This window comes from Lacerta agilis, chromosome 10 (genome assembly GCF_009819535.1).
Source record: "Lacerta agilis isolate rLacAgi1 chromosome 10, rLacAgi1.pri, whole genome shotgun sequence".
Taxonomy (NCBI): domain Eukaryota; kingdom Metazoa; phylum Chordata; class Lepidosauria; order Squamata; family Lacertidae; genus Lacerta; species Lacerta agilis.
In genome coordinates, this window is record NC_046321.1 from 36,139,788 (window position 1) to 36,283,966 (window position 144,179).

The 144,179-nt window shown below is 40.5% G+C and overlaps 4 protein-coding genes across 14 annotated transcripts; 2 read left to right on the forward strand and 2 right to left on the reverse strand.

Annotated features, from left to right (window-relative positions):
* Positions 1 to 7,579: 7,579 nt before the first annotated feature.
* TMTC3 (transmembrane O-mannosyltransferase targeting cadherins 3) lies at positions 7,580 to 42,606 on the reverse strand. Of its 2 annotated transcripts, XM_033161771.1 has the most exons (15): positions 42,372 to 42,606; positions 35,578 to 35,673; positions 34,102 to 34,317; positions 31,757 to 31,975; positions 29,141 to 29,240; positions 27,648 to 27,763; positions 25,267 to 25,439; positions 23,588 to 23,840; positions 21,908 to 22,056; positions 15,883 to 16,003; positions 13,932 to 14,043; positions 13,103 to 13,206; positions 11,600 to 11,769; positions 9,821 to 10,047; positions 7,580 to 8,628 (listed from the first exon to the last, which is right to left on the reverse strand). In XM_033161771.1, the coding sequence occupies exons 3-15, from the start codon at positions 34,288 to 34,290 to the stop codon at positions 7,787 to 7,789; spliced, it is 2,775 nt and encodes a 924-aa protein (XP_033017662.1). In that variant the 5' UTR covers positions 34,291 to 34,317; positions 35,578 to 35,673; positions 42,372 to 42,606; the 3' UTR covers positions 7,580 to 7,786. The 2 variants fall into 2 exon arrangements, with proteins under 2 accessions (XP_033017662.1, XP_033017663.1); XM_033161772.1 differs by lacking the exon at positions 35,578 to 35,673.
* A 583-nt stretch (positions 42,607 to 43,189) lies between these two features.
* On the forward strand, positions 43,190 to 90,859 carry CEP290 (centrosomal protein 290). Of its 6 annotated transcripts, XM_033161766.1 has the most exons (55): positions 43,190 to 43,278; positions 44,206 to 44,326; positions 44,433 to 44,510; positions 45,487 to 45,556; positions 46,080 to 46,126; positions 47,153 to 47,296; positions 47,939 to 47,992; positions 49,164 to 49,316; positions 50,223 to 50,405; positions 50,709 to 50,798; positions 50,881 to 51,003; positions 52,672 to 52,795; positions 53,697 to 53,869; positions 54,457 to 54,619; positions 55,469 to 55,569; positions 55,692 to 55,779; positions 56,607 to 56,719; positions 56,860 to 57,432; positions 57,927 to 58,019; positions 58,372 to 58,456; positions 59,454 to 59,596; positions 60,558 to 60,722; positions 61,130 to 61,279; positions 61,779 to 61,894; positions 62,530 to 62,632; positions 63,029 to 63,259; positions 63,720 to 63,893; positions 64,314 to 64,425; positions 65,019 to 65,224; positions 65,821 to 65,972; positions 68,188 to 68,299; positions 68,436 to 68,891; positions 70,178 to 70,342; positions 70,537 to 70,644; positions 70,728 to 70,862; positions 71,535 to 71,801; positions 72,228 to 72,335; positions 73,088 to 73,287; positions 74,773 to 74,986; positions 75,726 to 75,863; positions 77,347 to 77,568; positions 78,174 to 78,290; positions 78,783 to 78,928; positions 79,268 to 79,423; positions 80,421 to 80,544; positions 83,655 to 83,789; positions 84,006 to 84,092; positions 84,618 to 84,782; positions 85,064 to 85,186; positions 85,706 to 85,878; positions 86,837 to 86,957; positions 87,387 to 87,460; positions 87,553 to 87,653; positions 88,780 to 88,877; positions 90,301 to 90,859. In XM_033161766.1, exons 2-55 carry the CDS (start codon positions 44,225 to 44,227, stop codon positions 90,487 to 90,489), a joined length of 8,043 nt encoding a protein of 2,680 aa, XP_033017657.1. In that variant the 5' UTR covers positions 43,190 to 43,278; positions 44,206 to 44,224; the 3' UTR covers positions 90,490 to 90,859. The 6 variants fall into 6 exon arrangements, 4 of the variants coding, with proteins under 4 accessions (XP_033017657.1, XP_033017658.1, XP_033017659.1 ...); XM_033161767.1 differs by lacking the exon at positions 43,190 to 43,278 and having other exon boundaries at positions 44,225 to 44,326; positions 88,780 to 88,868; positions 90,301 to 90,489; XR_004427440.1 differs by lacking the exons at positions 43,190 to 43,278; positions 87,553 to 87,653 and having other exon boundaries at positions 44,225 to 44,326; positions 90,301 to 90,389.
* Positions 90,860 to 91,907: 1,048 nt separating this feature from the next.
* C10H12orf29 (chromosome 10 C12orf29 homolog) lies at positions 91,908 to 99,443 on the reverse strand. The gene is made up of 7 exons (XM_033162396.1): positions 99,317 to 99,443; positions 97,765 to 97,882; positions 97,041 to 97,136; positions 94,100 to 94,216; positions 93,352 to 93,549; positions 92,710 to 92,879; positions 91,908 to 92,102 (listed from the first exon to the last, which is right to left on the reverse strand). The coding sequence occupies exons 1-7, from the start codon at positions 99,404 to 99,406 to the stop codon at positions 91,914 to 91,916; spliced, it is 978 nt and encodes a 325-aa protein (XP_033018287.1). The 5' UTR covers positions 99,407 to 99,443; the 3' UTR covers positions 91,908 to 91,913.
* Positions 98,230 to 121,213, forward strand: C10H12orf50 (chromosome 10 C12orf50 homolog). Of its 5 annotated transcripts, none has more exons than XM_033162391.1 (13): positions 98,230 to 98,316; positions 102,763 to 102,839; positions 105,107 to 105,226; positions 106,338 to 106,461; positions 110,268 to 110,426; positions 110,985 to 111,062; positions 111,155 to 111,268; positions 114,159 to 114,269; positions 114,402 to 114,509; positions 116,568 to 116,675; positions 116,882 to 117,085; positions 118,783 to 118,872; positions 120,980 to 121,213. In XM_033162391.1, exons 2-13 carry the CDS (start codon positions 102,768 to 102,770, stop codon positions 121,003 to 121,005), a joined length of 1,314 nt encoding a protein of 437 aa, XP_033018282.1. In that variant the 5' UTR covers positions 98,230 to 98,316; positions 102,763 to 102,767; the 3' UTR covers positions 121,006 to 121,213. The 5 variants fall into 5 exon arrangements, with proteins under 5 accessions (XP_033018282.1, XP_033018284.1, XP_033018286.1 ...); XM_033162394.1 differs by having other exon boundaries at positions 98,262 to 98,316; positions 102,763 to 102,929; XM_033162393.1 differs by lacking the exon at positions 111,155 to 111,268.
* The last annotated feature ends 22,966 nt before the right edge of the window (positions 121,214 to 144,179 follow it).

Below are 144,179 nucleotides of genomic sequence, written 5' to 3' on the forward strand. Positions count from 1 at the left end.
GTTGTTATTGTTTCCAGGGTGTCCGCATTGTTTTTAGAAGCTTTGATGTTAGAACAACATTGTATTTACTTATTTATACCCTGCACGTCCTGTCCCTGCAGTGGAATCTAAGGCAACCTAAATTGTCAGTTGAAAGATCTAGCTATCTTTCCTTAAGGCAGCACTTCATTTTCATAACAGCCCACAATCCTTTGTTGATGGGAAACTGCTATTCCATCGCTTGCAAAAAAATAAAAAATAAAAATAAAAATGGTGTGAACACCTAAAGAAGGATCTTGCCTTGGTCTCTAATTCAGTACTTCTCAAAGTTGTTCTCTTCCCCCACCCCCATGCAGACCATCTGAGAATTGCCAGGAGTCTCTGTGGACCACTAAGCAAACTTTTTTGTTCTACAAATGAAAGCACACACCCTACAAAAGAAAGTTGTTTACATTTACAAGATGTTCACTCCTATATCTATCCGTAGCAATAATATGCAAGAGGATCACACCTAAGAACTTTTCAGAATTTGCACATTTTCAAACTTGGAGGCTAAACACTTGCTTGGAAAATAAGAGTAAAAGCTGGAGGTGGCAGATGATATACAAAGCTACAACCTGCATATATACAGTGGATCCAAAGGTACGTAAAATAAATACTGCCCTGTACATTGAAGTTGGCATCTCATTCCACCTCCACTTAAAAACCTCCAACGAAGGAGAGTCCTCCACCTTCTGAGGGAGTCTGTTTCACTACTGAACAGCTCTTACCATCAGAAAGTTCTCCTGAATCCTGGGTGGGACTGGATGAGGGTTATATTTTTTGGAAAACACACAAAACAAAGATGGGAAGGCTGTCCCAAAGTAAACCACAATTCAAGCCTGCAGTTCCAGTTCCAGTAAGTAGAGTTATGCATCCTGGTAGCTTTAATTTTATGCCATTGCTATCACACAAATAAAACCGAATTTTAAGAGCCGCCTCATCTGGTAGCAATTTAGTCTGGCAGGTAGTAACAAACTATCCATTAGTACATTTAGACTTGGCTGCTGCTACGTTGCATTTAGGAGTCTGTCATCGCCATTCCCCCTTGGATTGGGTTTTATTAATGTTGAAGTGAGAAAAAAACACCATTCAGTCCAGCGTCCAAGTAACCAAAACTGTGAAACAGTGGTCTCATCACCTCTCAGAATGAGGCATCTGCAATACATTTGCACAATTAGCAATCATCTACCATGCGGTGGTAGAAAGAACAGGGGGGGGGGAGAATAGTGAGAGGAGCTGACAGCAGTTAATGTAATAACAGACCCAAAGTATTCGTCAGGTGCACGGTGACCCTTTTGTCAGTGCCGTGAGCATCCGTGTGTATGGCATTTTGAAACTGCAATGTGCAGGTGGAATGGGAAAATGAAGATCAAACCATCCCTGGGACACACAATACCTAGGTGAGATGGTTGTTGGCAACTTCCCAGGAGCTGACAGACCTGTTGAAATTTCCGTTTGGGGAAAGATGGAGCAGAGTGGGACTAGTGGACATTTCCAGGTCTCTGGTGCCTGACTTTGGGCTGCCAATGGAATCTTAAAGTGCAATCCTATACATATCTACTCAGGAGTAAATCCCATTAAATTCAAAGGGACTTAGTCTCAGCTCAATGTGTGTATAAGATTTCAGCCAGGTGGCACTCCAGCTATCCTAAGTTTTGGATGACAACTCATATTGTCCCAGACCATTGGCTGGGCTGGATGGAGCTGAGGAAAGCTGCTATAGTCTCTTGGGTGTATTACAGGAGAATATATTCCTGTTTATGCTTATAGATGGGGATGCTAGAAACATGGCCCTTTACACATGCCATAGAAACAGCATCTGTGCGCGTACTCTCTCTCTCTCACACACACACATTCACTTTCTTTCCAGGAATTATTATACTATTTGCATTCCATCGATGTTGCATTGTTGGTGAGGTCATGAATAAAATAACGCTTAATGATTTTTATCTATCAGTTCTTTGACTTGCAGTAATTTACAATGAGGCACACCACTGTCTTAAATATACATAGTTTCCTATGAAAACTAGGGTATGGTTCCTGGATGAAATGGTGAGGTCCCTCCCATTGCTCTCCTAACCTGTTGCTGTATCTTCTTTCCTGAATGGTGGGGTTTTTTGGGTAGTCTCCTTTGCTGGGACAGCATGGCATGAATTTTACCTTATTTTTATAATTTTATTGTTTATCTTTTTAATAATGTTTACCTCACAAATTTAATAAACTTGATTTAGATTTACTCCTTACATAGTTTCCCCCTATCTTCATTAATTTTGTACCTTTTAGAGAACAGCGCTTGGCAGTTTACTTCATAAGTTCCTGCTTCCTCCAATCACTCACAACCCTGCAGTTCTGCACATACTATATTCAGACCTCTGCTGACTGCTAATGAGGGGGTACATGCTTTTAAACAATTGTAGAGAAGTCATTAAATGCTTCTAGAATTGGCACAAAATGGTTGCTGTTTTCTGAGCTGATACACAGCGATACACCCACACACCAGAAGCTGCTACACTGAAAGCTGACACAGAAGAACCAACTTCAATTACCGGTATTATTATTATTGTGTGTGTGTGTGTGTGTGTGTGTGTGTGTTTATTTCAGCTTCATTGCTCTCCCATGTCTATTTTGAGGGGAAAATGCATTAATTTCTAGCAACAAATAATACTGATAAGAACTGTTCTTTCACTCATTGTAGGTTTTATATTTAAGCATTTCATTGCTGCCTTGACAAAGGCTATTGTTAAGAAAAGCTATGGCATCAAAACTACACTGCAGTTACCAATAATAATAATAATAATAAAAACCAAACAAAGGTGAGAATGCTCTTAAAATATTTAGAAACCAAAAGTCACACGTACAGTATGCTACTTCCTAGAATTGTGATCCTTTCCTCCCCAAAATCTCCCCTATTGTGCACATGAATGAACTACAAATATAGGTACCCTGGTCATCACAGCTTAAAATACACCAGCTCTTTATAAGTTGATGAGCACAAAAGCAACTTGCTGCGTAGATGCAAGCTGCACTGTGTCTGTTATTATGGTTCAATGTTCACAGTTCCCTTTCATCCAACAACACAGTGTCTATGCCTGGGCTCACAGCTACCTGTGGAGGCATAATCCTACATATGCCTGAAGTATGTTCTCTAGCTCACTGTCCACCTATCTTCTCAGAACACAGGTGGAACAAAATTTCAGCTATTGCAGGGAGGTTCAGCCTTACCAAGCAATCATACGCATATCTAGTCAGAAATAAGCCTATCTGAGCTCAGCTGGACTACCTTCCAGGTATACTGAGGTAGTCAGTTTGATACCTTTTAAAAAAATAGGTTTATAAAAGCATACAATGGAAGGCCACCGAAAGTGGAAAGATTCCATGAGCATGCTAGCTGGAATTAGATTTTCCCTGACACAGTGACAACTATAACTACAAAGTAGTGTACTGATAAGTTAAAATGAATTTGCATCGTTTGAAGAGCTTTGTTGATGCTTTGCCATGATCTTTTTCCTGTTCAAATATAGCCTTTTGTTCCAAGGAAAGCCTTGTTGAACATTCAAAAATAGACCTCTTGAGAGTGCAGTAAGGAAACATAGAAGCCTATAGGAGGAAAATGGCAGGTCTTGTGATCCACCCTCTAGCATGTGCCACGAAGGGTATAGAGTGGAAGCAAGCTGTTGCAAGACAGATTGTTGCTGCACTCAGGTACAGTGTTGAAATAAGATTTCACCAGTGCAATTCAAACTATTTGAGTCTTATGTCGTGTGATATTTTGGTTAATGTTTGACTGGGAACGGGGGTCAAATTCTCATGCAGGCATGGAGCCTGCTGGGTGGTCTTGGGCCAGTCAGTCTTTTAACCTAACAGAATTCACAGGATTGTTGTGAGAATGAACCGAGTAGGTGAGGAAGACCCATGTGTGTCCTTTGAAGCTAGCATCCTAGTCAAACCAATAATGGATGGCATGCTGTTGACCACTGTAAGAACCAAGGTGACATAAGTGATGTTCAAATATTTGCTGCAGCACACAAAATCTTATTCTAGGGGTGGTGCAGAGCAGCAAATAAAAGCCATGCCCCTAGCATCCTGATGCCTAGACTGCTCTTCAGATCTTTGTACAATTACTACAAAGTAATTTGTTAAGGATACTGAAAAACTGTGAGGAGACCCCTGCTCCCATCACAGAGCTACAATTCTCAGAGTGGTTTAGCAGCAATACCTCCTCCCCAGGAACTCGGGGATTTGTAGCTCTATGTATCAAAGGCCTATCATGTGGTAAGTCATATGAGATTTCCCTTAGCCAGGGATGTTGTTGCATTCCAACTCCCAGCCAGTGCAGCCAAGGATGATGGAGGAGCACAGGCTCCCCACATCCATATGCATTGCCCAGATCCTTTTGAGACAAGTCTTTTTTACCTTCTCTGGCTGTGTGGACAAAGTTTTCCTAAGTAGAGATGCTCCAAATACTAAATCCAGGTGGAGTGGTCATTTGATCCTACAAGACCTCACTTCACTAAAATCTGCTTCCAAGTTTGAACTGTTGGTATGGTATCTTCTTCTTCTTTGGTGATCAATAGTAGCAGAGTAAGATTGTCTCCCATAAACATGGTTTTAACAGTGAGTCTGTAAGTGACTGTGGAGGGCAATTCTGGATCCACACCCCCTTCCACAGTGGGGACATAGGTTTCCAGGCAGGAGTTGATCACAGTGAGGGTATGCCTTCCTCTTAGTACATTTCTACCTTTCGTCCTGAGCGTCTTCGAAGCCCATGACACTTTTGGTAAAGACTGTTCTCCAATTGGAGCGCTCGAAGGCCAATGTTTCCCAGTTGTCGGTGTTTATACTACAGCTGTGGTTGAAGCTGTGTATATGGTATATACACAGCTTCATCTACAGTGGTACCTCGCTAGACAAATGCCTTGCTAGACGAAAGGCATTCGCTAGCGAAAGGGTGACTCGCAAGACAAATCTCCTTATGGCCGCAACTCGCAAAACGAAAACGTTTTGCGATTTTTTCTTTTTCTTTCGTAAAGCCGAGCTTCCTTCCACTGTGCCTTGCAAGATGAAATTTCTGCTATATGGCTGCACTCGCGGAACGAATTAATTTCATCTTGCGAGGCACTATTGTACAGCTTTCTGAAAGTATGCTGAACTATATTTTGAATAAATGAAAGCCAAGCCTCCAGATGCCTAAACCATCTCTTGCTTACTTTGAATAAAAAGTCACTGACACTTGGAATCCTGGTATTCTTAACCAGGGATTAAGAAATACATGTATTATTGTTGTGTTTTGTGGCCATACTTTAGATGTGAATGACTGGTAGCATTTGCCCTTTGTTCTTATTCCTTCCAAACATAGGATTTGTTTGTTGCACTTGCGGGAACTTGAGGTGCAGTTTGTGATATGGTAAAAGTTGAAATCCTTTTTTGGTGTGCACAAACTGTCTGGTCTTGTGGCTGCCCTTTTCCCAAAAAAACAAAACAAAACAAAACATCCTGAGTGTTCAAGAGTTTAAACTAAGCACTAAATTAATGCTAAGGTATTTCATGTGATAAAATTAAATACAAGGTGAAAAATGTTTGCTTGTGTCAATTACTCTTGACTTCCCAGTGTTGAATACACTGAAGAGCTTACAGTAAAACAAAACAAAAAGCAGCATATATTTTTTTAGGCAATCCAACAATATATTTAGATTGGGGGAGGGGAATGCATAGCCGCCAATATAAAATGCAGAACTTATCAATCCATGTTTCACATAAGGAATTGGGTTAACTTATTTTAGAAAAACAATGTCGTTAGTGGGAACCATTTGAAAACTTAGCAGACTGAATAAATATTTAATTAAAAGCCCTAGGACCTTTGTCATGAAAAGTGAAACATTTAGTGTGTTAGCAATTAAACCAGAAGTCAGCCTTTCAAGGTTGGAAACAATGCAGAATCTGGAGATCACACATCATTTCCAAATGGAATAGATATTATGTGTATGTGTGATCATCACAATTTGCTTTATGGACATATGATGATCCACACATTGCATGCTCTCTCCTACCAGGAAGTGCTTTTACTACACAGCCTTCCCTAGCCTGGTACTTCCAAATGTTTTCAACTACAGCTCCCATCTGCCTCTGTCAGCATGACCACTGGCAGGGATTAGGTGAGCTGTAGTATAAAACCACCTGTAGGGCATTAGGTTGGGGAAGGCTGATCAGGTGGTCCTCCAGTGTCCTGGGGAAGTGGTTTTCTCCAGCCTGCCCTACAGCTGTTAGGGGCTGATTGAGACCTGTTGCATGCAAACGATGTGCTCTGCCACTGAGCTACGGATCTTCCCAATTAAGTCCAGTGGGGCTTATTCTCACGGAAGTGTGCACAGGATTGCAACACCTTAATCACCCCAGAACAGCCCTGAACAGCAGACAGACAAGCACTGGTTTATGTCAAAAAGTTAAAGCACATTTACAGTGATTGCAAAAAAAGTAAAATAACGAGTAGTGATGTTTTGCCATCCATAAAATTTTGGGAATCAATTTGTGAGAAAGTTAAAAGCACAGGGTGCCCCACAAATATTGCTTAATTGAAAAGTAATGGGGGGAAAGAAAACCCACAAAAATTTCCACACTGGATTCACACAAAGTGATTCCCTACAGCATGGCAGGGGACTGTTGAGAAACAATCACATTTGTTTCTAAAATGTAAGAGCACCATAGGATTGCAATAAATAGCATAAGGGGCAGGGGATTTCAATAAGCTCCAATAATATTCAGTGGAGCCACTCAGCTGGGGGTAAGGCAGAATGGGAAGGCAAGCAAGTTTCAGCAATCTCCTCTCCCAATGCAAACCTCAGTGGGTGACACAAGGGTGGGGTTTTAGAGGGAAGGGAAACAGTTGAAAATTGCTTCTCTGCTCCACTGATAAAACCCTTATCGTCAACTGAGTGACACTGTTGAATACAAACCTCTGTGGGGTTCTTGCAGGGGTGCCCCCCCCCGGCTTAGCAGGCCGCTGCACCTTTACTATGATCTGCGCAAGACTGAAAAAACTACAAAATGCATGCATGCACATACATAATATGAGTGGTATTTCCTAGTTAACCTTCAACACATTCTGGAATGCCTGTAATTCCAGGGTGTATGTAGAAATGGACTGTATGATGCATAACTTAATACCTATAAAAATCACCAATGACTTGATGAGTAAACCCAAGCAAAGAAAGTTATCCAAACGGAAGCTGCATTCCTAAATCATTTGCACCAGTGAATTTCCCTTACAGTCAGCCTGGAAGCCATCATACCTGAGGTACCCCTGTTAAAAAATTGCCTTCTAGCACTTGACAGTTCTTTAGAGGACACAAAGAACTGAAGATACCTGATTGCTAGTAATTTGCAGCCTGGACCTAAGCAGGTTTACTCTGAAGCAAGCACCACTGGAGTTCAGCAGGGCTTGCTTCCTGTGAGTCGGCCTGCAGTTCTCAACAGCAGCATTAGAACTGCAGATGCTGTACCTGGAAAACCCCCATGTTGTCAGTTATGTTCAAAAGCCTAAACCAAAAATATTAGATTAGAATCCATCATTTTTACGACGTATTATTTCTTTGTGTAGTAGGAACAGCCTTCTCCTGCTTTTCCTTTTTAAAGATGGTATGGTTTCAGTATTCTTCCCAAATTCAAAAGCTGCCTAGTAGTCATACCGACTGAACATAAGACGCGCACGCGCACAGAACCTCGGAAGTAGGTGCAAATAACCTCCGGCACTGGAGGTATTCCCAAGAAATTATTCGCCATTTAATATACGCTCAATCTCTTCTAGTCTTTTCAGAGCGGCAACCCTTTTTTTCTCAATGTCTTTGATTTCTTTTGTAGACTTTTTTTTCGTCTCTTTGTCTGTGTTGTTCTTCTCCCCTTGTTTCTTGGGCTTCGCCTGCCCTTTGTTGCTGTCACTGTTTGTGGTCCGAGGGCTCCTCTGTTCATTTTTGGCGGCTTTCAAGTTCTCATTTTTTGCCCCTTTCAAGTCTTCAGGCAGAGCTTTCCCTCCCTCCGAAGCTGCCGCCTTTTCCGCGGGAATGGTAGCTGCTTCTCCGGTACCAAGCAAAGCGATTTTACTTCGGACTATGCTCAAGTGACGCTGGATGTATTCCTCATGCGGCGCTAAGGCCAGAGTCTCCACCAAACATTTCTCTGCTTTGATCAAGTCCCGCTCCTCAAAATAAACCACACAAAGGTTGTGTTTCCCTTGTACGTTGTTAGGGTCCATTTTCAGAATCTTCTCAAAACACTCCTTAGCTCCCCGTATATCTTTCTTTTGGTTCATCAAAATGTCTCCCTTCAGGATCAAACCTTTGGTATGATCGGGGTAGTATCTCAGCAGCTCTTCCAGAACCGGCAAAGCTTTCAACTCCTTTGCAGTCTGGGAATAAAGCAGGGCCAAATTGAACAGAGCGCTTCGGAAGCCCGACTGCAGCTTTATGGCTTTTTTCATCCAGGTTTCTGCCTCAGCATCCTTTTTGTCATCCATTGCAAGCATGCCCAAGTTGAAATAGCCATTTGCATCATGAGGCTCTTCTTTCACGTAATTTAGAAGTCTTTTCTTAGCTTCCGGCCTAAGTCTAGCATCACCTAAAGCAAAGGGGGGGGGGAAGTATTATGAAATTGTCCTTTTGCTGCACATCCTGTGACAATATACAGAGCATGAATATATTGTAAACTAAAGTGATCACTGTGTAGTTTTAGCTGCATGCTGTGCATGCTCTGTTTTCCCCTAATAATAATAATAATAATAATAATGGGAGGAAGGAGAGACAGAGCCTCAGTGAACGACTGACAGCAACTGACTTTGAACACGAAAGGAGGACATTGCAGGAAGACGTTGCAGCACACATAAAACTGGACCTGAAGAGGAAGTTATTTCTGCAAGGTCATTAATGACAGGAGAGATGTGAATGCCATGAATACAGAATTCTGAGGGGTTCAGTAACTAGAAAATGGCAGTCAAACATAGCACATGGTGTCCATGGGTGCCCTATGACGAGAAGAGCCTGAGATTTTGTTCTGGAGGAATAAAAGACCCACCAGAACCCCTCAGTTAATAAGAGGGTTTAGGGGGGGCCAAGGGAAAACTGAGCCTAAAGGAGAAAAAAAAAAAAACACGCTGCAGGCAAGGCCATGAGTAATATCACATTAGTATTAATTAAATCTAAACTGGAATAGTACTCAGGAATTACTTCAGTATGCAAGGGTGTTGCAGGCTGAAAAGAATGAGAATTCAATGTTGTCTCCTCCATGGATGGAAAGGATTTTTTTGGCAACTCCAGCTTCTGCCCAGCCCAATCTGTTCTGGGTGGTCCCAGCACCCTCTGGAGCAGGTTTAGGGAGGGAATTGGGTGGGGACCAGGAGAAATCACTGGAAATCATCTTATACCCTCCTTCACCAACTGATGTTCTCTATCAGCGGAGGAGACATCACTGAACACTGCCAACTGTACTAATTGCACCATTTGTTGCGGTACTTTTAGGTGGAGATAAAGCACTGTCCTGCTCATGCACCTTTTAAAGGGGTTCAGTGACTGTTTCATACTCATGTGCTCTGTGTCAAGCTAAGGTGGAATCTACACAAATATAAAAAAATGCTGTGGAAATGTTTTTTTTTTTTTAAGAGTTTTGAAAAATATATTGAATTTGCCATAGCTCACCATCGCCATCTAGAGTCACATTGTATATTTGCAGCTGCATAGCTGAGTCCTAAGAAACATAACACAGCCCTTGGTGTGCGCATTATACATTTGTGAGTTTTAAGTGAACACACACATACCGGATTCTTGCATTAGCAGTGCAGAATTAAATAGTGCTAGTTTATGACTAGGATTCAGTTCCAATGCCCTGTTGAAGTTCTTCAGAGCTTCCGTCGGATCTTTCAGTTCAATGTAAACAATTGCCAAGTTATACCATAGGTCTGCATTGCTCCTATCCAGTTCGAGGGCTCGAAGGTATGCTTCCTTGGCTTGCAGAGGTTTGTTCATTTTCAGAAGCAGTTCGCCCCTGTTGAGGAATCAAACTAAATGAGTCTGACGTCTTTTGAATACAAAGTAAGACGCAGAGCTTCCACAGTGAGCGACTCTAGCTGGATGGCCCCACATCTTCAGATTCTTTAGAAGAACAAGATTTCAAGTTTAAAAGGGGGGCTTCGTTACTTAAGATCAATATAGACCAATTTATAGAATAGATTTACACATCCCTAAAAGAAATGAACAACGTGAGCATTGGCTGGCTTTCCCAACCAGGTGCCCACTAGATGTTTTGAACCTCAACTTCCATCCACCCCAGCCAGCATGGCCAGTGATTAGGAGTGGTGGGATTTGCAGTCCCACAACCACCATGGTGGATGCCAGGTTGGACATAGCTGATCTATGGGCTTGCCCACTCTTGCAGTTACACCCTTCAAGAGTTAATTTTGGAGGCAGAGAATCCCTGCAGATGTTCTCTGGACTCTACTGTGTCTGACCACTGGCCATGCTGGCTAGGGCTGATGGGAGTTCAACCACATCTGGAGGGGCACAGGCTCCCCACCTCTGTCCTATTTTGCTCATGATGCATTTAGTCAGCTTCTTAAATGCCAAAAGGTTCTGTTCTCATTTCTTAATAGCATTCTGGAAGGAGAAGGAATGCCCAGCCTGGCCTCTTCAAGAGTGCATTCCAAGCCCATGAACTCCTTTGTTTTATTATTATCTGAAGTGTGCACAGGATGAAGAGCTACAACCAGATGCAAAAGGAGGACCCATCCAGCTTGGCTGGCTGCAGCAGTACATTCCTTGCTCATTCTAAATAGTTCATTTGTGTTATCCAAGCAGTCACAGGGCTGGAGTTAGACCCAGTGTACAGGGGAAAGCCCTTGAGACTGGACATGTATTCTTTCCCAGATCATCTCAAAAAATAAGTTGTAGTGTTATGACAAGTCTACACCAAGAACTTTAAACACATCTCTGTCCAGAATCTAACGCTAAATATGGGCGGATAATGGTGCGCTGCTCTGGCTGTGTGCAAGGGTATTTCCTGCAGAGAAGGAGATACATCTGTAGGGAATTCTAACTATGCATCTTTGTTGATGCTGAATCATAAGGTCAAAACTTTTTGTTTTAACTGACCGGTGTAGATGATGGTAATCTAATTCCTTTCCTTTGAAACTTAGGGAAATGTGAAATGTTTTCCTGCTCCAATAACCTTTCACACCTGTGCATCTCGCCAAAGCTGATTGTTACAGGAGGCAGTCAATGCAAATGGGGACCAGGTTCCTGGGAAGCTGAGGGAGCAAAAAACTGTGTGAAGGACAACATTATTATGCAATAGGGCAGCCATTGCTAGGCAGGGATGATGCAAGCTATAGTCCAAAACAGGTGGAGGGCACCAGGATGGCAAAGGGTACAGTAGGTTAAGAGGCACTTTCTTCTGATCAAGGCCCAAGGTAATAAAGAGATAAGCCTCTTGCCCATCTGATAGATGTCTTAAAGCAATATACTTTGCCCCCCTATTCACAGCACACTATTTTGCTTAAATTAATGAATGCCTGGAAATATCTCAAAACATAAATAAATACCTGCTTATGTACGCCTGTTTGAAGTCCGGCCTCATGCTAATGGCTTGGCGATATAACTGGTCTGCTTCTTCAAGGCGAGACTCATTCGCTCGAATCAGGTTTGCAAGATTGATATAAACATTCAGGTGGTTCGGAGCAACTCGGGCAGCGTATTTTTTACCTGGAATAATCTGAAAGCAGAAGAAACTGTTCTTAGGCCTGGAGGACATTAAATTGAGCTGAATGACAAGATCAGTGACAGTTTCCACACATATCTTTAAACCATAGTTAGGTTTATCTATAGTTTAAGGGTAGAAGGGCACAACGTGCTGGTGCACAGCTCTTCCCTTCTGCTACATTGCTTGGCTTAGCATCTGAACTGAAGCTCATAGTTCATTTCCCTTGACATAGCATGAGCAGCAAGCCAAAAACAAAACCTTGGTTACAGCTCATTCTTTTTTTTGGGGGGGGGGGGAGAGAAACCACAAATCTGGCTTTGTGTCTAACACTAAGCAAAATAATAACTTAGCTTCCAGCAGCAGGGACTACGATTTTCAACCTGTGCACCAGTATGCTTGCCCATTCACCTTTCAGCTATGGTTAATCTTTAAGGTAAAGGTAAAGGTAAAGGGACCTCTGACAGTTAAGTCCAATTGCGAACGACTCTGGGGTTGCGGCGCTCATCTCGCTTTACTGACCGAGGGAGCCGACATTTGCACACAGACAGTTTTTCTGGGTCATGTGGCCAGCATGACTAAGCCGCTTCTGGAGAAACTAGAGCAGCGCACGGAAATGCCGTTTACCATCCCGCCGGAGTGGTACCTATTTATCTACTTGCACTTTGACGTGCTTTCGAACTGCTAGGTTGGCAGGAGCTGGGACCGAGCAACAGGAGCTCACCCCGTCGCAGGGATTTGAACCACTGACCTTCTGATTGGCAAGCCCTAGGCTCAGTGGTTTAGACCACAGAGCCACCCGCGTCCCATCTTAACTATGGTTTAATGTGACCTGCAAACCAGGGCCTGTAGTAAAAACAGCAGATTTATATATATCTTCAAAAAATTGCTTAAACAAAGATATATCTCAAAATATTATTTTTGAAGAAAGAGCTACTTCCGTTTGCACCAAAAGTAAACATGTCATTGCAGAGCCATGCAGGGGATGACCTGCAGGCAATATCTAGAGTGCATCATTGTAATTTTTTAACAGGAATGCAGAAATTTTAGGAAGCAGAGCAGAGTTAAGTGCCACTGCCACCACTCGGGCAGGCTTTCAAAGATTTGCTGCTCCACACTGTACAAAAGTGACTGAAATTCTGGATCTTGATGAATCGTGCAAATAAATGCACAGCTTCTTTTGAACACAATTTTATATGTTTTTCCAAGATAACAGAAAGGTTAAATCAGGATACTGTAATCTGCACAAATACAGTAATTAATGAAAAGGAAGAAGAAATTCTGTTGCTTTTAAAATGATATTCCGGATCTACTGAAAGTGCATTTGAAGAACTATCGTCCTACTTACTTGTGGCATCAATGATTTTGCAATCAAGTAAGATTCTTCAGCTTCTTTGGTTCTGTTTAAGTTTTTATAAGTCCTTCCTACATTCATGTGGGCACCAATATCATCTTCACATGTAAAGAAACAAATATTCATATTTCTTTTCCCCTAAAAACATTTGTCTTGGGAATAATGTTAAATGGCATCCGAACAGGCACAAGTTTTATTCAGGATACAACACCTATGCCAAACATGGTTGAATGCAATTGCCTGGTTCTCATACAACATAAAGCCATTGTTTGCTAAAAACAAACAAACAACCTTGGCTTGTTCGATTCTCCAAACCCAGCCCAGTGGCTTAAATATGTTTGCTACCAAAGAACCCAAATATGAAGTCCCGGTTTCCTATTAGCTCACAAACCTTAGTTCATTTAAACTATGGCTTGGTGGAATGTGCAACGCTGGCAACCTTCCTTAACCATAGTTTGTTTGGTCATCCCCACTGCACACACTCACCAGCTATGAAGGCACAAGAAAAATGGTGGAAAATGAACCAAACTTTGCAGAAACAAGGCATGGTGTGATTGTCCTCTCTGGGACAACATGTGGCTAATATTGTTTTACAATACAGTTTAGCAATAGCTAGGTGAAACAGAAAAGCTCTTTCAATAGCTTTTTGAAATATTGCTATTGTTAAACTGAGGATACAAAACAAGCTAGCCAGCCATACACCCTCGTAAATAATACAGACCCCCTATGACATCACAGTATTAAGCAGTCTGCAATTATGCAAAGACAGAGTACAATATTTATTTCCTGGCCAGTCCCTCCAGAAAACTGTTTCCAAACTCACCAGGCTGCACTTGGGTGGCTTGTATGAAGAATCTCAAGGCCCTTTCAAAATTCTTTTCATTTTCCAAAGCATGGCCCACATTATTCCAGAGTTTAGCATTGTTCTTATTTACCTGACCACAGAGAAACAAACTTAAGCGCATCCAACATAGGCATGTGCCATACAAATTTAAGTAATGCAGTTTTATTGATTTGCGAAAGCGTTAGCCTATCTGCCAAATCCCTTGGACTGGGTGGAGAGAAACTGGATAACACCCATATCCAACAAAATAATTGTCCTCATGGAATGACTTCTCCAAGCACAAGGGCACTTTCCTTCCCTCTCCCCCCCCACGTCATCCCACCCCTAATTTGCTGTGGAGTTCCAACACTCTGGAGCAGATTTGGGGGGGTATGGCAGGTGGTGTGCAAGGAAGCGAGGGAAGGAGGTGGGAGGGTAGTTCCGCTGCACTTGTGGAAGTTGTTTGGCACACAGTATGATGTAGGGTTGTATTCAATTTAGTACCTGTCTGTGTAGGACCATCTTTCATACATGGGAGTTCCATGTGTGCACTGTAACTTCAAAGGACTTTTGAAACTGAGCTAATCAATGCAGAGGGAAAAAATCTACAGAACTCATAATAGAAAAATGATTTTTTTATCTCATGGTGGATACACACATATTCCCTAGGGGCTTGTGCAGAAAATGCCTGTACCAGTCCATTAAATCTAAAACAGGGGCAGGAACAACAATGTTTGCCTTTAATATCCAGGTATCCTTTTCCCCTAAATGTATTTCATGTGCACAAGTCTGACTCCTCTATCTACTTTCTTCCTATAGAGACTCCATTGAGATTTAAACTGAAACTTGTATTTTTTCACCCAATAGTTTTACCTAAAAAAACAACACAACCCCCTTTAGAAGTTAAGATTTCAATTCAACACTATATTAAGGGGCTATATTGAGGAACTACCGTATTTTTCGCTCCATAGAACGCACCGGACCATAGGGCGCACCTCATTTTTAGAGGAGGAAACAAGGGAAAAAAATATTTTTCTGGTTTTCCTCCTCTAAAAGCCCTTTTTGTGTGTGGTTTTTTTTTTGAGGATCAGCTAAAAGTTTTGCAGCTTTTTTGCAAAGGGAAAAGCCCTGGCTTTTTTGAGGATCAGCTAAAAGTTTTGCAGCTGTTTTTGCAAAGGCAAAAGGCTTTTTTAAGGATCAGCTAAAAGTTTTGCAGCTTTTTTTGCAAAGGGAAAAGCTCTGGTTTTTTTTCCGAGGATCAGCTAAAGGTTTTGCAGCTTTTTTTGCAAAGGGGGAAAAGCAAAGCTCCTTTTGCAAAGGGGGAAAAGCAAAGAGGGAAAGCCCCATTTTTATGAGGTTTAACTCACATTTCTGAAAAATCTTAAGGAAAGGGAGCCATTTCTACAGTTTCCAGACAGATAATCTAATCAGCCAGTCACATGTCCTGGGGAAACAAACAACCTCCCTCTGCAGCACATTCAACAAAGGAGGGCGGGGCTGAAAGGGAGCCGGGACTCTTATCTCTCTCCCGATCTCTTGCTGATCAGCTGCTGAGCGGGGTCCTTTCAACACCCCCTTTTCTCTTTGTAAAATAAAAAGCATGATCCTCTTTTGGCCCCTGGGCAATTCAGCTCCAGGGACCACCATTCGCTCCAAAAGACGCACAGGCATTTCCCCTTACTTTTTAGGAGGAAAAAAGTGCGTCTTATGGAGCAAAAAATACGGTATATTGAGGAGCTATATTGTACTATCTGTAAGAAGCCATAATATTATTTTATTTTATTTTTTAAGATATGAAGCTCAGAGTTTCACATTTGAAGAAAAAGACACCAAGAAAATTTGGTCATCCTGGGCACCACTGTACAGAACACACTCAACAGGTTTTTTTTAGGGATCTGAAGTTCTTTTCTATGATGAGAAGTAAGAGAGAGTTGGAATCATAATATTGTACCTTCAAGGCAGACATGAACAGTGTATATTCCGATTCCCAGTCCCAGTTCCTGTGCAAGGTTTTTAAGGCATGAATAAACAGCACCAGAGAGAGGCAAACCCAGGATAGCTTTCTTAGGACACTGTTTGGGAAGAAAAAAGCGGGAGGAGCAAGTTTAAAAAATACATTTAATTCCATTTCTACCACTGGATGATAGACACCCCAACCGTGCAAGCAAATACCAGACTTACCCCATATGAACCCTCCTTACTTTCTTGGCCACCCCCACCCACCCCCACCCCCAGAGTCATGCATTTACTCCACCTTTTCACACTTAGTTCCCCACTAGAGTACAGAGCCTGCCGCATGGAGTTGCTCAAACGGTTTGGAAACAAAGCAAAATAAAATATGGATGTTAAGGTGCCCAAAATGCTCTGAACCTGTGGTTGATTTTTATCCACCCTCCGAACTGGGGATTAAGACTTTTCAGAAGTCATTTCTGCTCTTAATGCTATAATTGGTTATATCCTTTCATTCAATTCTCCGTGGATTTTGTTAGGATGCTTGGAAGACTCTCTGTGTTGAGAGAATTGTGAACTGGCTTGACGTCTATGAACTGAGGCTATAATCTTAACTCCCCCTTAATGGTAGGACTCTAATCCTCCAACTGCCAGATAACTGCTTTCAAAGATTTGGAATCTAGCTGTAATGGCCAAATTAATGAAGGTGTCCGCCTACGTGACAAATAAACAGCAATCTGAAACATCTGACCAGATTTCTGTAAATAAATGTTAATGGTTTTGGACAATTAATACCAGTAAGGTATTTCTGCTGCTTTTTTTAAAGGTATTTTTTTTAATTAAAGATTTCTTGATTTACAAAAGTGTGTGCAATGTCTCTCGTATTTTTTACATGTATCATTTTTACAATTCAGTTTCATTTGTTGAGACACTGGGAAGAAAAAGGGAGAAAGAGGTGGACAGGGGTGGGAGGATGGGTGGGGGTGGGATTGGGTGACAATGTTTCTATTTTACTTGATATATGTAGGGTTCACGGGCGTAGCTAGGTAAATAGGTTCCCCGGGGGCAATTTTGTTTGTCACCCCCCCCAGGCATGGGAAAGTCAGGTGGTACCCAGTGCGGAAAATTTCTTGTCAACCCCCCATTGATTCCCTCCCCCCGCGCAAAAATGGTTTTACGTTATTTCATATTTTCTTACAAAGGAACAATAACAAGTAATAATAATAAAAAACTTTTATTTATATCCCACCCTCCCTGGCCAAAGTCGGGCTCAGGGTGGCTAACATCAGATACATAACATTGGTATAAAATCAAACAATAATTAAATTACCTCCTAAAAACATCTCAAAATCAAATTAAAGTCTAATTAGATGGCTTTCCACAGGGTTAGGGTTGGGAACAGTAAGTGTTCTCTGAACTGAAATTTCAGCCTTCATGACATAGGAAAACAGCCAAGTGAACAGCTATTTTGGTGGAGGAGGGTCAAGATATTAACCGATATGCATGAAATTTCATATATAGCTATATAATCCCTAGTATAGTAAGATAAGACCTTCGGAGCAGGCATTTTCAAAAAAAAAAATTCGATTCCCCCCCCCAAAAAAATTTGTTCCTTGATAATTTGTCCTCACCCCCTCTATTGTGGAACCCGGGGCGGCCCACCCCCACCCCCCCTTGCTACGCCCCTGGTAGGGTTTTATGTCAGCATTGCCTGTGCAGGTTCTCTTTTGTTCGCTTGTGTTCCTTTGCTGGTGAGAGAGGTTGGGGTTGGCCTAGGGTGTGGTTGTTCATTTGTGATTGGCTGTGGTGGTCTTTGTTTTCATGTGTGAGTGGGGTGGCTGGGTGTTTTGATCAGGTTAGCCATATTGATTTGTATGCTGTTGGTAGATTTTTGTCATTGTCTTGTTGGGCTGTGTGTGTGATAAAGGGGAGCCATACCGGGGTGAAGGCGTCTTCTTCTATTTCTGCTGCTTTTTGTAAAGGTTATTCCCTGTCTACTTTCTTATTGATATTATTTTCCACATTTAAAAATACCAGCACTAATACTGTGCTTGATGGACCGATACCAATGATTCTGCTGTTCATGTCATTCCAGAAATTCTGTGGTTTTATAGTCCTCATCCAAGAGGTAATTAAATAATTCACAGACAAGACATTAATAGGGGATAAACAGTAGAAGGGACCATAAGCAGCAGGAGAGGGCAGACAAAAATTAGGTAGCAGCAGCAGAAGAGCAGGGAGGATGAGGTTAGTTTACGAAGTTAGAGAAACAGCATTAAATGTGAAGATGCAAAGATCAAAGCAAAAGGAAACAGACCATATATAACTGTCAGGGAACTGTCCCCGGCACAGCGCAGGGTGGTGGAAGGGCTCTCGGGATGCTACAGAGAGCCTCAGCACCACCTGCCCAGTAGCACCTCCTCGTCCAGCGGAGGGAGCAGCGAGGTCTCCAGTGGGGAGGGGCAGGCAGCTCAGGAGCTGGAGAGACCCTGCACTCCTCTCGCTCAGCGGGTGAGGAGGGAGACACACAAATTTCCGTCACCCCAAGTACGCAGAGGGGTGAAACAAAAAGATGGGAGGCGGAGATTTCGTATACCGAAACTATTATGCTGGGGTCAGAACCGGAAGGGGCCACTCCCGGATTCTGCAGACGGTTGATACAGACATGAACTTTTAAGCTCTGCACTGTACATAGTATGCACAATAAAACTACTAAAGAAACGGCTGGAGTTTTGCCTGGTTTCTCATGAGCAACCATCCAAGGACCTTACAATAACCTTCATCTGAATGGAGGGAATCAGAACAGGGGAAAGAACAGGTGATATATAATTTAAATAATAAGTAATAAAATACCACTGGAAATTTAAATGTGACATTAGTGGGGGCATTTCTTAATTTTAAGGTGGTGCTCACTCCCCACCCACTGCAACATTAACATCTGCTCCAGAGTGTCTGCAACAGATTTGAGAGAGGGCATGGGGGGCGGACAAGGGCAACTACACATGGGGCATTGGATGTCACCTTAAGTACTGAAACTTCCAGGATGATCCTTGTCGATAGATAATGATCACCTAACTTTTAATATCAAAGGACAGAGAGCTTGAGCAATGTTTAGGTAACACTAAATAATGCACTAAGAAGTTGGAGAAGCACAACATGCAGAGAGTGGCTTTCAAAGGCAGATTACAACTATCATATTCCACCATCTACCATATTGTTTGTGTGCTGAGACAATAACCGGTTAAGCGACAGGCTGCTGGTACAATTCACACGGGGCTGGAATCAGAACAAGACGTGGTGAAAACTGCATTACTGTGCTACAGATTCAGAATTCTTGCCATGTATTGATTCACTGTGGTTGGGATCCCACCAGAAGCATGTATTGCAATTTACATACCTCTGTTCATATACATGTCAAGGGTGATGATGGATTTCTGGTATCTTCTGCACTCACGGGGAAAAATGAAATAAATTACCAGAATGATGTGCTATTTTACATCTTGCTAAGCTCTTAAGACGGATTCAAATGATTATGGCTAGAGAGCTTGTTTTGGTATTCACAGGTATTACTCTGCATCTATATATAGCCCCTGATATTATGAAAATGTACTTTTAAAAAGGAATTTTAATTACCTAATAAACTGCAACTCATTTCATAATAATAATAAAAATCTGGGGGGCGGGGTGGGGCGGGAAATCAGCAACTGATAGTATCTCCCCCTCCAGTAAAGTCAAGCTGGAACAGATTCTCCTTAGATGCACCTAATTTACATTTTCTTTGTTCTCATTCTTAAAAAGAGAGAGCGATGTAAGAGAGAAACAAAATTAATCATTTGTTTCTTTGATATAAAAAGATCTGAGACTAATTATTAGGATTAGCGTGGCTAGAAGTGTAATTAGTAAGCTGTAACAAATATCTTCACGGCAAGTACAATGTTGGAAAGCAATTATGGCTCTTTCAAAGAGATGTTGAAAACATATCTGACTCTTGGTTTGAGAACACAAAGCCCCGATCTAGAGATCTCTCTCTGTGTGCGCGCATCTGAGGTGTAGATATAGATCTTCTGCTCATGCTTCCCCATTTGTGTCAATGGAGGTGTTGTGTATGCGCACACATTATTGTTGCGTATGAAGGCTAAGGCCCCTTCTTTGTCCTATATAGGAAAATAGGCAGGCAGGGTGACCATGTGGCTCAGTTCAGGATAGGATTATTGAGAGGACAGGGATATTGCAAGGATTCAAGAAGGGTTCCTTGCCTACTGGAATCCTTGGAATAAGGTTCAATGCAAGAAGGGTCCTGTTTGCAGGGAAAGTGCCCTTGTGCTCATCAGCACACAGAAACGACACAGGTGGCAATGCGCAAACTGGTGGACCCTGTTTCCCCACCATGGGTGGGACTACCATAATCTATAATGCAACAGTTGCCCAACACAAATTAGGGTAAATCCAGTCCTTGCTGATCCCCACTGCCCCTACGACAACCTCAAGCTTCCATAGGAAGTCACCTATGTCCTGCTGGTCCTGATTTTGTGTGTGTGTGTGGGGTGTGTGTGTGTCATACAATATGGCCCACCTCTCCACAACAATGCTATTGCCGTCTGTCAGGAAGAAGCATACCCCAATACCAGGAAAAATATACAAAAGATGCACAGGTTTGGGGTTGATCAATCATAATAGAGATTGATACGAGGTGACCATACCACACTCACTTGTTCTTGCCTGTACATGTCTCTCACAGACCACACTTATAGACACAGTTTCTCACACACCATTTATGCCTTTTCTTCTCTCTCTCACACACCACACCTCCCTCCCACAAAGACCACACACACACTTCTCTCTTTCCCTCTATACCAAAGGGAACCTCTCTGTCTCATCCCACCCACAATAATCAAGCCTCTCCTCCTTCCCCATTTAGAAAAAAACTCCTCTATGGACAAAGGAAGTGCCTGCCATTAATACACAAGGGCCACCAACCTGGTGCCTATGGGCAATGGGATAGTGATCCCTAAACTATAATGTCTACCGGTGAGATGTATTATAGGATATTACTCTTTTAGACAAGTATGGATTTTAAACCATGCCTCATGAAGCTGTACAGTTAAACTACAATGGAGACGACTCCCCAATCTGCTTTCCCTTCCTTGTTCCAACTTACGGAAAAGCAGGAGTTCTGTTTTCAAATTGAAAACACAACCATTTTATAATAGTCACATGATGTTTCAATTATAAGAAGTGCTCAATCAAATATAAAAAGATCCTTTTATCATATTTAGTGGAAAATTCTATGAAGCAAACACAATTATGTAATACCTACGGGAACCAAGGGAAAGAGAAAAGGGGGAATTTTTTTACTCAGTGCATAGGATGTACTCAAGATGGTTTTCAACAAATACTTATTAGATAACATAATGGGGCAATCCTCCGTGCCACTGAGTTCACGTGGACATGCTTCCAGGTAAGTGTATACAGTATAGGATTGCTGCCTAAAAGAGTGTTTTAAGGTTGCACACTTTCCAGGGAGTAAGCCTCATTGAACGCAATGGTGGGTAGGCAGAAATAGGTGTCCATTGCAAGTTACTAAATAGCTACTTTCAAAATATTTTTACATTTTAAACAAGGCAATTCCATGCTATGCACACTGCATACAACTGAAAGAGATTTCCATCAGACTTTAAAAAATGGTATTATTTTGCACTGTGTTGATTTTGTTCAAGCCGCATTTTTGGAAAGAGCGGGTTACAAATTCTTAAATATTAATAATAATTATTGTTGGAGCCTTATCCTCATATTGAAGGACAGAGTAGCAGTTGTCACATTTGTCACGGGTTATCCACAAAAACGGCCTCTTGGAATGACACATAAGGGCACATTACCCATGACTTTGCTAATCAGGTTAATGGAAAAAGATGGTAAAGCGAGTTAAGAGCTTGAGCCACAGAGACAGCTGCCATGCATGCAAGGCCACAACATTAAATTGCCCCGTGAACCCCATTCTCACCCGCAAGCAGTAACTTTTAACCTACCTGTTGCTTGAGAGCTTTTTCCACCCATGGGCTACTAGCATGCAGAATCCCATGCTGGGAACATACAACACTCGCTCTGCTACTACGAAGCCAACAGGAAAAAAAAGGTTGGAGGCTGGGATGAATGGCAACACTATTAAACAAAGTGCCTAAAAAAAGCAAAAGAAAAAAAGACACACAAACACTAGCTAGAATTGCAAATTGTGCATATATTCATATAATGTATTATTTACTACACTTATTTACCACCACCTTTCTTCTTTGGCACTCTGACATTCATAATAAAATAACAATAATTTTGAAGCGCAAACTGCATTCCTTCAGTTCTACCGAAACCATGGCCAACAGCACACTTTATCAAATCTGTAGAACAAGTGAGCTGTAAAATGAACAGAAGAAAAATCTTGCTATGGCTTCAGCTGATCCAGATTGCAAGACATGCCTACTCAAGAGTCCTGAATCACCCTGGGGACTGCTCCTATATTGAATTTTGTTTGAATTCTCAAACCATTTCTGTAGCAGGGATGGCTATTAACAAGTAACAGAGCAGCTGCCAGCATCCTGGCTGTTCGCAAATTTTGATTCATCCCTAGAATGAGCGTGTGGGGGAGGGGGGGGGAAATCATCCTGTCCTAATATTCACACTGTTCCTAGTGCTACTGGCATGATGTCGTCGTAACCTGACAAAAGAAAAAAAAACTTTGCTGCCAACACGGCCCACATTGTGTGAACACATTACCGAGGGGGAGGGGAGGGGTACATTACAAGGAGTGATAAGAGTAGAGGGGAAAATCAGCAGTCACAAAATTACACTGCAAAGCAGACAGTGCAAAAGGTAGAGATACACTGAAAAATGGGGCAAATGAATGGCAAACTATTGACAAACACTACATACCATGCAGCCTTAAACTATAGCTATACAATGTACCAATTTGATGGTTACCAATAACATTCTTAGGAGCACTGATCTAACTCGGCTTGACATGTTGTCATGCTAAATAATAGAGAGCCATGTTAGGACCTACTAGGTGGTGGTAACAAATAAATAAAAGAGAGTTGATTTAGGGGGTTAATTTAGGGGTTCCGTTCCTGGCCCTTGTGTTTGTCAGCGGACCACATGTAAGTCCATTTTACCTTTTTCCAGGTCCAAAGGGACCCACATGTCAGTGAATGAACGCAAAATGGTCTAACAAAGGAAGCAAAGTAGTGGAGGTGAATGAGCACATATGTAGCAGGAATCAATTAATATGAAGCAGTGGAATCTGGCAGTGCAAGTCCCTGGTGCATGGCCCCTAAAAGGTGTATGAATGCAGCTCATACCCAAAGGCTCTAAAAGGAAGGAAATGTATTTCCCTGTTAACCAGTTTAAGCAGCACTTTAAGGAATCATTCTAACAACACTAAAGCATCTTCATTTTCTGGCACTCAGGGCCCTTAGATGCGTCTAGTGTTAAAGAGCTTCTCAGAATCAGATTAATGAAGAAACCTGCAAAAAGTTTCCCTTATAATCAGAATACGAATATTTTCAGGTTACAGTGGTAGGATGGAGACAGGCACCCGCAGACTGGAACAGGGGAAGGGTTGTCTGAAAGAATAGCCAGGATGATTTTCTCCTGTGAATTCTGGTCATTCTGGACCATTCTGCCATTTCAGTTCTAAATCACAGTGAGACATCACTTACCATCAACACAGTCTTGGAAGAATCTCCAGCATAGCGGAGGCTGAAGACGAGCAATATTCCCAAAAAGCAGAAGAAGGAGATGGTGGCAACATTTCTGATGTCTAGAAGAGATTCTACCAACGGTATGGTGCCCATCGTCCAATCACAACACAATTCCGAGGGATTAAGGAGCAGCCAGGCATTCACAGGAAGGAGGTAGTTGAAAGTCAGCTGCCTTGCAGGAGATGGACTGACAGCAGCTGGGTTATCAAACCTAGTTCAAAGCAACAACAAAGGTTCCGTTTTAAACCGTTCTGAGTAACAGGAGATCCCAGGACACTGCAAAGAACAGCAGATTCTGAACTTAAATCATAGTAATATGCCGTAAGAAAAGTTGGAGTGAAGAGAAAAATCTTGAAATCTCCAACTCCGTAATTGTTCAAGCTTTGCCAAGATTAACAAATATAAGCCATGGGCCGTAACAGTTAAGTCAATCTGACAGGGTTTACTCTTTCTCACTGCTGATCAGCGACCAGAGTGGATTAAGGAGAACCGCAGAGTGTACTGAAGTCCACAAGTGAATCATGCAAGAGTACATCTGGCCTGCAAGGGGGAGGCTAAATGTGCCTTCTGATTTCTAACACCCTGTGTGGAAGTCCCTTTGCCCTCAAGTCTTTGCAATGACCTAATAATGAGTCACAAGTAGAGGTCAAGTTGAGGCCTGTCTGTTTCCTCAGCAACTCCTTCAGGAGCCTCACCTTAGAACAAAAACCACTGAAGAAAAGAGATAGCCTAGTCGTTGTCCTGCTGCATTCTTATCCACTTGGAACTACTATAAAATATAATCAATCTGCCTCATACATTCTATATCAATAGCATGAGCTACTGGTGTAGAACTGTGCTTATGTCAGAAACACACATCAGTCATGCAGCCTGTCATCAAGAACAAGGTTGAAGTATTACATGAGATCACTTCCAAAAGAATTGCTAGCATTCTGAAAATGCTCCCTTTAATTAAAAAAGTTGTTTTATTCCATCTGCACTGACTGGCCATGGCTTGGAGTTAGAAAGATGAGCCACAAGAGGCTCCTCCCTTCCCTCTTTCCTAGTGTATTTGCAATGAGACTGGAAGCTTCCACTTCAGTTTTAGATTAACCACAGTTATCAGGCATGTTGCCTGAACCCAAAACTGTGGTTATTAATCTCTACTATAAGATCTCTTCATATCATAACTATGGTTAGCAAGAACAAGTAAAGATTAGCCAGTATGGAAAGCTGTGGTTAATCTAAAATTGTGATTTAGTGTTACAGCCAAACCAACACCAAAATTATAGTTTCTAAGCCATGGTTAAAAGAGAGGCTCACAGCACATGATGACTATGTTCTGTCAGCTGCTGGGAATCACATGGGGAGAGGGGCTGTTGCACACAGGTCTTGGTTCTGGGCTTCTTGTGGGCATTTGGTTGGCCACTGTGAGAACAAGATGCCGGACAAGATGGGCCACTGGCCTGATCCAGCAGGCTTTGCACATCTTCTTCTTGAGGACATGAATTAGGGACAGATCTTAGTTTTCAGAGAAATCAAACAATATAAAAGAATATCAGCTCTGCAATAAATCCATGTAGATACCTGGTGGAAACTTACTCATCACCAAATTGTAGCATTACATAATTATATACTGGGTGTTGTTGTTGTTTTACCTTGTAAATACTGGCAACTGCGACTGAATGACCTGGACTCTGATCACAACAAGAAGCAGAGTACTGAACATCAGAACTATTAGCTTCAACAGCATTTGGAGCATACAGTAAGGAATGCTGCCTTTGCCTCGGAGAATCTGTAACACCGTGTCCCAAAGAATAGGCAAGGTATACTGAAAAGGGGGGGGGGTGGAGGGGGAGAGAAAAAAAAAGCAAAAGCTTATTTTTCAAACAAAGTAAACCTTTCAGTGCCATTCACTGCCATGAACCAACATCAACAATGAATACAGTTACGGTTAGTTAAATTGATAGGCCACTTTTCAGTTATGAAGTTCCCGAAACGGTGTACAATAAAAGCGCAAGCAATAAAGTCACATAAAGGCAACAAGAGGCAGCATAAAGTAAGCACAGCCAGAAGTACTGTCAATGAGCTTTGCAAGAGCGAAGTGCCTCAATGGATGCCATTAATGGTTTGCTCCTGCTGTAATTTTTTTTATGGATTCCAGCTGCTGGAAGCTTCTGTGGTGGCTCTATTCGGTCAAAGCAGCCTCTGCAAAGACTCCATAGCTGCTGGGCCATGCAGTGCCCCCGATTCCATGTACTTCGGAGGTTTGCCAGGCTGGGTTGCTTTCTCTGGGGAGTCATGGCATGGCAGTGCAATACACAGGAATGACCCATCCCATTTCGCAGCCCCCGCCTCACTTACTGAGGTTGTGCAGCTGTGGCAGCTTCTGGTGAGATCTCCTGGGAACCCGCCACCATGCAACCCCAATGGTGGCAGGGCACCCATGGGAGTGCTGCCCCACAAGATTCTGCCACCCAAAGCGGTTGCTTCATTGTCCCTCATGGGCAGTCTGGCCCTGGCGGTGTGGAATGCATACCTAGTCATCGCCAAATCGTTAAGGATCCCCCTCTCCCCATTTGTTGGATCTCAGACAAAAGATCTTTCTGAAAATAAAGGCCTAACTATTTTGCTTTAAGGGAGAAAGATGCCTATCTATATCTATATCTATATGTATCATGGATGGCCAACCTATTGTCCTGCCCAAGAGTAGGAAGAAAAACACACAACTCAAAATCCCATTTGTGACAGTCCCCTGCCCCACAATGTTTATTACCAAAAGTTGCAAAATATCTAAGAATGCAGATATTATATATACGCACATTATGAACAACTTCAGAGAACCTTTCCGGCGAAGAAGAGAATGAGGTGGAGGAACGTGAGGATAGCATGTTTTTTCCAAGTTAATTTTAAGGACTGGGTGGGGGGAGGAAATCTATTTCTCTCACTCTAACCACCACAATTATAACTTCTTAACCTTGATTAAAAAGTCTTAAAGTTCACCAAATTAAAAAGTCGGCTTGTTTTAAATTGAGAACATTTCTATTGGTATTTTGTTGGGTGCTTGCATGCTCCCCACCCCCCAGCTTTTATACCGTAAGCAGCATACATTTACGAAGGGTGATTATTTGATTACTTATTCCCCTATTGGCTCAGGAGTGTATCTCTAGAAATATGAAAGAGTCTGCGCTCTCCTCCCCAGTTGCGCTGCCCTTCTCAGAGGAGCCAGAAGAAAAGCTAGGATTTTGTAATAGAGTGGAATGATGCTAAAGAAGTTCTGTTCAATTGGCTAAATGGGAGGGATGCTTCCAAAACATCTCTAGATGGTGATTAATCTTGAATTGCTTTGTAGACACTGAAAGAGGATACCGAGACATTTAATGAATAGGAAAATTAGTCGAAGTCTTAATAAAGAAAGAGACTGAAGAACGGTTATATGTAATCACATGATATTATGATGAGGGCTGATCTGAGGAGCCAAATGATTTTGATTGGTTCAGGATGATGGGTTGCATTTATTAAGCTTGCTCGGTTTGATCATTGAATAGAAATCATGTGTGTAAACTGGAAATGTATAAAAGCCCATTTCTTTGGATGTGGTTCTCTTACAGCTTCCTCATTTTTGAGGCTGTCCCTATGCACATCTTTATTTCAATAAAGGCCTATTTTTTCACTTAAAGCCCGCATCCTTTTTATTTTAAGTTTTTGGGAGGGTAGCCTCCAGTCCAGGAACCCCTTTTAAATTTCTCCAAGGGTGGCATTGTACATTGTGAGCCAACCAGCCTGGAATGTTTTCAGTCAGTCTGTTCTGGCACAGCAAGATTGACTAGATTATTTTGAGGTCATTTTTAGTTCTATGCTGCCACGAGCCTTTTGAGGGGTGCAAGCCACCCACCCAAGCATGGCAAAATAAAATTGGTGGTCACATGAGCATGGCATATTATCACAAAATTAGCAAATGTGCACAAGAAAAACTATTTAAACTGCACAATTCTTGGGTTAACCACAGGCTTAGATTGAGATTGCATGAGTTCCTTACCCCTTGAGCTATAAATACTTCATAGACACAACAGATTCCCACCACTGTTATCCCTTGTTCCTTACACAATGTTGCCACAGCCACCAGAAACACAGTCACTGCAATAGGGGTCCACACTGCAATGCAAAAGAGACAAACGGTTAGCCTGCAAAAAATCTAGGAAAAGAAAAATGTGTCATTTGTAATTGCCAAGAACATGACTAGCAATACTTTATGAATTGGGAGCTATCATCAATTTCCTTATCCTTTTGTAGACTAAATGAGGTGGGCAAGCCAATCATGCTGGGTTGAGCAAAGCACATTCCTACTGCTAGTACAGTGGTACCCTGGTTCTCAAACTTAATCCGTTCTGGAAATCCGTTCCAAAACCAAAGTGTTCCAAAACCAAGGCGCACTTTCCCATAGAAAGTAATGCAAAATGGATTATTCCATTCCAGACTTTTAAAAAGAACTCCCAAACCAGCAATTTAACATGAATTTTACTATTTAACGAGACCATTGATCCATAAAATGAAAGCAATAAACAATGTACTGCAGTCACACAATCAATCAATCAGTAGCTGAACTGGGTTCCACACAGTCACAAAAACAAAACAAAAAGAGCCGCCAAAGCAAAAATGCAAAATGAATAGCAAAAACAGGCAGAGCTCAGCATAACACTCAAAACGGAAGTGTGGCACTCAAATCGTCAGCGTAACACTCAAACCGGAGCACATTCAGCTTCCGAAAAAAGTTCACAAGCCGGAACACTTACTTCCAGGCTTGCAGTGTTTGGGTTCCAAGTTGTTTGAGTACCAAGGCATTTGAGAACCAAGGTACCACTGCACCAAAAGCTAACAATAATGTAGCTTTCTCACCTACTGACACACACTTACAAAGCAATCCTTGAATATGCTCCCTGTTTTTGAAGTTTTTAGAGGTGGCAAGTAGGGCTATATGTTCCTTTAAAAATGAACCTAAAAACTGGCATTTTAACAAGCGCATTCAGATGAAAAAGAACCCATCCTAGGAGCTCCTTCCCCACCTGCAGCATCTCCAGGCAGGGCTGAGAGAGACTCCCATCCAAAACCCTGAGAAGCCACTTCCAGGCAGCACAGGCAATGCTGAACTGGTTGGACCAATAGTCTGACTCCTATGTTCCAATGGATAACCAATGGAAGCTTCCTATGTTCCTAATGATGCTTGAGGCCAAACGGGGTGTGAATTAGGAGTAAAAACAATCAAAATGCATTGATTTAAGAAGAGTGCCTCTTACTCACACTCACTAATTCTTACCAGTAGTGTACTATTACTGGTATACCACTGGTAGTAAGCACTGCTACTACTAGGACTGCACTATTAGTACTCCACATTTTCCAGAAGAAAAAGGAGCACCAGAGACCAACATAAAGGGCAGTTTTGATAGATTTCTTTTGTGGACTGCGCCCTTAGAGGTCATTGTGTCTTAAATAAACACTGTGAATAAAACTACATGACCCAAAGCAGGTATTTACCAATCGTGTTATCTGGACCTCTGGACCTGGTATATGACAAAAAAGCAGCTAGGAAAAAGATGGAGGAGAGAAGCTCTGCTCTGCCCACTACACCAGTGACCTAAACAGAAGAGGAGAGAGAGTGATCATTAGGTAAACAAAATTAGGATGCAAAGACAGGAGATAAACCAGCTATGCAAGTGATGAACAAAGACTACAGGATAAATGCAATCCTTAGGGGCACCTGTACCAAAAGTAAACTAAATAAAAAAGCAAAGACAAGTGGAGTGAGCTTCCACTACTTTGGTGACGGACGATGTCAAGTATAGCATTATTCCGCCCTCATGTGGCTGATAAATGGAAGTACTCAAATTCTAATTAGGATTGCTCTGTTGTTGATGTACAAAACGTGGCAAGAAAGCATGCCTAACCAATGACATTTTTGGTGGATGCATTTATAGTCTCACCATGTGCAAGTGCTTGCTCAAAAATGCACCAATTTCCAGAGGGCACAGCCTTTCCCAGGGCGCCCTCCAAGGCCACCACAATTCCTAAACACTGGTTACGCTGGTTGGTGCCGAATAAAGTTGTTGCCCAAAATATCTGGTGGGCACCAGATTGGGAAGACTGGCCTTTGCCATAATAAATGTACTGTTCATTTTTTGAGGCTTTTAGTAGCTTATAAAAGCACCACAGAGCAATATAGAACATATTCAGTTAGCAGAACCATCTCCCAGGAGTTGAGTGCTTGGAGCTTGACCGTTATAAACCTTCAATGTTGTTTATTTCTACAACTGATCAGCCATGTTTAGAACTTGCATTTCAAACCCACGGTTAAACTTCCACACCAGTGCTACTCAAAGTGATGGTACACAGGCTGGTGCTGGTCTGTGAGTCATTGGCTGCTCATCCTCAGCAACTCTATCACCCCATCTGTGAACTGCCCTGAGACCCCTGGGTATAGGGCAGTATATAAATTCAATAAATAATAACAACAACAACATCACAGCCCAGGTTGGGCAGGATGCTTCATGGACCATATATGGGACAGGTCCTTGGCATATGGCAGGTGGGGCGGGGATTGCCAGTCCCCCAGATCAGATAGCTTGAGAAGCACTGTTCTACACTGATTTATCTGGCTAAATTCAGAAGCTTCAATTGGTGCAGAAGGCAGCTGCCTGCAGGAACCAAGTGATGGGAGCACGTAATACCCTTTTGCATTGGTTTGTTTCCTGGTCTAATTCAAAGTGCCACTTGCTACCTTTGAAGCACCAAAGCAGACGATGAAAAGCCTGTGGCCCTCCAGGTGTGACTAGAATGCAACACCCACCAACCCTGAGCACTGGACTTGCTGGTTGGGGGTGATGGGAGCTGGAGTTCACAACATCTGGAGGGCATGATGCAAAAGCTACGATATTGATGGCACTCACAGACAAAGCGTATATTTTGAAAAAGGGCTCAAGGAGCAGTCAGGCTTATGGAACTGCCCAAACTGAACAGTGCAACAGGAAGAAAGGAAACTGCCTCATATGAAGTCAGACCCTGTAGCTCAGTGTAAGGTGGTTTAGTAGCTGCTCATGAGTAACCAGGCTGGCACAAACTTCTGGAACTAAGTTCTTTTATTGTGCAGATATTTACAGTGCAGCTAAAGAAAGAACGTCCAGCTCATCCTTCTGCAGAGTCTGGGAATGATCCCTTCCGGTTCTTCACCCAGCATTAAAAGGTGCGGGATGCGGAACCCCCGCCTCCCCCCTCTATGTCTTTCCCCCCTGTGCAAAAGGGGAGACGGAAGGGGCGCTTCACCTCCCATTTCTGCTCGGTGCGAAGGCTCTCTTCCCCTGTCACAGCCTCGGCTCCCACTTCCTGTTTCCATCTCCCCCTCCCCATTGGAGGAACTGCTGCTCCTCCCACTGGACGAAGATGAAGAGCTCAGCACCGGAGAGAGGGGCTCGCGATACTGATAATGTCCTGGCACCCTCTTGGTTTCCGGCGAGGGCAGTCTCCTGACATTCAGTATAGTCAACATTGGCCGTGACTCTCCAGGATTACAGAGAGGGGACCTTCACCAGTCTAGAGAAATCAGGGGGTGAACCTGGGATGTTTTGAATGCAAAGGATGAGCTATACCACTGAGCTTCAGCCCATGCCCTAACATGGATGGGAAGAAACAGAGAGAAAAAATTAACATATTAATCTAGGCCATCATCCAAAGGATTTGTTCATGCAAATGAACTATGTAGCAAGCAGAATTCTCTTTGTAGTTAACCCTGATATAATTCCCACAGCCAACAAGGTAAGCTCATTTTAAAGACAAGTGACAGCTTACTTTAATGTCTGTCATTGAAACCTTCCACAGAGAAGATGACAAAAAAATATATGCTCCAGTTATATTGAATTTTTTTTTTAACCATGGCGAACCAACTTCTTGAGATTGTTGTAATTTGAAAGTTGACAAATTCAACACACCACTGCCTGATTTAGGTCTGACTCAATACAAGGCTGCTTTCTATGTTCCTGTTCTCCTTCCCAAGATAGATACAAGCCTGTCATTGCTGAAATTGGAGCCCCTTCTTTCATTTGCCGTTAAGAGAACTTTTCTTTAACAAGAACTCAGCAGAGCCTTTTCAGGCTTACTTACCGCTTCAGTGTGTATTGGATGCACTGCAAACAGTAAGGAAGCAACCAAACTGCTCCTGTTGTCCAAGAAAAGCTTACAGACCTTGAGGAAGACGATACAAACAACTGCATGGAAGATGACGTTCAGGAAGTGGTAAGAGACAGCATTTAACTCGCTGAACAGGTAGTTCAAACGGAACGTGAGCACAGTGAGTGGCCTGTAAGACTTGTGACTTCGCTCCTAAAAAACAAAAACACAGAGACCCACATGTAGATCAAACTGTGTGTGTGTGGGGGGGGATATATCCATATTTGGGGTAAAATAGCTCAACTAGAGCATAAAATCAGAAGCCTAAAAGCAAGACACATTGCAAATAGTTGAGTCTTCCCAAGGAGGCGGACACCGTAAAAGAAAACCTCCCAACATTGAGAAAGATATTGCTCAGATGCAGGCTTCACAAATATGGTCACTAGTAGCAAGAAACCCTACCTTAAGCAATACAGTGATACCTCGGCTCCCGAACCCTTTAGGAGACGAATGTTCTGGCTCCCAAACACCACAAACCAGCAAGTGAGTGTTCCGGTTTTCGAACGTTCTTTTGGAAGCCGAACGTCCGGCAGGGCTTCTGCTGCTTCCCATTGGCTGCAGGAATCTCCTGCAGCCAATCAGGAGCTGCACTTTGGTTTCTGAACATCTCGGAAGTTGAACGGACTTCCAGAATGGATTCTGTTTGACTTCCGATGTACGACTGCACACACACATCCCTGCCCCTGAGACTGCTGGGCATTGTACAGAATTCATAAGAAAGCCTCATACTCTACATTAATAAAGTTCAGCACAATGTGAGACCTTCCCAGTGCTCTCCCAAGCCTGATGGCTTGTGGAGAAGACTCGAGGGAAGCTTGGGAGGTTCCTTGATGTCCTTCTGAAATTTGGATGCATTCATCTCAATTCTGCCTGTTCATCCCAGCAGCATATAAAAAGAACCCGTCCCAACCCCCCAGCAAGCTTATGTACTTTGATTATTTGTTTACTGCAAACCTTGCAGTTTTGCAGATGGGGCTCGGTGTCTAGATCATACAAGCAGAGCCGTGCAACAAACTGCTGAAGATTGGAGAGCTTCTGTTCGGGGTTCCAGCCACTCTTTTCCTTCTCTGTCTGTGCCTTTTTATATCTTTGTTCCTCTTCCTCTTAGTGGCCCCATTCCATTCCACTTCCCATCTGCTTTACCAACCCAATCAGACAGCAGTCCATAGCCATTCAGTCCTTACTGGTGGTTTTGGTTTTTTTAACAGACATTTTTGGTGCTCCTGCAAACCTCAGGGTTACCTTCCTCTGCCAATACCTCCCACCTTTTTCCAAGGGTGCTGTTATTTTGGCAACATTTGTACAAGCTTATGAAGTCATGAACTGGATATAGAGAAAATAATATTGCTCTTCTCTTGGTACTACAGCTTGAATTATGGTCAATGTCCCTGTATTCCTTTGTGTTTAGATGATCAAGACCAGGGGTCAGCAGGGGGCCGGTCCACTGTCCCTCAGACCTTGTGGGGGGTCAGACTATAATTTGGGGGGGGGGAATGAACCAATTCCTATGCCCCACAACTAACCCAGAGATGCATTTAAAATAAAAGCACACATTCTACTCATGTAAAAACACCAGGCAGGCCCCACAAATAACCCCAAGATGCATTTTAAATAAAAGGACACATTCTACTCATGTAAAAACATGCTGATTCCCATACTGTCCGCGGGCTGGATTTAGAAGGCGATTGGGCTGGACCCAGCACCCAGGCCTTAGTTTGCCTACCCATGATCAAGACTGTGAACATATACATTACAAAATAAAGTTTATGTAAGGTATAATACTATTTTTTCAGCTTTTCATAAAATCTCATTAAGAACTTTAAAGTTTGGGTGTTGCGAGCCACTGGCCTACTTCAGATAATTATACACCAGCTTAATAAGCAGAATGAACCAGCCCCTTCACTCCTCCTTTTGCAGGAGTAACATCTAAACCAAGAAATTTCTAACAAACCATCGTTTCCCAATCTGGGAAGGTTGAGTTACTGGTTTCTGAAGATCTCAAACTAGTTCAAACTGTGAAACGTCCTGGTTCGTTTCAAGTCTGGTAACCCTACTTTCCCAGTATGGGTGGAATGGGAAATCATGGTTAGAGATTTCCTCACCTACCGGTAATTGAACCTTACAAAATGGGAGGGAAAGGGATGCAGACAAAGGCAAAAACACCTCATTCAAAAAACAGTTTAAGCCAATATATGATGGTCCTAATGTGGCCAATGTTTCAGCTCAGCAACACACTTTAAAAATGCTGTCAATATTTCTACAGGATGATAATCAGTTACCTCAGACATAGGAGTCCCCCAGAAGTCATTCAGGAAGAGATTTTTTAAAGGAGTAGAAGGATGCAAATCTTTGTTGTCCAAAATGGCTGAAACATCGTCAAAAACAAAGCCACAAAACAGGCTGTTCCAATAGCAAGCTGCCACCACTCCAACTATTAGTGCAATTTCCTTTAGGTTAACATAAGCCATCTTCTCCGGAGCTCTCAAAAATTATAGCTGTGGAACAGATTCAAACATGTCTTAACAATCTTTTTTTTCATAAAAATCAGCATTTGCAAATCGAAATGGCTGATTTAACTAGCACAGCCTTCGCCAACCTGGTGCCCTCCAGGGTGTTTAAATCCAAGCCATATAATTCAGTGTTCTCACCTACTGGTATTTTGCCAGTGCTGTCATATGAATGGTGCAAAGGAGAAAGCTACAAACCTGAATCCTGACATAACAAGAGGATTCAGGGCATAGGAAAAAGTTGACAGCTATGAACCAGGGTAGTAGTGTTCATATCTGCTTTAGGTGGCATGGGGATAAGATTTTAGTCTGCAATCCCATACCTTTGGAGTCAGCCCTACTGAACACAAATGATGATTCCTTATGAGAATACATGCTTAAGACTGAGCTGCTAGATTCAGTTTATAGGAATCATAGAAGTAGAGAATTGTAGAGTTGGAAGGGTCCCTGAGGGTCATCTAGTCCAATCCCCTGCAATGAGGGATATTTTGCCCAAGATGGGGCTTGAACCCACGACCCTGGGATTAAGAGTCTCATGCTCCACCAACTGAAGTATCCCAACAGTAAATTATTACGCCTACCGTGTTTCTCCTAAAATAAGACACCGTCTTATATTTTTTTCCCCTCAACAAAACACAGTATGGCTTATTCTCAGGGGATGTCTTATTTTAACCGCGTCTCATTGGTACACTGCATAGCCACGCCTTTCCAGGCTGCTTTAATGGGAGGTGCCGCATCACTATGGCTTATTTTCAGGGTTTGGCTTATTTTCGGGGGATGGCTTATATTTCGCAAATGCATAGAAATCCTGCTATGGCTTATTTTATGGCTATGTCTTATTTTAGGAGAAACACGGTAGCTCACAGAGCTACAGCTTCACAGCTCTGTCTCTTAACCACTGTACAGTGCTGGTCTCCAAAAGCAAATTTATGGAAAATTCAAACTATTCTTTCACTAGTTGTTGCTTGTCAGGGTTTCAGGTCATTTCCCACTGCACTCAGTGGGATCAACCACATTATATATAAAAAAGGGAATTAGTTGCAGATACTGGCTTCTATTAACAACCTATTAACATGCCCCCAGATAACACAAAGAATGCTTGCTCCTAAAATAATAATAATTCACTTATGCTCTTTATATTAGAAGGAAACAACTACCTAGATTTTATTTGGGGATGTAATAATTTAAAGCAGTATGAACCTGATGATCAGCGTCTGCTGACCATCTTTAATAAAATCTTTGACTTACCTTTCAAGCACAGTATCTCTTCATTTACGCATTCTCTTCTTTAAAAATCTGTTTTGAAAGTTACTGTGATCAGCACTGGATTTTTATGGATCTTTACTAGAAAAATAGAGAATAATAATTATTATTATTAACAAGATAGTTAACATTTTGCTAAAAGAACTGTGATTTCCCCCTACAATTACAAAGCTCTCACACCCAGATAGTTGAAAGCTGACAAAATATTTATTTTAAAATACTGCAAGGTGTAATAAACAGCATCATATACAAATAATCATATATACAGGAAATAATTTAGGAAACCACTCTTTAAATTACTTCCAAAACCATCTTCTGCTTCAATGCCTAAATAGGGATTTCCAACTGGCAAAGGGAACCCCATTAGTTTATATCTATTTTTATAATTGATATTATTTTATCATTGATCTTATAGATGTAAATAGTTTAGAATCCAGCTTGGCATATAAGCAGTTTATACATTAATAAGCAGTAACTAATAACATTTGAAGATACCCCTTTAACAAACCTGGCCTCTAATACATCAGAACTGGCATACTATTGTAGCATGTTACAAATGTACAGTTAAACATTTAGGTGGAGTGGGGAGGAAGTTTTTGGCAATTCCCCCTCCCTACATCCCATAAATCTGCTCCAGAGGATTGGGGGAGTCTCCAAGGGGCTGCAAGGGCCAGCGGAAGTTTCTAAACATTGCTTGCCTTCCTCTTCTGCTCACAAAAGCTTTAAAGTCAGTCTTGAAAGTGTGTGAAGAATGCTCAGAAGAGGGATCATAAACTCGGAGGTTTAGCCCATGCTTCACCCAGAGAAAATTCAATTTATCTCTGACTAGGTGAAATAGGCCAAGTTTTACAAAAGTGAACAATATACCTATACTGCTTTAATTTTGTACAAAGTTCACATTTTCTTTGTGCATCTTTTTGGGGTGGGGCGCAGAGTCAAAAATACACAGCATTCATAAAGAGCTCTTTGCCATTCACCTCACCAGATGCATATATGCGCACAGAGCAATCTAAAGCACCAATATGAATATGAGAGTCTCTCCATTTGTGCAATGTTCTGCTTGCATATTTGTAAAAATATTAAAAAATTGCCCAGTAGCACCTTAGAGACCAACTAACTTAACTTAACCTGACCTAACCATTTTTTTAATTTTTTTAATTTCTTTCGACTGTGTCAGACCAACACGGCTACCTACCTGAATCTTGCATATCTGTGTCCTTCAGAACTTCAGGTGAAGTATTCATTTCCAGTACAGTACACATTTACGGTATAGAATCAAAAATTGTGATGTGGGGTGGGAATTTTCTAATGCTTTGCTTTTCCATGGAAATCTGTCCATTTTTTTTAGTTCATTACTAATCATGCCAATTGCAAATACAGTATTAGGCAGGCTTGGCAGCAACCACTTTTAGCTTAATTGACTAAATATAAGTAAAATAAACACGTTATACTAGATTATTCTCTAGGGCATTATAAATTTTTCCATGAAAATTGCTTCAATTTACTTAGGGATGTTTTCTATTCCAACATTTTTCAGAAATCACACATCCCTAACATTCTACAGCAGAGAATGAAAACATGCTTAGTAAGCTCTCTTTCTCTCTCACACACACACAAATTTGGTGTGATGCATAGGTGAGAAATCAGAAGACAGTGAATGTCTCTCACACTTTGGGAATTAGAAAATAAAAACAACCAAACACCAGAGAGTTCACAAGCTGTCAATTAAGATCTCCAGAAACACACTACAGAGGAGAAAAAGAAAAGATAAAAACCAACAAAGAGAACTCTGTCTCCTTTTCTTCCTAGTGCTATTTAAAGAGACCTGCCTGCCATAATGCACACAGAAGAAATGCAATTTTTATGTCAGGGAAGATGTCGCTAGGATATAGGTACCCAATGGGAAATGGGCAGGTTTCTAACACAAACTAACAGGCATATTTAGGAGTCAAAATCTACATTGAAAAGGGATCATTTCTAAAGAGTTAGATGTGGCTAGATTCCCCCATTAGTTTTTTTTTTTAAACAACAACAAACAAACCAAAAATCTTATTAAAGTTAGTATTCGTGGTTCTCCTGATTTAATCCCAGAAACAACCCTGTGAGGTAGGTTAGGCTGAGAAGCAATGATTGTCCTAAGATGAGCTTCATGGCTGAGTAGGGATCTGAACCCTGGTCCCTCAAGGTCCTAGTTCCACACTTTAACCACGAGAGAAAACCATTTGGCATCCTCAACTAGAGAAGCTACACAGACAGCTCTTGAGAAGACTATCTTTTGATCTGCCCTCATGGACCAAGTTCTCACTATAGCAGGGATGGGGAACCTGTGGGCCTCCTAAGGTTCATAGCCTATACATTGGGAAGTCCACAGGTTCCCCTTGCTGCCCAAGAGACTGGGAAGACAACTGAGCCGTCATATGACTATTAATATCAATATCAATCAAGCACGTTCACTGTATTCTTATTGGCACCTGCTAGAAACATTCTTGTTCAGAAAAGCCTACCTAGATGTTTAGAAAGCTGGTGCGAATTTTAATTTGTTTCAGTCTGTTTTTGTTTTCACTTTCTGAATGTTTAAAACTATTGCTGTATATATATATTTTAGTGATAATATCATTGTTGCACCTTTTTTGGAAACCACTTTGAGTTCTTATCTACGATCAAGCGGTATATAAATTATATGAAATAAATAAATAAATAGCTGACAAGGTAATACTTCATTCCTATGTATGTACATGAACTACTTGTGTATTGGAGCATGCACACAGGAAAGGTCTCTGGAGACACAAAATGTCATATTTCCCTGGAATTTTTTTAAGTATATATGGATTAGCCAGTAAATTTACCTTTAGCCTACTGCAGAGAACCTGGAACAGACAAGAATTTCCCATGCATCAAGGAAGCAAGGGGATCTTTTGTTTACATCTTCAGCATCTTCCCATCTTGCTAACTCAGCTACAAACGATTTCACAATTCGTCTCAAATGAAGAGGGATTATGCAAGAGCAGGCAACTGGAATTATACCACTAGTCTTGCCCTTTTTTAGGCCTCAAGGATAATATTCGCTACTGAAAATATTGTTTGCCTGCAAAGGTGAAGGAATTTTTGGGAGCCTCCCCTTCAGTAAAGGGTTTGACCACCATTGCACAAAACAATTTAAGACTTCTGATCACTTAAAGAGTTGCTTGTAAAAACATCAGCTGGAATTTTTCTTTGTAGTGTCTGCAGATTTTGCATGTAACTTAACAGGTGTATCAAACGTAGCATGTTGAGAAGATTAGAGAGAGAGTTGCCAGGCCTGCACTGGCCCTTTGGACATTACAAAGACGGCCATGCTTCAATTCTTTCTAACATCCAAGGTAAGGATCTCCCCAAATGGAAAGGATATTGGCTAACTATGAGAAATAAAATGTGTTGGGAAAAATGAGTCATGGGTCTGGCTCATCCCTCTGTAGATTCACTCGGACAGCTCATGAACCATGGATTACATTTCAAATGACAATCCTGAGCACTAATGCCCTATGGGAGAACAGAAGTGTCTGGACATATTGTTCCACAAAACTAGATAGTATGAGACACTGAATAAATCATATAGTGCAACTCAATGATGTAAATCTTCCCAAATTCACTCACTGTGAACAGAAAGATGTGTGCTACAAACTGTTTTGAGGAAGAAGCCTATTGTGCACTTGCCTTGTTAAAATGTGAGTGGTGAAAGGTCAATTTCTTCAAAATGTGGAAGTCAGTCTTTTGCCTGCAGCCCAACAACAGGAGCACAGAACTCCAACTTTGTTTCAATTTCACTGATTACCGTACTGTACTTGGTTTCCAGGCTCCATTTACAGTACTTGCCTTTCAAAGCCCTAAACAGTATTGAACCTTGCTACCTCAAGAAGGGTCTGTCCCAGAGCTGTTCTCTATGCCAACATCTTGGGTGGTTATGTGAACAAGCAGAGAGACAGAGCCTTCTTGGCAGTAGTGCCTGGACTATGGAGTACTTTCCTGGTGTCTTTTTATATGTAAACAAAATATGTTTTATCTTAACAGGTTTTAACTGTATAATTTCTGCTGCTGGTTCTTATTTTTGATTGTTGCTTTTTAACTGGATTGCTTTAAGTTTATACTTTGCATAAGGGCAGAAAACTGGAAGATCTAGAATGCTGACCTTTCTGATGGTCATCTGCCAAATATAGGAAGATGAAGTGCGGAATTGTAATATGAATCCATTCTCTACACCTGGTTGCACATAATTACCCAAATCCAGAGGATCACACACCTAGAAACATATACAGTACAAGTCTGAACTGCTGGCAAGCTTGTTTTCTCCTGCTCCAGAGGATAGGAACTGAACCAATGGCTTCAAGTTACAAGAAAGAAGATTCCAACTAAATATCAGGAAGAACTTTCTGACAGTTACAGCTGTTCAACAGTGGAACAAGCTCGCTTTGGAGCTCTCCTTCCTTGGAGATTTTAAAGAAGAGACTGGATGGCCATTTGCCATGGATACTTTAGTTGAGAATCCTGTGTTGCAGGGGGTTGGACTAGATGATCCTCAGGTTCCCTCCCAACTGTACAATTCTATGGTGCTTTCATTTTTAAAATTCAAACAAGCAACACGGGAAGTGACCTCATACTGAGTCAGACCATTAGGTACTGGAACGGGTTACTTCTGGGTTTCGGCGCTTGCGCAGAAGTGCAATTGACGACATGCGCATGCGTAGAAGCGCCGAATCGCATCACGTGTGCGCGCAGATGCAGCGCTTCAAGCTGCAAATGCTGTGGGTTGCGAACGTGCCTCCTGCACGGATTATGTTCGCAACCCGAGGTATGACTGCACAGTGCACTACTGACAACAACTCTCAAGGATTTCAGGCATGGGGCATTCCCAATCAAACCTTCTGCATGCAAAGCACTGCACTATAACCCTACCCAAAATAATTCAAAAGGAGTTTGTGATATGGTGTGGAAATCTATTGTTTGGAAGAGAAAAATTTAGAAGTCCCACAGGACAATAAGTAGTCTTTGGGCTCAGACAGAGTAGATATAAAAGCTATTGGAATGGGGCTTGAATCACCACATTGAGTTATACAGTATATTTAAAACATCTTTGTCGAACTGGAGTAGAGTCAATTACTACTTTTGCACTTACATACTACTTACATTTGGCATTCTGCATTGCACTAATTACTTTAAAATGTTTGTTTGTAAGGTATGCAAGCTTCTCTCCAAGCATAAAAAGAGCAATAATGCACTTATAAGAGAGCTATGATCTTTTTATTGGTTCTTAGAGAGAGAGTCTGGCAAGTGACAAGCTGATAATACAGTATCAAGAATATTCACATTATTGCTTTTCAGGCTTATGCTAACAAAAAAAAGACACATGAATAATGAAAGAAGACCATTAGAATGCCTTTGGTTCAGTATTGTTGAGCATCCCAATTACTCGACTGTTCTTTACTCAAGCTGCTCAAGGCTGCTTATGATAAGAGGTCAAATAAAACAAAGCAACATTGCAGATGGGGATAATCAGTCAGAACCACATTTTGCCTTAAAGTTTCAGGCTCCCCTCATAGTCTGTAAATGGTGAACCTTGCTAATCATCTGATTGCTAATGTATCTAAAGTGTACATGCACACGAAAGCTCATACCAAGAACAAACTTAGTTGGTCTCTAAGGTGCTACTGGAAGGAATTTTTTGTTTGTTTGTTTTGACTATGGCAGACCAACACGGCTACCTACCTGTCACTTGCTAATAATAAATTATCTATGCGGAACGAAAGTGATACCCAAGTTTATATATAATTACTGTGTGTGCGCTTGGGTATATATTTCCTCTACCCTCTTCCTGTTCCAAGATGAGTTTTGTTGCACCGTGATCTCCAAAGCATTCCTTAACAAATGTTATAGCATGTAGAATATCAACAAAACATAACAGCAGTCACTTTACTCTGCATTGCTACTATCTACTTGATGAAATCAACATCGTAACGAGAAACGCCACACGTTATTTGTAAGGTTTGCTCATAACATGTTACAAAGTAACTCCACAGTATAAATACAGAGAAAGTAAGAGAAAGTAGCGTTTAAGCCCCGTGTAACCCATTGTATCACTCAGCTGGAACTAATGCGCGGCCATTTACCGGTAACTTCGCTGCGGCTTCAGGGTGTAATCCTAAACTCGCTTATTTCCGGAGCAGATCCTATGGAATGCACAAAGAGTGCTTCCGAGTAAAGATGCACGGGATTGTGCTGGGCCTACGGTGCACTAAGCAGTTGGGAAACACTTAGGTTTTCCCATGGGGCATGTGCAACTATTTTCTTGCAGCCACTATTTTCTACACAGAGAGCACGTTCCTCTCCTCCCCCACCCCCGCAATCACGCCCATGATATGCACGAAGAAATCCAAGAGTTAACTCGGGGGTCTTCACAAGCGTCACGTGTGAACACTCACGCTATACACCGCAAGCCTTTCTTTCGGACGACCATATCTTAACAGCACATCCTCCCACCTTAAGGGAAACCACCAGCTGCTGAATTGCACGCGAGGTCCAGCGCGCAATTCCAAAAGCAAAGGCGATCCATCCCTACATCGGGTTGAATCCTGTACCTGGCATGGAAGTCGCGCAAGAAACCGCACCGGGCAGAGCAGGGAACACCCGCTTCTTCCCCTCCGTCCCTCTCCCGTCCCCGTCGCGTGGGGACAAGAGAGCCTCTCTCTTCTCTCAGAACCCCGACCCGAGACTCTCCCCGCAGCTCTTAGCTGCGCGCGATCCTGTACCTGGGTCCGCTTGCGATGCACACGCTCTCCGCCATGTCTCGCTCCGCTGGTGCTTCAGCCGCACCTCCTTGGGAAAACCGAACCCGGGGCGGGCGATCGGAGCCTCCCTCCCGCAAGTGCGCACGCGCGGACACTTCCCCCTGTCACCCACGGAGCTAGGCAAAGGATGCTGGGAAGCCCGACTCCCTCCCCCGGCATTCCAAGCGGCGGATACTCCGCCGACTTATGCCTCTTGACCGGCGCGGAGCAGCCTGGGATATGTAGTCCTCCCCGTGGCTCCCGCCCTTTCCCTTCTTCTTTAACCTAAGCTTCCTTCGGCGGTATCTTTTCCCTGCTGAAGGCCGCGGCATGCTGTGAACAAGCACGCAGGCACCTTCCCTTGTTAAGTGGGAACCTAGTAAGCCTCAGCGCGCGCCACACTGCGGCTGTTCCCTTTCGGTCCGTTCCCCTCAAGGCATGCCGGGACTTGTGGTCTTCGGCTGGTGCATGATGGGGGTTGTAGTCCCGCGGGAGTTTTGACTCGGCTTTCGCTCCAGTTAAGAAGATCCGGGTTCTTCCGGCTGAGGGCGAGCAGTGTTTGAGGGCGTCGCCTAGCAGCAGCGGCCGCCTCCGCCTCCGCCTCCTCGGTGAACGACTTGAGGAAACCAGCGAGCCAGAAGGAGGGAGGTTCTCGTGAACAAATAAACGCGGATTAACGTCGCTTGCATCCGGCGGGAGGGCGAGGCGGGGCTCCGGAAGGGCCACTAGGCTGCTCTCCTCGCTGCCCGTTTTGCTCCGAGAGCGGAGAGGCGTTTCCTTGCGTGGGGGAAATAAATGGCTGCAATCCTCGACTCGCTTTCTCTGGAGTAAACCTACTGGCTCACTGCGAAGCGCGCGGGAGAGATTGCGTGGAGCCTTCGCATCCTAGGGTAAAAAGGCTCATAGCTTCGCTTCTTTTCACAGCTGACCCACTTAGGAGGGTCTAGAGGGTCTTTCGAAAGGTTTATGGCGAAGGCCTGTGTGTGTATTTAAATTCCTTTTAGAGAGTCTTGTAGTAGACATTGAAATACCACATAATCTATTAATCTCTCCCCCCCCCCCGTGGACTAATAGAGGTTTAGGATGTACCGTACTCGCTTGTAAGTCTGTGCCCCGCATCCTGTTCTCACAGGGGATAAACAGGTGTTTGTGTGAATCCAGCAAGCAAGATCCATGGAGTCCTCTCCCCTCCTGTGGTTCCCAGCAACTGGCTCTGCTGCCTCCAACTGTAGCAGCAGAGCAGAGTAACCATCCTGACTAGTAACTATCAATGGTTTTCTCCATGAATTTGTCCAGTGCTCTTTTAAAGCCATCCAAGCTAGTAACCATCACCGGTCTCCCGTGGGAGCAAGTTTGATGGTTTAAAATGTTATCCTCACTTGATGGATATGCTACGTTTGATGAGGGATGGAGGTCGGGGGTGGCACGTGGAAACCTCGCAACCGCTGTATGAAAAGCACTGTCTGTACTTTAGGGTTTTCTTAACTGTGACTCCAAAGTTGTGGGATTCAATCCCATGTGAGATCAACAAAGCCATGCACATATACAGTATTTGCCTCCCTTGTATGACAGGAGCAGCTCAGGAGGGCTCCTCCTATAAGTGAGGTACGGTTAGAGGTGCTAAATGATGCTGAAGCACTTGAGCACACAAGCAAGAATATTTTGATTCTAATAATGAGCTGTTTTGTGCTTCTGTTTATATCATGAACATAATGTCTAGTAAACTTTTGCTTCCTTTGTAAATAGCTGAAGAAGGGAACGACTACCTCTGTGGATATTTTCATGTCTTCTCAAAATGCCTTTTCTTTTTGTACAGAGATAAATGAACATTCAAGATGGCACCCATTTTAGAATGGAAGAAGGTTATGAGAGTAGATCCTGATTCTTTACCTCGTCAAGAGGAGCTAGCAGATACTTTGCTGGAGATGTTGGCTAAGGTATTTTGAACACTGAAATGAACATTTTATGTGAAGAAACTAAATGGATACAATGCTTAATATTAAACTGTTTAATAGTAATAAAGTATTTTGCTTTTATCTTTAGGTTGATGGAAGCGATCTGAAGGATGAGAACCCTGAACGTTTAATTCAGCTTTTTAAAATTTCTCAGTCACTAATGAGGGTCAGTACTGTTGTGTCCTAATTACTCCTAAGAAGCAAATTGTGCATGAGCATGAGCTTTCCATTCCAGGCTAGGCAGCAATGCAGAGTCTATTTCCTCCATCCTAGGGCAAACTCTCTGTTTGCAGCCTTTCCCCTCCAGCCAAGTCAGCAGGTGCCCCCAACAGTAGTAAGTGCAGTTGTTCCTGTCAGAGGCGTGGCAAAAGTCCATCTTGTTGTGGAAAGTCAGTCTTTTTCACTTAATCTATGATGGAAGTTCTGATGTTTGTGTCACAGGCTAATTACTGTTTTTTTCCAGGCATAAATTAGAATTTTGAGGTGAATCATGTCATTTTGGCCTGCCCATCTACAGTTCCTTTGGTTGATAAATGCAGTTAGGAAAAATGTGACGGAAATGCTTTTTCATAGTTAATGCAGTAGTGCAACCCTCTTGAATGCTAGTGACAGTGCCCTGAATAATTTGAGTTTTGTCCTCCTGGTCTACAGGAAGGTGTACACCCGTTGAAAGATTCCCAGTCCTTAGTCTGAATAACCCTGTTAGGAAACAGTCTAATTTCCCTGGAGTTTTTCTTCCGGGTCTTAAAGTTTTCTACCCAATTCCTATGTCAAGTGTGAAAATGAGAAAGTTTCTTGGTTTCTGATGCATAGTATAGAGGGTGCTTATTTATTTATTTATTTATTTATAGCTAAGGGCCACATGGATCCATTCCCAACCCCCCAGGAGCTGAAAAGTGGGCATGGTCATTTTTCAAAAGGGCACATTTGGAAATAGCTGGATGAATAGCTCCCTGTTGCTTGCTTTATATGATCTGCTGAAATTTATAACGGATGCATTCCTCCAAACTCAAACCTCTGCTTGCTTATATTGTGTTTACTTGTGTGTAGCAACGTGCATCTTATTTTAGTCTACATAATCTCGTAGCTTCATATGTAATTATTTGTTCTGGGCACTTGTCTTACTCCTATTTTTGTTGTAGATGAAAAATCAAGAAGTAGAACTGGCATTGGAAGAAGTTGAGAAAGCTGGAGAGGAGCAAGCCAAATTTGGTATCATCAGTTTTTGTGGATAAGTAACACACACTTACATGTACACTTGTATATTTCCAATTTTCAGCAGGGTCAATAGATGATGATGGAAACTTCCATTAGAAGTTAAACCATATTTAAGTTCCTGAGTTCAGTGTCTTGAACTTTATTACACCTGGCTCCTCTGATTTGTCCTGTCCCCATTTTTTTCTTCTTTTCAGCTTATTTCCTGTTTTTGTATTCTTTCTGTGAAGTATAAGATACACTAGTCATTTATGTTATTTATATTGACAGTCCATCAACATGTGATTCGCCATTTCTCCTCTATTGCTTGTTTTATTGTTTTCAAAACTATGTAAAGAGTATTTTTTTTTTACAAAAAGTATTGTAATACAGCTTCAATTTTGTTGTTACTAAAATTTGATTCAAATAAGTCACTAATTGTAATGTTAGCAGATGTTGCCCCCAAGCTTATTGTAGATTTCATTTGGAGGCTTATGGAAATATATTTTGGTAATTTTGTGTGTCTTGTTTACTCTAACAGAAAATCAGTTAAAAACTAAAGTGATGAAATTGGAAAAGGAGTTAGAGGTACGTTATGGCAAAATGTAAAGTTGCATTTTATACTATTTTCAGGTATTCTGTTCTTGGTGGTACTAGTTGATGTATAGCATTATTAAGTTATTCTTTTTATGGGCATTGGCAAAGCAATCCTAACAAGAGGCAGGGCAGTGGTGGAGTGAAACAGCAAGTGCACCACTACATTCCAAGTCCTGCTGGCTCATTCTGGCCAGGGCAGAATGAAAGGGAAAGAGCACATTTTCTGCTGTGCCACCTTTATGAGACCCAAATCCCACTGTGGAACATCCCAGCTTCATACTGGCAAGAACTGCTGGGGATAGCTTTCCATGTGCCTGAGGAAAGTTTAGCTTCCCTTCTGTGCAGTCTCCCCCTGGAGGATGGAAGGGAGGAAACTACATATACCAGTAATCCAAATCCATTCCAATTGTAAACATTGGAGAGGAGAATAGGATTGCATTTCTAGTCTTTATTTTTAACATTTTATTTTATTTGATTAAACATAAACATAACTATAATTGTAAGTGTGTAATTCAACCTTTTAAAGTTAGATACTTTGAAACCCTGTCCTGCAATTTCAATGGGCAAATGAAATAAGCAGGACTTAAATTTGCTTAATAGTAGGAAGGTCAGACCCTTATTGGTTGAAATCACAGCTATATGGATCACAGGTTTCATCTGTAGCATAGTGCCTTTAGAATGTAGCAAAGGCAAGTTCCTACTGCACGCTATGACAAAATCACTTTTAGATTTTCCTTCATGTATTAAACATAGTGGGAATGTAAACCAGCTAAAAATATATAATTGTGCATAGTTAGTCCTTTAAGGCATACCTTTATTTTAAACCATTTGAATTTTTGAAGCTGAAATATGTTGTAGTACAAATACCAGATTTCCCAACTTGTTCAGAATGAATGAATGCAAAATGTTTTGTGTGTGTGTGTGTATTGAAAGTTTGATTAAAACAGTTCTGTACTGTCCTGCTTACCTTAACTGGAAACACATTCATAGCTTGTTATATTTTAATGGTGTTTTAAGGTAGCACATCGATCTACTGGTGGTCGTGATACTCGCTTTTTGCGTGATGAGATCCGTGAGCTGGAAAGGCAGATGGAACAAAAAGACAGAGAGTTGGCAGATATGGAGAAGGAGCTGGAGAAAGAAAAGAAAGTCAATGAACAGGTATGCAGTATTTTAAGTAGACATCTGTAAAACTGTGGAAAATAATATAAAATTGAAGACTTTTATTGAATAATAGCAATAGAAATGGAAAAAAGTTAATGCTGTATGCATTTGCACGAAACAGGTTGTGTATACACTATGAGACGGGGAATTTAGAAATATAATGCAGTGCAGTCTTGTACAGTTTTAGGAGGGGCAAAGGGATGAAATATTTTGTTCTCTTCAATCCCCTGCCCCTCTCCAGTGGCAGCATTACAGAGGGATCTTGGGTTTGGAGCAAGCTGTGAGGGGAGAGGGATTGGCAATATGGTGGGTGTGGGTTGGCAGGTAGACTGAGATCAGTTGACTGGGTTTAAGGAGCTGTGAGGGGATGCGGGCTTTGGGTGAGTTGTAAAGGAAGTGGGCTGGCAATAGTGTTGAAGGGTTTGTTGGGGGTAGTTGGTAGGAAGGATTAATGAAAAATGCGAGCAGGAGCTGCCCTCCCCCTGTGTGTGTTTGTCAGTATCTATTTACATATCTATCTATGCATTTATAATACGATATTTACTATTCATGTACTCCAGGAGTGTTGGTACTTCTGGAAAATATGTCTTAGTTGTGAACTTGATACATTTTCCTAACTAACTAATTTTGTTGTTTTAGCTTGCCCTTCGAAATGAGGATGCAGAAAATGAAAACAGCAAGTTGAGGAGGGAGGTTAGTGAAGAACTTTGGAATCAATGGCTGTATGATTGTATGGTTGACCTTTCCTCCCATGCATGCAGCTCTCCCTCCCTCCTCTGGTTTAAAATAGTATTTTACATAATTTAGAGCAGGGGTCAGCAAACTTTTTCAGCAGGGGGCCGGTCCACTGTCCCTCAGACCTTGTGGGGGGCCGGACTATATTTTGAAAAAAAATATGAACGAATTCCTATGCCCCACAAATAACCCAGGGATGCATTTTGAATAAAAGCACACATTCTACTCATGTAAAAACACCAGACAGGCCCCACAAATAACCCAGAGATGCATTTTAAATAAAAGGACACATTCTACTCATGTAAAAACATGCTGATTCTGTGGGCCACATTTAGAAGGCGATTGGGCCACATCCGGGCCCCGGGCTTTAGTTTGGGGACCCCTAATTTAGAGTGAGACTCTGTTGTAGGGTGGCAAGGATCTGGACAATACATATTTTGAACTTGTCTTTTTTGTCTGCTAGTTAACTGCTTTTTCACATCAGTTTCCTTGCCTTCAGAGTTACTAAGGAGTATTTTCTGTTTCATAGGTATTCTTTATAACCTGCTTATTTTCTTTGTCTTACTGTCAACAACTGTTTCATCAGGCACTGTACTTCTAACTTGCTGTCTATCTATCATCTCTTATCTCTGGCTTGTATCCAAGTCCTAAATATTTTTTTTTTAAAGTTAGGCCCATTAATTTGGAATTATTTAAATCACTGCTATGGATGAATTCTGATGCAAGGAGAAAGGAAGTCCTCACTTTTTGCACAAAGACCTCTCACTTTAACTTACTAGCCACTGCCAACATAAATCTCATAGCATTACACTGTTAATGGGCTTTTTTGATGTTTCATAGCCAATTATGAAAAGCTCTATTCTTTTTACCTTTAAGCTTTCCTAAGTTATATGTTAATTAGCCTTGATTTTCTTTCTTATTCTGCTCTATTTCCTTTGAAGAAAAAGCGAAGAAAAAAGAAGGTCAGTATTGAGCTTAATAGTTTGTAGGATTACTTGATATATTTGTGTGTGATATTGTAGTTTGTTTCAGATACTCTAGATCACACTTTGACTTATGACATTTATTGGCACACTGCAAATGCTTGATTGGTAGAATTTTCCCAATTCCTCCTGTTTGTCTTATGCAGAATGAACAACTTCGTCAGGATGTGATTGACTATCAGAGACAGATCGATACACAAAAAGAAACACTTCTTTCACGAAGAGGAGAAGAATCAGATTACAGGTCACAGTTATCAAAAAAGAACTTTGAGCTTGTCCAGTATCTAGATGAAATTCAGGTAAACTGAAAGGGGTTGCCCTTGTCTTGTCTTTATCTTCAGAATTTTGAACCTGATATAAATCTTCAAACTCTATTATTCTATGTACAGTGGTACCTCGGGTTGCAGACACGATCCGTTCTGGGGTGCTGTTCACACCCCGAAAAGTTCGTAACATGAGTGGCGATATTGCGCTTCCGCGCATGCGCGACCTGTGCAGAACGCTTCTGTGCATGTGCAGACTGCGTGGAGAGCTGCATGTGCGCATGCGGCGAAACCCGGAAGTAAACACCTCCGGGTTTGCCGCGTTCGTAACCCACACTGTTTGCAACCCACAGCTAACGCAACACGAGGTACAACTGTAGTGGGCTTCTGAGTCTTTTTTGTCCCAAGGATACTTAGTTAGGAATTTGGGTTATTGTGATGAGTACTTCACTTTTCAATAACTAGAGAAGTTTGTTACAGTGGTATTTTAATTAATTTTTATCCTGCTTTTCTACAGTAATGACCAAAACAGCATACAATTATAAGTGTTGAAATTGTTTTTGCTGTATATTGATACAATCAGCAGCATGAAAATAGCAGATTATTTAAAACATCAGCATTCAGTGAATTTTGTATCTTCTGCTGATAAGAAGATGGCATAGCTCCATGTGACACTTAGGATATGGCTCTTAAGATCCCTATTGATTATGAATGTTGCAGATGGCTTTGTTATAGACTTTGGGGCTAAGAGGTAAGTGAGTAATACCTTTCGGTGGATTCAACAGTGGTTTTCAGTTGTGGTGGTCTTGTGGTAAAAATTAATCCTACTTTACTTGGATCCAGGGTTGGCTCTATCAGTCCATTTTGGAGTTTGCCAGAGCTGGCTTTTTTCAATTTTGAAATGGGTTTATCATTATAAATATTTTACTTTTAAATTTTTAGAGTTTGACTGAAGCTAATGAAAAATTAGAGGCTCAGAATCAGGAAATGAGGAAGAATCTAGAAGAATCAGTGCAAGAAATGGAAAAGATGACTGATGAGTACAATAAAATGAAGCTTATCGTGCAGCAATCTGACATTGTTATGGACCAACTAAGAAAGGAAAAGGAACAGTATAAGTTTCAGGTAAAATGTAACCTACCTTCTTTGCAGAATCAGATTAGTAAAGATACTGTACAACTATAAAAGGCCTTAAGATTGGAATACAAAGGGCCAAAACAGAAAGATCAAATCAGAAAGATGACACATCCTGCATGACCACTGAGTGATGACAGATTGATCATTAAATAAGTATTTGATCCAGTAAATAAATTGAGTAAAACTGGATTCCCATTGATTCCCGTTGTTAATGCATCTGGAGTAATACACTCATAGCTTGTATTTTCATATGTCATATTTCATGCATCATATATCAATGGTATCTTATAGGTGCATGAGTTAATGGAGCAACTCAAAGCAAAGAATGAAGAGGATGACCCTCTCATGGCAGCTGTGAATGAAAAAGTGGAAGAATGGAAGGTATTGCATATCTTATTTCAGCTACCTTTTAAGATTTATGTTTTGTTTAAGATTTTCCACCTTACCATATTCTACTTTGCAGGTAATCTTGGCTTCTAAAGATGAAGAAATCATTGAGTATCAGCAAATGATGTTAGCTCTGAGAGAGAAGCTGAAAATGGCCCACCTTGATGCTGACAAGAGCAGCGTTATGGCCCTCCAGCAGGTAGTTTTCGGTCCAGTAAAAAGAAACCAAACAAATACTTGTGTTAAACATTAGAAATCTATGCATGAGTATAGAGTACAACACAATGAACAGATGAAGTTTACTTTATATGCCCCTATTTTAGAGGGGAGATATTACAGATTTTACCATCAGTATATGTGCTTTCAGTGTACAATTCTCTGACCTGCCTGTCCCTCCAAAACAGTACTTCTGTCTTGTCAGGATTCAACCTCAATCTGTTAGCCACCATCTATCCTCCAACTACCTCTAGACACTCACACAGGACCTTCACCGCCTTCGCTGGTTCAGATTGGTTCTTACTTATAGAGTAGGTTCACTGGTTCACCTTAACTGGTTCCTACTTATGAAGTATGAAACCTAAGTTTCATTTGGAGGGGAAATCTGATGACTTCTCCATGTGTTAGGATTTTAATAGGAGTTGTAGATCAAAAATGTGTACCTATTAAAACAGTGCTGCATTTCCTAATGAGCTGAATGTATTAAAACTTATTATAAACTCAGCTGAAACATATATATATCTTTCCCAGCATGAACTTTACCTTCTTTCACATGTTTACATTTTATTATGTTATAATCTTATGCAGTGGCAGAGGAACCCTCTCTGGCACCCGGGGCGGCTCAGCCCATATGGACAGCGCATGTGCGGCAGCCCGTACAGACTGCGCATTTGCAGCATCCCGTGCGTGCGCAGTCCATATGGAATTCCGTACATGCGCACTCCGTACGGGCTGCTGCTTGCATGCTGTCTATACAGGCTGCTGTGCGAGCAGCACCCTGTACGGACGGCGCATGAAAGCGTGCCCTTGGCCGCTGTACAGCTGGGGGGAAGCAGGGGCCATCTTGTCATCCCTCCCAGAGTGGAACACGGGGCAGACTGCCCCGTCCACCCCTCCCTTCCCACGCCCCTGATCTTAAGTTATACCCAAGTATGTCACACACTGAATAGACACACTGAAATCAAGGAATTTAAACTAACCCAATATGATTGATTTCAATGGATCCACTCCCAGCATAACTAATGGTCTTCCAACACTAAACATTTAGCTCTGAAGTTGAGGGTCACTATTCATCAATGGGACTGTGGCCTTATTTGAAAGCATGCCAGCTTCTTTGCCTATTCCTGCCTGTGGGGTCTTCAACAATGAACGGCATCCTCTGGTTTACCTTTTGCTTGTACTTTCTCCAAAAGCGCAGAGTGAGGGGGGTGGTAACACTTCTCCCCCAAAAATCTGTGGACCCCTGGAAAATTCTCATGCTATAATTTTAATGTGCACCCATAGTAACTAACATGCGGCTCTTGGGCATATGTTACCCTAGAGTAAATTATGAAAAAAACTGTTGTTAAAATGTTAGTTCTGTTTTCATATAACAGTATAAGGTGAGTAACATCTGTCCAGACCAAAGTACAAATGAAATTGAATTTAGCTTTAAAAAAAGTTACTTGTTTTTATGTTGATGCAGGATGTGCATTTTATTTTTACCTCTCTGCTTTTATTTTTGCTGCTTTTGCCTTTGCTTATCGTTCTTCTAGATAATATCCGAACTCTATGTTGTAAGTACTTCTGTCTTTCTTTTAACATTGATCTTTTGTTTGTTAATGGCTTACTATCAGTGCTATTAATTAGGTACCAAATTATATTTTTTCAGGGTGTGCAAGAAAGAGACAGTCAGATCAAACTGCTCACGGAACAGGTTGAACAGTATACGAAAGAGATGGAAAAGAATACAATGATTATTGAGGACATGAAAAGGGAACTTCAAAAAGAAAAAAGTAACTTGTTTATGTGTTTTGTGTAACTTTAGCAATATGTTTTGTTTGGATTTGAAACTGGTTTTATAACCTGCTTAAGACTCAAGTTTGGTTAGTGTTAACCATGATTCTTGTCTATTCTGAACCCATTTATTGTGATTAATATTGTGGATTTTGTGCATGAGACAAGAAAGCACATATTCCTGTGGACCACTACTGAGTGGGAGCATTGTGTCTGCATAGTCTCATAATGATATGTTTCAACCAGTCGGAGGGCCACATTCAGAAAAGTCCAGTTCCTGCTTAAAAAAGCAGGCTACTTCCACAAGTGGGCCAAACCACCCACCGGTCAATCACCTGAGTTAATAGGATGTCAGGTGATTAAAACTTCAAGCCATGGCTGTGAAGGAAGATTCTTCCTTTCCTAGTAGTGGAAACTTTCCCCATGTCTGACATCAGAAGATGTTAGGTATGGGAGAAGTAGGTATTGGTTCCTCCTACTAGAGCTAATTAAGCCCAGGGGTTCCCCACCAATGGGCTGAACCTTTTATGGATATTTCATTTCCTGTTGTATGTCTTATGGTGCATTTATGAATATAAACCATTCTTCCTGGGGTCTCACATGTTCCACAGGCAGATTTGTCCTTATAACTGCAGATGTTCAACCTTCCTGTGGAGAAAACCTCACCCAGTTCTGGTCCTGCTTATTGCATGGAAGCAAGTTCTTCCAGAGCTACTGCTTTTGTATGCAAGACTGAATATTTAATGCTCTCCACTTCCTGGATTAGATATATATGATAGGAAGGAGGTTTGATTAATTTTTACTCGCTGTGAGTTTCTCTCTTAATTTTCATTCACTGTCAGTATGTCTTGCAGTTAATTTCTCACCAACTTTCTATGGACATCTATTGTATCTTTTTAGGTCTGCCATCTTCTATTCAACAGGGCCATATTGGTGACATCCAAGGGAAATTACATATGTTGGAACAGAAAACCAAAGAAGCTGAAATGGTAGCAGAACTTGCAGAAGCTGATGCAAGGGAGAAGGACAAAGAACTTATTGACACTCTGAAACGAATGAGAGATTATGAATCGGTATGTAGTTTGATCTGACACAATACTCTAAAAGGGTACAGGGAAGACAAGTAGCAGATTTGTTAAATGGGTCACACATACTTTTAAATAATATGTCCCTGAGGTGATATGAAGGTGATGAAAGAGTCTATCCTGGAGTCCTTTTCTTTATTTATAATTTCTGTCCATGCCAGATCTGCCCCTTCCCTTGAATATATTAAATTAGTCAAAGTTGTTAGACCATGAATAGGTCGAAGTCTTGTGATCATGACAACAGAACCACAGAAAAGATGAAAATTAATTAAGTTTAATTATGCATATACCGGTATATCAGGCCAGTGGCCCATCTAGTCCAGCCTCCTGTTCTCACAGTGCCAACCAGATGCCTGTGGGAAGCTTGTAAGCAGGATCTGAGCACAGCAACACTCTTCCCTCTTGTGGTTTCCAGCAGCCAGTATTCAAAAGCCTCCAACAGTAGAGGTAGAACATATCTATCATGGTTAGTAATCTTTGATAGCCTTATCTTCTGTGAATTTGTGTTAATATATTTCTTGGTTAATCCATTTGGTTAATGCACTTCTTAGTTTATCTGCTTTTCCTTTTCTAAGGGAATTTATGGCCTGGAAGATGCGGTTGCTGAAATAAAAGATTTAAAAAAGCAAATTAAAATAAGGGATCATGAAATTGAAACATTAATTAAAGAAGTTAACAAACTTGAACTTAAAATCAATGATTTTCTTGATGAAAATGAAGACCTCCGTGGACGACTGGGTATGTATCATGGTAACTCTTGGAGATAGTTAATTGTACAGCGGCCCTTAAATAACCTTCCTATGGCCAGAGGGACTGCGAACTGAAGATTATCGATCCTCTTGTGCTGCTTCATCCTTTTCAATTTCCCCTTAATTATTTTATTCTCACTGGAAACAATGGAAGTGAAATAAATGGGACTGAACTACTCCTGTTCAAGGGCTACCATACTCTCTGGTTTAGGAACATGTTGGGACACTGGAAAGGTGTTGGATCTTTAGGAACCAAGTGTTCCCCTGGTATGCTCCAGCAAACCCGTATTTTTAGACATACTGACACTGAAGCTCCAGTGTTAGGACAAGGACTGCAGAATTTTTTGTGGCAGTGGGGAAGGACCATCTGACATGTAATCATAAGGTTGGGTCCTCTCCCCCCACTTCCCTCACAGCAAGAGATCCAGGGCTTATTATGACCCCTGCGCCAAAAGTGAAAAGTACAAATAATTAATTACAGAAGAAGTAGTTCCTCACTGCCGCACCAGGGACAGTGTGAGAAACATTTCACTAGGATTTGAGAGTTGGTTTATTTGCCACTGTTGGGAAGCATCTAGAACTGCCACCTAGTGCATGTTCATAAGTGTATATGAGAGTGCAGTTAGAGAATTCTAGAGTATATTGCTGCCTTTAATGCTGAAAGCAACGGCTGATGACTGTTCCTAGTGTGGCTGGCTAAATGAGGATCTTAGCAAAAATATCCAACTGAGTGATATGTAGGAGGACAATTCCCTCCCTACCCTAGATCCCTCAGGCCGTCATCCTTGACTGGAATTCTAATTGAATATACAAATTTCTGCAATGTATTACATTTCAGGTCTTGATCCCAAGACAATGATTGATTTAACAGAATTTAGAAATAGCAAAGCACTGAAGCAGCAGCAGTACAAGGCTGAAAACCAAATCCTGCTGAAAGAGGCAAGTGATAAATGGACATAGTCGTGATTTTCTTGTCTAAACATCTAAGTTGATTCATCTTCATATCATTTCAGTAAGATTGAAATAATAATATTAATACTAGGCATTTGAATACATTACAGATTGAAAGACTAGAAGAAGAAAGAGTTGCCCTGAAACAACATATTCGTAAACTGGCTCAGGAGAAAGGAAGAAGAGCTGCAACATTAGGTAGGCTGTCTCTGAAGTTACTTTGTGCCATGTAGCAAACTAGATGATTCCAGAAGAACATCTTCGTTTATCTCTTGGAACAGTCTGAATAGTGAATTTTTGGTACCACTGAGGAAACGAATTAAACAATCCTTCAAAAAAATCCATTAAATTCTTGTTGGGAATCTAGTGGTACCTTGACTTACGAATTTAATCCGTTCCGAATGCACATTCGTAGATCGAAAAATTCATAAGTAAAAAAAAAAAGATTTCCCCATAGGAATGCATTGGAAACGAAAAATTCATAAGTTGAGTAAACCCCATCTAAAACCGCCAATGGATGTCCTTCGGATGTCGAAAAATTCGTAGGCGTGCGGGCACTTTTTTCATTCGTAAGTCAAAAAAATCGTATGTCGAGTAATTCGTATGTCGAGGTACCACTGTATGGTCTTTGGCTTCTATGACAGTCCTAAACAGATGATTATAGCATTTGCCTTTGAATATATATTTAGAGGGAGATGCTAAACCTCCCTAGGTAATCTGATTTGCTAAATTGTTGTTTCACTTAAGCAATATCTACCTCCTATGAGATCTTGGCATCTGGGCTGGCCAGTTCCTATCTGTGTTCTATCTAGCCCCCTTATTCCCTTCCTAAATCAGGTTGGATGTGTGAGGACCAATGTTTTTCTGGTGTACACTCCTCAGAGATAACGAGAGATCTTTCTTTTAAGTTGTATACAGAGTTTTTTCACATGAGTTGCTTTTGAGACTTTTTATCATTATTACTGATGTCAACCTTGCATTGTTTTAAATTTTAAAGTACTGCTTGTATACTTTGTTCTGTTTAGGATTGGATACAGATGACCTACAGCTGATTGATACCTTTACTGAAGATCTGAAGATGAGAAGGAGTAAATTTGAGTTTATGAGTACAGTTAACGTTGACGAGGTTAAAGAAAAGGTAATGGCCTAAGTTTTATTCATTGAAAATTCTATTTTGACAGATTTCTTAGATTGGAGTATCATTGAAGTATCTTTAAAAAATATGTGTTAAAGTTAATTTCTCTGAAAAAGTGAAAACATATCTTCTTTTCTTTTCAGTTGAGTTTTCAGCTTGAGTCAGAGATACAAGTGAATGATAACTGTGATGGCTCCGAGTCTTTTACAGTAGAGGAACTTTACAGTTCTGTAAAGCAGCAATCTAAAGAAATGCTAGGGACAGTTTTATGTCCAGACAGTTACAGTGAATCGAAAGAACTGAGAGCAGACTGTCCACTATCATTTTCTTCTATGCAAGGGAAACAAAGGGCTAGTAAAAGACGACAAAGACAGGAAAGGCAGATGAAGAGAACTGAAGCATCTCGTGTTCGGACCCTGTCACTGGATTTCCAGGAAGGGCTGCCTCTTTCTCTGCTTGGAAAGCCAGTGTCCTCCTACGTAGTGCAGGAGGTCCTGTTGCGAGATGAGAAGGACAATTCTGAAATAAAATTGTTGGATTTAAGAACTGATATGAGAGAGATGGGGAAAGACCAGATCTATTTTCCAGAATCATGGCCAGTAGAACACATGGATGAAGGACTTGATTGTGGCCTGCGAATGAATACATATCAGATAGATCGAGTTGAGAGTCTAATAAGGCAGTTGAGGAGTGAATTAATGTTCCTTAGGTCAGAGGTGAGACTTCTTCATATGTGCTTAAATTTGTGCCTTCTATAATTGATTTGTTTTGTTATGTTTTGTTTATGAATCGCTTCATTTAAACCATCTTGAAGCGATTACCAAGTAAAACTATTTCATATTTAAAACGAATTCACTGCAATACAGATACAGATAAATGTGCCACATTTGCAAACGTAATAAATATATATATGTTTTCTAGATTAAAGGCACAAAAACTGGGACTTCAGAAACGGGAACCAATTATTTGTCACTGTCTGGTGTTAAGATTGGCTGTACTCCCCCATAAAAGTGCTTGAGAATGCATCATTGCATCATTACAAAAAAGATCATCCCAGTAAAACGGCAGTGACTGGGTTTTTGATAGATAACTTTGTTGTGACTCATTATGAAAGGCAACTACAAATAATTAAAACTGAATTGTGAGGCATATAGAATGTAAAAGTCTAGGATTTGAAATTCAAATGCATTAATTATTACTTGTTCTCTAGAACGAGCAGATATTGAAAGACTTGTTCGCCAAGAATACCCTGAATAAAAGTGCAGAGCTAGAGCTTGACAGACACAGGAGCCAGGAGTTTGAGGTAGTTCAGGGTTTCCCCCTGAGAGATAAAGTCATGATAGTCCATATAAAGAGACTGATAAGTATTTTTCTATTAATTTAGTATTCTTTGACTGAATATACTGTCATGCAAATTATAGTGTTCCCTTATTATCACAAAAAACATTATTCTTATTATTCTCTCCTTATTACAAAAACATTATTGCTGTTTTGTTTGAAATACATGAAGTGCAATATGCTGTCATACATTGTTTAAAATGCAGGTTAGATATGTTTTGTCTCATTTAACATTTTTTCAACAACTCAGTTTAAGAAATGAGCCTTTTTAAAGTTCTGGAAACCCATTTTTATGGTAATTCTGTTTTTACTGGCAGAATAACTACCTTACCAAAGAATTAAATGAACGTGACAGGGACTTGGAACAAAACAGGGCCGTGATAGCCAAGTTTCAATTGAAATGTAAGCATAAATTTTAATTTACCCATACAATAAGAGTGCTAAAGCAATGGTTAATGAGTCTGGTAAAAATACATCATATTGTTGTTCTATTTTATAAATCTTGCAAACCTTGTGGTATCTACATTGACTTTAAAGAATCCAAATTTGAAAATATTTTCTGAATGAATCATTTTGAGTAACAACTCTTGCTAAAATTCATTAATATCTCCTCTTGGAAGTGTTGATGCCATAACTAGAAACCGTAAAAAGAATCCAAATAAGAACTCTGGCCAAAAGTTTTAACCAAACAACATACGTTTACTCGTAAGTAAATCCAAATGTAATATCAATTCTGTAAAGAATTACAGTCTTAAATCAAAAGTAGTTTCATATTGGAAATGTTCCTTAAGAGTCTTTTAAAAATTGATGTCAGAGCTTCTCCGATGCATGTCAGATGTAAACCAGGGATACCAGGACAGGGCCCCGTTTCGGCATGGATGCCTTCTTCAGCTTGTTTTATATGATAGAAGTGTACGAAATGTATATGCTGTCTATTTCTTTGATTCCTAAAGAGGATATAGCGTCTTAGAAGAAGTTTTCCTGTGTTTTCTGAAACGCCAGAAAACACAGGAAAACTTCTTCTAAGACGCTATATCCTCTTTAGGAATCAAAGAAATAGACAGCATATACATTTCGTACACTTCTATCATATAAAACAAGCTGAAGAAGGCATCCATGCCGAAACGGGGCCCTGTCCTGGTATCCCTGGTTTACATCTGACATGCATCGGAGAAGCTCTGACATCAATTTTTAAAAGACTCTTAAATCAAAAGTAGTTTCATATTGGAAATTTTCCTTAAGACTGTAATTCTTTACAGAATTGATATTACATTTGGATTTACTTACGAGTAAACGTATGTTGTTTGGTTATAACTAGAAACCCAGCTGAAATACATATGAACTTGCAATTGTCCATTGCAAAATGTGCGGAAGTGAAGTATATGTAATGTAATTGCAGTAAAAGAACTGGTACAAGAGAATAAGCACCTTGAAGAAGGCATGAAAGAAATCCTACAAGCTATAAAGGACATGCAGAAAGATCCAGGTGTGAAAGGTGGAGAAACTGCTGTAATCATTCCTAGTCTGGAACGATTAGTAAATGTAAGTCTGTCTTTCATCACTTACTTAGCTTAGCTGAATCTGTTTAGCTGAAAACGTTAAAGGGATTTCATGATTGGTTGCCATATGTACATCATGACACAGGTATGAGACGATAAAGGAAATTGGGTTTTGGAGGGGGAAGTGTATCCTTACCAAATACTTTGAACGGGTTGTAGAATTTTTTTAAAAAACAGTAAGGGCAGCAAAAATACAGTTCAGGTGCATGCAAACGTGTGTTGAAATTCTAAGGATTTTGGTTCCGTCCTACATAATTGCTATCTGGAGAGGCTGTTCTCTCCAGCTATGACATGCTCTGCACTGGAAGTCATGGGGTATCTCTCTCGAGCTTTTCTCACCCCTCTTCAGCAAATGGTCAAAGGGCCATGACCTAGTGTGAAGAGCCAATCTGCGTTGGCTTTCTCCCTTTGACAGGCAAAGTGGAAGAAAGGAAAGACTGAATGGATGGGCATTGGGATTTGTAGCTTGCATTGTTGCTGTAATCTGCCCTCGGGGAATCTGCTTTGCATAGTAGTCAAGCTGCTGTTGTGTAGTGGCTAAGCAACTGAGCTGCACTTCCTGATTTTAATTTTGTCTGTACTGTGTGCTAAAATGCTATATAAATCATGTGGTAATGGAATTAACTGTTGCAGAAAAGGTCCACCCCCGCCCCCCATACATTCGCCATATGTAGAATCACACTTTTGCAATATTCCTTTCCATTGCAGTTTTATTCCTCATGCAAATAGCATGTTTTACTCTTTAAATGGCCAGATTTACTATTTGGCTTTATATAATTTTAATCAAACTTGGCGTGTATTTGTTAATGGAGGAATCTAGGCAATTGGTAGGGTGCATGCTATGCATGGAAAAATTACCAGACTTGTATCTCCATGTAGGGCTAGGAGAAGAGAGTTTAATGGAAAGCACTTACTTTCTTTTATGGTGAATCAATTGTTGGCAGGCAATTGAATTAAAGAATACAGAAGGAAACTTCGATGCTAGCATACATTTAAAGACTCAAGTTGACCAACTAACAGGACGAAATGAAGAATTAAGGAAGGAACTGAGGGAAGCACAAAAGGAAGCAGTGAATTTTTCCAATCAGCTTTCAAAAGCAAATGCCAAGGTATGCAGGCTATCTTAGCCTTCAAAAGTAGCCTAGGTAGCAACACAAAGTGAAGTACACATGGGTTTCTATGCACAGCTCCTCATATGTGTCATGCAAGATTTGATTGATAGACAAAGGTGGACCCACTGAAAAGAGTGCTGCTTTAGTGGGGGGAGGGGTTATGGCTCCATACTGGGACCCTGATAGTGATGCTGTAACTTCTGCACACCCAAACAGCTGCTCATCTGACCATCACTGAAAGCAGCTTTTTAAAAATTGTGTCGCTTCAGAAACATTTTTGTTTGGTGTAAGCTTTCTGGCTAGTAATGACAATATTTTTCAATGCATGTAAATGATATGCTTAACATAGTTAAAGTTTTTCAGATATTCTTTGCGCCCTATTGTTGCTTGCTTATATGTTTCAGGTTGCCTGTTTAGAAAATGAGATCCATTTGCTGCGGCAATCAGAAGATGCCGGTATGGTGTTTAAAGCAGTAAATCTTCCAGAAGGAATGGCTCCATCTAGTGTAAACATAATTAATTCACAGAATGAATATTTAATATACCTTTTGCAGGTAAATACTTTAAAACTGGCTAGTGGGTGTATCTTAACATGTTCTCTCTCTCTCTCTCTCTCTCTCTCTCTCTCTCTCTCTCTCACACACACACACACACACACACACACACACACATGTATGTACATGTATGTATATACCATGGTTGTTTGAAACCAATGCAGTATTTTAATGAAAAGCAAAGCATTCTATATTCAAAGTTTCTTATTCATGGCAGTTCAGTATCTCATCGATGGTTTTTAAAGTAATAGTGAAAGAAACAAAGTCCTGTTCACAGATCTTTTATATAACCTTGATATTATTATTTAAGATGAAAACTGATATTACATCTTGAATTGCAACTTTCTCCATAGACAAATATATGTGATGAGGTCAGTCTTTGTAGAATATTTTAATTCAGAAAGCGTATAGCTGTAGGAAGGCAATCCATGTTGTATAACATTAACATTAAAATTGAAGCTGAGATATGTCATACAATTAATTTGATGTGTATCATTAGGAACTGGAAAATAAAGAGCAGCTGCTGAAGAAATTAGAAGAAGCACTAGAAGGCTATAAAAGGAAAGTTGCAGTTGCCCGACACCAGCAAGGCTTGCTGTATAAAGAATATCAAAGGTATAATTGTTGCTCCTGAGCATGATATCTTGGTATAGTATCCAAAGAAGGTGAATTACAATAAATAGGTGTGTCTAGGTGAATTACAATGAAACCATAAGATCAAACACTTCAGTTAAGATAGTGTATTTTTATCTTTTTTGGAACAAAAATTGTACACCCCCCCCCCAAAAAAAAAACAGTTATGGGGCAGCAAACTAATGTTACAAATTAATAAATTAGTACTTAATAAAAAAGTTTATTAATACAGTTTATTTATTCGTAATAAATAAATAACTAAAACAAATTAAAAGGGTTTCAAATACCCTTCATAATTCTGGTTGCAAAGATTGTTCAGCTCTAGTCGATAATGCTTATATTCAGCCATTCTCTACAATGATGGAAAAGTAACTTGCTCTTTCCAAAATTCTGTTTCCTCTCCATTGGCAGCTTATAAATCTTAAAAAAAAAAAAAAATGTTAAAGATTTTCTTGATTTACAAAGGTATGTGCAATGTCTCTCTTGTATTTCCCCCCGATTTGATCTAAACTTTCAGACTTCAGATTTTGCCTAGCACAGTATGACACAATAATTGCAATAATGTGTTTTACAAAAAGGGGGGGGGGAAGCTCTAAACATTCATTTACTTATTTTAGTGAAAGGGAACACTGGCATACTGCTGGTGAAAAAATACAAGAAGAAAAGAAAAGATTGGAACATCAAAAGGAGCAAGATGATGTAAAAATAAAAGAATATTATGTAAGTATTGATCCTATATTTATGGGTTTGGGTGCCAAGAATGACAAGTTCCACATGAGACAACACGGCTTTCCCACCTCCTTCCTGCTATGAGCCCTTTCATCTCCTGAAAAGCTGTTTCTAAAGGTTGGATTATTTTATAAAAAAAATAATGTGGGGTCTGGCAAGGTTTTTGAGGGGAGATTTGCAGTGATTTCCCTCATGTCCATGTCACATCTCATGCAGTTCTCAGGAGTGGCTTTTCCAAGAGTGCATAGGACTGGGAGGAGGGGAGAAGAGACCTTTTATGCACCAATGTATCTGCTTCTATTTAGCTGGATCAAAGCCACTGACTGATTAAAATACGTGTTAATACTCACATCACAGTGCCCAATGACATTTTTAATCTTTCTACAGAATTTATTAGATGCACTTGAAAAGAATAGTGATGACATTAAACGACTATTTGCAGACTACAGTAGAAAAATAACTGTTCTGAGGGTAAATGAAAGGTCACTGGCAAGGCAGTACACAACCGTACTTGAAATGGAGAAGCATCTCCGGAAAGAGAATGAGAAGATGAAGGCCGAGTTAATAGCTGTGGAGGCTGCAGTGGGAGAAAAGATTGGCCGTTTGCAAAGGTTCAAGGTATGTTTTATTTATCATGCCAGCTCTACTCACATGGCGATTGTGTGCAAGACACTTTTGTATGCAAAGCAGCAGTGAGGTTGTGCTTCCTGAACCATTTCCAGCAACACATCCTCAGGCAGCACCAACTGTGCCCCGCCCAACATTTGAAAAGGAACCCCAAGTGTTACACACAAGCTGCTAATAAGAGCACCATATGGGTCATATTCCTACTCAGATCAGATGTCCTGATTGTGTGGAGCCTCAATACTTCTCTTTTCCAATAGGATTTATCATGTACTCCTTCCAAGTGTCTCTGCAAAATCCAAGCTGTTTTTGCACTTTTCAATATATGCCACAGCTATTCTCACAGTACAGTTTGGCTTCTATATTCCTAGTGATCTGCGGTATTTTTGAATGTGCTTTCAGCATTCCTCCTTTTTCGAATGCCATATAGACTGTTTCTTCCTTCTTTGTTCAGGAAATGGCAACCTTCAAGATGGCAGCATTGCAGAAAGCGTTGGATGATTGTGTACCTCTGAATGATCTGGAAATGGCTAATAAACAATATAACGAATTAACGGCTAAATACAGGGATATGCTACAAAAAGATAACTTGCTTGTTCAAAGAACAACTAATTTGGAGCACTTAGAGGTAATACTACCATGCTACTTTGAGATAACTTTAGATTGAGTATCTACATTTCTCCATGCTTGTGGTGCAGGTCCAGCAGAAGATTTAGCTGCCTAATATTGTAGGCAGGATTTGAAAGGAAAACAATCTTTTTATTGTCCTCCCCAAATACTATTACAGACTGCTAGTGCTTTAACTATAGAAACAGACAGGGGAGGATATACTTAGGTGTGATCTTCATAGTGCTCTCTTGTGAAAGCTACTTACACTTTAACTTAGGAGAAAACTCTGTATGGATGGGTCCCTTTCTTTTCATTGGTGTCTAATGTTCTTTCTCTGCTTGCACAAAGCAGTCTTTTTGTTTTGTTTTTAAACTGTTACTATATTTTAATTTGTCTTTAAATTGTTTTTGGTATGCTACATCTTGCCCATACCATATAGCGTGAAAATGCATCCCTGAAAGAACAAATTGAGTCTTTTAACAAGGAGCTGGAAATTACAAAAGAGAAACTTCATACAATTGAACAAGCTTGGGAACAAACAACAAAATTGGGTGAGTGTATTGTGTGTGATTATTTTATTGCAATGAGATGAAACATGTTTTCTCTGTAAACCTGGTATTTTAAAATGTAGAGTTGGAACAACATTTTGAAACACAAGGAAGCCTTCTTATTCTTAAATTAACAAGAATCCAGACATTCAATTGAAAGCTTGTTAATATTCTTAAATGGTATTCACAAAAGCCTAGAACTTTTTTTAAAGGAAAAAATAAAAGGGAAAATGATGTTGATCTCAATATATCCCCAAAAGCATCTGTAAGTACAACTTACCTGTTATTAGAGTGTTTTACTTGCAAAGACAACCCCTGTAGTGTATTAGAAGTGAGATATCCTGTCAAGATTCTGCAAAAAGTCTGAAAAGATCAACCCAGTTCCTTTGATGAAAAAGGGAAGTAATAATAAGTAAACAAGGTAAAGGGCAATTACAAATGATATTCCAGTTCTGAACTATGCAAAAGATGTTTTAAATATTTTGGAAAAAGTTGAAGATTTCTGCCTCTGTTTCGTACTGCAGATTTTATATTGTTTTGTTTTAAAAATGTGTCTGTCACTAAAATATACCATTTATATTATTGTCAATTTGTAGGAGGAGACAGTGCTACAGATAAGGCCACAAAAGCCATAACAAACAGTGAGATTGTTTCTATTTCTAAGAAAATTACTATGCTGGAAATGAAAGAACTAAATGAAAGGCAAAGGGCACAGCACTCTCAGTGCATGTATGAGCACTTACGGAACACATTAAAACAAGTGGAAGAACGTAATTTTGAACTGGAAACAAAGTTTGCTGAGGTTGGCTGCTGAGCTGTGTTTACATAGTTTGCTTAAAGTGTGGGAAAATGTATTAGCATACTGTTCTCTTTAATTACTCCTATCATCCCCCCCCCCTGAAAAAAAAATTATTGGAGCTAGATGCATTTAGAGATATTGCGCTGTTTGAGAGGCACTATTGAGTAAGGTGGAATAGTAGTTAAAAATAAACTGTGGATTAATGTGAATACACAGGATGTTGGTGCATTCTGCTGAAAGGCTCTCATGCCATTTCTCTCCCCCAGTTAATTGTTGAGGCACATGAACTAAGAGTGGTGTTTTTTGGCAAGTTTGTCACAAACTGAATCCAAGGTGTATGATTGTGTGCAGTTAGTGTTTGTAAGGCTCCTGTATCTTGAAGTAGTCAGAGCAGGCAGAAATTCAGCCCAGGAAAGACATGCTGGTGTTCTATGTTACAGCCAGCTGTGCATGCCACAAGTCCTCATAATCCTGTCAAAGCGTGCCACAAACACTGGATGATGCATATTGGCTACCCATATACAAATAGGTTGTTGTTGTTTTGGACTGAATGTAGTGTTCCGATTCTGAATATCTTTACCAAATCTGCCATGTCTCAGCTTACAAAGATCAACCTTGAAGCACAGAAAGTGGAACAGTCTTTGCGAGATGAACTGTCAAGCAGTGTGAGTAAAGCAGTCAGCGAGGCAGATAGACGTCGAATTATGGACCTGGAGAAAAGTGAAACTGAGCTCAAGATTGAAGTTTCAAAGTAAGTTTAACATTACAGTGGTACCTTGGTTCTCAAACTTAATCCGTTCCAGAAATCCGTTCCAAAACCAAAGCGTTCCAAAACCAAGGTATGCTTTCCCATAGAAAGTAATGCAAAATGGATTAATCTGTTACAGGCTTTAAAAACATCCCCTAAAACAGCAATTTAACATGAATTTTACTATCTAACGAGACCATTTATCCATAAAATGAAAGCAGTAATCAATGTACTGTACTATAAAACAAATAAGACAGTATTGTAGATGATAAAAATTTAAATTATTATTTTTTTCTTACCTGCAATGATGATGGTCATTGTTTGGATGGGGGGCTTTTTTCCATTTCCGCAGTCACACAATCAGTAGCTGAACTGGGTTCCACACAGTCACAAAAACAAAGTAACTGAAAAAGCCTCAAAAACAAAAATGCCAAATAAATAGCAAAAACAAAAGTGCCCAACTTCATCCGTTCTGGGAGTCTGTTTTACTTCTGAAATGTTCGAAAACCAAGGCGCAGCTTCTGATTGGTGCAGGTGCCCAGGAAACAATAGCCGACAGCCACATCAGACATTCGGCTTCGAAAAATGTTCGAATACTGGAGCACTTCTGGGTTTTCAGCATTTGAGAACCAAGGCGTTTGAGAACCAAGGTACCACTGTACTCTGATTTCAGCCCTGCGTAGAAAAGAATGGTGGAACTGCCCCCCCTCTAGAACTGCCCCCCTCTCCCCTTATATGCACACACACATACCATGGGAACCTTTTAAAGGGAAAATTGTGGGGAATGACACGGGTTTTTTCCACTTTAAAAATCAACTGTTCCTCATCTTGGAGCTGCTTTATGATCTGGGGGAAGTTTAAGGAGTAATTGGGAGGTCTTTGGGGAAGATTTGCAAAGGAAATGTTGAAATTGTGCACACATGCTGCTCTTTGGAGTCTACTTTTGTTTAATTAAAAGTTTATCGGTCATTTTTTTCAGGCAGCTTTATGATAAAATAATCAAAAGAGTAAACATACATGCATCATTTTATTTGTATTCTGCCTTTCCATAGTTAAAACCATGCTCACAGTGGCTTACGACTTGAAAATATTTACATAATTACAAATGAACATAGCTAGAAATAAACAACAAATAAAACACATCAGAAAGTACAGAACTGCACAACCAAATTGAAAATATCCACACAAATCATAAGTTACAAAAATAAAGATAGAAAAACAATATCACAACCTAAGAGTCTGTTCAGCAGCCTCAACTTTTGTGCCTGAAGTCAGTCAGGGCCCAGCCTTCCCAGGCGAGGTGGGTAAAGGCCTGCAAGGTAGAGTGTGCAGGTATAAAATATATAATAAATATATAAAAGCATTACAAAAAAAATTATACCGCAGCAGCAACTGAAACCTATACAATTCCACAGAATAAAATCTATGTTTGGAAGCAGTTATAAAAAAAAAAAAAAACCTGCATGTGTTTTAACATAGTGGCCTGGATTGCACGTAATGTGAAATCATGGTTTAGTGCTGCACAGATAAAGCTCAACGAGCCCAAATGAAGTTCCTGGCTTAAATGAGCCCTGCTTCGTCTTTGTATTCTGCTAAGTTATAGTTTCAATTTTACAGAATCTTGGCGTTATGCACAAACCAAGGATCAAACAATGGTTTCACAAGCCAGCAGCAGAACCTAGGGTTTGAAAATGGCTTCTTATGAAATGTACCAGGTTGAAAGGGAAACTAAACTCTGAAGATTGTCCTTTCCCCAGACCTGTAGAAGAATGCGAGAAGGGGAGTGTTGGGAGCCAGATCCTTTGCTCAGGCTTGCTGTAGCTTATCCACACAGCTTTAAACCATGTTGCATGTGAATGAAACCAGTATGTTGTGGGCTATAACTTAATGTAAACAGCTCATTTATAGCATCAAAACTCAGTAGTGTTGTGTGACACAACTATTCCATGTGGCACTGCATATGGACCTAGTGATAGTGCTGTTGTGACAATGTTCCAGGTTTTAACCACATTCTCAACAGTCTTCAGGCATCAAGAATCAAACAGCTTTTTCACCTGCTAGACATTTTCATCCGCTAGCCTTAAATGTGCAGCAGTTCCATTCAACATATATCCTTTCAGTACTGTTTTTATTATTTGCATATCGGGGGGAAAGAAAAAGGGAATACTGTTACCCTTGCAGTATTTTTTTGGTAAATCGGTTTCACTTGTCTTGCTAGGCTAAAAGAGCTATCTGATATTGCCAAGATGCAAGTTGATGCTTTGGAGAATCGCCAGCAATCCAGAGAGAAAGAAGTGGAATCGCTCAGAATGCAAATTTTGGATTATCAGGTATGGGCTATCTCTGCTTAGAAGCATAACCATTCACCCCTGTGACACAAATAATAAGCCCAATACTTTGTAAATGATTGGTGAATGCATTTGATTATATATATATATATTTATATTTATCTTACTTGCCATTTAGGCACAATCAGATGAAAAAACACTTGTTGCAAAATTACATCAGCATATCGTGGCCCTTCAGGTTAGTGAAGCCACTGCTGTGGCCAAGTTAGAGGCTGCCATGTCAAAACTTCAGAAGATGGAGGTGGCTAATATGCGCCTAGAGCAGAAACTGGACGATAAAGAGCAAGCATTGTACTATTCACGACTCGAAGGGAGGAATAGAGCTAAGCATCTCCGCCAGACTGTACAGTCACTGCGAAGACAATTCAGTGGTGCTTTGCCCCTGGCTCAGCAAGAGAAGTTCTCCAAAACTATGATTCAGCTTCAGAATGACAAACTTAAGACTATGGATGAGGTCCAGCTTGCTCAGCAGGAGCGCCGAAACGCAGAGAACAGAGCACTGGAGTTGGAGATGAAATTAAAAGGATTAGAAGAACTAATAGCCACATTGAAAGATACAAGAGGAGCACAGAAGGTTTGCGATATAACAACTTTAAATATATATTTGAGAATTGACTCTCAGTTCAGACAAAGTTTTGGGGTTTATTTGATTTGATTTTTCACTTTTATTGCCTTGATTAGCCAAGAGGTAAAAGCAGTGTCTGCCTTTAATTGTTATTGTGTTGGATTGATTGACATTCTGTCAAATGACAGAATGTCAATTTTCACTAAAATGTCAGCCCCCCCCCCCCCCATTTGAATGTGTGTTGTATTCCATTAGTGCTTCATTGCTCAGATTCTTTTGTATTCATATTTAATCACATGCACACATTCTTCATTTTGTTAATCTGGGCCAAAATACAAAGAATTCTTGAGATGCTTGCTTGTGCCTCCACCTATGCACCAAGGATTCCACATGGTTATGTTTTATTCTCCCAACCACCACTCCTTTCAACCAAATTCTCCTGATTTTTGAGAGAAACTACACAATGAGCTAGTTCATCTTTTTTTCTGCAGTAAAAAGGTAAAGGGACCCCTGACCATTAGGTCCAGTTGTGAACGACTCTGGGTCTGCAGTGCTCATCTCGCTTTACTGGCCGAGGGAGCAGGCATACAGCTTCTGGGTCATGTGGCCAGCATGACTAAGCCGCTTATGGCAAACCAGAGCAGCACACAGAAACACTGTTTACCTTCCCGCCGGAGCAGTACCTATTTACAGGTGAAACTCAAAAAATTAGAATATTGTGGAAAAGTCCATTTATGTAAGCAATTGTTTTCATTAGCTACTGGAGTTTAATATATGAGATAGACTCATGACATGCAAAGTGAGATATGTCAAGCCTTTGCTTGTTATAATTGTGATGATTATGGCGTGCAGCTGATGAAAACTGCAAAGTTGAAATTGTTAATTTGGGGTTCTCATCAGCTGTACGCCATAATCATCACAATTATAACAAATAAAGGCTTGACATAGCTCGCTTTGCATGTCATGAGTCTATCTCATATATTAGTTTCACTTTTTAAGTTGAATTACTGAAAGAAATGAACCTTTCCACAATAATCTAATTTTTCGAGTTTCACCTGTATCTACTTGCACTTTGATGTGCTTTCGAACTGCTAGGTTGGCAGGAGCAGGGACCGAGCAACAGGAGCTCACCCCCTTGCGGGGATTCGGACGACCTGATCAGCAAGCCCAAGAGGCTCTGTGGTTTAGACCACAGCGCCACCCGCGTCCCTCTTTTTTCTGCCATATTTTGTCACTATTTGGAGTCAGCTTGGTCCTTAAATTATTGTCAGATTTGGTCATTTGTGTATTGTCAGGTAATTGAGTGGCATATGAAAATTGAAGAGCTTCGTCTTCAGGAGCTTAAACTGAACCGCGAATTAGCCAAGAAAAGGGAAGAGATTAAATATTTGAACAATATCCTTTCTGAATACGAACATACCATTAATAACCTGGAAGAAGAAATTGTACAGCAGAGCAAGGTACAGAAAAGCATGTGGTGTTGCGCTATTGGGCTTTTTTAAAAAAAAATTATATAACTTTAGAAATTCTGCAGAGAAAACACCTACAAAAGTTTTGCTGCATGTAACGTGAAAAACGTTCCTGTATCTAGCATATATTGGTGCTGCTTTCAGAGGCTGTGTACAGTCCTTATTAAACCCCTTAAATCTTGTAGTTCCATGAGGAGCGGCAGTTGGCCTGGGAACAAAGAGAAGTAGAATTAGAACGTCAGCTCGACACTTATGACCGTCAGCAGAAGGACATAATTAGAACCGCTCAGAAGGTACCTGATTTCATACTGATAAGTCTTTGTATTGACTGTAGTAATGGGAAGGAAAACGATCCTTTCTGTTTCCTTCTCTGCAGTTTGATGAAGCTACCGGATCAGTTCCAGACCCTGGCTTGCCCCTTGCACATCAGCTTGAGCAAGCTCTAAGGAAAATACGAGAACATGTCCGAACTATCCTGGAAGTGCAAGCCACCTGCAAATCCTTAGAAGAGGTGATTGGATCATATGCATTTAGTGATTTATAGAGTAGAGATTTTGCCTCCGGCAGAGGAGGGTATCTTTAGTTGCTTTGCTCCTTCCTCTCCAGAAGGCGGCACGGCTGTTCAGTTTTTAAAATCTTTTTTTTTTAACCTTTTATTTATTACATTTGTATGCCACCTTTCACCCAAGGATCACACAGTGATTCACAACATAAAAATATAAGATGAGAACATAAAATTCATAATAGAACAAAAAAAATAATATCCTGTTTATAGAGAAACATTTTGGCCTGGCACCTAAAGATATGTAATGAAGGTGCCAGGCTATCAGGTTGGGCTTTGACTTCACCTGGTGGTCAAAGGCGGGAACAATGTCTTGGGAAGTGGATAGCTCCCAGAATACACTTCAGTTGCTCCTGCCTTTGATTAAAAGCAGCTATGCTGTGATGTTCTTTGTTGGTTGTCTAGTTCTGTTGACCTAAAAATGAGTGTGTGTGTGTGTGTGTGTGTGCGTGTGTGTATGCAGATATGTCTATTCAGGTCCTGCTTCTGCCACTTGTTTTTCACAGCTCCCCCCCTTGCCTTTATTTCCCCACTCTTTTCTCCATGTTGAAAAAAGAGGAATAAGAAATCCTCTCAATTATTTTTTGTCATTTTTGGTAACAGAGATTTATTTTATTACAGAAATTGAAGGAAAAAGAAGCTGCTCTGTGGAAAGCGGAGCAAAGTATCTTATCCAGAGACAGGGTCATAAATGAACTGAGACTTCGATTGCCAGCATCATCAGAGAGAGAGAAAATAATAGCAGAACTTGGACCAAAAGAAGAGGACTCTTCTGCCTCTCGTGCTCTGAAAATTGCACATCAGACAATTGCAAATATGCAAGCAAGATTAAATCAAAAAGAGGAAGTGTTGAAAAAGTACCAACACCTTTTGGCCAAAGCAAGAGAGGTATTTACAGTACAAAATGCATGAGCTGTTATTGTAAACAGCCCTGGAAATTTTTGAATTGAAGAGCTTTGTAGAATTTTTTTAATAAATAAATAAATGCTGGGTTACACAGGGCCATTTGAACTGGGCAGTGATGGCACAGAGGTGCCATTTGTGTGAATTGGTGTTTCCAACATGATTTTAATGACTTGGGACTGCATTGTTTTGAGTGCCATACATGGGGGGAAGTCCTGAATATGTAGCATAAGGAAGTAAAGGAAGTAAAAAGTGACTTCTGTGTTTGGAAAACTTGAAGAGTATTGCCTTTTGTTGTAGACATCCTTTTCAGTCCCTTTTGCATTTAACATGATAAGATTAACTGTATTTGAAATTTTTGTGGAATAGAATGGACACAGAAACAAATACATATATATTTGCACTGTTTAGGAACAAGAGGAAATTGCAAAGAAACATGAAGACGACCTCAGAGAGCTACATCAAAAGTTAGATTTACATGCTGACAGTTCTTTTAACAAATTCAAGCAAACTGCATTAGTAAGTATAAGTTTTGTTCATGATTTATGCTTTTGAGGATTTGGGGAATAAAGATAAGATGGGAACAGAATTGAAATACGGTGATTTCTTATCCTTTTTGGCTTGGATCCAGCAAACTTCAGATGTAAAGTACTTTGTGGAAGCTGTCTCTTTACACATGCCCGCCCCACCGTCAAAACATTGGTGTGTGTGTGTTTTGTTTTGTTTTTTAAAAAAGAGGAATGCATATGGAGTGGGAAGTCAACGCAGATCACTGTCCCACTCATTGAGTGAGCTGAATCAATGTCTGCTCACACCAGGAGCCCTTGGGATCCAGCCACTGTGTTCCATCAGGCTTCCACTGACTCTCTGCAGCCTTTGGGGCACCACTAGTGACAAGTTGACATATAAAGCTCTTAAGGATCTGGACCCCAAATTTGCAGTGATGACTTCATATCCTGTGGCCATGGCCCAATGTTTAAACCAACAAAGGTGCCCTTCCGATGATATAATCAGTGCCATTTTTGTAAAACATTATTTTTAGACAAGCTATTGATAGGGCTTCATAGCATGCAAATGAAAAACATGGTTATATTGCAAAATTTACCAGGTAAATGAGAAAATAAGGGCATATGAGCCATACCTCAACTTAGCTAAGATGCAAATATATCATGCATCATAGCTTATGCATTACATCCAGGATATGAGTTAAACAGTAATATCAAACAAAAAATGGAATATTTATTCATTAGATAACCTGTTTTGTTCCACAGGAGTTGGTGAAAAAGCCATCTTTAGCTGTCCCAGCAAATAAACATTTAATTCGTCTGGCAGAGATGGAGCAAACTGTAGCAGAACAGGACAGTTCCCTTGCATCCCTTCTGAACAAATTAAAGAAAACATCGTCCGAATTGCAGAAGCAAAAACAGATTACTTTGGCAAAAATCAAGGAATTTGATAACATCAGGGTCCAGTAAGTGTAGATTAGAATTATACTTCATTCTGCTGAGATCTTGAGAGTCATCATGATTCATTAATCTTTAGAAAACCTTGGCTAAAATATATAATATAAATAATCGTAGAGGTAAACATTCAGCTTAAACATAGAGCTCATTATCATTATATAAAAATAATGGGTTATTTTTGTTTTCATGAGTACTTCATTATACACCTTTAGGTGCCAGGCAAAAATGTTCCTTTTTAACCATACCTTTGGCTGACCTGATCAACATCCCATACCCTTTTAAAATGTGGCTCTTTGGTGTGGGGGGGATATTATTGGGTTATTGCTGTTATTTTTATTTTATATACTGTGATCTTTTTATGTGAACCTCCCTGAGACCTCTGGGTATAGGGCAGTATATAAATTCAATTATTATTATTATTATTATTATTATTATTATTATTATTATTATCATCATCATTATCATTATCTTTTAAAGGTTTGTTGAAAAGATCAGTTCACTGGGCAGTATCCAACTAACAGTTCTTCTTGCACAAGCCCTTTTGGCTGAACTATGGAGCTTCCTCTCCCACCAGGCCTCACAACCTGCTCTGGGGGAACCCCAGAACATATCTGTGGACCACATGGGGAGAGGAGAGGGAGAATAAGTTTCATTGCTTGGGCTAGTGGAACTGCTTCATTGGATACTACCCTTTGGTTTTTATAGGATTTCGTTAAAAGAATAAAATTGGTTGTAGTCCATAGCCTGTAGTCCTATTTAGTTGAGCGTCATTGCTCAGGAAAAAGCATTATGTAGACAGTATCCTTCCCTCCATAATTAACTTCCTTTCACTGGGGTTGTTATATAGTGTCTTTTCCCCCAAATTAGATTTAGGTATACATGACTGGATTTTAACTACTTGCCTTCAAATTACTGGAAGATTTGGTCAGTTGGAATCCATTCACTGGTCTGTGCAGTCTGTGCATCACAGAATCAATGTACAGTTGGGTGGGGAACCCATGGCCTTCTAGATGTTGCTGGACAACAGTTCTCATTCTCCTTGGCCATTGACTTCGCTGTATGGGGCTGATAGAAATCTGAATGGGTCACATGCGTTATATTCAGCTTTGATAAACCCCCATTCAAACATGAAACTTTATGAGCAGACATCTGGCAGAGCTCACAGGATTTTTATGCAGTGGGTGGTGGGAGGGACTACCCTGATGATTCTCCTCCCAAGCATATGTTTTGAACAGTAGATTTTTGAGCCACGAGGTGAAATAAAGTGAGGACATTTGTTTGTTAATGAGCTATGAAGAAAATAAATGAGAGAACGCAGCTGACTTTGCTTATCACAAAGATAGTTTGACAGTGTTTTGCTCCTCTGGGCTGCTGTTGGGAATAATGTATAATTATAATCGAAACGATGCAATACTTCAGCCTAGTTAGTCCATCTGGAACTCGCTCAATTTTGCCAATGGATGTCATTATTATTTATTATTTTGCTCTGCTAGGCTTGAAGAGAAGCATGCAGCTGAAGTGAAAAAATTGAAAGATGAAGTGGATGAGCTAAGGAGTTTGTTGTCACAGATGGAGAAAGAATTACTGAATGCAAAACTGGAGCTGGAGGCCCAAAGAGAAGCAAATAATAGAGCTCCAACAACTACAATGAAAAATCTAGTGGAACGAATGAAGAATCAGCTAGCCTTAAAAGAGAAACAGCAGAAGGTAAGCATGGAAACTAGTAATTTGGTGTAAACCAGCTCATGTTTTCTAACAAACCAGAATTATTTCACCTTTTTTATTGTGAGCCTCTCTGCAGGGACCTACTCATTTTTCTTACATACAGTGTCTAGTATATTTTAGACACTTTTGTGAAATAATAACAATAAAGAATTGAGGGAACATTGGCTTGAATTCTATAACTTTTTGAAAGTCATGGGCTCAACTTCACTCCAAACACTTAACCAATTGCTGGAAAGCACAAGAGGGGAGAATGCTCTTGTGCTCAAATTCTGCTTGGGGGTTTTCCCACTGTGAGAACAGGATTCTGATCTATTATTATTAGTATTATTATATTTGTATCTGACTGGGTTACCCCAACTAAATGGGTCATTGGTCTGAACCAGCATGGCTCTTCTTATTGCCTTATGTTAACTGCCACCAGAAATGATGGCAATATATTAAGCAGAGAGCTTGTTGAATATTAGGCTACTTTATTATTTGAACCTAATATTAACTCTATGTACTGTTAACCTTTTCCCACTTTGTGTCATATATCTTATTCCTGTCTTTTATCCCTGTTGGGGTTGTTGTTGTTTTAACTGCTTGCTTTCTTCAGCTGTCCAGCTGTCCAGCAAAGCACATAGGCACATAACTGCAAAATTTTGACCTAGATGTTATAAGTATTCGTGTTTATTGGTTTTCATCAAATTTATCATTTTTAAGATTGATAAATATTTTTCAGGCTTTGAGTAAAGCACTTCTGGAGCTCCGAGGAGAAATGACAGCTGCTGCAGAACAACAGATTATTTCTGTAGCATCACAAAAAGAGGCACACATGAACGTTCAACAGATTGTTGACAAACAAACAAAGGAACTGAGGGTGAGCAGGAAGTGAAGTCTTACCTATATTGGCCTGATGTGAAAGCAGAACACCAGAGGGGATAGATATCACTGTGAGCATGACAGACACTAATACGCTCCTGTATCTTCCAGTCCTCAAATAGCACTTTTGAGTGTTAAAAGCCCCATTGACGCACTTTCCCAGACGCTGCTACTTAGCAGTTTCTGTTAATTTCACCACATTGTGTGTGGGCCTGTGGCGTTCACATAGGGTCCCCGGTCGTTTAACGGACTATTGATCCCTGTGCCACCACTGTACTGCTCCCGCTGCCACCAACCAGGTACTCCCTGGTAATCACTGAGTCCAGTCAGGTTTTGAAAATTGAATCGAAAAAACAAGTTTATTTTTCACATAGTAACAAGTTTATGGTTTCGAATACAGTGCTTTGCTTAAGTTCTTAGATAATATCTTGTCCATATCTCTTCGCTAGTTCCTATACTGGCCTATACCATCCTATACCTTCCTATTGAACCAACCACCTCCCAGTTCCCAACCGAACTTTCTAGGTTCTTAGCGCAGACTCTCACACACTGTCTGACTAGCTAAAGCTCTCACACTGACTCTGACTAAACTGACACACTGTTCCACTCAACTCACAGACTCGACCAACTCTCTGATTGACTAACTCATCTTTTGACTGAACTGCCTCTGAAAACACCTGTGCTTCAATCTATACCACAGATGACTCCGCCCCCTGGGTCTTAATTGGACAGTCATTTAACAAATATTTAACTCCCACTCTCATACTGGGATGACGTCACTAGCATAAGAGGGCAAACACCACAGGGCCTCCTGCACAAATTTGAATGAAATGGTGTTCCGTATTACTGTGATCAAGGTACACTGATAATGTGTCTGTAATCATAGTCTGTTCCACACAAAAAAAAGACTTGTGCTTCCTTGAAACCTGGCACATGGATTGCAAGATGTATGGGATACTACCTATGGTTTTGCATGGTTTGAATGGTTTCTTCCCTACACCAATAAATTGATACATCATAATACTTGATTGGTGTTTAGAATTTAGGCTTGCAGTTCAGCAATTATTTACTATGTGGTAATAGGGCTGCTATGTAGTAAACCATGTCTTTTTGCGTCCATTTATTCCTGGATTGTATCTCTAACATTTCCACTAAAATTATTTCAGTTAGTAACTTTCCAAGAGACATGTACTGCCTGTAAGAATTGATCACCAACAGTCCCAGCTTTTGATGTTGAATCCAGCAGCATAGAGTCTTAATGCTGTAGGTGATATCTAAGATTAGTCACATTCAGAGTAGACAAATAGAGATCATTTGACTTGTATGTTGTTTTCAGTGGATCCGTTCTGGGTTTAATTGACCATGATATAACCCAATATTAGCAAATATGTTTATTGTCTGACATGGCATGCATTGTCATTCATATCTTTGTTCATTTTGTTGGCAGTCCTGAGATAATATATCATAATTTTTTTTCTTAGATTCAGTTAGAAGATTTAAATGACCAACTTTCAAAACTTAAAGATGCTCTCAAGCTAAGCAAAAATAAAGAGAATTCATTACTAGATGAGGTGGATGATTTAAATCACGAGCTTCAGAAAAAAGTTAAAGCCCACACTAAATTTCTAAGGGAGAAAGAAGAGATGGAAAAAGATAATGAAGAACTAAAAAAGCGGATTAAAAGGCTAACCAATGCAATTCAGGTAGATGTATTTTGAATTATAAAACAAAGAACATTGTTTTGGTAGTATACAAATAAATTACATATTTCTTGAGTCACTGGTTGGCTGGTTTTGCACTGCAGCAAATCATCTGAATGTTGTTTCGGTTCTATTTGAGAATTTTGCACACTGCGTATATATTTATGTGAGTTTGCAATATATAAATGAATTGAATAAATAAAAACCTGGCAACTATGATTAAATGCAAATCAGCCAGCTTATCTATGTATCTGTGCTTGTGTATTATTTAAATCTTAATTATAATCTTATTTATATACTTGAAGCATTAAACTTGGTTATTTGAATGAAGAATATTTGCATGTGTAGAACGCTTGCTTTTTCCCTTAATGTGTGTGTGTGTGTGTGTGTGTGTGTGTGTATAATACATATAATCATTTCTTAGAGCCAGTGCGTCTCTAAGAGCATAATCCAGAAAATGCAGCTTCTGTGTATTTTGCATTGATTTCAATGGAGCTTGCATATCACATCTGGTTGTGCAGTGGTGATACCTGCTAAAATGCTCCCAATGACCACAGTCATGATGCATGGCAATTAAAGTTAGTTTAAACTTTTTCCCAATTTTTCAGGGAAAAGCTGATGACCAAAGCCTGATAGAGGAACTTCAAAGAAAAATTAAGAAGTTGGAAAGTGAACTAGGAAAGAAGAGTGATGAATCAGAAATGAAAACCCCAAGAGAGGACAAGGTATGAGAGATGCACGACTAAAATAAATTTAGCTTACATCATTTCTCACTTGTCATGTTTTGTGTGTGTGTGTTTTAATGACTCCTTTTCTTTTTTAGGAATGAAATACTTTGTGGGCAGGGTTGGGATAGTGGTGGTTAAAGTTTTGTTTTAGATCATTGTTAATGCTAGGTTCCTGTTAAAGTGTTTGTATGTGTGATGTGTTTTATACTGTTTTGATATTGCAAGGCTTCTTGGGTAGGCTTGTGCCCCAAAAGGCAGAATGCAAATGAATGAATGAATGAAAATGAATTGGTCAGATAACATGATTGGTCCAGTCTGTCCAAAAAGGGTTCTCGATTCCACAGTGAAGAGGATAGAAAAAAACAGCACATCTAACATTTATGCGTACATTTATTAAAGAAAAATAAGCATGCTTGAATATGGATGTTTTTTGACTCTTTAGAAATAAAATTGGAGAACTTTACATTTTTGTTTTTGATCATTTTGCAGAGCTCTAAGGAAGAATTAATTAGATGGGAGGAAAGTAAGAAATGGCAGATGAAAATGGAAGGAATGAGGAACAAACTGAAAGAAAAGGAGAAGGAAGTCGAGTCCTTAGCCAAACAGTTAAACACAGTAAAGGAACTTTTTTCAAAGTAAGCTTACTTTAATTAACAAAACTCACAGCAATATGACATACCACTATTTATTGATCAAGGACATGGTGCTATAGTAGTGTATGGTATGTTTATAAGGCTGCAGACAGCACTTTCTCACTGGCACAGTTTTGTGGGTACTTCTGGGGGAAAACTTCCTCAACTAGGGCTGCAATCCTGTACGCATTTCCTGAGAGGGAATCTCATTCAACTCAGTAGGAATGATTTCTGAGTAGGCATGCATCAGATTAAGCAGACCAATTACGGTAATCTTCAAATGTTATTTTGTATGGAAGCAAATGTACCATTATATTAATGAAAATCTATTAAATATTACAGGGCGGATAAAGAAAAAATTACTTTGCAGAAGAAACTCAAGAGCTGTGGTGTTACTGTCGATCAGGTTGTAGGAGTACGAGCCTCTGAATCAGAGAGAGAGCTGGAAGAGCTACGAAAACGAAATATAGATTTGGAGAATGAGATTGTTCACCTAAAGTAAGAAATAATACAAAAAAGTGAAATTAAGAGTGCTCTGTTTTTTGTGGTCTTTTCTAAATAGGCACTTTTGATTTATTATATTAAGTCCATTTCAAGAGAGCGCTGTTCCTGGAAGCTGAACATTTTTACCATTTTGAGGAATTAATACAAGCATGGCATTAAAAAATTACATTAGTTAGTTTTAATGTACACACAATGCTCGATACTTGTTTGTTTTAACCATGGTTTTGTTGAAGAAGCAAACAGGCAAACAAACCACAGCTTATTTTTCTAAAGATTAGTTTGCTTTCCAGTTGTTCTTGCCTCATGACTGTAGCTTGGTGAGTGGTTGGGGTGAGTTGGCTCAACAAACGATAGTTAAGCACAGATTTGGGGTTTGGGCGTTACTCCAAATCATTGTAACCCAATAACCAATTGTGGCTTCACAATATGGTTTTTTGGCAGAAACAAATATGGGTAAAGTAGTAAGCTGGGTTCAGATTTTCAGAAAAACCATACTTTAGCTAAATGGCTATGGGTTAGCTTTATGTACAAATTAGGTTACTCTTGATATTTTAGAAAGGAGTGCGCTGCTTTTCACAAACATATATTTCTTAAAGAGGATTAAAGTTTTCTATGACACCCTCTTATTAACAAGTTCAGTGCAGAAATATGTATTTTTAGGAGTTCTGACAAAATGATTAATCGGGGTTAATTGAAAATGGAAATGAAACCTTCTAATCAATTGTTCATGGTTATTTTGGAGGAGGAGAGGGTAGTGTACAAGTCCGAGATTTATGCATGTGAAACTAAAGCATACTTTAGCATTGCATCTGAACCAGATCAATATGTGTATGGATAAATATATTTTATGTAATGTTGTAGGATAGCATGCGCATTATAGGAAAGCTGGTGCATATCTAATGCTACTCATCCTTACCCATGTTTAAGTAGAATAATTATAAATATGTCAAGTCATGCACTGGTTCTGCAATCTCACATGCTTTTTATGCAGGACACAGTATGCTGTCCCTCGAGATTCTGTTGTAGAAGATTTACACTTAAAAAACAGATACCTACAAGAAAAGCTTCTTGTTTTGGAGAAACAGCTTTCCAGAGACACTTTTTCAAGACCTTCGGTAGGTTAATCTATTCTTATTACTTGAATTATGCAACCCAAAAAGTGTGTGTGTACGTACATTCAACTTGTAGCCTTCATTGTGTAAGCTGTCTTGTTTCTGTTCTTTATCTTGGCTGATGAGAATTTTAATGCCTGTGCAAGTGCTGCAGAAACCAGGTACTTAAAGCTTTGTAATTCTGAACACCAATGGGTCTGTACCTGGTTGTTTTGTAATGATAGCATTGTGCTAACATTAGGAGAGCCTTCAGATTTTATATTGCAAGGACTGAAGTGAGAAGATTGAAGTATCAATGCCTGTCTTGAGGGGTGATGAGAAAACATATAAGGTCCTGTAATGCGGGAAGAATTACTGGCTGAGCAGGCTTTGATAAAAGGGGAATTTCAATTCCATCTCCACTAGAGAGATACACTGAACTTGGTAATATCTGAATACCCCCACTTAAAGGTATGAACTTAGTGGAAGTGAAAAATGCAAATTCAGAGTAAGGCACTTTTTAGGAAAAGGATATAAAGTCAGTGTCAGTGTATCCTTATGTAATGATGCAAGCACATCTTCTGCAGTTTTAACCTTGCTATTTCAAGAACTAGAAAAGGGCACTAAACGATCAGGGGTTGGACCCAACTCTCATCTTAAGAAAGGTTAAAATGTTTGGGGCTTTTAAGTTCCAAAAAGAATGCTAAAGAGAGCATGATACTGATTTATAAAACTTGTTAACATTATGGGGAAAATAAATTATGAATATTTTTATCTTCCTTCATAATGTTATAATTCAGGGTTGCACAGTTAAATTGCTGATGTGGCAGTGTATTCAAGAAAGACTAAAGAAAATACTTCTTCAAACAACTTGTGGTCTGCTTATAGTATTCATTACTGCAATACAGTGACAATTGCTAGCTTGGATAACTTGAAAAATAATTAGACAAATTCAAAGGTCTGTTTAGTGGCTCTTTTGTTACAACTAAATGGAACCTTCTGTCTTCAGAGGCAGTATGCATCAGAGTACTAGATGCGGGGACAAACAGTGAAGTACCTACCAGGAGCTTCTGACTGGTTAAAAACAGAATGTTGAACTAGATAGGCCACAAAGTTCTGTTAGATTTAAGGACAGGAAAAGAAATTCCCCTTTTTATTTGAATATGGCAGCTTAGTTTAGAGACAAGTGGGAGCAGAGGATGAATTAAGCTTTAGAGAACTGTAACCAGATAAAATTGTTGTCCTGAACGAGTCCACATCATCCTGATTTGCAGCTTGTTTCTTGTTGCAGTTAAGCTATATTCAGATTAAGTTACATTAATGTGAATAGGTGTCATCCTTCCTTTGCTATCTACTACTTTTCTTTCTGTGCAACATTACCTCTTTCTTCTGTATCAGAGTTCTCCATGTGAGACAGCTACATTGGCTAATACTTCTCTTGCTACTAACAAATTCACTAATCACAAACATCTAAAATACCTGCCTAAGAGGACTCTGTTAGGTAACACCAAGTCAAGACACCAAGCTTTTGATGATATGACTAACACAGATGTTGATGGGGACAATGAGGGGACACATATTACAGATGAATCCCATCAGGCTGCCGAAGGTGTTGCTGCCAATGGAATTCCAGAACAGCACTTTGAAAATGGGGGAAATCGAGTGGATTTAGAGGCAGCATCAGAAGATAAAAGGAGCAACTCTCCAAAAACAAGTTCTATTGAAGAGAATGCAGAACAGAAAAATGCTTCTGCTGAAGAAGAGAAAATTGACCAAGAATGTGAAATAACCAAAGGTGAAACAGAAGAAACTTGCAAGCATTCTGGTGGCAGTGGTGGTGATGAAGATGAAGGTGATGAAGATGAACAAGAAAAAACAACTGGGCATGAATCTTGTCCTGATGGAAAGAGCTCCATTCAGCCCAACGATTCTGATACAGAAGTTGAAAAAAATAATGAGGAGATCATGGTGGAAGATGCCTATGAGAGCCATCAAACTGAGCAAGAGAGGGCTGACCTGATTCCAGAGTTTTGTGAAGTTCCTCAGGTTTGCCAAAACAAGAACTCCCTGCTTTTCCCCTTTACCAATCCTTTGTGTAGCTGATCCTGCTTGAAGTATGTCATGTAGAGCGACCAGAAACCCCATCATTTCCTAGTTTAACCTACAGCACCATCATAGTAACTGTCCACACCCGAGGCTTTTTGCTCTAGAATACAAGTGCATAGGATGAAATAGGCCACCACAACATCCAGGACGGTGAATGTAAAAAAAATGTTTTTTTGTAGTGGTGGTACTAAAATATGAGCTTGTACTTCTACAACAGAAACATTCCAGCATATATCCTGAGCATTGTTTATGGTTCATTGTGAATGTGTCTTGTTGCTGTTGCTTGTTCAAGCCCTGTATGTTCAGTCATAGAATTGTAGAGTTGGAAAAGGGGCCCGTCATGTGATCAGTCACGGGGGGGAAGGCGGAAGGGGCCCAAACATCTAGCTTTGATATTTCTGCTGCATCCCTGCCATCTGGCTTTATCACCTTCCATGTGTTGCGTGTGCACCCAAATAGGGCTTGAATTTATTTGCTATTTGTGCATATAATACTACAAGTAGTTATTTGCCACCATGAGCAGCATATTAGCATACAGTTCTGTGCATAGTGGCTAGCTGTACAAAGTAGATAAGATTTTCATAACAGAACCATGGCAGGTGTTGCAGTGAGTTGAGTTCAAATCAAATATTACTGTTAAATTCTGGCTGAATTCAGTGGAACAGTACTCATGGAATTATCGAGTGACTAGGATCCAGGATTCACTACTATAATGCATCATTTGTATGTGACAGTTGCTGTTACTTCAAAATATAACTTGAAGTCTGCTCACTGGGACTGTTCTTGGAAATGGCTTCTAGTTCATTTCGAAGCACAGTTCAAACCGCTAGTACCTTTAAAGCCTTAGCAGTGAGCAACACTTCTTTTTGACAAGTGTTGTATCAGTGACCAACCCAAAGACAAAAATGTTATGGATAAACTGATCAGGTATTTACCAGAATGTAACAATTGCATTGCTATTTGTCAAGTGAAACAATGCAAATATTCAGCATTTTGATACTAATCTTTCTCCTTTTCTGCTTGCTAAGACATCAGGATTAGGATCAGATGATCAATATCAAAAAGAACAAGACCTTCAAAAGGAGAACCTAATGCTATCATCTGAAAATATGGAATTACGATTCCAGCTGGAACAGGCCAACAAAGACTTGCCAAGATTAAAGGTATTATTTTTTTTTACATGCAGTATGTTGACTGGTGCCATGAGTCCTTTCATTATGAATCATTTATATGGTCACATATATAACCTTCATTTACCCCAAACAGAGAAGATTCATTAGTTAATAATGGTTCTGATCAATTATTTTCAGTTTCAGTGTAAACTGCATAATTTTTAGAGTACAGTTTTCAGCTGGGTAAAACCATTTTATTCTCTTTAGAACCAAGTAGCTGATTTAAAGGAAATGTGTGAGCTCCTGAAACGAGAGAAGGCAGAAGCTGAGCGGAAGCTAGGCAATGTCAGAGGGGTATGTATTAAACATGGTGGAGCTTGAATTTTAAGAACAAGAGTAAACCAAATATTTTGTTTTCTTTTTCCTAAATCATACTTATTTTACAGCTATTAGCTATTCACACAAAAACCAATATGAAATGTTTAACTTTGGGAGTCACATACGCCTCTGCTTCAAAGAACGCTGAGTTCCAGGATTAAAGTCAGTTATCTTAGAGAACAAAATGCCACTGTGGCAACTGAAAGGGAAATTTCCAAGTGAGTAAAAAGGTTATCTGCATTTTTCTGGGCATGTGACTCTGGATGGATGAGTTCCAGGGCTAGAATTTTCGAGCCAAGTGTTGAGTTGTCTTGATTGCATTAAGATTATAGGGAATGTTTGGTTTTTGCATGACCAAGTTTATTATCCAGATAGATAGATAGAGGTGGTCCTGCAAAAACACCATTCCGGCTTGCCAACCCTTGATAACTAATGTTTCAGAAAAAGCTAAAGATTCTGTGAGAACTAAATGAAAATGAAAAATATTTCTTTGTTGTATAGTCTGGAAGAAGTGGGAAAACTATTCCAGAATTAGAGAAAACAATTGGTTTGATGAAAAAGGTTGTGGAGAGAGTTCAGAGAGAAAACGAAGAGCTTAAGAAAGCACCTGGAATAGTCTCCAATGAAAAACTGGCCAGCCTTGAACAAGAAAATGAATGTTTAAAGGTAACATATTCCCGTTTGAAAGCCGTATGATTTTGTTCGTTAATATAAAAATTAAATGTATGTAAGATCCATGTCAGTACTTTCAATGTATACATGGAAAGCTCAGTGTAGGATTCTATTTTAAACTTATTGGTGATTTTTAAAGAATTACACACAACTGTCTATAAATTGGTGTGAGTTTTCCCCCCTATACTTAAATGGCTACAGTAGTTTTTTCCAGTTTGTAGCAATATCAACATGACAGATAACCAACACTCTTTTTTATTTATTTCTGAATTAAGTCTGAAATGGAAAAATTAAAAGTTCACCTTGGAGGTGAATTGAGTATGCGCTATGAACTGAAAACTAAAGGCACAGAAAAGATAATTGCTGAAAATGAGAGAATCCGGAAGGAGCTGAAAAAGGTACATCTGAAAACATTGATACCATGAAGTATTCTTATTATCATTCAGTTCTTCTCTCAAAACACAAAGGCCTTCTAGCTTAGAATATCTAATATAGCTTTTTTAAATTCCTTGTTACAATGGATCCTTTGGGCCATAAAACCCTGGCATGTTAAAGCATAGAATATAGCAAGTAGGAATTAACACTCTCCTTTCGCCCTTCCCTTGCACAACAGCTTCCACACTTCTGTTTTATTCAGAGCAGGGTTCTTCATTACATCTGAAACAAGCTAATATGTTTTTGTATTTACTAATCAGGAATGAAAGATGGTTTCTGAGATCTAGGTTTGTAAGCATGTATTAAAACAGTTTCTCATTTCAGATGTAATGAACAACTCTAGATTGAACTGAACGGTGCTTAAGCTGACATAAGGTGTGGTGGGGTATAGAGGAGGCATACCCTGTCTTGAAAAATTCCATCTGAACCAGTTCAGTGCATGTGACATCTTGGGCACTTTAGTTGTTGTTGTTGGTCAATAGGAAGCAGAGAATTCAGAGAAGCTGCGAATTGCAAAGAATAATCTTGAGATAATAAATGAGAAATTGACTGCAGAACTGGAAGAGACCATAAGGAAGTTAAGCTTGGCAGAAAGCAGAAACCTGCAGCTTGAGGGAGCTGATGGCAAGGGTGGGAAATCCATTGTGATAACAAGGTAAGAACTTGAAGATTAATTGGATAGCTTTGCTTATCTATTTTCCTCATTATTGCCAATAAATGGGAGACTTAATTTCAGAAGTAATAAAAAAATCCAGTATATGATCCTGAGTCATGTATACTTATTTATTTAGTCAGTCATACATAATCAAGAGTTGAGTTAGGAAAGTGTATAAAATGCTGTTTGGGACAGTTGCTGACTGTTGTTAGACTACTGTGAATAATATAGTATGCAATAGAAGTGAGCTGATTTCAGCTTGCTTTTATTTTTATTAGTCTCTCTGTGGTCCATTCACACGTTTCACATTTGTTAAAAGAGGACATACACTGGGACTTTTTGATAGTTAGATTATCCTTAATTTGCACTCCTGTTAAGGAATATAATAAATGCCTTGGCTATATCAAACCAGGCTCTGCCTAGTCCAGGATACTTTGCAAGATTCCCAGCAACTAACAGGCTTCAAGTGGTCCATAGAAAATGGTGTACTCATGAATACTCACCACCATACAGATTTCTTCTCATATTGTATATATTTTCTTTGAACTTTGAGCAACAATGTTGGAAAGAGGGAAAGTATCCTTTTTATAATAATAAAAACCCACCATCACCAATTTGATAATGCATCATGCTGATTTCATATTTACTGAAGAGAAATGGCTAAAAAATTGCCCACCCTCCTTGTTTATATCTTCTCCCACTTGTGAATTTCATCAGTTGGATGTTTCTGCTTTGTATATTAATGGGAAAATAAATGCAAGTTCCTTAATGCAAAATTCGTAACGTGTGGTGCCTTAAAATAATTTGTAGATCAGCAAGTCTTGACATATAAAAAATCTATCCCATACTGTTTTGCAAAATGATTCCTCTTTGCTGCACTCCCTTGATATAGCAGCTTAAGGTTTTATTCTGACATCTAGAAACAATGTTTTGAACAGATCTTAATTTTCTCTTTCAGAATGTATGAAAATAAGATGAAAGAAATGGAAGCTGATATTGCCAAAAAAACTCAAACCATTAGTGATCTTAAACAGGCATTACGGAAATCCACAGAGAGTGAAGAAATCTTAAAAGAACAGGTAAGGAAACATGATTCTGGGTGTAATTTGCCAACCATCTTTAATTTATATTTTATTTGCAAAATGTTAATGCAATCTACCTTTTGTTTAGGATGCTGTACTTTCCTCTCTTCTACACATCTAAAGGAAAGGCCTTGCATTTGGAATAGCACCATCTTCTGGTTGTTTTTTTTTAAGAGTCCCTTATAGTTTTATTTTCAGCAGGCTTTTTAATTCATTACTTTTTAGATTTTTCTTTCCTTTGGAGTCAGGCATGCACTACCTGTTCTTGTCCACACACCACACCACACCCCAACCCAACCCCAGACAGCACAGGAGCTGAACTTTGTGTTTTGGGTTCTTTGCTCTGCTATAGGCAATCTGGCAAAGACCTAGAAATTTCTAATGTTAAAATAAAATGTCCCCTCCCCCCTTTTCTTCTATGTAAAGGTTGAACTTCTCAAACACTTTCCTGAGGGTGCCAAAACAGAGCAAGGGCTTGCCAAAGAACTTCAGCTTCTCAGGTAAAGCGAAGAAAAGCTTGTTTCTTCTACAGATCTACATGGGAAAATATTGAGGACTATCTAGATCTTTGTCCTGTTTTATGCGGTTGCAGATTAACCGATCGTTTGGAAAAGGAAAAAGCAGAGTTAGCTTACCAGGTGGAGAGTTCTCGAAAACAGACTGAAGTTAAGGAAGATGGTGGCTTTGCAGCTGGTAACATTTAAAATACTACAGATCAAACCTACCAAAGACTTAAATATAAAGAAACTTTAGAACTTCACTCACACAACAGGGCTGTCTAGCCTTCTGAAAAGCTACTTCCGAGAATCAGGGACATGTCAGAACAATGCGTAATGAAGTGTGGAAGACTAAAAGAGGGTGGAAATGGTAGACGTATGTGAGCAAACATGCCTTCCACTCGACCAAGGGAAGGTTTAGGAATTTTGACTAATAGGTTTTTGAATGTGAAGTAAATTACAGTAAGCAGTATCTAAGTTTTTGTAGAACCATTCTCCAAGAATATCCACTTTTTGTCACAAAGCAACTCGGGTGAAGCTCTACAAAACCTGGGACTCCCCAGTTTTATTTAATGATAAAACTCCTCTTGAAATGTCATGTAAGGACTTTATTTGGCTTCATTTACTCCACTTGTATTGGAAATTTTACATTTATTGAGGGAAATCACATTAGATTTAGAATATTATGTTTCAGGAAAATGAGAACAGAACACTGGAAAGTAGTGGTAGTTTTTACTGTACTCTGAGGTTATGCAGCTATTGCACATAAGGCTGTTAACTGGCATCTAAAACCTATGAGGATTATCTACGTGCATGAAAAAAGTAGGCCAAACTGCCTGTGGTACAAGCCTAGTAAAACACATGAGCAATTAGACTATTTGTCTGAAGATGCCTACTTTAACAATATGCTTATGTAAAAATAAATATAAAGGTGACTCCCTAGTTACATGGGGGTTCGTTCCGGGGCCCCGCATGCACACATGAAGACGTGTAAAATGGAAGCACCCTGGAGAGGAGTCCTCAACCAAGGTCTGCTGTCCCTTATGCTCACAGGAGTCTGAGGGGTGGCATAGCAGGCACAGCTGACACGTATGGGACAGCAGAGCTTGGCTAACCAGATGCCCCCCATTTCTGGTTATCACTTCCGGGTGCCTTGCACTGCATGCAAATCAAATGTGCGTAAATGGGGAGCTGCCTGTAAATGTTTGCAGTAAATTATTAACTTTGTAGCAGTAGAGAGCAGACTTTCTAGCTCATTTGTAACTTTTGAGGAATCTTCATCATACACATACATATGGAAAATCTTCCTTTTGAATCCCTAGGGAAAGATGGAAACTATAAACTACTGGCAGAGGTAACAAGCCTCAAGACACAGTTGAAAACCTCCGATTTAGAACAGCAGCGACTTCATGTAAGTGTTGTAAATATTCCAATTACTTCCAGATAAGTATCTGTTTATTGAGATTTTCAGAATATGTTTTAGCTATCATTACCCACAATTTGAGGCAAGCTATTAAAAGTCATTCCTTGCTAGATATTTCACCTGCCACTCACAGGTTACCGTATTTTTTTGCTCCATAGGGCACACCTCATTTTTAGAGGAAAACAAGAAAAAAAATATTTTTCTGGTTTTCCTCCTCTAAAAGGCTGGGAGGGGGGTGCTGGAGGGGGAACGGAGAAGGCAGTGGAGGGGGGGGAGGCAGGTGGAACCCAGTAGCATCGCTACCAGGCTCCCCCTGCCTCCCCCACCCCGACAGCGGAGCGCGCTGGCTGCCGGGGGGGGGGGGGAAATCAGCCCAGTAGCGATGCTACCAGGCTCCCCCAGCCGACACTGGTGAAGGGGGTGGGGGAGGCAGGGGGAGCCAGATAGCACCGCTACCGGGCTGATCTTCCTCCCTCCCCCACCGCCAGCGTGCTCCCTGTCAACCCCATTCGCAAAAGCAGGCTTGTTTTTGCGAACGGGGTTGGCGAGGAAGAACCAGCAGCAACCCACCACCACCACCGCTTCTCACTGAACGCAGTGAAGGCGAGGGAGACGCTTCACGGAGCAGGGAAGGGGTAGCAGGCGGCTGCCACGTGCCCCTCCCTCCCTGCTCCATGCAACATCTCCCTTCCCCCCGCCACCGTGGCTTGTAAGAGCAGGCTTTTGCAAGCCGCGGCGGGGGGAAGCGGAGATGCTTCATGGAGCAGGGAAGGGGCGGAGGGTGGCTTGCTTGACAGGAAGGTGAAATTTCCCCATATTGGATTATAGATTCCCAAAAGGTAAGCTACTAAATAGTTTAGGCACAAGCCAGCAGCACCAGTGTATTTTAACCTACCGTAATTCTGTGGAAAAAATAGTGAAACTGCCCCAAGTGCAAAGCTTTGGGGTTTTGAGAGTAGATCTAGCAAGAAGAAAGACTATGAAGTTCCAGCAAGCAGAGAAAATGGCAGAGCAAACCCAGAGCTTGTCTATAGGAGTTAAGGCTCTCTCCCACAGATAAATTTCTGTATTTCTACAGTCCTACCTAGCAAAGTGAAGTGAAACGACCCACCTGAAGATTCACTCCTCTACTACAATGAAAAGTTGCATCCATGTTCTTAAACTCTAAGCATGAGCTAGCCAGACTTCTGGGTCCCATTGATTTTAGTGGGCAAAGAGCTACATTCTTACATCCCCACTAGAATCTCTGGGATTTAAAAGTACTTAACTTTGGCTGGATTGTGCCCATTATGTTTATGGCCTACATTTTACATCAAAGCCCCAAGTGAAAGATGAAACAATGCACATGTATCTCAGATGAAATTGTTAGGATTTAATGTGTAAGGATTTATTGTGTGAAATTTTTGCTGTTCCTCATTAGGAAGAAGTCAGAAAGCTGAAAAATGAACTGGACCACTTTGATCCATCCTTTTTTGAAGAAATTGAGGATCTAAAATACAACTATAATGAAGAAGTTAAAAAAAATATTCTCTTGGAAGAGAAATTGAAAACACTTTCTGAACAATTTGGTGTTCAGGTAGATATTCCAGCCAGAGTTTCTATTGATTAAATAAAAAGGTACAGAATGTTTTTGAAGAAGACCTGAGACTTGGCACAGAAAAGAAACAAGAACATTCTTATGTCAGGAGTCAAACAAGTTTTTTTGTACTTTCTCAGATATCTCAGTAGCAAGCAGCCTGGGTTTGCTATGTGACTCTTTAATACATAATGTGTTTCAGCTCTTGCCACAGCAAGCATCTCCATGAGCTACTGCTTGTTTTCACTTCTGCAAACACAGAAGCAAAAGTAAGGAATAAAGGTATAGTACTATTATACTGTTGTTTTTTGTGCTAATTTATTATATAGTCAGTATTATATTTTTATAGATCTTACATTGATGTGCTTGCAGTGAAGGTATAAAACTAAATGCAGTTTAGAAATTATTTTTCTACATTTGTTCATTATTAATGTATTATTCAAACAGTTTAATGCTTATTTACCCTAAAACTGACAGTCCAGAAATATGGGCTTTATCCAATAAAATACATACAAACGTGCTAAACAAATTTACTTCTCATTCTTTGCGTTCCATTAGTATGACTGAATTTTAGTTTCATTATCAGAAGCGACTTTATGTAAAGCTGCCCTGACATTATTTAAGCAAACAATGTAGTATTGTATCATATGCATTTCAAAAGAAATGTTGTATCTTATTAATTTAAACATTTTAAAACAAATGCCAGTGGCTTCTCAAACATTGTACTCCATAACATATACATGTGTATCTTACTCATAAAATATATGGAAGCAACAAAATCACTACAGATGGGTGGGGTACAAATAATAAATTATTGTTATATTTTTGTATTTTTGAGGAAACAGCAATGAATTTGCCCACAATAACTTCAGAATTGATTTAATGCACACAAGCATTTTTTGCTACAATATTTGTAGCAGAGTATAAAATATCAACAGAAAGCTACCCTAAGCCTACTCAATTGACCCTAAGTTAGTGAAGAATAATGTTCTACTCCTCAAAAATTTGACAGTAAAGCATTCTGTTTTTTTAAAAAAAGCCTTTGGGAATTTTTCCTTTCACTTTATAGTTTGATCTGTTGCAAAATTTAAATATGCATTTCAATTATATGTTGCTAAAAGAAATTCATCCATACAAACTAGTCACTACCACAACTGGATGTACGAACTATACAATAATTTAAAACAAAAAGCAGGACATTTCAGGTACATAACCATCACTTCAATAAAGGTATGTTTCCCACAGAATAAAAAAAATGCTCAAAAGTTTATAGATTTTTATTTGTGACTTGTCTGCTACATAATAAGCAGCAGTGTTTGTTATATATACATGTACACATCGAGCCATGTGTCGCCTAAATACTATTTACATTGCATTTCAACAATGGAAAACTTCTGACATCCCCTATCTAAGGAATGAACAATCACACAGATGGCTTTTTTATTTAAAAAATCTGGTCACAGATTACTTACAATATCTCTGAGACTATTGAATCTTTGTCCCTCCAACTTTGAAAAATAATGGAAAAGTGTCTTTGGCTCAAAATTATAGTCGTATTTGGCACCACTAAAGGTGATAACAACTGGCTGAGAAATCAAATGAGGGTCCGCAATTGGCCAGCACAAGCCAAGATGATGCCGATGGAGCTATGAAGAAAAGAAAAACAATTACATTACTAACTACACAAAGTACCAGATCAGAGACTGAAACAACTGCACGGACACATTTTAAATCTCAATCACTGAGACATATTCTTAAAGATTGAAGCCTTCATCCTTTCCCACTTGTGTTTGAAACAGCTACTCCATTCTTCTCTCTATTACATTACATTACAAGCATAAAATAGAAGATACAAATTGCACCAAATCAAAACTGACATCTGGAAATGACTCTGGAGGCTTTATTTTAGAAGAAAGCCATGAGAATGAAAAATTAACAGCCAAATAGATTGAATGAGCAAACACCAAGATACTATACGCATTCACTTGTGTCTATTTGCATGTTCTATGCAACTTTTTCTGTAAGGATTGGTATGTTGAAATGCATTCATGTATAATGTGAAAGTGCTTCTAGGGAATTAAATATTCTAGATAACATAATTGGGTGTTTTTTTTACTAAGCTTTCAACTGTAGCTAAAAATCCTTTTCTCAATTTTTAAAAAATAAACAGCATGTTGAGGCTACTGAACTAAAGGCCTTTCATTCGTAGATAAAATCAAGATGTTGGTTATTCAATAAATCTTTCAGAATTACCTTAATTAAGTTTCCATCAGCACAATGCCATACAATTCCTTCAATTTTCCCTTCTTTGCTTCCATCAAACCAAGACAATATGTCATCATGATTCAGTGGAGGGGCATTTTTTATTTGAAATGTTCCATGTGGTACGAGAAAGTGGATAGGATGTTTCTTGTCTCCTAAGCCTATTTAAAAGATTATTAAACAAATACAATCAACTCTTTTACTGTATTACAGAAGTTCCCAAGTCCCACCTTTATTTCCTGATTGTCAACGATGCTCCCTTAGCCAACTCTATTGGGATTTTGTTTTTATAGCTTCACGCTACTTGTAGACATTTTCCAAATATTTTGTTTCTAGAGTCTGAGCAATTCAGCTAAAGACAGACAGGAACCCTTCTGTTTGCTGCAGCTCAGCCGACCACTGCCCTAGGCTTTATCAACATATTGCTTTTATTTGTTATTTGTTTAATTGCCAACACTTCAAGCAAGCTGCATCTTAATATGTTGGTTTGCCAAAGGTTTTGCTGTGTATTGTAATTCTTAAAAGATTGTGTTTGCAATTATGGTGCACAGTGTTTATTACCAGTGCCTGATATAAAGCTCTCAGAAAAATATCTTATTGATGGATGGATGGATGGATACAAGATATGCTTACCATATGGATTTGCATTAATGCTCGTTCCAATAAGCTCCAGAGTTTGTTCTGAGAGATCTGATAAGGGCACTAGACTAATTTCCAGAAGACCAGGTTCCTCAGTGTGATTCTTCAGAATGAGCGCTAGTTCAAATTCATAGTCAACAACAGAGGTATGCCAACAATATTGTTTGCTGTTTTGCTCCACTGGCACCCAGCCTGTAAAAACAAAACAGTATTTTCCCCCTATTTAGGTTGGCTCAGTTGTTTATAAAAATATTACAGGTGATATGCACATTAATATTACTCATATGAAAAACCAATGGTTAATCACACACTGAGGTGTTGCATATATCCAAATTTATTTTGCTCACTTGGGAACACCTCCAACAATTCTGTCTCTATATTGCACTTCATTGTGATCTGCAGAATCCATGTTATTCAGATCAGCCCTGTCATGATATTTCAGCCTTAGTCCCTCAATAATATAGTGAAGGCAAACAAGATATATAAAGTTCCCTGAACAAGAAATAAGCTATACAAGGTCTAATTCACCATGCAAGTATGACTTTTTGACATGGTAATTCCCAACTTGCTTGTTTAAAATATTTATGGGCCACCCTAGAACAAATTTATCTGGGTGGCTTGTTTTTTTGGTTATAATAGTTGGATGAGTAAATTAATAAATTATTACATAAAGTATTCAAGTTCTCTAAATGACTAAAGTTTGGAACAGATTTTTTTCTGGTGTTAAGCTACGTTTTTCTACCTGGAATATGCCCATTTTCATCAGGAAAAGGTTTTCCATTGCAGTACTCTATTTCCTTTGTTGGAATCCAGCATTCAGGGACAGGCTTGAAGTCATCTTCAATATTCCAAGTAAATCCTGGAAGCAAGAATATGAAATACACTTGTTATCTATCTTCTGAAGAAGTATTAACACAATTCATCCTAAGACAAACAAAACTGGCAATAGCAATTGATGACATGGATTTTATAAATTTAAGTAGTATGGACTGCTCTGTTAAGAGAATTATCAAGGTTATTAAAATGCTGATTCTGCATTTGTATGTTTAATTACTTCTCTTATACCCCACCCATCTGACTGGCTTACTCCAATCACTCTGGATGACTTCCAACAAAAATGCAGGAAAAACAGCAGCAGCAACAACATCAAACATTAAAAGCTTCCCCAAACAGGGCTGCCTTCAGATGTCTATGAAAAATTATAGTTGTTTAACTCTTTGACATCTGGCAGGAGGGCACTGTACACGGCAGGTGTGACTACCGAAAAGACCACCTGTGTGGTTGCTTGTTGAAGGCCCTCAGAACTGACCTCCATGTCCGGGCTGAATGATGCTCCTTCAGGTATACAGAGCTGAAGTCTTGCAGGGCTTTAAATGTCAACACCAACACTTTCAATTCTGCTTGGAAACGTACTAGGAGCTAATGTAGATCCTTTAGGACCGGCGTTATGTGGTCCCGGCGGCCGCTCCCAGTCACCAGTCTAGCTGTCGCATTCTGGATTAATTGTAGTTTCCAATTAAAGGCAGCCCCACACAGTTAGAAGCATTTACTTTTTGAACCTTCCTACATTCCTCCTAAAAATGTTGATATTCCAGTCAACAAGAAGAAAGGAGCACGTGCACATGGTGACAAATCAACAGAGACTTGAGGAAATGGAACAACACCAACTTCACCCTCTCAGACAAAATAGCCATAATCAAAATGATCAACCCCCCCCCAACTAATCAATTTATTCCAAACCCTCCAAATCTAGATTCCCCCAGCCCAACTCCAGAAGTGGCAGGAAAAAACCACACTTGTTTATTTTCTCATACAAAAAGCCAAGAATAAGCCCCAAATACCTGTGCCTCCCCACCTCAGAAGGAGGACGGGGAATCCCCAACATAGAATCATATTACATCGCCAACCAAGTACACCACATAATCCAGTATATTCTAGAACACAAGACAAAACAATGGGTCCACTTGGAGAGAGAAATCACCGAAAGCATCCCCACAACAGCCTACCCACTTCTCCAAAACAAACTAAAGAAAATTCCCACAACACTGAACAGTCCATGCTTAAAGCATGGAATGGAAAAGTAGGTAAATATCCCCATCCCCACTAAACCCCCCTGGCCTATCACCCACTATTCCAACACGCATCACAAAACCTCCAGATAAAAACCAGGCTAGCCAAAGGCCTACCCTACATGGTCTAAAAGACTTCTACAGTGGTACCTCGGGTTACAGACGCTTCAGGTTACAGACTCCGCTAACCCAGAATTAGTACCTTGGATTAAGAACTTTGCTTCAGGATGAGAACAGAAATTGCGTGGCGGCGGCAGCAGGAGGCCCAATTAGTTAAAGTGGTGCTTCAGGTTAAGAACAGTTTCAGGTTAAGAACAGACCTCCAGAACGAATTAAGTTCTTAACCAGAAGTACCACTGTACAACAACGGCAAACCCATACCAACACAAGAAATACAGGACAAACTAGGGGACACCCAAATATGTTGGCTAACTCATCATCAACTACCTGACTTCTTAAACAATCCAAAAGTAGAGTCAGCAGCCACTAGGCCCTTGACCACCTTCAAAAACCTTCTCCTGACAGCAGAGGGACACAGTAAAGGGATGGTATCCACAATATATAAAATACTGCTCCAAAATTCCACAACCCCCTTGATGCAATCAAAGAACAATGGGAGCATGACATAGGCTATGAAATAAACCCCACACAATGGTCTAGAATCTGGTCTAAAACCTCCCTTTAAGTCCTTATCAGCCAAAAGAAGGGAACTCACTCTGAAACTCATCTACAGGTGGTACTTAACACCACGGAAACTGGCACAGATATGCCCAGAAACCTCACCAAGATGTTGGAGGCTGCACCTCCACAGGTACATACCTCCAGATGTGGTGGGAATGCCTTAAAATCCAACCCTTCTGGACAGCAGTTCTACAAGAGATAAGCAAAATAACTAAACAGGTATTAGAACTCACCCCAAAATTGGCCCTACTGAACATCTTCCAATATCATAATGACCACTCACATTATATAGAGCTTATAACCCACCTACTCTCAGCAGCCAGAAGCCTCACAGTCAAACACTGGAGGGAATTTTCAGGAGTAAACATGAACCAATGGTATCAAATTGTATGGGAAACGGCCTTGCTAGAAAAGCTAACCAATAAACTGAAACTGACACAGGGACAAATGTAAGAGGACGCCTTCACCCCAGTATGGCTCCCCTTTATCAGCCCAACAAGACAACGACAAGACTGACAGCATATGTATCAATTTGGTTTACCTGACCCAACAAGCCACCCCCCCCCACAAATGCAAACAAACCCCAACTGCAGCCAACCACAGTCAACCAGCCAGACCCTGCCCCCCAATACATCTCACTACCAAGGAAATGTAATAAATGAATAGAAAGAAAACCTACCCAGTTGACGATGACACAAAACCCCACGCGTACACTATACAAAATAATATAAGCCTCACCACCCCACTCCTCCTCTTCGCCCTCTTCTTCCCCAACCTTATACTGTACTCAACACTAATGTCTTACAACAAATGTAACTGATTTGTAAGAAAGACTGTACAGCCAAAAGAGTTAAGGCATGTACTTTTGTAAACCAATAAAATATTTAAAATAAACAAATCAGCTCTTGGTTACCAGAAAAAATAGCCACCAACCTTTTGAGTCACCTGCTGAGTGCACAAAACGTTTAAACCTTTTCTCAGCTTGCTTGTTCGGTTTTCTATCCAACCGGGCCCAAAGGTATGGCTGCCCTATAGTGAACAAAATGGCATCAAAATTGATCATGGAGTTCCTTACAACAAACAAACAAAAATCTAGACAACTCCTTTCAACGAGTACTAAATATTGCTTTTAACTCTGGCATGGAGCAGCTGCTCGTATAAGCTCTTACAACAATCTTGGAAGTAAACCCACAAAAGTTACGAATCTACACAAATTTCTGCTGGCCTGCTAGAGGGATAGTAGCCCCGTGCTTCTACGCTGGCCTAGAGAAAGGAAACTTACAAAAGCATCTAAAGAAAGCATGGGGCCCAGATGCCTGCAAGTGAGAGTCATGTGCAGGGGGGAGAAGAGAACAGACAGTCCCTTTTGCCAATCAATATGTGGTGAGACTAAGCCAGTTGTCCAAGGTCTGGCTTGCCCAAGGTGGCTACAGTGACATCAGGCTATCACTGTTCTTATCAGTGATGAGAGTGTGGGTTGATCTACTCATCTCCATCACCCTGGGCTGTCCTACCTACCCTTCAGCCTCTGACCATCGATAGGAGCCCAACATTTCCCTTAGCCATGAATTCAGTATGGATAAAGCTCATATTTTGAATTATGTACAGCCTATTTTCACTATAAAAAGGACTACTTAACAGAGTTCTTTCACATTACCTTTGTGCGTAGTTATGTAGCAGCAAGTTCCATCCACCTTTTCAGTTGGGATCGCACTGTATATATCTGCATCTAATGCCTTTGGATTAATAGTTTCGGTGGCCAGCACTTTAAAAGGCTAAGGAGAAAATAGGTGTCAAAGTATTTTGGAAGTATAACTTTTTTCAAGGCAGGAATTAGCTCCCCCACCCCTGCCCACAAGCCCAGCAACCTTCATTCTTAATAGGATTGATTCCACGACACTGTACAGCCATCATTTCTATGTTGTAAACTGCCCTATAATCTTTGGATGAAGAGCAGCATATAAATTTCGTAAGTAGTGGATATCAATATCAATTCACAGGATGAAACGTAGACTCTTGTTTCCTATTGAATTTCAAAGTCATTTTGAGAGGGTTCTCCATTTTGAAGGAATCAAGTCTAGGGTTACAGAATCTTAAAAGCTACTATATCCATGGCAACAACGATTCCATGCATCATTTATCATGGGAACAACAGTTGCTCTCAAGGCTTCAGTTTGAAATTAGAAGCCGCATCACCAACAAAATAATGGTACGTAGCTATGTTTATTACTTTGAAATCATAGGTATAATCTCATTAAAAGATGGCTACACTATGAAAATCCAACTTGTAATGTAACCTTTTCTTCCATCAAACTTAAGCATAGAAAGAATGAGATGTATTCTGATGGTTTGCGGTTACTGCTGCTTCTTAGCATCTGAATACAGAAAAGTTATTCAGGAACTCGCTCAGTGCATTATAATGGTTCAGACTGAATGCGAAAATATACCCAAGAGTGGAAAGCGGGGAGGGATCTTCACCTTCACAAGTATTCAGCCCACTCCAGCTACTGATGCCACTTGGGTAGTTCAATGTAAATGACAAACAGAGCGCTTACTCTAGCAGCAGATGCAAAAATAAAACAAGATACACCTGTTGCGTTAAATGGCTCACATATTCCAAGGGAGGGGTGGTGGTGTTGATGTTGTGTGCAGGCCTAGAAATACTGTATGGGATTTCTGAAAGAGGAGATGCAAAGGTGGCTTGGGGGGGGGGCGCTAAGCCGAGCTAAGTCTCGGCCCAAAAATTATGTCCAAGTAACTAATGACCCACCCTAGCAAGGGCCACGAAGCAGAGAATGGTGCCCCAAAACGTCCTCAAATCATTCAGGGCCATTTCCCTCCTGCCGACATTCCTACAAGGAAAGGTGGAGGCAGGTAAAGTGCCCTTGCATGCAAAGCACAGGCTGAAAGGTCTTTATATTATTTATTATTATTTATTATTATTATTATTATTATTATTATTATTATTATTATTATTATTATTATTATTATTATTATTATTTCTCGCCTCACGTGGGATGCAAACACGAGGCGATGCGATCAAGAAGGCAGTCGGGGAAGAAGCGCCTTCCTTTCCCAGCTGCCGACCCTCCAACCCGCGGCGTCCCCGCGCTGGCTGCTTCTTCCCCGCCGCGGGCTGCCTCCTCCAGCCGCTCCGCCGGCTTTCCCTCGGCGGGCCCGGGGCTCGCTCTGCCTTCCCCGCCGCATACCTGGCGCTCCCTCTTGGCCGAAGGCTCCTCCTTCACCTGGGTCACGAACAGGCAGGCCACTTTCTGCTGCACCGAGCCCAGGCGGCTCATGGTCCCTCCAGCGCCAACCTCCGGCCTCGGAGCAGGCAGCGGCCGGTCTGCCGGCCCGCGCGCGACGCCGGCGATAAGCAGCAGCAGGCCTAGAGGCTGAAAGGGGTGCCGGGAAATGTAGTCCGGGAGGGAAGCTGAGGGACCTTTTTATCTCGCGTGACGTCAGCACAGAGGGGCTGGTCGGGCTGCTCGCTCGTCCCTAATAAAGAGAGCGCAGCTTTTCCATATGCCAGACTTGGAAGAGTTAGAAATGATTATGCTTAGAAATAAGACAGTACGTCTCCCCCTAGCGGGGAAAAGTATAAGCAAAGTCACCTGCATGGCTTTTCAGTCAACAGCAACCACACAGGTGCTCCCTGTTGATGGCCAACTTTTCCCACTTTGTTTGTTAGTATTTATACGCCGCCTTTCACCCCCGACGGGACTCAAAGGCGGCTGGCAGCGAAAAAGAGGAACCGCTAAAAAGGGAAAAAAAGAAGCGATTAAGCGTTGATAGAATTAAAGCTGAACACACATATATACTTTAAAAATGGATTTGGACAACTCCAGCAGTGCGTTCAGATAGACAGAGGACTGTCCTTGAACCATGTTTCAAATGGAGCGCCGTCCTTTCTAAAGGAGGACACTGGCAACACACACACGTTTTAGATATTTATATATTGCTTAATTACCAAAGTGGTGTGTGGTTATCGAGGAAGGAAATACCATTTAAAATATACATCTCTGGTGTTTATACCATTTTACAGGCTAAATCCATGCGCTCACTGGATGTTTATCCCTACAGCTGCTGCTTGGTAATGTAGTTATATCTAAACGGGCAATTTAGTTCATTTTCTATAGCATGTGTCCAGCGGCTAGCTTCCATAACTCTGAAAAAGTTTCTCTGTTGCATAGAAGAGTCTTCAGGTGATTTCCCTTTGTGTGGGGAAATGATGGCTAGTCTTTAAAATCTGAATGTAAGGGCTGTAGAGAAATGTATGTTCACAAGTTACTAAATATTCTATTAGATATGCAGCCTGCTCAACAGAAGTGTTTTGCTTCTTTATTATTATACTATGAGCTGTCATAAAAATAAGTGTGCCCTTTCTCCGTGTCAAGCATTAGACTGAATTAGACCAATGTTACTAAAGCACTTTTGGCTTTAATTACATACAAATTAAGTGGGAGGAAGCCCACTGAAAACAATGGAACTTCCTTCTGACTATGGAATTCTAGGGTTTCAGTGTTATTGTGATACTAGCCACATATATGAATATATTTTAAAATAACACCAAATCAGCTTGTTTCTTCATTCAGGTGACTTATTCATGGTTTCATTTATGGAAGAAACACCAGTTGCCACTGAACTACAGGAGCCATTAGGGCAGTGTTTTTCAACCTTTTTTGGGCAAAGGCACACTTGTTTCATGAAAAAAATCACGAGGCACACCACCATTAGAAAATGTTAAAAAAATTAACTCTGTGCCTATATTGACTATATATAAAGTAATTTCCCCACGGCACACCAGGCAACATCTCGCGGCACACTAGTGTGCCACGGAACAGTGGTTGAAAAACACTGCATTAGGGTAAAGATGTTTTATAAGGTTGCATACGCAGTCTGAATAGCTGTAGCTGGTACTGTTCTATGCTTTCCCAAACTTTAATAGCAAGAGGTTCAGGACCAGCCTTTTACATTAACCTTTTCTCAATGTTTCTTCTTCTTCTAATGTTCTGCTTATTTAAAACTTATTTCTAAACTTATTGTGTGTTCTTTGGTGTGACTAGCTCAGTTTTTAAGGCAGAAAACAAGTCCTGTATAAAATGTAAACTATGTTTATTAAACATGTACACTTGTCTCCAACACCAGTTATCACAAAAAAATCACAAAATATTAATTGTAAATATAACTAAATGTATAGTAACAATATTTTTTTACAAGGATTAAAACAACCATTCAAAGTGTTGGTGCTAACCTTTAAAGCCTTAAACGGCCTCAGTGCAGTATACCTGAAGGAGCATCTCCACCCTCATCGTTCTACCCGGGGACTGAGGTCCAGCGCCGAGGGCCTTCTGGTGGTTCCCTCACTGCGAGAAGCCAAGTTACAGGGAACCAGGCAGAGGGCCTTCTTGGTGGTGGCACCCGCCCTGTGGAACACCCTCCCACCAGATGTCAAAGAGAACAACAACTACCAGACTTCTGGAAGACATCTGAAGGCAGCCCTGTTTAGAGAAGCTTTTAATGTTTGATGGATTACTGTATTTTAATATTTTGCTGAAAGCTGCCCAGAGTGGCTGGGGAAGCCCAGCCAGATGGGGGGGGGTATAAATAATAAATTATTATTATTATTATTCAATTTGAAATCAGCTCCCTTAAAAAGACTAAAAGCCTTTCATAGATAAAGCCAGGCTCAAGGCAGCTTACAACTTGAAAAGATTTGCATAATTACAAACATAACAATAGCAGTAATAAACAATAACCAAAATGCATTGAAAGGTGCACAGCAAAATTGAACAGTTTGCATATAAAATCATAATAAAATCTAAAAATAAAAAATACACCACTCTCCCAGGTCAGGTGGGAAAAGGCTAACAAGGTCTTCCAGGACATTAATCCAATCTAGATATTGCAAAGCATAGTTCACAAAAGCTGCATCATCAAAGGAGATCGCAACTGGTGTACCGGGTGAAGCTAGAAGGAGTTACTCCTGATCACAACCACCACCTGATAGTCTAGGAATAAGGCCAGATGCAGAAGTCATAGAATGCAAACTTGTTCTTTCAGGAGGGGTGAGACCCTATACTGAGTAGACCATTCATTCCACAATCCAGAGTCCTGCTAACCACCTTAATCCATATCTTTCCTAGATTATTGGCCTTCATCCAGCATGTTACTGATTTTGTGTCATGATTCAGGGATTCCACTGGTTCACTAATATTTAAGGAAAAGCAGAGATGTAACTGAGTGTTAACTGTGTACTAATGACACTGAACTCCAAATCCTCCAATAATCTTGTCATTTAATGACAAACAGAACTCTGTGGGACTGGAGAAGATAATTTAAAGGAGGCAAAACAGGAATCTCTCCCTCCAGAAATGTACAGAATCACTCCCAGGTAACTTCAGTTTGCAGGGTAGATATGCCAGTCAGCAGCAATCAATGATCAAAATATATTTAAAAACCAAGGCTTTGGCAGGCAGGCAATTATTGAAGAGGGCAGGAGCTGATGTCTTCACTTGCTTTCACTCCCATCCTTGTGCTTCTTCTCTTAATTATATAAGTTACAGGTGTTCTTCTCTTAATTGAATTCTACTGACTTGGTATGAGATGAAAAGGCTACACAAAAATCACTGTTTCCTTCCTCTTCTAAACATAGGAGCAATGAAAATAAGCGAGCACTCCCAGTTTGAGGGGTCGCATGGTGGCCTTTGTGATGATGTCATAAGAACCAAGGTAACAATGAGAGAAATTCTGGAAGTTTGAATTTGCGCACTGTCTAGCAACCACTCTCAATCTGTGAGCACTTCAACAAACCTGGAGAAGGTACCGTCTGTTTTACAATTAGTATAAGTAACCCTTTGAATAAAACTATCAACTGGAGGTCTCCCTTTAAGAGGAAATAGAATTTAGATCCCGAATACAGCTGTATTCAGAACAAAAGGGAATGTTCTTTCCTTACACGTTGATAGTTCTTACATTTGCATTGAGACCTTTCTAAAGGCAGTGGAGTAGAAGCACAAGAGGTGGCAATGGCAGAAGTTGGGGATGACTGCTATTTCTATTTTCATTCAACCTGTATAAAGGTAAATACTGCACAATTTATAATGGCTTGCATCTATTGTGTTGTTATGTGCTCTCCACTTTTCCAAGTAGTGAGGTGTTTCAGGGATGGTGCTGAAGGGTTCAGAGCGCAATTCTGTGTGTTTTTGTGTGGAATTAAGCTCCATTCAGCAGAGTCTAACCCCAGGTACGTGTAGAAAACTGGAGTCTTGTTCCCTCTGAATAAGAAAGAGCACTGGAGACTTTAGTTGTCTTTGTAATAGAATGATGATGATGATGATGATGATTGCATAGCAAAAGCAAACATACATTCCCACAATGGGCAGAAGAGGCCCTAGAGAGCACAAATACTTCATTCTGTTTAATTCCACCTTGAAATTCTCAGATATCAGTTGATCTACCTCTTTGTGTTTCTACCATTTAAAAAACTGCAGATTACTTTTGCTGTTTCTCTCCCCTTGTCCTCGGCGGAAGGAATGTTCACTTGTCTTTTCCATTGAAACCCACAATAATTATGGAAAATGCAAACTACTTTTTGCTGCTCCTCCGCTCTCCCCATTCAGCAGAAGTGCTCACCTTCTCCAAGTTCCAATGGGCATCCCATTTAGAAGACTAAAGAGGGCCTGCAGCCTTCCTCTAATGACTTTTCTTCCATTACAAATATGGCATTAAAAAGTGGTTATGATCACAAGTCTTCCCCTGTAGGAGATAACTGAACAGATTAACAAAAAACCCACAACATACAAGGCTATGTGTAGTTGGCTATTTATCTGTTATGAAGATCTTTTCCCATTAGCAATGAATGAGTTGTGTGACTAAGTATACAGTATATAGATATATATCTTCCCAAGTTGAACCATCAATGTCCCTCAAAACAAAACAATATTTACAATTAGCTAATAATCCTTTCAGGCTCCTACCATTCTATTTCCACATCACTTGCAAACACTAGCGAGAAATTCCTTCAGTTACAGACATTCCCTACACCTCACCAGTTTTCAAATATCAATGCTCTCCACTGGCATGGTCATCTCAATATGCTACACCTACAAAGCCCTTTAAATGTGTTAAATGTGCTTTCACACTGGTTTCTGGCCCATACTGTCCGTGCATAATTTCTACAGGTGAAACTTGAAAAATTAGAATATCGTGGAAAAGTCCATTTATGTAAGCAATTGTTTTCATTAGCTACTGGAGTTTAATATATGAGATAGACTCATGCCATGCAAAGCGAGATACGTCAAGCCTTTGTTTGTTATAATTGTGATGATTATGGCGTCCAGCTGATGAAAACCCCAAAGTTGAAATTGTTAATTTGGGGTTCTCATCAGCTGTACGCCATAATCATCACAATTATAACAAATAAAGGCTTGACATATCTTGCTTTGCATGTCATGAGTCTATCTCATATATTAGTTTCACCTTTTAAGTTGAATTACTGAAAGAAATGAACCTTTCCACGATATTCAATTTTTTTGAGTTTCACATGTAGATTCAAATTGTTGATCTGTAGCTTGCAGTAAGTCTTTGTCCTAAGGCAGGGGTGGAAGTTGATCTTTCTGGTGGTCTGGATCATTATCTCCTACACACACACACACACACACACACACACACACCCCAGGAGGCTTGCCACATCTGATGTATCTCTTAGTGCCAGGTGAAAAGTGCTTTTCATTTGTTCAGGCCTTCTAGCATGTCACATAATCGGATATAATCCAATCTTATTTGATATTTTATTAGTTCAGCTTGGTTTTTATTGCGCTGCTGCCTTTCTGCCAGTTCTGCTGTTCCCTGACTAGAATTTTATTGTATTTTTAATTGTTTGTTTGTAATCCACGCTAGAGTTTTTTTTGAAACTGAAGGGCAGCCTAAAGAACACTTTAAAGAAATGCTGCCTGGCCGAATTTTCCAACCTCTCTCTCTCTCTCTCCTCTATTCAGGGATCAAAGTGCCGATTCCGTCACTGTGAAAAAGCCATTGGCAGTGACACCGTGTGCTCATTATGGAGAGAGGGGAGATGTTCCCATCAACTTTGCAAATTTAGACATATGGAAATACAGGTAGAAACGGCAAGCGCTTTGAAGTGTTCTCTTGTGAAGAGATCTATTATAAGCATTTACGGGCTGTCTCTCACCTCTGCTGCTGCAGATGTGACATCTTAAGTTTCACAGTTAAGATGCATGATGTTCCTGTGACGCCCAGATATCAGCTTTGGAAATAGTCAAACATCATTTTATCACCTAAAGATAGAACTGGTTCACACCTTCTACCCCACTTGAAAAGCTGAACGAATTCACTGGATTTTAAGGATCCCTTCATCTGCACTTTATTTCAGCTTTATGCTCCCATAACGCTCTTCTTTGCACTGCGAGAATATAATGTTTTTATACTGCAGTGAGTATAGAGGAGAAAAATGAGCTCCCTTTAGTCAAATCTTGAGTCATCTTAAATTTAGTGGCAACATGTTTTTTGTGCTTCAAGTCGATTAAAAGGAAGCTGGGCAGGGGAACATCCTCCTCTCTCTGATACCACATATGGGTTGGAACCCAAGGAAATGGGCAGAAGGGAAATATTTATTTCACTTTATTGTTTATTTATTAGATGTATGTTCCACTGTTCATCAAAAGGTCTCAGGGTGGTCCACAAGACAAAGCCACTAGCAGTGCTCTGCAAAAGTGGAAGAGCTCAATAATACTATGTTATTATAGTAATAACAAAAATAAATACTATGTTATTATAGTAATAATACTATGTTATTATACTATGCAAATGTTCAAGTGCTCATACTCTACACAAGTAGAACAATAAGTCTGGATTGAGGTTTACTTTCTTCACACAACTCCTGTGATTGGAAGCGTACCTTTAGATTCAACAGAAAATTTGTAATGTATAAAGAACCAGCAGCCTGATTCTCTTTTGATAGCTGATTGGGGTAGGGAAATCAGCCAAACATTTTCAATAAGATCACATTCTCACACATCTTTTATTGATGTTTCTGCAAGTTTCCGTTGCAAAATATAAGGGACAGAGCCTTCTTTGACTTCTCAGCAATTTCTCAGCCATTGCTCTTCACTGTCTAGTTTTATGGATTCCAGTGTTCCAGCCATGACCCGCTTTAGTGTTTTGTAATCATTAAATATGGAACCACCATTTTTTTTCTTTTTTCCATAGCAAAAATACAACAGCATTTCATGTTTCTGGGAGACACAGCCATTGGGTTGTGTGAGAATCAGTTGTGTCTTCCATCACCGGAAACCTCGTAACATAAATGGACTTTTTTTGCCACCTAGTAATGGTGAGTACAAACGGTTCCCCCCCCCCATATTCTGAAAACTGAAATATAAATGTTCTAGAGTCTAGTCTTAAAATATTAAGGACATCATTGTAGAAGGACACTGTCTTTTACACACTGAAATACTCTGGGCTGTTGCCTAACTGATTAGAATGAGGCCAGTGTTTTCAAGATTAACATTCTTGAAGGAGGCAGTGGTAAAACCTTCCCTGGATTCGGAATACAGTACCTAACTAACTACCGGACAGTTGCTAATCTCCCTTTCCTGAGCAAGGTTCTGGAGTGAGTGGTGGCAGACCAGATCCAGGCACTTTTGGAAATAATTTTCTGGATCTATTTCAGTTGGGGTTTAGGTCCGGTTTTGGTGGAGAAACTGCTTTGGTCGCCCTATATGATGACCTCTGTCGAGAGAGAGACAAGGGAAACATATCCCTGTTAATTCTTCTCGACCTCTCAGTGGCTTTTGATACCATTGACCATGTATCCTTCTGGAGCAGCTGTCTGGACTAGAGATGGGTGGCACCACTTTGCCGTGGTTCCAGTCCTACTTGGATGGTCGTTCCCAGAGGGTGTTGCTTGGGGAAATGTTTTTCAGCCCCGTGGAACCTTCAATGGGAGATAGGTGGGAGATCGCCTGCTCTTGGTAGGGTTACACTTCTCTGAAGGAGCAGGTTTGTAGCTTGGGGTTACTCCTGGATCCTTTGCTGACACTCAAGGCTCAGGTGGCCTCAGTGGCCCAGTGTGTCTTCCATCAGCTTCAGCTAATAGCCCAGCTATCTGGACAGGGATAGCCTAACTATTGTTGTCTATGCTCTGGTAACCTCAAGGTTAGATGACTGCAATGTGTTATACATAGGGCTGCCTCTGAAGACAGTTTGGAAACTTCCATTCATGTAGAATTCAGCAGCCAGGGTGCTCACCAGAGCAAGATGGTTTGAGCACATTACACCGATCCTGGTCCGATTGCACTGGCTACCAATTAGTTTCCAGGCCTAATTCAGAGTGCTGGTTTTGACCTATAAAGCCTTAAACAGTTCAGGACTGCAATACCTCAAGGACCACCTCTTCCCATATGAACCTACCCACTCCCTGAGATCATCTTCTGAGGCCCTTCTTCATTTGCCTCCTCCTCGAGAGGTCCAGAGGGTGGCAACACAAGAATGGGCCTTCTCTGCAGTGTTTTTTCCCCCCCAGAGGGGTGTGGGATTCGGTTGTTTTTATTTTGATTATGTATGTTGTGGTTTTATATTTTGATTTTATTCTGTGAACCGCCCTGAATCCTCTGGGTATTGGGTGGTATATAAATTCAGTAAATAATAATAAAGGTGGCATTGGAAAACTAGAAAGTATGCTTTGAGGTCAAGACTAATACATAATTATTAATTACCACGGAACCAGTCCATATGTAAGACTAGCATCCTTTTCTAATGAAACTAGAAGCATGCCTCTGGAACGTATGATCCCTAAATTCCCGTCTCTTAAAATACTGTTCAGCACATTAAGATTTACCAGGATTCCTCTTAATACTTAATAATAATTGATGCACTGAATGATATTCTAGACATGTAGAATGTCTAGAATTCAAGACAAATGGGGAAACATATTAATGGCCCATCCATATGGATAAGAACAGGGCAGACAGCAGGCTGAGTGGACCCTCAGCATGTCACCAATGCCACCACCAAACATGGACTTGAGTTGCTGCCCCCCCATGCCATCCCTCTGTCATTACTGCCCTGCCTTGCCATCCCCACCGTAATACAGGTGCTGGACCTGACAACCAGATACTGCATTAAGGGGGAGAAACCATGGTGACCACCAGGGGCCAATTGGAGCCAAGCAACCCCTCTGCTTCCAGCCAGCCCATTACAGCAACACCACAGATAATCCTGGGAGGAGGGGGAGAAGTGGCTGGCAGTTGTGGTGCTGCCAGGGTCTGTATCTGTGCTACTGAGGAATTCAAGTGCAATATTTTACATACTGCATAACTTCAGGATCTTATATATATATATGTGTGTGTGTGTGTGTGTGTGTGTGTGTGTGTGTGTGTGTGTGTGTGTAAGTGTACATATTCCATCGAAGAATGAACGTTGCATTTTATATTCAAACACAAGAATATGGTTCCAATTTAATATCTTTGTATATGGAAGAACACATGTGGAAAACATTGTATTATAATGAGCAGGGGTGGGGTGGGGAGAATCAGCTTGGATATTGCAGGAAAGATCCACAGATTGAATTCTGTCGTGTATCTTTCTTGCAAAATGCATGTGCATTTCAATTCCACTCTTGATGGATTCCACATGCATTTCCTGCTGAGAAGAAATATATTTTCTTCGAACTAACTCTGATTGGAGAGGAGACGGGTGGAATAAAAGCCCCCCCCCCAAGCTATGATAATGGCAGAGGGCATAGAATTGTTTATACCAGGCTTTCCCAACCTTGGGTCTCCAGCTTTTTTTGGACTATGACTCCCATCATCCATAGCTATCAGGGATGATGGGAATTGTAGTCCAAAAAACAGCTGGAGACCCAAGTTTTGGAAACCCTGCTGTAGATTTACAGGGCTAGCAAAGGAAATGATTAACATGAGTGTGATGGCACCATTGTTGTATTCATTTGAAGGCACACTCTTAAGCCCAGGCCCACCTCATATCAACATAGGTAAGTTGATATGGCCAGCTGTGAGATTATGGGTTTGTACCTGCTGTGTTGCAAAGGCTGCATATTTGTATTTGAGGTTTCAGTTGTGATATATGCTGTCACTGGTGTTTTGATGGTACTAGGGTCTTATGTTGTACTCTGCTCTGGGATCATGAATGGTGAAGGGTGGTCTTGAAATCGAAATAAAAAATGAATATCTAATCAGAAGTAGGGAGCCCTACTGAATTTGATTGGGCTTGTTCCCAAGTCAGTGTGCATAGGGTTGCAACCTTAATCAATCAATTAATTAATAGGCTGCAATCCTCTGTAAATGGCATTTCCATGTGCTGCTCTGGTTCGCCAGTGTTGGTAACTTTCCAGGGAGACCAGAGCAACTGGCATGCCCCCCCCCCCAGTTGGCTCACTCATCACCGGCCGAAGACTGCTGGTCGAGTTCCGATCCCTGCAGCAGCAGAAATCAGGGGCCTAGTCTCCAGAAAGCTAGGCACCCCTTCAGATTCCATTTCACAGCAGAAGTGGCACAACAGAGGCTGATATGAACGTTTTAACAAGCATTTTATTAAACAAACAGCAGGACAAAGAGATGAACACATTCAGTCTCTTCCATGTCCTGAGGTAAAAGAGAAAGAGCTAACGTCTACATAGATGTTTCCAGAAGCACACTGAGCTTACATAGACATGTAACAAGCACCAGCCACATGTCTACTCTTAAGGTGGAATGGAATATTACAATAGCCAGAAGCGGCTTAGTCATGCTGGCCACTTGACCTGGAAGCTGTACGCCAGCTCCCTTGGCCAGTAAAGCGAGATGAGCACTGCAACCCCAGAGTCGTCTGCGACTGGACCTAACGGTCAGGGGTACCTTTACCTTTAATCATCTGCACGCTTGCATAGGAGTGAACTCCTCAGAACAGAATAGTGGGCATATGAAGCAATGCTTTGTGTAGGATTCATACAATTAATCAACTATAATTTAGTTAGTTAGTTAGTTGATGGCCCAAGTTGTAAAATGTATCTGCTGCACTTCTACATATGTGTCTAAGAACAAAACCAAACCACTGTCTTGGCTTTTATGAGTGAGTTAAGTATGATGATTCAAAGTTTTACTCAAAGTTTTATACTGAAATTTAAGTTCCTTCCTATAGATTCTACATTGCAAAGGGAAGTTCAGGAAGGGATTTTACCTCCTGCCCAAAATCAAGATTCCACAAAAGGTCAAGAAAACACATTAAGACCTATCCATCCTCCACTGATTATTACCATCAATCTTGAGGACGACGACGAAGAAGAACAGGAGGAGAAATGTAAATACTTTGCCAGACATTTCTTGTACGATGTTTCTAGCAATTTGAATCTACCTAGAAAAAGTTTAAAAAATAGGATCTCATATAACATTATATTATAGAGGAGTTTTTTTAAAGCATTTTTGTGATAACTAATATATTTTAAAGCTCTCATCCCAAGCTTTGTGACTTCAATCTTTTAACAATACAAATAAAAAATGTTTTAGACTTTACCTACCCATATATATCCTGAAGTAGTAGTTGCATAAATGAGCAACCCTCTTTGATAATAGAAGTTGGCCTATTGTGTTTAATATTATTCCTAAAATAAATTACAGCTGAATTGAGGATTCAAACTTTTATTAATAAAAAATAGAATGTTAAGCAATAATATTATTTTATTCAGAATATTAAAAAAAATCTTCAGAATACAGCCCAGTTGAAGAACCCCATCAGTAAAAATATATATTGCAATTTGTACTATGAATGCAATGGCAGTTAAGTTTTGCTTTACATGGTACAGGAAGATATCTGGCAAGGTCTTTGCTTAGTAGGCTCTTTGAAATATGTTTCCTACAGATGCATCTTATTTGCTGTCTAAAACACCAGAAGACATAGAAGAAGAAAAGGCAATAAAGGAAATGTGTTATAAATCTGGTAAGAATGTGATTTCTGATTCTTTTATCTCACTTTCCAGCTGATATCACTCTGGTAACTGCCCCCATTTTCTCTTCCTTGGGGTGAAACAGGAGAATACTACAGAATTCAGACTTCTCAGGAAAACCACTTAACAAAAAACATACCTTTGGTGCTGGAGAACGAGCTCTTGAAAACCATGGAAACTGGCAGAGATTTACAAGAAGGCAAGGACCTGAGCAATGTAACTTTTATTTTATTTTTAATGTAAGAGAACAAGCCTTGCTGAAGCAGAGAGAGCATGGGTTCTGCAAGGGCAACTCCTGTCTTACTATCTCATTAGATACAGGTAGGTAGCCGTGTTGGTCTGCCATAGTCAAAACAAATTAAAAAATTAAAAAAATTCCTTCCAGTAGCACCTTAGAGACCAACTAAGTGTTCTTGGTATGAGCTTTCGTGTGCATGCACACTGATATCTGAAGAAGTGTGCATGCACACGAAAGCTCATACCAAGAACAAACTTAGTTGGTTTCTAAGGTGCTACTGGAAGGAATTTTTTTAATTTTTTATTTTGTTTTAACTTATTAGAGTTCTCTGAGAGTGTCAGTGAACATATAGCTAGCACTGATCTGGTTTACATATAGTGTATTTGGACTTTCAAAAGGTTTTGATAAGGCACCTCACCAAAGCCTCCTGAGGAAGCTTGGCAGTCATGGAATAAGAGGAGAGGTCCTCTAGTGGATTGGAAATTGGTTTAGTAGTAGGAAGCAGACAGTAGGAATAAATAGACAGTTCTCCCAAAGAGGGACTGTAGGAAGTGGTGTGCCCCAAGAAATCCTGTGGATGGCACCCAGCTTTTTCACCCTTTTTCAAGAGGCAATTCATGCTGAACTGGTGTTGGAGCCAGCTGGAAGTGAGCCAGTAAACTGAGTTGAATCCAGATAAGACAGAGGTTCTATGTGTCCTGAGTTTTCAGGTCCAGTAGGTGTGCTGAAGTCTTGTTCTTGTTATTTTAAAAAATAAGATGCTAATATAAGTGGCTCATTGATATTGTCTTAAAGTTATTTGAAGCTGTTTGATTAATGTGAGGGTAAACTATCAGAATCTGCTACTATAATTTCAAAATCAACTGAATTAAGTAAAGCAAGTAAGCAAACAAACTCTGAACATTGATACAAATGCCCCCAAGAGGTGTCCATCTACTTTCGTTGTTACTATTTTTACTGTACTTATTCCAATTTAATGGACTGTTTTTATTGAGTTGTAAACCATCCTGGAATGTTTTCAACAAAACAAATAAATAAAAACAATACTGGTCATGTAAAGGAAATTAACAAAGTGAGAAAAATGTGTATTTTTATATGATTTCTTTTTATTAGATAGAGATGGGAGCCAGTGTGGTGTAGTGGTTAAGAGCGGTAGACTCGTTATCTGGGGAACCGGGTTCGCGTCTCCACTCCTCCACATGCAGCTGCTGGGTGACCTTGGGCCAGTCACACTTCTCTGAAGTCTCTCAGCCCCACTCACCTCACAGAGTGTTTGTTGTGGGGGAGGAAGAGAAAGGAGAATGTTAGCCGCTTTGAGACTCCTTCGGGTAGTGAAAAGCGGGATATCAAATCCAAACTCTTCTTCTTCATTGTTCACTGTAAATGGGCAAATTATTCTGCCATTAGTGACCCCAGGTTTTCCCCCCAGTAGGTTTTTTTTAAAGGAGCAGTCAGGAAAATCTCACGTAATCCATGTTTAAAATAAGAGAACTCAGGAATAATAATATTTAGGAAGTGCTGATGTGAAACAGTGATTTGGACAAAAAAGAAGAAATCATTAAATTGGCCCAGTCAATTTAAGGAGAAAATGTTTAGTGGAAGGCTCAGTTTAGTTTCAGTGATTTATTTTGCTGATTCATCAGTATGTTGACTTCAGAGTGGACCCCACTGAATGTAAAGAGGCTCCACACTGTGACTTCATATTTTGAACAAGCCTTTAATAACTGTAAACCTAAAAAGCCTGCTTCAGTCACTATCCTTTCTTTGGAAAGGTGTTTAGCAGTGACTCTCTCAAAAAAGCTACTTGAGGAATAATCCGTTTTGATTTGTAAAACTGTGTTTTTCTGTCAACTGCTGTGTGTTATCTGTTGCCACATTTGCATGGGATAGATGTCTGTAAACACATCTGCAGACTACTTGGGGAATAAGAAAATACAGTGGTACCTCTGGTTACGAACGCTTCAGGTTACGAGCTCAGCTAACCCGGAAGTAGCTGCTCCAGGTTGCAAACTTTGCACCAGGATGCGAACGGAAATTGTGTGCCGGAGGCCCCATTAGCTAAAGGATAAGAGCGGTTTCAGCTTAAGAATGGACCTCCGGAATGAATTAAGTTCGTAACCAGAGGCACCACTGTAGTGATTTAGTGACTTCACACAGGGAGGGCAGGGAGACCAAGAAGGAGGGATCTAAGTGTGGTGGCACAGTAAACTTTGGCTTCTAAGGAACTGGAAGAGAGAGATTTGTTACCATGCGTTTCTCTAAACATGTCCACAGATGTGCAGTGGAAGATGTGCTTCTAAGGAAGGGAAGAGAAGGGATGAATCTGCAGAAAAGGAGAAATGGTCTTGTAGCACACACATACTCAGAAAATATGAATAGGAACACCTTGGTCACCATAGATGACTAGGAATTCCATGTAGGCGATTGAATGGGTTGCTGGAAGGTGAGATGGATTGCCCTGCTCATCTTCCACCAACCCATATGCTAGAAGATCTTTAAAATAAAATAGCTTGTTCATATGCCTGTATTTCCATGCTAGCCCAGCATAGAAATGCAGTCTGGGTTGTTGTTGTTTTTAATGTGCAGGCTGATAACTTTGGTGTCTCATTTACTAGCCTTATTTATCTTTCAAGTGCTCAAGACACTTTACAAATACCATCTCAGCAATCCCTTACAATACTCTTATTAGATTCTTATAATATTATGGCCCTCATTTTGTAGATGGGAAAGCTGAAGTTAACAGAATAGCAGTTTGACTAATGCTATGGTAATACCTATGCCATGCCATGGACATTTCCCACTAATAAAATAAGTTTAGTAAGTTCAATGATTCTGTCTCTTGTCCTTTTAGGTGATGGTGTTGCAGTTCCATCAAAGTTTAATATTGCAGAAAGGCAAACGGAGATAACGGCATCATTAGATTGTAGCTCTAGATCTGATCTTAATGCCTTTGAAAATGGAGGTAATTACTTCAAATATTCATTGACTATTTAAATTCTTATGATTTACATGACAATCAAATGACAATGGAAACTAAAATACAAATACTAGTTCTGTGATTTATTTGTTGTTGTTGTTTTGTCTCTCTTTGTAGGAGGTGATTGCTATTTGCCACAAAGAAATATATTTGTTGCAGGGATACAAAGCAAAGCATTCAATGGAGAAAAAGAATTTGCCATGCTGAAGTGTTCGAACATTAAAGGTATTCAGAGCTCATGTATCATCTTTTTTTTTGGGGGGGGGGGAATTGGGAAGATATATATTTCTTCCTTTCTGCAGTTTGAAAATGCATCTGCACAAGCTGCCTGTGTGATTTTTCTATAATTTGTGCCAGGGAATTCAACTGTACTGGTGGTTAATTTCATTTTCTTATCAGAGTTAACACTCGGTTCATTCCCCACCCCACCTCCAGCTACAGCTCATTCTGTCTATTCTCTTTGGTGCCAACACAAGCTTGTTACGGAGTTTGGCTTTGGCAGGATCATCCAATTAATTACTGTGATCATTTTTACTGTGTCCTATGATGCTGTGAACCATTGCAACTTCCCAAGAGTCTAAAATTGGACCGTGCTGAGAAGTATTAGATAGTGGGCTCAGTTTCATGACACATTTAAATGTGTGAAATAATCAGCTGGACTTTTCGCATAATGCCAATTATCACAGCCACCAAAGATGCTTCTGTGTTAACCTGGATATAGCCTTGTTTGACAGCATGATACTCCCTCAAATTCAGACATTCTGTAGGTGGGGGAAGCTCTGGGGGGTTCTTTTATGGGTGGAGGGAGGTGGCTAGGCAAGATCAGGGGATCCCCTTTATTGAGCAGTCCCACATTTTCATTGGTGTTGCCCATTCACTTGCCCTGTCCCTCCCTGCCCAATGTTCACCAATGCCCAGTGTGTGTGTGTGTGTGTGTGTGTGTGTACTAGGTAAGCAGAGACTGCCATCCCTTCTTATTATGCCAGTCACTTCTCACTCACTTGGACGCAACAGGTAAAAACTGGCAACAATACCAAATGGTTGCAGCAGCAGAATCAGGGCACCAGTGATGCATTACCTGGTAGGGCAGGAGCTTCAGCAGATACCCTGTGGTGCCCACCTCTGATGCCCCTGGCTGCCATCGAAAGAGCACCATAAACTATCTATTATTGACCTCCACGACAGGCATCTAGTTGCATACAATGTCAACCACCTCATTTTAATACATGCAATTATTCTTTGTGTCCCCTCTCTGTATGCGTGGACAGCTCCTTTCAGCTGTGTCAGTCCAGCTGCCTCCCATAATAATGCACTGGGATGGTGGTGGGGAAAATCTATATTGTGTTGCATCTGTGCACTGGTTTACATAGATTGAGTAGCAGGTAAATGAGGGAACAGCTCAGGTGTTAGCTGTGCTACACAGTCTATAATTTATAGACTGTGAGGGGAGAGACTCCATCAGGCAAGGCCTCCTTCCACCTGCCTTGCTCCAACCTCTAGTCTCTCCTTCTCAATTTCTATTGTATTATTTTATGTACTGTGGCTTACTGTTGTTTTATTGACTATACATAATAAAAAATAAAAATCCTTCCAGTAGCACCTTAGAGACCAACTAAGTTTGTTCTTGGTATGAGCTTTCGTGTGCATGTACACTTCTTCAGAACAAACTTAGTTGGTCTCTAAGGTGCTACTTGAAGGAATTTTTTATTTTTTACTTTGTTTTGACTATGGCAGACCAACACGACTACCTGCCTGTAACTGGAATTATTGGTTATAGTTTAGAAATTATTTATCGTTAACTGTTAAGGGTGAATTTCTGTTTAACTTTTATATGCTGATATTATTATTCTATACTATTCTAATGATCGTTGAATGTTACTTTTTTGATGTAGGTTGCTTATTTTAAAGTTAATGTTTTATCATCACATTTTTGTATTGCATTAGATTGTTGTAAGATGTATGATGTACATTTTTTGCTTCTTCAGCTTGTAAACCGCCTTGAGTATTGTAAGATAGAAAGACGGTATACAGATTAAAAATGATACTGCACAAAAAATGGGAGGAGAAAGGGAGGGTTGTTAAAACCATACCCATGCATGTAAGGCTATCTGCAGGTCATACTTGGATCACATACCAAGTAATGAATACAGCAAGGGTGGCCTTTACCATTACCTCCCACCCCTTACTGGATCCTCAGTGAATGCATGAAACAACCCTGGGAATCCTCCTTTCTCAATGTCCTAGAACTGAGAGGCAAAATCCTGTTGTTTTTCTTCTCTTTAGCTACAAGTCACGCTGAAAGCATAAAGAAGCATCATTTTAAAGGAGTAAAGAAAAAGAAATGGATTTCCGAGGAACCCAAAAACCTTCCTCTCTCGTTGACAGCAAAAGGTATTTTGAGAAGCTGCTTTCAGTAGGTTGAAAAAAGTCACACGGGGAATTGACTCATTTGGTCCTGGTTCAACATCAGAGGCAATCTATTAAAAGGGGCGAGCTCAGTGTTTGTATTGCATCTATTGCCCTATATGTTGAGCAGCACTCAGTAGCTTCTTACAAGCCTGGGGGGGAAATATTGATTATCGTATTATTTCTTGCAGCAATGCATACTTCAAACCCTAAAGGTAAAGGGTATTGCCAACAAAATGATCAAAGCAAGAATGCTGAGAATGCTTCTTATGTTCCTTCTCAGAGAGCCAGCGGGAGAAGTATTTCCTTGAGTTCTCCAGCAGCTGCAAGGTCACCCAATCTGACCTATGGTAAAATTGGTGCAACCAAAGAATCCAAGATGAATTTGGCTGCAGGTGAGCACATAGTCTCATAGACCCCTCCTTCTGGCATGGAGGTTTGCCTGCGTCGTTGACTTTGTGTTCTGTTATACCAAATTTGAGTTAAACGTAAGATTGTCTTGCAGAGAGAGCTTTTACAGTTGTGGTGCCCTGAGTATAGAATGCTTTCCCTCAGCAGGTTCGCCTCGTGGCCAACATTGCTTTCTTTTAGAAGAATAAAAAGTTTCCTCTCCCATTTCCTCAAGATTTTAAGGTAGCTTCATGTACAATAAGCCCACAGCTTGAGCACATTTAATTTGTGTGCATTCAGCATAAATAGGAGGCAGAAAGTCGGCATCCCGGGGGAAAGAGTTTGGTAGTCCCACCGGCCCTTGCACGAAGTTGTGTTTTGACTCGTTATAGGCATGATCTCTGGAACATAATCCCCACATAAATTGAAGGCTTACTATACTGTTTATTGTTGACTGTTCTTCTATCTATCAGTCTCATCTATTATTTGTAAGGTTATATATAAGTACTTGATTTTTTTTTAACCTTCTAAACTGTCAGTTTGTAATATCTGTTTGGACAATAGCTATTTCTAGAAAAATAATAATATTTGTAGTTTGTTTATTACAAGGTAAAGGCACAGCCACAAGATTTTGCTGCAATTTGGTGGGGTTTTATTCAGTTCAGATACAAATAGAGATGATTTGTTGTCAGATGTGGCAAAAATAGTTTGGACGGTCTGATTCTTCTCCTTTTGTCGTTATCCTTCTTAATGTTTATTTTGTTTGTTTGTTTTCTTATAAATCTGTCCCAACTCTGCCAATTTTGTAATGACCATGTCATAAAAATCAGACGAGTTCCTCTAGTCTAAATTTTGTCTTAAAATATTGCGAGCTCTAACCCTTACATTATGCTCAGAAAAATGTTTGGTTAGTTCTCTGTGTGGTTTGATATTTTGTCATTTTGCAATAGTTCTTCTTGTTTTGTTATATCAGTAAAATAATAATAAAAAGAAATGAGTGAGAGGTTTGGGTATCATCTGAATTACCTCACCCAAAAGTTTCACATGGATGTTAAATAGCGTGAGAAATAAGATGGAACTTTGTAGTATCTTTGGAGTCCAATGCCCTATCAGTTTCCAGAAGTATATCATGGTCATTGCTATTAAGCACTATTGCTAGGACCTGGACAATCAACAGCCATCTTCCTCCTGTCTATTTGGAAGTCAACCACCAGGACAATTAAAGCAGTTCCAGTCCAAACTGAATATTAGAACAGATATAAATAATTGGTTTCATCCAAGGATACTTGGAGTCCCAGTAGCACTTCTGTAAGATTAGTGAATTTGGCAGAAGAGTTTTTGGGTTAATTAAAAGTTTGAGAAGTCCCAAACAGCCAATGGAATCATACCTTCTTTTAAGGAAGTATTTACTGGTCCTGCCACCCAGTGAATCACACTTGATCTGGCTGTTCTAAGCAGCCAGCCAAGTTGGGCATATGTGGTAGGCTTTCCCTCTCCCAAAACCTAATTCATGTTCCCAGATTGAAAATGGAACGCATTCTCCCTTGGGGTTAATACGTTTTTCGAAGTGATCTATGATTTATGTGATGTCAGGTAACATCATGGCTAAAACCCTCTCTCTGTGTGTGTGTGTAACTAGATTGGCAGAATATGATTATAATTATCGCTGAAAATGTAAATCATACCACATTTTTCTTTACAGAGAGGTGCACTTCAGCATATAATATACCAGCTTGGCGAAAACGAAGCCCACATACTAAAGTATATACTAAAGCGGAAAAAATGCATTCAGGTATTTACAATGCCAATATGAACGTATTTGCTAAAAATGAAAGAAAATTAGAATATGGGGAACATTTCTAAAGAGCTATTATCTTGTTATGTAGATTACTTTATCTTCGTATATTGCAAGTGGATAGGAGGGGAGAACTCACGAAATTTGTTTAGTGTTGGAGCCTATGCACTTGTGCCTCAGAGACACTCGGGATAAGAAGGAAAAGTGTCGACATCTGAGATTTGTTCTTTAAACCTGTGTTGTTTAGACAAATTGACTAAGGACATCCGTTACTGCTTTTCTCAGTTGTTTCACATAGTAACTGGGCTTGGATGCAGATGCCAGTTTTCTCTCTCTAGTTGAGTGTTGGCTGCATGGGAGGTTATCCCACCCATTTCTGTCCTTTACTAGATAATACTGATCTCAGAAATATCAAGTTTATATGGTGTTATTCTGTGAAAGAACCCTCAGAGCTCCTGGTACTGTAGTTATGCAGCCCCCCCTTTTTATCCCACTGACCTCCATTCCTAGCATAGTACCCTTCACCTGTTTTGGGCTTCTTGGGAACTTCACCTGTGTCTTCTAGATGGTATCCTGAGTTTCCTTGCTGTCCTTTCACATTTGCTGAAGTTTTGCACACATTTCCACTGACTGTGTCATCGTCATTGCTCCCAGTCTAGCATATAGTCTGCTAGGAAGCTATAGTGAGATACAGTATATGGGACTGAAGTTTGGCTTGGAGGGTATCCAATAAGCTGAACCAACATACCAGAACCACAAGGGGAGGGGGAAGTGTGATAATGTCCTGAGTAACAACGGGTACAGATGACATGTGGCAATCAGATATGCAAAAAGGTTAACTTGCGTCAATCTGTACTTTTGCCTAAAACCAGCCCAGGGTTGCCAATGTGGTGCCAGATGTTGTGGACTACATCTCTCATCTTCCCTTACCCCAATGGCCATGCTGACTGGAGTGGATGGGAGTTGGAATCAACAACAGCTGGATGGTACCAGGCTGGCTATCCCTGCTCTATCTAGAAGGTGGTCTGAAAATGGAACAGTCCTGCCCATGTGTTAACATCTCGAGATGAGGCTCTTCTTCATTTGTGTTTGTTGGGTAAACTTTGCTATGTGTCAATGAGGAATAAAACCTTCTTTGTGGTGTTCCCATCTGTGGAATTCCTTTCTTAAAGGAATATGACTGGTGCCAATGTTACAATCATGTTACAGCCATTTCAGTGCCAGGCCATTTATTTGTCCAGTTTTCTTTTTGTTTGATTGGTTTGAAGTTTAGTTTCCAGTCCTCTCTGCCTGATTTTCGTGTGTGTTTTTTTATTATAATAATGTATTGTCTGTTACTGTATTATACTAAATTTTTGGGTACTTAGTAACTTTCGGAAGGAATTGAAAAACATTCCTGCTCACCCAAGCATTTGATGCTGTTCCTGGAAGTGTTGAAATTATTAGCTGTAAGGATATGTGACTGTTTTATTTTGTTTTTAATTGCATTGTTTTGTTGGTTGCTGCTCTGGGCTCCTGAGGGAGGGAGGGCAAGATAGGAATTTTACTAATATGGATTATACTTTCAAGTGAAATAGCCATACACAGTAGAATATGAATTCTGCTTGGAGGAACTTGTTCTTGAAGTTCTTTTTCAATGAGGCCTGCTCCCAAGTATTATTTGTTTTTATCTTATTTTCTTACATTTATATCCCTTTTTCCTTCTGTCAAGGAATCCAAGGAGATGTACACATGGTTCCCAGTAATTGACCCATCCAGGCACCAACCAGACCCAGATGATGTTTAGCTTTTGTAAAGTAATAATCTCAAGTGCCTTCAAGCCATGCCCTAGGGCAACAGTTTGTATTGTGCAGAGGAAGTGTACAGAAGACTGTTGTCCAGGGTGCTGATAGATGGACTTTTAAACTCTGGCAACTATAGTTACCGGTAGATTATTTCCATTCTTGATTTTATTGAGGCTCCATCTCATGTCAGTTATAGTCCCAGTTCCATATATTATTATAGTCAGTGGTTTACAGCATCTCTGTTGTGGAACACTTTGATTCTGTAAACTTCACATTTTGGGTGCCTGTGTTTTCAAATTGTGTGTGTATCTTAATTTCAGAGCCCAGAAGAAATGGAAGCAGATAAAGTGGAAGCAGATTTGAAAGAGAGGGAAGGGCAAAAAAGAAGTGAAATTCTGTTCTTACTACCATCATAAGAGAAACAAAAGTGAAAATTCAAATGATACGGTTATCAAGGAATTAAACTGCAGATGCAAAGGTGACAAAATTTAACACTCAAAAAGCAGGAAGTACAGAGAGGCTAAAACATACGTATTAAAAATATGTAAACAAGGCACATATTTCTGAATGAGTTATTTTGCAACTGAAGTTTAAATATTGTTTGACAGTTTTACAGCTTTAAAGAATAGAAGTTTCCATGTCCCTTCCCCACCCCCCTCCAGAATACAGTGCCAGCAGGATTTTAGAGGTGGTAGTACTGATCATATGGTAGATTTTGACAGACAAATCTGATTTCCCCTTTTCTATAATACTGAAATAGCAGTGTTGTGATTCATCAATGAATGCACAAGCTGTTGTTTTTCTGCGTTCTAGGAGACCATGATTCAGCATGACTAATCCTAACAATGCTTATTCAGTGGTTTTCTGAACAATACAGACAATAACTGTCTGAAAGGATAAGAGGGGCTCATTAAATGCAAGCATTGTAAGAGTTCAATTAATGCAATCATTTTTACTTAGTAGTCATGCTACCCAAATTTGACATTGGGGCAAGAATGAATAAAGGAAACATTATCTGCTAAAGTATCTGAGTCCAGTTCTTGTGTTTGACTTCCACTAAGCTTCAATAATATTTGCCCAGGTGATTCTCTAGTCAAAAGAGAGGAGGGTAGATTGGAAAATGATCACGTCTTAACTTTCCTAAATTCAGAGGGTTTTGTTTTGTTTTTTGCCTTTAGATATCTCAAGCAAAATGTGCACAAAGGACTTTAAAGGAACTGTTTATATATCTAGTTTGCATGTGGTTTGGGATTTCTGCAATTAGCGATGACTGAATTCTTGTGAATGGTTGCAGCTTATTCCCATTTTTTTGGTCTCCAGATTTTCCAACACTGCACCTCTCCTTTTAAAGCTTTGTTGCTTCCTGACCTTTCCAAGAAAATAATGCTGCAGTCCTACATGAGCAGAAAGATGGTGCAAAGTAGGACCCAATTTAAGCTGTCTTTCCCTGCTACATTGCTTCTGCATTGTAAGTCAGGAGTAGCATCATGGCACTAATCTCAAATTCTGTTGTCTTTACTGTCACTGGAAACTTAAACCTGTTGTCTTGTATGGATTTATTAGATGTGGCCATTCTTACAGGCACATCCTTATGGCTATATTTTTCAGAATCCTTCTGAACACTTTGCATTCTAACTTACCTTGTACTTCCAATCAGAAAGAGAAGCAAGACAAGCACAGAAGAGGCACAGAACATATGTCAGCTTTGAGGCCAATAGAAAAATGTAAAAGGATCATATTTTAACATTCTAAAGATGCAGTATGTTGTTGAAACTGTTCCCCCCCCCCTCCTTCCTAATTGGATGCTGTACATTTGAATTTCTAGGCCACATAACCCTATAGCTATGTTTCACATCTTGACAGCCCAAAGCAATTTAAATTTTTAATTCCAAAAGGCCTCATGCGTAATTCTTGTTAACTGGCTTGGATGGGGGCAGATACTCACAGGATTTTTTCAGGCAGAAGTGTTCATTTTTTTACAATTACTACCTGCTCAGCAATTTTGTAATTCAGTGTGAGAAATATTGCATTGTGATAATGTGCAATATTAAGTTTTCATGTCTGCAAATGTTGGCGTGCTAGCTGGGACATATTATTCATTCTAGAAGTTAAGCACCCTTAAGAGTTCCCTTCCCATTGCCAAAGAAGTTTAGTTTGTGGAATGAAAAGCGAGAGGGAAGGTATTACCCTGGCCTGCTCACAGCTTGGCTATTTTTCTATAGGACTATTCAGCACCAACCAGGAGGTTCTCAAGTGAGGTGGGTTTTTTTTAAAATGGAAATAAAGGAAACATTTTGACCCTTGGTAAACAAAGGACAAATGAGTTATGAAGTGTATGTGCATAGCATAGTGAAGTAACCCTGGGTAAGAGCCTGGCCTGTTTATATGCACAACAGCAGTCTAATCAATAGGCGAAAAATCTTTCATAGCATGGAAACAACATTGTCACCTGCTGCAATCTGCAGGTAAAGTTTTGCTTGAACATGGACCTGCAGTGACTAGTTCAAGACCCCATCCTTCTTCACAGACCCTCTTGGGTGTTAAGATCTGCAGGGGGAGCCCTCTTGGTAGCTATTTCTAAATTGGTGCCTCTTTACCTTGGCCATTGGCACCTGAGGTGTGTGTTTTCAGGTCCCTCCCTATTCCGGAGACTGTAACCTGCTTTAAATCCTGAGTTTTAAATTATTCCAAGCTGTCCTGAGACTTGCTGGTGAATGGTGGGTAGTCATTATCATCATTGCCATCGTTTATGCTTATTGTTATGTGTTTGGGAAGGAAGAAGTAAGCTGTATGTTAGATCCTTCTGACCCCTGCATCCAGCAAGTGTTACAATATAAATCTGGCTAGCTTCCTGTGTGACCCAGGTGATCACCTGGGTGATGGACCATTAGGAGAACAGAGGAAAGGGGGCTCTGTGTGAGACGGCCAATGAGTGGGCCCCCTCTCAACTCAGAGCTAGAAGGACAAGTCTGAGTTTAGAGTTGAAAGTGGCAGTGATATGACCTGGAAGCGAAGCAGCAAGCTGGAGAGAGAGCCAGAGCAACATTTGAGAGCAATGTCTGAGTTCTGTTTGAATCCAAGGCTGTGCACCCCTTTTGGGGTGTTAATTCTGTGAACCCCTCATTTCCAAAAGGAAACACAGACCTTGAATAAGCACCTGATACCCCTGGAATCTCGCACTGCTCAGAAATTGGGGTTGTGTGCAACAATATACATCAGCACATACACAGTTTACGCACGAATGCACTCTCTTTTGGGTTCCTTTTCGTCCTATGTAAGCCTTTTCACAAGTCCATAGGGGAAATTGTTCAGATGACATGTGCAATCTGTGTCTGCTTCTGAAATGTGCGCACAGCCCCAGTTTGAATTTTCTTTTGCCCGTTAAGAGGAAACAGTGCCAGCTGTTTGTGAGAGTGACTGGTGATGGTTCCTGTAGTGCCCAGAGCTATTCTAAGAAGCTCCTACACAAATGTGAAACTACCTTCCCCTGAGACTCAGGGCTTCTTCACACATGGTAACATTTCTACATAGCAGGGATGGAATGTGACAATTTCTGTTTGGGGATTTTGTCATGGATGAAGGAACCTGAAGAAATTTCAAAAGTCTTAAAACTTAAAGAGAGAGTAAATGCCAATGTTTCACTGATGAGAGTCAGCACAGTGGATAATAGTGTATTATCCCCTCAAACCCAATGATAGTGATATTGAAGAGGAAGTTTTAATTTTACAAGGATGGTGCATTAAAAACAAAAGCAACATGAATGAATTTGGTTCTCAAAAGTAATGGGGGGGGGATGCAAATGGTTACGGAACAGTAACCACTAGAGGGCAATATTAGCACATCTATGGAACTTTGTCATCAAACCATCCCATCACGGTATTTGGGCAATAAAGAGTTGTAGACCCGATTTATCATTTACAAAGAAGTTTGTACGGAGATTTTATTTGCTATATTGGGGTGTCTTTTTAAAAGTATGTTTCAAAGGACTTTATTCTAGCAGAGGGGGGGAACAAGAGAGAGAAACTGGAAGACAAGAAGAAGCAGTAAAATTGGGACAAGGCAACTGGTAAACACCTGATTAGACTTGTCCTGTGTATTACATTGAGAAAGATTGTGAGGCGGTTGCCTCCTGAACATACAAAAACAAATCTAATATGGGGTGGGAGCACATGCCTTGTATGTGGAAATTCTCAGGTTTATTAATATTCTCTTAAAAGGGACCTGGAAACAGGGGATGTGAAAGAGCTGCTATCAGCCAGAGAAGGCAAAGCAGCCTTACGGTAATTATAATGCAGCTTGCGATAACCCAGGAATCCTACATACCATTTAAGGTTTTAAGTCATTAACGCCATAGACATTTCTACCCGAAATTGTGAAGTGTTTCCTCCCTGCCTAGAGTTCCATGGGCCCTGATGCGTTCATAGGGATTCTTGCGCAAGCTGGCTCCCCACTTCACTTCAATAGATAGGGCAGTTCTGAAATCAATGAGAGAAAACTTGTCACACAAATCATTGCCGGTATCACTGCACATGAAAATGCCAGTAGACTGAGGCATTTGTATATGCAACTAGTCCATGGTATTTGCTAGGGGTGTGCATCAGGCTCTGAGTATACCCTGTATACCCTGAATTATGATGTGAACCAAGGTGAGAACCATGGCAGGTGTCCTTCTGATATTTGGCAGGCACCATTCCCTCACCAGGTTGACCAGACCTGCAAATTGGCACAATGCTGGCAGAAAATAAATAGGCTACCTACAGGCTTCCCCCCCTTTGTTTCTCTCTTTTAAATCAAAATTTAAAGATGCCCTGCACAATCCTGCCCTGCTACAATTTGGCAACGTTACTTGACTCTTGAAAGGTTGCCATGCATGCAGATTTCATCCGTTTTGGTGAAAAGGGTGGGGAGATTATAGCCATTTTTAGATGGCCCATTATAGTAAATGGGAGTGGCTCTCAAACAGCTCTGGTTACTTTCCAAAGCTACAGACACAACTACAAGTTGTTTTAAAACAACTTACAATTGCAGAAATAAGGTAAGTCCCAAAAATATCCACCTCAAGTGTCAAAAGCCATGGCAAAGAGATGTTTCATCAGCAATTGGGAGAAGCTACATAACGAAGGTGCCAGACGCACTTCTGTGAGGAATTCCACAACTTGGGGGCCACCACAGGTATTTCTCTCTCCAGGCCAGTACTTCCCCCCCTCCAAGCTTCTAAGGGTGGAGGAACTACCTAGGGACCCCCCACTGCCAATCTTGTCACCAGAGAGAATATGTAGGGAAGGAGGTTGAAACAAAATAGAAAATTCTTTCCAGTAGCACCTTAGAGACCAACTGAGTTTGTTCTTGGTATGAGCTTTTGTGTGCATGCACACTTCTTCAGATACCAGACCAACACGGCTACCCACCTGTAATAGGGAAGGAGGTGTCTTTCAGGTACTTGGGACCTGTGTTGTTTAGGGCTTGAAACACTAATGTGATAACCTTGAATTTGGGCCTAGTAAGGAACTCTGGGGCTGGTGCGCTCCCATAACATCTACATCATCTCATATTGCCTGGAGAACGTCAATGCATTCAGGACTCTTCCTTCACAAAAGACTTTGTCACCAGTGTTTAAAAAAAAAAACCCCAATAAATCTGTATTGGAAAAGCTGTGATGGTAGCTAAATATGGAGCTCAGCGCTAGGTGTGATCAATAACTATTGGGAAGTGGCAGTTTGTGTCAAGGTGCCGACACCTTTATCTCCACGTTGCAGCAAGAGCGTGTTCCACAGAGGAGTAACGGCAAGAAATCCCCCTCCGATAAGGTTATGGCAATGTTTCAAGTCTAAAAGCTAGCAGATGTTTAATATTTCTTTCCTCGAGGCCACAGCTACCCTGCTGTTTTGATTTAGCATGTTAGAAAAGCTCTCAGCATGGCCCGAGCTGAAACTGTGGCAGAATATACGTCTTCAAAAGTTCAACTCATCTTTGTTCTCGTGTCTCCTTTGCCCTTGGTCGCGGTGCACGGTTTTGAAGCAGTGCTCCTCAATGAATCTCAGAGGCTTCTTCCAATATTGTTGGGGGGGTGGGGTGGGGTGGGCAAGGCTAGGAAAATCCCTTTTCATTTATCAACCACAAATTTTAACCTGAAACATACTCATTGTCATTAGCCTAATGGCAACTTCTCTCCTGGGATGAAGAAAAGCTTGGAGAGTGGGTGGTTTTTTTTTTTTTTTTAAAGGACTGTGTCATGGAAGGAAAAGGTTAAACCTCTTCTGTGCACATGCTTTAGTCCCAATTCTGCTCCACCCTGTGTAGGTGCTGTTAAACCACATACAGAGAGATGTGAAATACATTTTTTCAAATTTCGTCTAGTTTGCCTTACTTAGAATTTAGACTAGACTGTGTAGACATTATTGGCTTAAAATTCAGCAAGATCAATGCCAATTGGCTGCATTTCAAATTGCATTTGCATGTTGTTGTACACATCATAGAATCACAGACTTTGAAGGGACCATGAAGGTCATCCAGTCAAGCCCCTCCAATGCTGTTGTGAACTGCCTTGGGATCTCCGGATGAAAGGTGGTATAGAAATTTAATTGATTATGATGAAGAAGATGATAAATGCAGGAATCTCAACTAAAGCATCCATGACCAATGGCCATCCAACTTCTGCTTAAAACCTCCAATGAAGGAGAGTCTACCATCTTCTGAGGGAGTCCATTCCACTTTTGCTGTCAAAATTCTTCCTGATTTTTAGTTGGAATCTCCTTTCTTGTAACTTGAAGTTTGGGTCCTACCCTCCAGAGCAGGAGTAACAAGCTTGCTCCATCTTCCACATGACATCCATTTAGATATTTGAAGATGGCTATCATATCTCCTCTCAGTCTCCTCTTTTCCAGTCTAAGCATACCAACTACCTCAACTGTTCCTCATAAGGCTTGGTTTCCAGACCCTTGATCATTGTAGTTGCCTTCCTTTGCACACATTCCAGCTTGTCAATATCCTTTTTAAATTGTGATGCCCAGAACAGGATACAATATTCCAGGTGTGGTCTGGCCAAGGCAGAATAGAGAGGTACTGTGACTTCCCTTGATTGGGACAATTCTGTTGATGCAGCCTAGAATATCATTAGCTTTTTTGCTGCTGCATCACACTGTTGACTCATGTTAAGCCTGTGGTCTACTAAGACCCCATGATCCTTTTCACATGTTCTACTGGCAATCCAGGTGTCTCCTATCTTACATTTGTGCAGCTGGTTTATCCTGCCCAAGTGTAGAACTTTACTTTTGTCTTTATTGAGTTTCATTCTGGTAGTTTGGGCCCTGTTCTCCAATCTGTTAAGGTCATCTTGAATCATCATTCTATCTTCTGTGGCATTAGCTACCTGCCCAGTTTGGTGTCACCTGCAAATTTGATGAGCAACCCCTCTATTCCTCCAGCCAAGTTGTTTATAATGACATTGAACAACAATGGACCCTGCGACACCACGCTTTTTCCTTTTTCCCAGGATTTGGCCAGTCAAATAGCTACAAATCCACCTAACAGTTACCTTGTCCAGCCCACATTTTACAAGTTTCTCTGCAAAAATATATTGGGGGTATTTGTCAAACCCTTACTGAACTCAAGATACACTATATCCCCTGCATTCCCTTGATCCACTAAGGCTGCAACTCTATCAAAGAAGAAAAAGATAAATGAGATTTGTCTAATCACTAAGGTTGTATGTGTTTCAAAGTTGTGGTCTTTGGGTACAGAGGGTGTCACAGATGTCTTAATATGGCTACCATTTTCAAGTTAGAACAAAGTTGATTTGGAGTGTGGGAAATGCATGAAAACACAGTATTTCTCAAGGAACTACATAGTTAAAATTGTGCATATATGGCTACCCACACCAGTAGTGGGAGAGCACTAGAGGCAGAGGAAATGGGAATGTGTAACCAGCCAGGGTTGCCACATCCTGTCTGATAGTTTTTTGAGCATTCAGGTTTCCAAGAGACACAGAATTCTCTAACAGTAGCTGGTCTGATGTAAGATATCAATATTATCTAGTTTGTAACCTTAATTAAGGCACTGAGTCGGGCCAGCAATCCATATAACTCAGTACAACCAGAACTGACTGACTCACATTTAGGATAATCAAGCCAATGTTTTCCAACTCTGCTACACAAGGGGAATGTCTGGACGTAAGTGTTCACACTTAGAACGAAATAGCTGCATGGCATCTGCTTCCCTGAACTACCACTAGATGAAAGCACGCCCCAGTGCAGCAAAAGGGGAGACACCCCAGGGCCCTTGTGAGATTTAAACAATAGCATACAGCTTTCTGGCTGGAATTAGACACACTTTACCCCGCAAGGTAAAGTGCCTTCTGTCTGCCACACCAACTATTTCAGCAAACAAAGCAGCAGGCAACACCACAAGGCTCTGCAGGTCAAATTTCGACGGCAGCATTATCTCTGACTTTAGAGACAGCTAGTGTTGAAATGCAAATACACAGCTTTGACACTTGCTGCGCATGAAACCCTTAACTGTAAATAAACGCATTACTCGAATGGGGATCTAATGGCTTAGGGGAGAGTGGGTAGGCAAAAGCAGGTACCACAATGTGAAATGGGTTTGGGGGTGTAGTAATTCTGTTTGGGGGTTTCTAACCCTGAAACAGCTTTCCCCAACCTGGTCCCCAACCTTGAACTGGCACCACAGTTCAAGAAGCATACTGACAAGCTGGAACGTGTCCAGAGGAGAGCAACCAAAATGGTCAAAGGCCTGGAAACGGTGCCTTATGAGGAACGGCTTAGGGAGCTGGGTATGTTTAGCCTGGAGAAGAGAAGGTTAAGGGGTGATATGATAGCCATGTTCAAATATATAAAAGGATGTCATATAGAGGAGGGTGAAAGGTTGTTTTCTGCTGCTCCAGAGAAGTGGACACGGGGCAATGGATTCAAACTACAAGAAAGAAGATTCCACCTAAACACTAGGAAGAACTTCCTGACAGTGAGAGCTGTTCGGCAGTGGAATTTGCTACCAAGGAGTGTGGTGGAGTCTCCTTCTTTGGAGGTCTTTAAGCAGAGGCTTGACAGCCATCTGTCAGGAATGCTTTGATGGTGTTTCCTGCTTGGCAGGGGGTTGGACTGGATGGCCCTTGTGGTCTCTTCCAACTCTATGATTCTATGATTCTATTAACTACAACTCTCCTCAGCCCCAGCCAGAATGGATGAATGGAAATAATTCATACAATAAGGTGTAAGACACTAAGATGAAACATGCCTATAGGCTAAAAGAGGTTCCCTAGGCTACACCTGATATAGTCAACACAACACCACCATGTTGTAATTTTGCTGTTGCAATAACTCCTTAAAACTGCCCTTTAAGACAGCATACACACCCATTGATAGGGCCCTCTTTATGTATGACTGTTGGAAGCCTGTTTCCTTTCTACAAGCTGGTTTCAGATTTTTGACATCAACTTTGGGTGGGGGGGGGACCTGTCTACATTATTCTGTATTAATGGCACCATCACTTTTTATTTTGATGTGCATCCACTTTAGACCTGATGTTAATACAGAATAACCACTTCCCTAAATGCATGCAATTTTTTGATGTCTAATGGCTATTGAAATTATGATTTAAATCCTTAGAAATGACCTCATTATTCAACAGTGGCAGCTTCTGAATACTCAAGGCTAGACAGAGTTTGTGTTGCATTCTGAAAAGTCTAGCTACTTAATGCTTTTTTTTTTTAAAGGTGACTGCAGAAACTTATGACACTTGTTTTTTATTTTACTTATGTGCGTATATATATATATATATATATATATATATATATATAATTTTAGAGAAGTTATATGAAGTACTGTATATAAAATATATCCCATTTTGCTGTCCTCTGCGCTGCCACTAAAGCAGTATGGTTTCATTTAAAGTGCAATGTTATCCATGTAAAGGGACCTCTGACCATTAGGTCCAGTTGTGTCCGACTCTGGGGTTGCAGCGCTCATCTCGTGTTACTGGCCGAGGGAGCCGGCGAACAGCTTCCTGGTCATGTGGACAGCATGACAAAGCCTTTTCTGGCGAACCAGAGCAGCGCACGGAAATGCCGTTTACCTTCCCGCCGGAGTGGTACCTATTTATTTATTTGCATTTTGACTTGCTTTTGAACAGCTAGGTGGGCAGGAGCTGGGACCGAGCAATGGGAGCTCACCCCGTCGCGGGGATTCGAACCACCGACCTTCTGATTGGCAAGCCCTAGGCTCAGTGGTTTAACACACAGCGCCACCCGTGTCCCGGCTATCCATGTATATCTGGAAGTAAATCTCTTTGCTTTCTATGAGGCTTAATCAAGCAAGTGTATTGTATTGTTCATCACAGATGAACAACTCTCATATCCAAAGCCCTGCCAGACTTTTCAGCTAGTATCTTCTTTTTAAGATTTTGCCTCACGTTGCTCCCAAGAGGAGGAAAAATCAGTGCTCCACTCCTGGGCTGGCATACTTTTATGGGGGCACATTGGGGGAATAGGAGGGCTTTGGATTTAGCAGAGCCAAACATTCCACCGATCTACCACACACACCCCATAATGTTTCTTTTTTGGCTTTCTCCACTGTCAGAGCACCAAGAGCTGCTCCACCACTGACCTCCCTGTCTGCCCAGAGGGAGATCCACAATATCCTGTGGCTTTTGGGTTGTTGGTCTGGAAAATAAGGCCTTAGGATGGTGTCCTTATAGAACTTGCCATTTTAAAAATAAAAAAAAATAAAAGACAGCCTTTTCTTTTTTTCTGGCAATTTAAATTATCCAGATTTAATTCAGGTGATGAATGTTCAGGTATGCTGTTTGCAAAAAAAGATTGTTGGGTGCATATATCTGCTGCTCCAACTGTAAGCCATGCTCTTTGGTCCTAATGTGTCTGCTGCCGGTGTTCATGCCTGAGACATAGGGTTCACTCTACCAGGGTTCTTTGGAGGTCCAAACAGGCTATGCCTGGGATGACCTAATTGGGTTAGGGGTAGGATAGAAATAAAAAAGCAACTGCATGTTCTGGAGATCTCATTGCCGATACACACAACCCATGAGAATCCCTCTGATCAACCTGAATAGAGGTTGGGAAATACAACTTGGATGACAACTTCATCCAAATCATCTCAAATCTCTACTACGATATATCGCCTACAGGCAATGTGGACGTTTATGGAGTCAAGATGGTAGGATGCAGTTAAAATGACAAATTACTGCTCTGTGACACCTAGTTCCATAATGGCTAAAGCCCTGAACAGGAGCTGGGGAAACTTGTCACGACAACGTAATGCAATTTTCAGTGAATATTTTTTTCTCATGGAGAACAACAAAAGAAGGATCAAATGATGTAAAAGACACTGCTATACAATTTAGGTCACCTGACTTCTCTTTCACAGAATGGTCATATTGTGAGATATCATGTTGGTTTTACACAATATTGTTCTTAACCTTTGCAATGACTGTAGCATTAGGATAAATTCTGCCGCTTTTACCCAGACTCCAGAAACCATTATCTACAAAGCTATACATTTTTGAGATTACAAGTGCTATAAGATCGAGGCCTGGTTCCAGAGGTGAAGAAGGCGAGAGACTATAGATTGTGAGATGAAATCACTTCACAAAAGACAATCTCAAAAAGGTTAACTGTACTGACTGTTCAATTTTCTGTATTCCAGGTATCAGGAACTTGCGACCCTCCAGATGTTGTTGTACTCCTGTTTCTCTCAACCCTAGTCAGCATGGCCAATTGTCAGGACTGTTGGAGCTAAGGTCCACCAACATCTGGTGGACCACAGGTTACCAATCCCATTATATTATTAAGTCTCATTTTTCAGTGGTTCCTGCCTTCATTATGGAAACTTTTAAACATGCCTTAAAATTAATCTGTTCTGAATTACCTCTTCTTAACGTTGTTGTTAAATTGCTGCTTTTTAAAAAAATAATAATCTGATTAAAGTTATTTTATAATAACCTGTCAAAATGTTTTTGGCTATGTTTTAAAGTCAGTATTTTTGGAGCTGTTTGAAGATTTGTTTGGTGATTTTAATGTATGTTATACTGTATTGGGGTGAGGCAGAGTCAGTCCCAAAATGGTGGCCTAAAATGCTGATATTAAAAATAATGGGTAAAGTAAATCCCTACCCCCCTCCCATTCTACTGTTGCATACCACCCAACTGTCCCGTTTTGAGTGGGACATACCAGATTATCAGATGCTGATCTGGCTTCTTTCTCCAATCTTGGATGTCCTGATTTGTCTCCTTCCTCTTCCTCCTTGGTACTTCCAGAAGTACATCAGAAGCTGTGGTGGAAGTGCAGGTGGTGGCCGGACAGAGACGTGGTGCAGGTGTGTGTGTGAGATGTTGGAGGATATGTTGTTGTTGGTCCATTTATTAGACAGTTTTCTGCAGGAATCCCTTGTACCCTATTCTTTGAACTGGTAAATAAAACAGGATCCTCTAATAGCTCTCCCTGTGTGCCTCTAATAGATATGTGTTACCCACCCTGCTTGCAGAAGGAACGCTGCGACACTTCAGAATGATCAAAAGGTACCTTCAAAGCCTCTTACCTGATGTGTTACTTGTTTCCCAGAGATTAATAGAAAGGGATACATATGGGACATATAGGGATGACATTAATTTCCATTATGCATAGTTCTTGCTTTTATGTATAATGCATATCGTCACCAAAAAAGAATGAAAGTTACATTTTTCAATATCAGTAAGACTCCTGGAGAACCTGGTTGTTGTACACACTTCTACTTTCAGTTGGAGGTGAATTGTTACTTAATAATATATTCAGAAGATGCTCCTGAGGATTAATGCTAAGCATTTCTCCTGCATTTCCTTTCCTTTCCTTTCCTTTGCTTATTGCACTTTCCATCTGACATTGTGGCAATTGTTTTTAGTATGTTCTGCATCATCTTTTGTTCCCGAAGGGGGTTTAAAAAATGGAGAGAGTTTTACTTATTTGTGAAATGTGGGGTATTACAAGTCTTTGAATTTGCATTATAATATAACAAAGAGGGAGAGTAGTTTTTCCCTCATGGACATTTTCCTTTCAGACTCATTTTATCCTTTTCACAAAACAGAAAACTTCTTGCCACTTTTTTTTTTTGCACCCAAAAGTAACTGTTTTCAGATTAACCTATCAGGGATATAGGTAATTGCCTCAGGGACACATGCTGATGGTTTTTTTAATTGCTGTGTGATCCCGATGCAAACTATACAAGCAGTAAGAACAGGGGTCAGCAAACTTTTTCAGCAGAGGGCTGGCCCACTGTCCCTTCTCCAAACCCAATGCATTCTTCTCTCACCACTGTTGCTGCATCTTGACTAAATGACATTGCCCTCCCACCTTATATACCCAGTTGTGCACACATGGGCACATCCACACAGCCACATTTCTACAAGGGAATAATATGGGAAGGGAATGGCAATGGGGAGGGAATGCTATACGATGGGGACAGGTGTAACAGGTTCAGAGGCTTTGGTGGGAGAAATCGTGGTCACAAAAATGCCTACAGTACAAATATGTTGAACAGCTCATAAGAAGTGATACATACTAGATGCTCTTCTTATTCCCCCCTCCCTTTTAAGCTAACAAACATAAGGCATAATACAAATGGATAAATATTTCCCCCCCAAACCTCTCCTGCTATGGCAGAAAAGCACATATCACATTTCAACTGCTCTGAGTTACCGTACGTAACACACATTTAATTAGTTTAAAATAAAAAATTTAATGCCAAATCTGGCACCTCTCCTATACTGTCAAGTTTCAAACCAGTCCATTGAATATTTTTTAATTATCCTGCCCCTCCAATTTCTCACCATAATGGCAAAAAGTGATCCAGCTGATTCGTGCATAAGGTAGGACCACAACTGTGGCCCTGTAATTTTAAGCTATATTGTTTGCTTGTTTGCAGCACTTAAAAAGGCATGCAATTTTAACATAAGCCAGGACAATAAAGAAAAAAAAACCTATTTAAATATTTTTAAAAGGAACTGTCCAGGTTCAAACAGCTGGTGCAAAGCTCACCTGGAATTTTCTGTAAAATCAAAGTAACCAACCAGGCAACATTCTGATTAAAGAGCAAAAAGTTGGATAGAGACAAGATCGAATCATAAACTTTAATCAAGGAACCAGGACACAGAGAGATAATCAAGGGGGCAGATGGTTATGACAATAACAAAAGAAGTCCCTCTAAAGATTTCTTCAAGAGATTTTTTTTTAAAGGATCAATAAATGAACATTAATCTTGCTTAGCGGTATGCCTTTAATTAAGAGCTGCCTCTTGATTGCCTTACATAATTGTGAAATTGCTCACAGGGGTAAAGAAATATTTCCCGACCAGCCCTGGTCTATCTTAAACATGCCTTTGAGGAGGGCGGAAGGAAGAGTGTGCACTTTGAAGTCCAAAAGTTCTAAGCATCTTGTCAACAACATCTTGCAGGGAGAACTCCCCGCTGCCATATTAGTGACACTAATTCCCTCTGAGCAGCACTGCAGAGAGATGAAAAGCAGAGAGAAAGGGGTAAACAACACAGAGCACATGGGAATTGGAGCACAGAAAGTTGCACAAAAGTAGAGTGCAAGACGAAGAATGGGAACTCAGAGGAATGAGCTGTCTGAAATACTCTTCATCTCTCAGCTCCTTGTTGCAGAAGAGATGTGTGGCTCGCAATTAGAAAAAGCCAAGCATCTTTCCCCCCCACCTACCGGGCATGTTGCCGAACTGCTTTGCCTGCCTAACGATATGAAAAATGCATGTTTCATTAACTTTAATTTGAAAATGTACTGGAAAATTAGTCCAGAGCACTGTTTTGATCCACAAACACAAGATATCTTCTCTAATAATTCCTGTTACATATTCAGCAGCTTCAAGTTTCCACTTTATTGCTGATTTATGGAAATACGGGATATTTTTTTAGCCAACATGCATGTGCAAAATAGAGAATAGTTGCACACAAATACCATTAGAATGTCTCCCAGGCCCCTATATTTGTATATGTTACTGCATGGGTGATCATTCAGTCATATAAATATGTACCTACAGATAGCATAGGACAAATACAGGTGAACTAAGACCTGGGCCTGTCAAAATGGGGCTTAAAGAAAAACCCTATTCATGTTTAATATGTATTTATTACACTTATACAGCAACCAGCATTTCAACCCTGCAGCAAACACAAGAATGTTGAAACAATACATTTAAAAACAAATTCTTTAAAAAAAATAATTACACCCCCCAAAACAATTTAAAATGCTTACCCGGAAGTGGGGTAACCCAGTAGGGTTTATTCCATGTTGGAACCAGCTTGTGTGATGCTGACATGGATCCACACTATGGATGCACAAATCTATCTATTTTGATTTCCTTCATTTTTCTCATTTCCCCTCACTCTTAAGTAGTTTTTGCCACTTTTCTGTATCAGTTTACAGGTTGGTTGGTTGGTTGGTTGGTTTCAAAGTCCTCATGGAAATTTTGACAGCATTTTGGCGTTTTTCTTAATGTGCACATTCTTTGCAAACTACTTTCCATAACATAATGCATTTTTGTTGTTTCCACCCCTAATATAAGCATTTTTATCCACACTTTCCCTTAATTTATGTATTTATGTATGTATGTATGTACTCTTTTGCTCTGTGAAATTTGGAGAAGTGAAGCTTTTGAAGGGGAGCTGTGTTTTGATTAGCATATTATTTGGGAAGTGTAAATTAAGTCTTTTTCTTTGGTGATCACTCATAGCCGAGGAAGATTATCTTCCATGAACATGGTGTTAACAGCGAGTCCGTAAGTGACTGTGGAGGCCAATTCTGGATCCACACGTCTTTCCACAGTGGGGACATAGGTTTCTGGGCAGGAGTTGATCACAGTGAGGGTTTTCCAAATTTGCCTTCCTCTTAGCACGTTTCTCCCTTTCGGCCTGAGTTTGAGTGTCTTCAAAGTCCATGACACCTTTGGTAAAGGCTGTTCTCCAATTGGAGCTCTCGCAGGCCTGTGTTTCCCAATTGCCTGTGTTTATACTACATTTTAAAAAGATTTGCCTTGAGAAAGTCTTTAAACCTCTTTTGTTGACAGGGTAAATTAAGTAGGCTTACATCAAAAGGTGAACCAAACCTGCCCCTCCTGTGCGTGAAAGGGTATTCCGTTAAAGGAATCCAGGGGCTCGCCTTGCTTTTGTCTGATCCCCTTCCAGGGGTTAGGGCCACGCCAGAGCCCCGAAAGCATTTGGGGTGAGCTTGAGTCTGAACCTGGTCTAATGCTCCCCCAGGATGTTTTCCCTTACTGATGTCTGCCAGAGTCCAGGGATCAGTGCTGCCCTGCCTAAGCAAACCACCAGAGCCGTCTTAAGGGGATCTGCCGCCCTGGCGCGGCTATCCCTCCGGCGCCCCCGCCATGCCGCCTCTCCGCCGCCTCCCTCCCGCGCTTGCCGCCCCTTGGGAGGGGGGTGGGCGAGCGGGGGATGAGGGGCGTGGCGCTGGAGCGGCGCGGGGCTCTGCGCGCCCTTCCAGCGCTTCCGGGACGGGAGGCGAGGGCGGCCGGCTCGCGCTCCCGCGCGCATCCAGATGGCGCGGCGCGGCCGGGCAGCTTGTGCTCCATCGGGTGGGCGGCCGGCTGCGCCGCGCCACCCGGCTGCGCGCGGGAGTGCGAGCCGGCCGCCCTCGCCTCCCGTCCCGGAAGTGCTGGAAGGGCACGCAGAGCTGTGCTCCTGTGCTCTGCTGGGCAGCCAGAGGGCGTGCCGTGGCCGGCCAGCTCCCTTGCCGGGAGTTAGAGGGCGCTGCCGGCAGGCGCTGCCAGCGGGGCTGGAGGACGGAGGCACCCTCCAGGCCATTGCGCCCTGGCGCGCAGTGCCACCAGCCCCAATGGATGAGACGGCTCTGCAAACCACTCACAATCTGTAATCAATAAAGTTGTGGCCAAAATTATGCCAATAACCTCAAACTAAATTCTGTGTCAATTGTGTCTTTATCTATTGAGGGAGGTCTTGGGATCTTAACATACAAGAATGATTCTCTTGCAAAACTACAATCTCCAGAGTTCCATGAGGAGAGGGATTCATTGTTAAACCACTTGGGGAATTGTAGCTCTGTGAGTGGGATAGGAGGCTCCTGAACAGACTACAGTTCCAGGATTCCTTGGGGGAAACCATGATAGTGCTTTAAATATATATTTAAAACCACATTGGTGCTTTAAAAATATGGTGCAGGTGTGACCTATATACCAGATTTAACAAAGATGGAGAAGCTGTGCTCCTCCAGCTGTTGTTGAGGCTTCCACCAGCCATGGTCAGCACAGTCCAACAATGTCTGGAAAGCCATTCATGATCTATAGCAAATTCTCTTTCATGGTCAAATGGGGATTTGCATGGTGTGCCAGCAATAATTCAAAGAAAGAACTGCAGCTTAGTTGGATGAATTTTGAATCACGCAGCTTCTTAACGTGCTTCTATGCCCCACACAGTTTGAAGCCTGTGTGGTGTGTGCTAATTTGGATTTGTAAAGTAATTATTAAAAGTCTTTGATATTTATAAGTGAGCCACAACTTTCCTGCCAATTAATTATTGATTCCCCCAATGAGTCAGCCCCAACAGTCTCAAATACATATTTTATATTTTCCTGCTGCAAATAAAAATTATTTCTTTTAACTTATTATTATATTGCATTAGGCCTTAGTGACTTTTATGTTGGGGGTGCTTTGAATTTTAATTTAGATCCTATTTTCTATGCCTTGTTTGTTCAAATGCTTTAAAAACTATTGTCTCACCAATGAGCGATCCAGCAGTAACCCAGATACTGGTGGAACACTGGACATTGGCCATTGGACTAGTCAGACTAGAGGTCTCTGTGTTTTAGCACATACTTTGGTTTTTCATAGCTGATTTTTGTTTAACAAATAGCTGGTGCAGGTTGGCAATTCACAGTTTGGGTTCATCCACACTGGCTATTTGCTAAAAAACAAAACAAATCCAACTTCCAAGGGCTGACCAATGTGACAAAGATCCAGTTTGGCCCATGTTTAAGCTTGAGGAAAGGAAAGAATCCCATTGAGAATTTTGTGAAGTTGGTGTCAGATTCATAGTGCATTGAAGGCAGGTAGGAAGGGGGTGGAGTGTCTATTCAAGCCACAAAATGGCCTCTTGAGTCTTTGACTCTGGCAACAGCTTTGCAATAAGTCCTCTTACCTTATTTGGTAAGTGGCGCTATGGCTGGGCCCTGGGCCCCGTGTGACCTGGCCAAGGGTCACAGACTGGCGCTCTTCCCACCTCCACTTCCCCATGCCATCGGTGCTGGGCAGGGACCGCTCAAAGGGGAGGCCTCACTGTCCCATCAGCGCTGACAGATGTGTCCGCAGGGAATTTAAACTCTGGCATGGCGAGGAGGCCATCCTATCACACCCTTTGCTGGATCTCCCACCCACCTCACCCTCTTTTTCTGCTTTGATGTGTACGGCTTTGCTGTGGACTAAGGATGGTTGTCAGATTTTTGGGACCAGGCAGGAATTTTTCCACTTGGCAAATTGGCTCCACCATTTGGTTTTCACCTGCCTTGTAGCAATCGTCACAACTTTGTGAGGTTAGGCATTGGGTAAGCCTTGGGGGGGGGGAAGGAGAGGAGGTTGTAGCCTCCGCCTGCCTCTCCTCATTAAGGGTATCCTGTTAAAGGGTCCAGGGGTGTGGATTCTGTCCAATGGCCAGACGTGGGATAGGGCCACAGCACTACCCCAACGGGGACCCCTTGGGGGTGCCCCTTTTAATGTAAATCATATGGCTTGCCTTATTGGTGGTTTACCCTTAGTTGGACTCCCAGCAAATGGGCAGGAGTTGAAATACAGTCTGGCTTCATTCAATGCCTAAGCCAAAATGCTCACCTCTGTAGCCAATATATCTGTGGCCTATTTGAACCTATAAACCAAAATCCGCTTGTTCGAGTGCTTTATTTATCCACTAGGGGACCGCCTTGGCACACAATCATCCCTCCCAGAGGTGCAGCAGGTCAGAACACACTATTTTAAACAGAATTATATAGGGCACACTTTCAGGATCCAGCAGGATAAAAGACTTCTTACTTTAAACTGCTGGGGGAAAGAAAGAAGTTGCATATGTTATTTTAACAAGGCAGGAAAAGAATATGGCAATGAATCCTAATCAAAACAATCCTGCGTCTTGGTGTTGAGACTTAGATTTGGCTTTGGTCAATTAACCGACCCATTTCACTGGATCTTTGTAGTCCTTGGGGGTCTATTATCTTGTTTTGCATGTTATTTGGGGATAAGTTGTGTTTGTTGCAGAGAGTGGAAGTGTAGGCAATTGTTTTTCGTGCCCTGAATGCAGTCATTTTTTTGTTTGTACTGACAGTGAAAGAACAAATACACTGATGAATCTGAAAATGGGACAATACAGTTCTCATAGTTTATATTTATGGCTAATATTCTCAAGACCATAGCAGCTTCTCCATCATTTGAAGTTAGGCTTGTCATTTTAGAGGACAACAGAATACATTTTAAATAAAAATATATAGTATAACTCAGCCCCATCCATCATATCTCAATTGATTGTATCAGCTATCAATACTCTATTGGTTTATCAATCATAATGTTTGTGTAATCAGGCTCAGGGAAAAACTTAACTGGGAGTACATTTGAGACCAGCATTTTTTAAAAAAGAACGATATAGACAGCCATTTTTAACATTCGTTGTTTGTTAGTACTCTGTAAACATAGACTCAAATAAAAACTTAAGCAACAAAAAATAAAAAAATAAAAAAAACCCAGCCTACTTTCAGAAAATGCTCCTGTTTTTTTTCCAAAGCAATAATGTTTACCAATAAAAGAAATCATCTTTGGAACTGTGAATAGAGAAAAACGACAGGCAAAGATGTAATCAGAAAAAGCTGTAATAAAATATATCAAAACCTAGTCATCCAGGTATTGCCTTCACACAGAATTGTAATTAATTCATGCTCTGTCTCCACTGTGGGCAGGAGAAAGTACATAAACAAGAATGTTTGTTTTCCACCTTCCAGACATTTTCCCTGCCAATTTCTAAATGAAATGAAATCAAAGCAGTTCTACAAAATTTGATTACGATGAAACTTTGAACACTACAACCATTAAGCATATGTTTCCTAAATTAAAAACTAAGTCATTGGCAAGCTCTGTTGACATGGTCAGCAAACAGTGCCTAATTGTTGGGAAGCTATTCTAAGGAAAAGCATGGCACACTGACCACTTTTATGCACAGCGCTTTAAGAAAAAGAAAATTAGAAACATCTGATGGGGCATCTAGAAGGCAAACAGCATTGCCAAGAAAAGTTTTGATAATCAGAGACTATTGATAATGGCTGCATGGTCACATATGACATGAGCAACTCTTTGATGGTGGAGCTTCCAGGGGCTTTGAACACCCTGAAACACCACAATCTTCATTGAGCTTAGAAAGATCTGTTTTCCGTGGGTGGCATTTCCAGGTAGAATCAAGGAGTTGGTTATACTAGGAGATGAGGTTTTAGGAGAACAGGTTAGGAAGTGAGATAAGTCAGAGGCAGGCAAGTAGAATTTAGCCTTACAGTTCTAAGTCAGAGCCAAGGTTGTGGCCTTGGGGAGGATGTGTTTGTAGGTCCAAGGTCCTGTAGCCTGACCACACCTGGTACCCTGATGCACCGGCTCCAGCTGAGTCAGTGCCCTCCCCTAAATCTCTTCCTGTGCTGTGGGCTCCCTCTTGAAGTCAGGACAGGATAATCTGTATCTCAGGGATCCACCATTCTGTGGAAAATGACGTTAACCATTTTCATCTAGACACCAAAGGTCCTATATTTTATCTGTTTTGTGCTAGTGGATAGTAAAGTAAAAAAGGCACTTCTGTGAAATACCACTCACTCTCAATCCATGATCTAAGCACTTTCTTATATAGATTTGTGGGGTCATAGAATCATAGAGATGGAAGGGACCCCAAATGTCATCTAGTCCAAACTGCTGCAATGCAGGGATTTCAGCTAAAGCATCCATGACATATGGCCATCTAACCTCTGCTTAAAAACCTCCAAGGAAGAAGAGTCCACAACCTCCCAAGAGAGTATGTTCCACAGTTGAAGAGTTCTTATTGTCAGAAAGTTCTCCTGATGTTTAGTTGAAATCTCCCTCCTTGTAACTTGAATCCATTGGTTTGGGTCCTACCTCCGGAGCAGAAGAAAACAAGCCTGCTCCATCTTCCATGTGACAGCCCTTGAGATATTTGAAGTCTCCTCTTTTCCAAGCTAAACATACCCAGCTCCTTCAATCGTTCCTCATAAGGCTTGGTTTCCAGACCCTTGATCATCTTGGCTGCAGGTGGGAGCCCAAAGTGCAAGAGGAGGTTCTGGGGAGGGGCTTGACTTTCAAGTAAGTGTGTATATGGTTGTGAATAAGAGACACAAACTCTTCACATTTCTTTTCAACCATCCACTTTACTCATTTCTTTCCTCTGTATCACCATCTTTCATAAGCTTTTGAAAGATGAACACATGAACCGAATATGCTTCTAAGGTTGGGATAGAGAAGTTGTTGCCATCCAAATGCTACTGGACTCCAGTCATGCTGGCTGGGGCTGATGGAAGTTGAAGTCCAACCAGATGTGTAGGACCACAGGTTCCCCAGCTTTGTACTAAGGCATATGTGTCCTTTGACCATCTTATTTCACCATAATAAATTATCTTGACATGGAATGATGCAGTCGTCATAGTGTGTGTGGCTGGCATCTGTAAGAGACATGCTGGGTGTGTAACAGAAACTACACCCACTCTCTTGAAATCTTAGTCTTATCTGTGTAGCTGCTATGTTGAGTTATTGATCTGTTCTTCCCCAATAAGTACAACTGTTGAAGTTTTTTTTGACTCCTGTTGCTTTCTGATATTAGGGCAGACCCATTTTGTGGTTTCTTCATATAGTGAGTAACCTTCCCAAACCAACAGGATAATACAGTCTTTGTTTGAAAGAATCTCATATTGTACTATATGGAGAATGTGACTTGGAAAACATTTCATTATTCACTCTTCAATTATCTCTTTAAAAAGAACTTGCATGTCCTTGTTCTTGGGTCCCAGATGTGGGACATACGTAAGATGTGTTTTAATTTCATGAAGGCTGCAATTTCATCAGTACAGAAATAAAACACTGAAGATGGGATCACGCACAATGCACCCTTGGGTAAGAAATGTGAAAAACATCATTCCTTTTCCAGTGTTACATGTTTAAAAAAACCAAACCACTGTCAATGCCTCATTTTTAAGGTTCTCATAGTCTTTGCTTATGACTTTGACATTTTTTTGTTATTGGATTGTAATAGCTTTTATAAATTGCATGGATATTGCAGAATAAGCAGTCAGTAAAACCGAGAATAGAAAATTGAGAACCAGACAAATGTCAAGAAACTAAAATAAGGTTCAACAAGAATTTGCTGTAGTTAGCTCCCAAATCCTACTTCAAAAGGTATTATTAACAGAATTCCCTTTGTGAGGTAAGATTCTTGAGTTTAAAGAAGTGTTGGATTTGAGTTGCCTAATCAAGGAAGAGAGATGAAAGTATTTTGAGCTATCACATTAAACACACAATGATAACTGCTTCTTTAGCCTCTTCTCGAAAGAGTTTTGTTACACCCTTGACGTCTGCTGTATCACGAGCATATAAGGAGTTCATTAAGTCAAAGAGAAGAGAAAAAACTCTTGGTGAATGGGATTTTCTGAATAATGTTAATGGGCTCAGATTGTCTTCTCCATGAAAGGAATATTATATGAGCAGTAATGCTAAGTAGTTAAAATGTATTTATTGTAGAGATGGTGAGAAAAAGCAAACACAGAAAACAGCACAAAAATACAAGCTGGTGTCCCTCTTTCTCATAGCATCCTACCCACAGGACAACTGAGGATTGATCATCCAAGGTGGAACAAGGTGGAGGGCAGAGAGGGAAATCCATCTGGAGCAGGCTCTACAGTCATATTTGCTCGCTTGCCTCTCTTTGCTGGAATCCTTCCCATCAAGCACTTAATACTAGAACTTGTGGATATCCAGGGAAGCTGAATGTCAGAAGATAAAAGAAAGTACTGTGTCCAGAGCAAAGTCTCGTCCTGTTGTGTTGGATGAGTTTCACTTGATAAGGCTCCAGGATGTGGACAAGGTGCTCTGATCGGTGAGGGTGACCACTTTGGTTGATTTGATTGACATCCTATGTCCTTTTAAAATGTGGGGTTTTTTGGGGGGGCAGTTATTGGGTTGTTGTTGCTTTTATTTTGATTGTATCTTTTGTGGTTTGATTTTATTCTGTGAACTTCCCTGGAGACCTTTGGGTATAGGGCGGTATATAAATTCTATTATTATTATTATTATTATTATTATTATTATTATTATTATTATTTACATAGCAAACATTCCAACAGAATGTTGGACTAGATGATCCAGTAGACTCTTCCTATGTTCTTCTGATGGTCCTTTGAGGTAAGAGCACACTCCAGTTAGAGCAGGCCCAGATCACTCCTTCACCTGAATC

Excerpts from the sequence above, each read along its gene's own strand:
- TMTC3 (XM_033161772.1), bottom strand. The coding sequence starts at position 34,290 with ATGGCTTATGTTAACCTAAAGGAAATTGCACTAATAGTTGGAGTGGTG. Across the intron at positions 23,841-25,266 it reads CAGTTGCCAGTATTTACAAG|GTTTGATAACCCAGCTGCTG; the intron begins GTAAAACAACAA and ends GCTTTGAACTAG. Across the intron at positions 22,057-23,587 it reads CTTCCAAGACTGTGTTGATG|GCACTTTGTTTAATAGTGTT; the intron begins GTAAGTGATGTC and ends TGCTTTTTTTAG.
- CEP290 (XM_033161766.1), top strand. The coding sequence starts at position 44,225 with ATGGCACCCATTTTAGAATGGAAGAAGGTTATGAGAGTAGATCCTGAT. Across the intron at positions 54,620-55,468 it reads AGACCTCCGTGGACGACTGG|GTCTTGATCCCAAGACAATG; the intron begins GTATGTATCATG and ends ATTACATTTCAG. Across the intron at positions 64,426-65,018 it reads GGAACAAACAACAAAATTGG|GAGGAGACAGTGCTACAGAT; the intron begins GTGAGTGTATTG and ends GTCAATTTGTAG.
- C10H12orf29 (XM_033162396.1), bottom strand. The coding sequence starts at position 99,406 with ATGAGCCGCCTGGGCTCGGTGCAGCAGAAAGTGGCCTGCCTGTTCGTG. Across the intron at positions 94,217-97,040 it reads CTCAGCAGGTGACTCAAAAG|GATTTACTTGGAATATTGAA; the intron begins GTTGGTGGCTAT and ends TCTTGCTTCCAG. Across the intron at positions 92,880-93,351 it reads CATTAATGCAAATCCATATG|GCTTAGGAGACAAGAAACAT; the intron begins GTAAGCATATCT and ends TCTTTTAAATAG.
- C10H12orf50 (XM_033162391.1), top strand. The coding sequence starts at position 102,768 with ATGAAAATAAGCGAGCACTCCCAGTTTGAGGGGTCGCATGGTGGCCTT. Across the intron at positions 111,063-111,154 it reads GGAAATGTGTTATAAATCTG|GAGAATACTACAGAATTCAG; the intron begins GTAAGAATGTGA and ends GGGGTGAAACAG. Across the intron at positions 116,676-116,881 it reads TCTCTCGTTGACAGCAAAAG|CAATGCATACTTCAAACCCT; the intron begins GTATTTTGAGAA and ends TATTTCTTGCAG.